The 139,783-nt window shown below is 46.2% G+C and overlaps 10 protein-coding genes across 10 annotated transcripts in view; 6 read left to right on the top strand and 4 right to left on the bottom strand.

Annotated features, from left to right (window-relative positions):
- Positions 1-21,925, bottom strand: part of PDILT (protein disulfide isomerase like, testis expressed) — a gene marked incomplete at its 5' end in the record, with an annotated part of 24,675 nt that extends 2,750 nt beyond the window's left edge. Inside the window, 9 exons of the mRNA XM_084271267.1 lie at positions 2,351-2,532; positions 3,908-4,028; positions 4,925-5,122; positions 6,155-6,280; positions 7,243-7,353; positions 8,082-8,219; positions 10,423-10,556; positions 13,420-13,626; positions 21,727-21,925. Of these exons, the coding sequence (XP_084127393.1) occupies positions 2,351-2,532; positions 3,908-4,028; positions 4,925-5,122; positions 6,155-6,280; positions 7,243-7,353; positions 8,082-8,219; positions 10,423-10,556; positions 13,420-13,626; positions 21,727-21,925 (1,416 nt within the window). The remainder of the gene's footprint in view (positions 1-2,350; positions 2,533-3,907; positions 4,029-4,924; positions 5,123-6,154; positions 6,281-7,242; positions 7,354-8,081; positions 8,220-10,422; positions 10,557-13,419; positions 13,627-21,726) is intronic.
- LOC311197503 (acyl-coenzyme A synthetase ACSM3, mitochondrial-like) lies at positions 19,775-33,199 on the top strand. The gene is made up of 14 exons (XM_084271265.1): positions 19,775-19,826; positions 23,338-23,602; positions 23,844-24,054; positions 25,265-25,472; positions 26,259-26,402; positions 27,273-27,429; positions 27,916-27,995; positions 28,933-29,056; positions 29,809-29,889; positions 30,038-30,139; positions 31,024-31,151; positions 31,258-31,357; positions 32,006-32,125; positions 32,747-33,199. The coding sequence occupies exons 2-14, from the start codon at positions 23,402-23,404 to the stop codon at positions 32,831-32,833; spliced, it is 1,743 nt and encodes a 580-aa protein (XP_084127391.1). The 5' UTR covers positions 19,775-19,826; positions 23,338-23,401; the 3' UTR covers positions 32,834-33,199.
- Positions 33,200-35,926: 2,727 nt separating this feature from the next.
- Positions 35,927-44,486, top strand: LOC311197504 (acyl-coenzyme A synthetase ACSM4, mitochondrial-like). The gene is made up of 13 exons (XM_084271266.1): positions 35,927-36,215; positions 37,059-37,269; positions 37,670-37,877; positions 38,233-38,376; positions 39,122-39,278; positions 39,431-39,510; positions 40,190-40,313; positions 40,812-40,892; positions 41,013-41,114; positions 41,469-41,596; positions 42,266-42,365; positions 42,850-42,969; positions 43,559-44,486. Exons 1-13 carry the CDS (start codon positions 36,015-36,017, stop codon positions 43,643-43,645), a joined length of 1,743 nt encoding a protein of 580 aa, XP_084127392.1. The 5' UTR covers positions 35,927-36,014; the 3' UTR covers positions 43,646-44,486.
- Positions 44,487-52,925: 8,439 nt separating this feature from the next.
- LOC311197215 (acyl-coenzyme A synthetase ACSM4, mitochondrial-like) lies at positions 52,926-61,410 on the top strand (the record flags this gene model as incomplete). The annotated part of the gene is made up of 13 exons (XM_084270945.1): positions 52,926-53,126; positions 53,584-53,794; positions 54,266-54,473; positions 56,207-56,350; positions 56,595-56,751; positions 58,208-58,287; positions 58,789-58,912; positions 59,282-59,362; positions 59,570-59,671; positions 60,000-60,127; positions 60,222-60,321; positions 60,885-61,004; positions 61,324-61,410. The coding sequence occupies 13 exons, from the start codon at positions 52,926-52,928 to the stop codon at positions 61,408-61,410; spliced, it is 1,743 nt and encodes a 580-aa protein (XP_084127071.1).
- A 2,237-nt stretch (positions 61,411-63,647) lies between these two features.
- On the bottom strand, positions 63,648-66,183 carry THUMPD1 (THUMP domain 1 NAT10 acetyltransferase adaptor; the record flags this gene model as incomplete). The annotated part of the gene is made up of 4 exons (XM_084271268.1): positions 63,648-63,979; positions 64,586-64,834; positions 65,402-65,582; positions 65,968-66,183. The coding sequence occupies 4 exons, from the start codon at positions 66,181-66,183 to the stop codon at positions 63,648-63,650; spliced, it is 978 nt and encodes a 325-aa protein (XP_084127394.1).
- Positions 66,184-68,788: 2,605 nt separating this feature from the next.
- LOC311197214 (acyl-coenzyme A synthetase ACSM3, mitochondrial-like) lies at positions 68,789-77,903 on the top strand (the record flags this gene model as incomplete). The annotated part of the gene is made up of 13 exons (XM_084270944.1): positions 68,789-69,001; positions 70,396-70,606; positions 71,495-71,702; positions 71,940-72,083; positions 72,938-73,094; positions 74,020-74,099; positions 74,479-74,602; positions 74,916-74,996; positions 75,629-75,730; positions 76,553-76,680; positions 76,777-76,876; positions 77,325-77,444; positions 77,576-77,903. 13 exons carry the CDS (start codon positions 68,789-68,791, stop codon positions 77,660-77,662), a joined length of 1,755 nt encoding a protein of 584 aa, XP_084127070.1. The 3' UTR covers positions 77,663-77,903.
- Positions 77,904-78,412: 509 nt separating this feature from the next.
- ERI2 (ERI1 exoribonuclease family member 2) lies at positions 78,413-84,639 on the bottom strand (the record flags this gene model as incomplete). The annotated part of the gene is made up of 8 exons (XM_084270978.1): positions 78,413-79,756; positions 79,960-80,048; positions 80,699-80,780; positions 81,660-81,760; positions 83,765-83,921; positions 84,046-84,173; positions 84,326-84,462; positions 84,617-84,639. The coding sequence occupies 8 exons, from the start codon at positions 84,637-84,639 to the stop codon at positions 78,413-78,415; spliced, it is 2,061 nt and encodes a 686-aa protein (XP_084127104.1).
- Positions 84,640-85,040: 401 nt separating this feature from the next.
- Positions 85,041-99,342, top strand: REXO5 (RNA exonuclease 5; the record flags this gene model as incomplete). The annotated part of the gene is made up of 19 exons (XM_084271180.1): positions 85,041-85,154; positions 86,475-86,596; positions 87,482-87,608; positions 88,459-88,543; positions 89,845-89,994; positions 90,136-90,224; positions 90,839-90,954; positions 91,711-91,849; positions 92,332-92,426; positions 93,022-93,124; positions 93,724-93,860; positions 94,178-94,286; positions 94,611-94,721; positions 94,848-94,985; positions 95,479-95,571; positions 96,075-96,294; positions 96,796-96,989; positions 97,385-97,494; positions 99,153-99,342. 19 exons carry the CDS (start codon positions 85,041-85,043, stop codon positions 99,220-99,222), a joined length of 2,322 nt encoding a protein of 773 aa, XP_084127306.1. The 3' UTR covers positions 99,223-99,342.
- Positions 99,343-108,243: 8,901 nt separating this feature from the next.
- Positions 108,244-110,968, bottom strand: DCUN1D3 (defective in cullin neddylation 1 domain containing 3; the record flags this gene model as incomplete). Its single annotated transcript, XM_084271039.1, has 2 exons — positions 108,244-108,727; positions 110,538-110,968. 2 exons carry the CDS (start codon positions 110,966-110,968, stop codon positions 108,244-108,246), a joined length of 915 nt encoding a protein of 304 aa, XP_084127165.1.
- Positions 110,969-125,664: 14,696 nt separating this feature from the next.
- Positions 125,665-134,828, top strand: LYRM1 (LYR motif containing 1). Its single transcript, XM_084270910.1, has 4 exons — positions 125,665-125,726; positions 131,877-132,035; positions 133,041-133,133; positions 134,533-134,828. Exons 2-4 carry the CDS (start codon positions 131,877-131,879, stop codon positions 134,647-134,649), a joined length of 369 nt encoding a protein of 122 aa, XP_084127036.1. The 5' UTR covers positions 125,665-125,726; the 3' UTR covers positions 134,650-134,828.
- The last annotated feature ends 4,955 nt before the right edge of the window (positions 134,829-139,783 follow it).

Below are 139,783 nucleotides of genomic sequence, written 5' to 3'. Positions count from 1 at the left end.
GAAGCTGTAGAAGCTGGTGTGTGACACGTTGGGAATCGCTGCTGTTACCTCAGAATACTCAGTGAGGAGGTGCTTGTTCTCACCTGGGTGGCTTGCTCCCACCAAGACCGGTAGCACTATGTCATGTTATACTTGTAACTCTTATGCCTGATTTCAGTTCCAAGGGCTGTAAGTACACCACCTCTGCTCCTTGGTGGGTTCACTAAAAGCCTACTGATGCTTCCCGTCAGTAAGGTGTTCTCTCGTGATCAGAAGTGCAGCGGCCTTGAACTCGTTTTGTTACGTTTGCAAGCTGAAGTTTCCTGAGAGAGATTCTTTAATTCCTCCAGAGGCAGTTCATATTCTCAGGTGAGGTTTCATGATGGCTGGAACAAAAATTTCTCGGAGCCCACCGACCTGTAAAGCCAGAGAAGCAGCTGATCCCTGCGCTGGTTCCTGAGGATATGTGTCACCACTTCTCGTTAGGGTAATCAGTGCATCAGAGTATGTAAATGTTATTTTTCTCACTTAATCTATAGAAACAAATAGAGTCATTTTAGATCAGTCTGAAAGCCTGCATGTTTTTCTCTTACATTTGGAGTGGATGACGCAGTGGATGAGTTGTTCATCAGCTTCACAGATGGAGCTCAGATGATGCCTGGTCACTGCCTCCTCCACGTAGTTCATCAGATTGACTCTCCTGTTCCTTCAGCTCTGGTTCTAACTGTTCCCCAGCACAGAAACACTCGGTGCTTTGAAGAGCTGGGTGCGTGGTTGAACACCCAGCTGTAGATCTAGGTCTCAGCTCATCCAGCTCCACTTAACTCCAGTTCGCATGAAGTGGCTCCTGATATTTTAAAATGTTGTCATACATCCAGTGTGACATTCACTGACAGTAAGGGGTGGCCTGTCATTAACTGCAAGAAAAGCCAAACCTTTTCTTTTAACACACTAAATAGTGAAGCCTGCTGGAAGAGTTCCTAGCCTAGAGACCTAGCAGATCATCCTATTAAGAGGGGAGCATCTGCTATGATCTCATCAGGTGAGAGTGCTTGTAAGGGACTGTGTACCTGTGTTCTGCCTGTCTTGGATCATTTCTGATTGTCGTTAGTGAGTGAAGATGTCTGTGGTCAGCTGTTCCTGTAGTCCCATGAGGAAGGAGCCCACAACACTTGGGTCTACAAGACTGCAGATGTCTACAGGACACCTGCGCTGGTAGTCAAGTGCAAGTCAAATCTCTGAAGTGGAGGGAACTGGTACAGAAACATGGTGCATGAGGAAGAGCTTGAGATTTCAAATACTCCTTAATTTCAGGGCATTATTAACTATGAAACAATCCCTTAATAGTTAATGGAAGTTATGACTGCTAGCTTTTTGTAAGCTGGCATTTATTATGAGCGTTTAATGGGTTTTCTGCTCTTCTGCATAAAGACTAAACATGGTGTGAGCGTGCAGGACTGCAGTTCAATTCATTAGAAGCTGTGCATGCACATCCAAGAGGAAAATCTCTCCCTAAAAGATTAAATGAGGACATGGGTAAATGTCTTAGAATGTAATTTAAGTTTGGGACTAAGAAGAAAAATGAAAAGCTTAGTAATGTCTTAATTATAACAGTATCTTAGAATTTAATTTTTTCTTTGCTTCAGAGATATTTTCTTTTTAATTAGATTATCTACATAGATGGAGGGATGTAACTACTTAATATCTTTCTTTGCCTCCTCTTTCAGCAGCGTTTTCTGATTGTTGTGTAAAAGAGTTGATGCATTAGGTAGCATGTTCAAAAGACCATTGGCCTTGACAACAAATACTTGTTCCCAGTTGAGGCTGTGTTACTGGAATCAAGTAAAATTACTGGTGTAAGCATATAGGAGAAAGTTTTGGGGTTTGGGTTTTGTGAAAATGTAGAGGATATAACAAGAACAGTACTTGTGTTTTAGAGGCTATAGTCATACCTGCTCCAGAAACAACAGGCACAGGGTAGTTCAGTGACTGCACAACTCTGGTCATGGTTTGATGTAAAAAGGCAGTGCAGTGGTTAGAAGAAGCTTGGTCTGAGTTGAGACTGTTGCTCAAACCCAACAGGCGGAGTGGGGTCGTTAAGCAGCAGGATCTGAGGCTGTAATGACTTGTAGGTCCAAGTCAGTTGACGATATGTGGACTTTTGGTGCAGTCTCACATGTTGGAGAAGATGATAGAAGGGTTTCTCCTCTGGATCAGATTCTTGACAGCAATGAACCCAATCTTGAGTAGATAAGGACCAAAGCTTTCTTGCTTAAAGGACCCCTTTCTCGCAGGGACATGCATACACACACAGAGACATGTCCCCCCTCAGTGTGCAGCTGTCTAGAAATTCTTCCCAACAGCTTCTTACCTGGTGATCTGGCCCAGCAGGAAAGAGCCTGAAGAACGGATAGCGATCTAACCCAACGGACAGGATGTCGTTTGCCGTGACATCTATCTTTGCAATTATTATGTCTTTGTGACTTTCATATTGCTCTCCCAGCTTATCCCAGACTGGCAGGAGTTTTCTGCAGGCATAGGACCAAGGGGCATCTGCAGATATAGAAATAAAAGTAGGAGGGTACAGGCTGGCAGAAGAGTGAGTGCCAGTGCAATCACTGTGACCCAGGTAGCGCTCAAAGTTAGCAGGGGTTTGGATTTCAGTTGTGGTCAGTCTCTGCTTGAAATCATTCACCCATCATTAATTTAATGAGTTTTCACGTAGCAATAACTAACTAATCACTAATGCACTTCCAATAACAGCGCTGCTTTAGCCCTGTTCAGCCTTTTATGACCCTGAGAAACACACCACAGTTGTTACGTGACTTTACTGGGCAGATGTGCTGGATAGTTGGGTTGCTTTGGTTAAGTCTTGCATCGTTCCCATGGTGCCAGAAGCACCAAATGCTTTCTTTGTACTAAAATTACCTGTGTCCATAAATGATGCTGAAAGGAAGAGTTTGAGGCGTGGTGGTGTTTTTGGCTCTGAGCACTGAGCTCAGGCAGGTCAGCAAGGAGGGAAACTGCTGAGAACCCAGTATCCCCTTAAATAGCATCCAACACAGTGGCAACCCTTCAGTCCTGAGAGCAGTGCTTGTATGCTGTTTAAATGGAGTTAAAACTTGTAGGGTGCTTCCCTGAGCACGCTGCATCCCACTTACCAGCCTTTCCTTTCCCAACGATGGGTCAGTTCCTCCTTAGATCACTCTGTTCATTGTGAAATGTAATTAATTCATGACAGCATGAATTAAATGGCCACAGCCAGCAAGGAGGACTGCAGAATTGTACTACCTCTAAGAATTTATGGAATTCAAAGCAGGATGGCATAGCCTGTTGTCTCTATTTATGTGAATGCTGCATGTTTGCTCTGCTGAAGTAGCTAAGGCACAGACTGATGCCTGCTGGCTGGTACAAGGACAGGGCAAGGGCTTCTTACTGGGAAGGGTCAAGTGGGAAAGCCACTTCCCTTCCAGACAGCGAAGGGAAGAATGAGTTATGATTTGCTGCACCACAGCTCCTCTCTGGGATTTAATCCTAGAGCATTATAACCAGACAGCTTCACTTAACTCTCCCTTTGTCCTTGGAAGTGAGCCTGACTCAGGCTGCACAGCGTGCTGTAACGCACCATTGTACAACGTGACGTTCTGGTGTCATTGTGTCTTTCAACACGTGGATTTGATACAGCCTTGGCAAATATTTGTGTGAGGGATCCAGTGTTATTCAGCACAGCCCTAAGTCAGTGAAGGTATTGCAGTGTTTCCATAAATATCACATAAAATTTTCTATGATGCTTTTATCAGACCACAAAAATTCATTAAGCTTGGCTTCTGCAAAGGCTAGTTTGGTATGTAAGCATGAGGTTTTGTTTTCCTCTTCTGACTGGTTATGTTGAAGCAAATTAAAATCTGAACACAGCAATAACACTTACAAAACATAACAAACACAGTTGTGGTCTTATTGAAGACAATCCTGTTGAAATTCTTCCCAACGAGCACCTTGACAGGCATCTTGTCCCAGTCCTCTGGAATCTCCTCGCTGGAGAGATGTAGCTAAGCAGAAACAGAGATACTGCTGGGAGAGTGCAGGAGCTTTAAGGAACTGTGCTCCAGCTCGTCTGAGATTGATGAGACATTTCTCTACCTAAGCACATTGTTATTGAATGTTAGAATTATCTTGTTTATACCTCTATATCCTTGCTAGCCTTCACAGGCTAGCACCTTCAACGGGGAGCAGGGGTCTTGCACCCATGTGTAGTTGGTGGTCAGAATTACTCATCCCTCCCTTCAATACAGACTCCATAGTAGATTGTCTGAAAAGGACCCTTTGGAACACATACCACTCACTGTCCTGAATGCTTGCTGCCTGATGTTCAGAGGCTACACTACGAAAAAGCTTACCTATTGTGGGCTCCCAGAAACAATGTAAACACACACATGAGCATGAAGGGTGATACCTTGTTATGACAACGCTGTATTTACCATCGGGATTGATCCCCTGTGAAAATCTGCTCTGCTAAACACAACAAATACCAAATCTTACTCTGTGTCAGTTTTCTATGTACTGGACTTCTCTGTAACCTCCACATCTGCTGCAGTTGTTTGCATCCCTCCTGGATAAGGGGCTGAAGTGTGTCCGTGATAGTATTGGAAACACTGAGACTGAGGGAGATCTTAAACTGCTGAAATAAATGAGCTGAAAACAATTAAAATATCAGGCCATAAGAGATTTATCCAGTTGTGATGTAGGAGGACTGGAGAATGTTGTATTCCAGTTGTAGTAAATACAGAGGAGCTCTGCCAACAACTGTAGATGAATGTATTAGAGAGCAGATGAATAGCCTGATGATGGGAACAGTGCACTGACTAATTAAAAAGGGGAGGTCTTGCAAATTTGTTAGTGCTTTAGGTGGTGTAGTAGAGGGGTGTCTCGTTAGTAGCAGACATACCTTTGCTTTGCCAGTTAGGTAGCTCTGGCAAAACTGTTTCAGGTTGTCCACAGTCACTTCGTCTGCAGGCATCTTGTACTTGGCATCGCTTGTCAGGTTGAGGATTCTCACAGCGGGAACGTCAACGTCCCTGATGCGGAAGTACTCAAAGACTCGCCCGTTCCTCGATTCATCAGTGTCCACCAGGACAAACGTGATCTGATGGGGAGAGAGAGCAGGCATCTGGCTGAGTCATTGTGGAGAAGTGGCAGTGGGCTAGGAACAAACTGTAAATGCACAGAATTGGGTCAAACTCCTTTTTGGTCTCAGCCCAACCACCAGCAGCTCTGTGGACTTTACCAGACCTGGATCCCAGTCAGTAAGAGATGCTAAAGCAGCCAAAAGGAGAGGAGCTTTGCTCTTGGGTATAGTGCTTTGCTATCCCCTATCTCCAGTAATGCTTCTAAATTGTCCCTTGGTTCTTATTGCTCTTCTTAATGAACCTTAACAGGACAAAAGAGCCGAGACACCCGTAATTCATATGTCTTTACCGGTGCTAAGGTGTGATATGTATTGTGAATGGTTTGCCATTCTTCACCATCTCTCCTGCTTGAAGCAGGAGCAGCACCACAGTGACTGGCAGTGGAGAATTCAACTTCTGTGTGTGACTGCCTCTACCCATCTATATCCATGTGAAAACCCGTGCTGCAAGCAAGGCTCTGCTGCTGCCCTCCAGTATTTCTCAGTTTTTGTAGCTGGTTCCAGCTTGGGGATCAGACAGTACCCTGAGTCCTCCATGGCATTGCCTGGTGGTGGCAGCAGGAATTGCCAGGACCTTGCTCAAACTGTCTTTGGTTGGAGGTTGCTCTTAGGAAGTGGTATATGTAAAATCAGAAATGGTTATTTTGGGGGGAGCAGCTGGAATTAGAGTTGATTTTTGTGTTCTTATTAAAATTATTTATTTAAGCTACTTATATTTAAATTAAACCTCACTTAAAAATTCTTTTTTAAAAATATTTTTAATTATTAAATTTTAAATTTAAAATTAATTTTAAAAATAACTTTTAAGTGAAGCTTCTTTTTCAGCTTGTGTCCTTAAATTCAAATACTTGCTGAAAACTGTTTTTAAATGGCCTGGTAGACTTAAAGGATGGGCTGACAGCAATGTACTTTTACCAGTAACGCTGGTGAGCATTTTCCCAGTGATCTTTTGGCATTCACATTTGTGAAGCAGGATGCAGCATTACAAACCTTTCCTCTGAATTCCACAGCAGCAGACTTGTAGTTTTCATAAATCCCACTGAATGTCTCGGAGTTCTTCGGGGTGAACAGCAGGATGTGATTTTCAACAGGGACATCAAAAATCTTCACAGATGTCTGGGAAACAAAAGACTCAACATCTGTTCCGCTCTTTGTGAGCAGAACAGTGAATCAGAGGCTCAGAGTATCAGTATCATTCAGCTCTGCTATTGCAGATTTTACTGTTAAGACTCAGTTCCCCATCATTTCCATAACTGTTGGATTATTTTTTTCATTGTTTTTAAGCAGATAGTGAGAAGAATCAGCAGCTGCTGAGTGTTTTCTCTGTTCCAGGAGAAAACTCATCGTTATTCATAGATTTTTACAGTCAGAAGGGGCTGTTATGATCTTCCAGTCTGACCTCCTGCGAGGCAGGCGCTGAAGAATTAATGCTAAAGATGTGCTGAAAGTGAAAGGCAGTAAAAGAGGCCCAACTGCAGCAGCTGCAGGAGCTGAGCCTGGTTGGGGTGCTTCCTTCGCTTCTGGGTGGCATCAGCAGCTTGCACATCCTTCCCTGCACAGAGCTGCTTGTTTTCATAACCAGAGGTAGCAGGGTGTCCCCAGGCAAACAGGGTATTTCCATGTCTTTCCTTCCCTTCCTGCGCTACCAACAGTTACTGCTGGTTTCTCTGTTCCTTGTCTCTGCCCAGATGACCCGGTTGCCACATGGAAGTGGAGCCAGGATAAGGACCAGCGTCCCACCCCACCTTGGTGCTGCAGAAACAGCCCAGGCTTTTGTGACAGCTCTACAGGGGAGAAGGGTTTGCATACTGGGGCAAGTTCCCTCTTTGGCCAGCCCTTCTTGAATCTCCTCTGAGAAGTATCTTATCAGAAGAAAACATCCTCTGGCCTGGATTAGACCAAGAGCTGCCTGTTGTGTTCTGCTGGTGTTTCTAGATGTGGTTAGTGCTGGCCTAGTCAAACAAAATTCTAAGTGCTAAGGAGCAGACTAGTTAGCTAGGTAGGGCTCTTTCTCTGTGGGTTCCTGCCCTTCCTGCCTTTCACCTGGGGCTTTTCTTAATACAGTCAAATACACATACCTCAAGATTATACTCAGTGACCAAATCCAAGGTGAAGGTTTTGATTAGCCTCGTTAGATCCAGCTTGCTTTGTCTTCCCTCTTCAAGGACTTCATTATGCACAGGTTTTCCCTTGGACAAACAGTGAAGCTTGTGAGGTTGTTGGCCTTATCAATTACAGGAGCAGAGAGACTGCCTTTGCTCTCAAACCTTGTTCTCAGCTTTGCTGTTTCACGATCTTCAGTAACTGAAAATCCATAACTTGTAAAATAAATGTCACAACTAGATTATAAAAACAGATTATGGCTACAATTCAGGGTAGAGCTGACAGTTTTAATTTACTCAGTAATCTTCACGTACTGGAAGATATTTTCTTTATCTGTGCATGCTATCCATGACACACGCTCACTCAGGGCGCCCTTGGTCTCACTATTTCATAGCCTAAACGTTGGTGCTACTTCTATGTAGTTTTGTTCCTTTAGTTGGCTGCTGCTGCTGTGGATTGGGAGAAAAGAAGATTCCTGGCCAAAAGCAGAGAGGTAAATGTCTGTGAAACTCACTGAACCTGGCAGCATGTGTTAATTAGAACATGGGTTGGAAATTAAAGCCATTTTATCCTGATCCCTAATTTTAAGTTAGGAGCCTGAATGTAGGTAGCCAGATTGAAAGCCTCCGTTGTCTGAAGGTTGCTGTTTGCCTCCTGCTTGTCTCTTGTCTGTAAATGCAATGTTTTTTGTGTGTTAAGCTGTTTGAATTTGAACTAGGAAACTATTTAACCTAAAAAGCTCCCAAACTGACTTTCCATATCCCAAAGATGCACTGCAGCTCACTGCACTCTGCCTGCTGGGTTGTACTCTTACCTTCTGAAACACAACCAGAGTGTCCCTTTGGATGCCGTAGTTAGCGCAGACGTCCTCGCTGGCTGTCATCCCAAAAGGCATCTCTGGCACGTCTCTCGCTGTCTCACAGAAAACCTCCACGCTGTCAGTGTGAAGTTCCTAGTCCCAGAAAGAGTATTTGCTAAGACTGTGTCCTGCCTCCTGCCAGGCTGAGTAGGAGTGAGAGCTGCAGGTCAGGCAGATCCCTAAAGGCTCATGAGGTAGAGAAGAGAGTGTGAAGTTGGGTATAGCTTGCCGTGGTTACCTCCAAGGGGAGATCCTCACAACAGGGGAGGTCCCAGGAATGCTGTGACACTACTAAGACATGAACCTTACCAGCTAGTGTTGGCTGGTCTGGGTCAGCATGGATGGTGCCTGGTCCCCTGGGTCCTTCCTGCACCTCACCTGCCCTGCCCTACCCCAGCATTGCCACGCTCTGCAGAGACTTCTGCAGATGGGGAAGGATCATGCCAACAGCTCATCTGTGTGGCTGGCAGGATGTGATGGACTAGAGGAGGGCTCGCTGCTTGCAAGAGGACCTGACTGATGCGTTTGGTGCTCTGACTGAGTGCTCTTCAAGGCAGGGACCTTGACTCCTACATCTGTCAAATAGTCATATTGCTGTCCACCCTAAAGTAATAGTAAATAAGCATGATGAAAGGCAGCAGCCCTTCCAGATTTGACTTAATCAGACAATTATTTCATGCTAGATGAGTAGTAATTTATACGCTGAGACCTCCCAACACATCCTGGAACTCACATTTGTGAGCAATCTGTGACTAATAGAAGGCCAAATACAGCTCTTTATTTACTTGGACGTTATTTTGTTGGCTTCCACCCATTCCATTTCTGATATGTCCTAGCTCATGGCTCCTCTGCTGTCATTTCAGCCCCCAAGTGAAATCAGAGTCCTGTCAAACACTGTCAGGGTGGTGCAGGGAACGGTCCAGCATCACTGTGACAGCAGGGGCTTCTCAATGGGGCCCAGTGCTGCAGAGCTGCCTCCCTTTATGAGCAGCAGCAAGCAGATGGTCACAGCAAAACTCTGGGCACTCTGTGTGTTGTCCCAGTTTGTCCTGTTACGCTGCACGTGTTCACCAGCTCTGTTACTATGGAGCACTCTGGGGATGAATCCTTTTTTCCACATTCATAACACTTGGACTACCCACTGTAGCCAGTACACTTGGGACCTTGTCAGCTTGGGTATGAGCCCAGACACTGTGACTTTAACTGGGCAGAGAGATGCTAGAAAGAAAGTCTCTTTAGTCAGAGAAAATCCTTGACTGGATGTTTCAGATAGTAAAGGTTTCAAGGACACATTGGAAAAACTATTCTTATTTCACAGACTTGTGACTGCGTGCCGTGACAGCTAGCATTGATTTTGCACTATTTGACCATTGTTCTGTATTGTTCAGCCCCAAATCCTAAGAACCTTATTCTGCTGTGGAAACTGGTAGGAATTTGATTGAGAAAGGCCTGTGAGTTGGATCGTATACAGTGGAGTGTTTTATGACTTCCTACCCATGCAGCTTCTTAGCTGGTAGGAGCTAAAAGCCACAGTTAGCGTGATGCTCGTGGAGCTGTGCTCTGCCCCCCTGAGTTGCACTGAGCTTGTTTAAATCATCAGATGGAAAGGCAGAGAAAAGATGCTCCAGTATATTAGAAAATATTTACTGCTTTTTTATGGGTTTGAGCAGGAAGGGAACATTCCTTCTCCAGAACAGCCCACAACTAGTCACCTCTATGACTTTACACTGTGTTTGATTAGAAATGCAGTGATTGGTAACTCTAGATCTTTAGGTTGGTTACATCCCTGGGCAGGGGTTACAATTTTGTTGCAGTAGGAGGCTCTAGTAGCAGCATAACCCACGCCAGCAATGAGCTACATCTCTCCAAAGAAATGATGGAGCTCAGCAAGGATAGGTGAGTTGATAGTTCTGCCCTCTTCCCACCAGCCACCAAATTTGGGATGATTTGGCAGAAGCCCTTTTTCTGAGGATGCAGAAGAGTCTGCTGGGACCAGGGCTGTGCTGCTGTAGCATCATGTTCTCAGCATTTGCTCTGAGTGGTAGGTCTGTGGGCCTGGGTAACTATTCAGGAGAGGTGCTGCAGTGTGAGATGTTCTCTCTGCCTAGGCTGCTTGTCTAGTGGTAGGGAAACGTGGATGGAAACAATTAAATAATTAAAAAGTAAAAAAAATCACCAGATAAAACTGGGCATGGGTTTTTCAGGTGAGTTTTAGGTCTGGTGGTGGTTGTGGTGGCGAGCAGTATGTCCCAAAGTCAGCACAGATGCCAGCCTTCTGAGTTTTCCAGGGGATTACCTTAAAAAAGCCGATCACTGCCAAATCCTCAGCATGTATGATGGCTTCTGCCTCATCAGTGGAGTTGATTAGGACAGTGCTAGGTCCCATTCTTCTCTTCACCCATGTGACAAATGTTGAGGCCTGTCTGACTCCTGTGGAAGGAAGAGATGTAAGATGACCATGGGAGTGAATGACAGGAATTTCTGTGCAATCAAGGCACAGGCAGCAGAGGTGCAGAAGGGTGCTGAATACAAATGGATTCGGGCTCCTTAGGAGCTGATTCAAAAGAGGCTTGGGGCATCCAAATTCAGCCCTGGGTTCTAGTCACCATTTAAACTGTTGCCAACTCAAAGATCAACAATGGATCAGCACTGTGTTTTCTGGGACCTCTGCAAACAGCTGTCTGTCCAATTAACTGCTTAATCACAGATGGAGAATGAGATGGGGAAATTCAGACAAGTAGAAAACCTGTTCTGCACGATTTCTCATGTCCCAAAATCACAGTAAGCTATAAAGAGCTATCGACCTGGGGTTTAATCCAAAATGACTTGAAACCAATTGCAGATTTTATTGAACTGTCTGTTCAATTAAATTAGGTGTCAAAATTGTTCCTTCGGTGCTGCAGAAGGGATCTGATAGGCACAGAGACATGTTAAAATTCCTCTGTGGTGCTGCAGCTTCACTCCTCAGTATAGACATAAGAAACAAAGCTCAAGTGTTAAAGTTGTCCTTTGATTCTGGATTGTTCCATCTTTTGGATTCCAAGTTACTGCTGCTGCTTTTACTGAGATTACAGTCTGTTTATTGGGTAAACTCTCTTCAAGCTTTCGGGGCTCTTGCATTTGTTTTAGGTAGAAAAGCTATTTTCTATCCTGGTTTCAGAGAAATTGAAACCACAAATTGAGGCTCAGCAGATGGAAGATCTCAGCTCTAAAGTAGCCCTTTCATCTCCGCGAATATGACATCCTTGTTGGACCAGAGCAGGAATCCAGCAAAGGGTTAATGAAAACTATATATGAGTAAGAAAAAGCCTGTATGCTGTGAAGTGCTAGAGTCAAGATGTACGGTACAAGTGGATTATCAAAGATGCAAGTCCTGGTACTGAGCATTTTAGCAATATGACGAGATCAAAATTGAGTCAGCCCATTTTACTGCCATCAAGTCATTTTGCAGCAGGCTGTGCTGCACCTACTTTAAAATACTGGGTTTTTTCTAAGGTGAAGCAGGCAGGCATCAACTCTGGAGTGTAAGGCTGCAGAGCAAAGCACAGAGCAGTATCTAGTGGCCACGTTGTGCTTGACTTCTGCTGTCTCAATGCAGAATTGAGCTCTCACAGCTTATGTCAGCAGTAAAACCTGCCAGCGTATTTTTCATGTGGTTAATCTTTCTATTGGGTTGCTTTAAGCAGTCTGTGTAGCTTGTTCCTGCTGGCCAAATTCTGGCCTTGGGGCTGTAAATGATGATTTCTCAAAGCTTAGGATCTAGCTTTCATGCCACATCCATTGCCAGGACAACCATTCAAACTAACCCTCCTAATTCCTCAACTTAAGCAAGACCTGCCATTTCTGTTGTAGTACAGAGTATTCCAAGCTCCTTATGAGAAGCCATTGGGTAGTCCCTGTGTATTTTCAGGTTTCCAATTCCCAGTGGCTTCAAAGCTGTACTATTTGTTAACAAAATGTACTCTTAAATCATGGTTGGTGGTACATGTGCTCTGGACAATTGATGCTGCTTGTCTGAATCAAAGAGCAGAAGGCACTTTCCTAACTCCTTACATCTTGCTAGTAAGTGTGTTGTAATAGCAGCTCTCTGCTGAAGGGTGACAACACACATGTTGTGTTAAGCTGCTCTGGTTCTCACAACATACCTGTCAGGTAGGCTTACCGGTTTAAAAGAGGGGTTTTTTTAGTCAATGCTATAGATTTAATCAGAGGCTGAAGGGAGGTGGTTTCGCCCTCGTGTACCAGCCCCTCTAATAAAAGTTCAGGATGGCAAATCACGCTTTCGGTGGCATTTGTGCAGAGGCTGCTGTTTGCACAAGTCTAGATGATGGGAACTTGGTAGGAAATTCAATAGTGAGGAGGAGTGAGTTACTAAAAATACAGGAGATCAGCTTGCAGCAGCCACAGGGGGCTCGGCGGTTACGAAGTTGGAGCGCTCAGTTGTGTACACGCTCAGGAGGTAAATTTTAGGCTCCTTCTTTTGTTGGTTGTGTGAAACTTGTGACTTAACTGTATCTGCTCAGAGTACACTGACAGACACTTGGCCAGGTCATACAATTTTTGTCAAACTCTAAAAGTCCAGCATTTTGGGGGGTGGGGAAATCCTTCTTGTATGGACTTGCAGTGAAAGTAAAACTGTAACAAGGTTCTCTGGGTTTGCTCAAGTCAGTCCTATGCCAATGTTGTTGTCTTTGCATAATAACTTCCCATAAAAGGTTTTAAATGATTTCATGCTTTTTCTGAGCCACATATGAGCTCCCTCTGATGGCTAAATTGCAAAGTTCTTCTCCTTGGTTTAGGACATATACCTGGGCACCAAGGAACTTTGGTGAATCCACAGCTCCTCAATAGGTGCAGGGAGAATTGATCCGGCTACTCCTGCGGGTGTGCTACCTGCAGGGATCACAGTGAACTAGAAGAGCTGCAAACAGAGCAGGTTCAGGACCTGACTCCTCCTTGGTGCAACTCATTGGCGTTTATTGGAGTAAATGGGGATAAGTTGTCTTGCTGGGGTGATGTTCCATGCTTGGTGGATTTACACCATCAGTGAGCTGGCTGTGTGAGCTAAACACTGACAAGCATATTCAGTTACACACTGTGGAGATGAGCTCAAATCCAAGTTCCTGTAGTGGTACAGAGGTAATTGTATGTTTAAAACCATGAGCAAAGCCGATTTGCTACCTTATGTATTCTCTACATGAACATTTGTATTTTTCTTCTCAGCAGCACAACTGTTCTCAGCAGTACATCCTGTCACTACATGTCATTACCTTATCAGTGTAAGAGAGTTTACCTTTGCAGTCTATGGGATCCTCCCTGCTGCCATCCACAAAAAGTTTCACAGTAGGAAACTCTCGAATATTAAATTCTTTCCTCAAATCCTGTTGGTGTGTGACATCGATCTTGCCAAACTGGATTCGTGGTGCTTCTTTTCTGAGCTGTCGTGCAGCCTCAGCAAATTCTTCAGACAAATTCTGAGATGATGGAGACAGGGAAACATCTGTAAATGGTCAACAGAAAGGGAATGGGTTACACAGGCCACAGCTTGAAGCTTTCTGGTGGAGGTTGTGTCAAGTAGTACCTGGAGGGGCTGAATGAGGTCTTTTATGACTCAGAAATAAATGAGAAATTATCTTTGCTTTTTTACTTCTTTGTGTTGATGCTGATTGCCTGATCCAAGGACATGTGGAGTGGTGAACAAAATGAAAAGCTGGTAGGATTCCAGTGACGTGGATTTAAAAAGCCATTTGACTGGCTGCCTGTGCTGGGTACGAGTGAAGGGGAGGTCAAGGGTGTAGCGGTTGTTACTGCTCACGTTGGGGCTCTTCGATAAGATACCGTTTTTGTTAGCACTTGGAGCCTCTGCAAAGCAGAAACTGCTTTTCCAGATAAGATATCGAGGAGGGAAGGAGAGCAACAGGGTATGGTCTTGCAGAGAGAGACTGGCAGCATCGTTCTGCATGCCACATGTGCCCGCCCTTCTCTAGCTCCAATGGCAGCCACGTGTCTGGAGGAAGGAGAAGGGACATCGTAGCTACAGTCCTGGAGATGTTTTTCAAAGGTATCTTATTCTTACTTCAGTTTCCTTTTTCTAGAGCATAAAACCAGTCTTACAAACTTTTTCCCCAACAGGTTGCAAGGTGTTACCTGCTAGCACATTGAAAACTGGAGTTGTGTCTCAAGCCAACATGTTGTGTGGTCACCACAGAAAGCCATGATACCTACTGGAAGTCCTGACCTGTCAATACTGCTGCTTCTAGGGATGCTGTGTGTGGAGCCTTGCTGCAATATCTCTGCTGAAGATGGTTTCGAGGGTAGGTGGATGTTTAAATAAACCTGGGGCACCTGCAATGCAATTAGAGTTCTAATACATGATGGCCACGTTTGGCAGCATTAGCCCAGAGTGAGTTCTTGGGCTTTCCAAGAGGAAAGGCATATTGCTACAGACAGGGCTGTTGGAATAAGGATCTGGAAGCTCTGCAACAATTAGGGATCCATTCCCTTCTAGCTACATTGCCTTGGAAGGTAATTTCTATATAATGATTTTTTCCTAATATCCTAAGGTTGTGCAGCTGTTTTCCCACAACTGGGAACTTAGAAGATCCAGTGCTTATTGCAGAGTGAAGCAGGATTGTCTTGGGAAGGGGTAGAAGGAATTGTTGGTGAAGACTTTGCCTTCTGTGTCCAGATGCTTATTAGAGACTTCCCAAATATACAGAGAATAATAAACTTTACAGACATTAGACACGTTTGGAATTGAGGGATGGGAGTGTGGTGGAGGGGTAGAAGCCTTTTTCCTCTGAAATATTTGACTTCCCAACAGATATTTGAAGAATGATCTCTCATCACTGAATGACCTGACTAGGCAGAGTTTCAGGTAACCAGTGGTGTGACTATCACACTTGGCCCATGAGAGTCAGCAGAGCTGTTAGCTCCTGGCTAGAGCTGGGAGAAGTGCACGACTCCATCCTGGGAACAGTAATCACTGTACTCAGGGGACAGGAGAAATCTGAGTACTGTTAACCTGGTAACTGCAACACAGCAGATCAGTAGACAGCCTTCTCCCTCAGATAAAAAGGGTTTCCTTGACTACCCAGAAAGCACATGGAAACACCCATCGTGCACCTTTCCCCACTTTCCTGTGTGATTAGACTCCTCTTCAGCTTTCCCTTTTCATTCCACTCCTCCGTTTGCCTCCCAGGTGCTTTATGTTTCAAGTCCTTTGAGCGTTGCAGGAAATCATCGCTCCTGTTACTTGAAGCCTCTTCTCAAGCTTTGTTTTTGCTTCCTCTGTTTTAGACTCTTTATTGACACCAATCGCTGCAGGTGTAGGGGTGAGGATGCTGCTGAGGCTAACGGAGCATCGCGGGCTGCAGACCTGAGGGGAGGATTCTGGCAGACACAGATGTGAGGTACCAGCATTGGTGGTGGCACAGTCCCCAGGGAAGACATGTGTTGGGTGAGGGGATGCCCGTTGTGCTGTACCACAGCCGCTGGAAGCGAGAGCAGGAGCAGCATTGAATTACCAACAGGAGAAGGTCTTCGTTATCAGTGGGCTCAGTTGTGTTGTAAATAGAGGGATAACTTAGGAGCTTGTAGGGATTTTGATTTTTTTTTTTCCTGGTTTTGATGTGTCTGTTGGAAGTATCACTGAATTCCCTCCCACCCTGTGTCATCACTGCCCTGTGAAGTGCCTTTTCCAAACCAGACATGACCCTCCAGAGGAGCCACCTTAACAGCTCTGCACCACTCAATCATGGGTACAAACAACCCTGAAAAGAAGCTATCTGGTGTCTGAGAACAACTCAAGCTCTTTGGTGCAGATATGGGAAGGATTAAAAAGGGTCACAGAACTAGGAGAGTTAAAAGCACCTGTGTGGTGCCTCTTGAATTCCTCCTCATCTCGTTTCTTTTTGATAATGATTGAGCTGCAACCAGCCACCATGTTTAAATGACTTGCAGGGGGAGGCTGTAGCCCCATTTATGCAGTTCCTTGGCTCAGACAGCATTGGGATGTGTCTCTGTGAGGAGAAGGCCCTGCAGTGAACACAAACATCGTGGTTTTAAGGACCTTCCAAGTTTTCCTTGGTTTAAGAACTGCTGGAAGATTCCCTCTCTCTAAAGCTCCTGTAGTGTAAATCCTACACACACCCTTGTTCCCCAAGGAAAGGTTTTGGGAATGGGGGAATTCCACATCCTCCATTTCATGAGCTATAATAAAGTCAATGTATTTGAGGAGTTATTTTTTTAATTTTATATTTATATTTTACCTATCTCACGTGTCACTAACTCAAATTTTGTGGGTTTTGCTTTCCATGGACGACCAGCAAACTATGTTAACGTGAAATCACATGTCTGCTGAAAGCAAGGCCTGACAAACCTTAACAGAGTACAGATTTATTTATTTTTAATCAGGAATGCTGATCTTCACAGCTCCAGCTGCCAGCAGTCTTGTTCCAGGCAACATAAAACATCTTGTGTGAAACCAGTCCTACGTCGCTGAAGCATTTACAGCGCGATTGTGTCAGAATCAGAACAAGGTGGGTATCATTATGCACCATCATCTTCATCTTAGAGTCAGAGTGTGTTTTGCCTGAAGCCACACCAAATGGGTAGGGCAAAAGTGGGAGGAAAACCAGAAATCTTGTACTTTGAGAGACTTTCTCTTGAGCACATCAATAACCTGAGTAAGCCACTGCCTTTTTTTTTTCCCTTGGTGCAGCTTACTGAGCTAAAATGTAGTGAAATGTGGACAGTGGAAATTTTTGCTGATACATAAATGTGTTAAATGGCCCTAAAGTGTTCTTGAAGCAAGTATACATGAAAGCATGTGATGAGTTCCTCCTCCTTTGGCTAATTACTGGTGGCATTCAGCTTCATTCTGCAGTCTGTATTGGTCGTGTAGTGATTGCTGCAATCCTTGTGGATGTGCCTGTTGTCATACTAAACACTGATTTCCTCACTGCCAGCTTCTGGCATGGTCAGAGAGTCATTTTAGCAGCCCCACTTTCTATTCTCTGCGTAGGCTGCTTTTACAGTTCCACTACAGATCTATAATTTTCATCTCTTGAGATGAAGGGTGGATTCATGTTTAACATCTCAGAGTGGAAGGATGTTAATCTTGCTGCAGTTGCAAACTTTCTCCTGTGACCTTGAGTTCTCCTGTTCTCTTCTGCAGTGAGATACAGCCCATAATCTCCTGTGCTGACCTCTGTACTTTAAAACTGTTTGCAGTTTGAACTTCACTTGAGACCTTCTGCTACGCAAACATCAAGGATTATTCTGTGTTTTGGAGCCTTGGGGATTACTCCACGGTGTGGAGCCTTATCCAAAATATTAAGTAAAATAAGTGTAAGATATAGGTACGAAAGGGCCTGTGCTAATCAGTAAGTCTGTGTGGCAGGTGACTGCAACATCATCTCGTGACTTGTACCTGCTTGGACATGTGTTTACACTTTCCTGCTCATTTTTATATGCATAGTTTGCAACCAGGTGACTCTTTTCAGAAGGTTTACCCCTAAAAGACTGGCATGGTTTCTGATGAAGCCTAAGGAAGAGAGGCACCCATGTTCCACTGCATTTCAGACTGCACTTAGTTTTAAGAAATGCTTTTTTTTAAATGGTTTTAAACAGTTTGCATTCACCTCCTGCAGTGAGGAGCCTGCTGTATGCTGAAATCAGTTCTTATCCCAGGAGTAAGTACACTTTGGATGCAGGCTTTCTAAGGGAGCTGACCATCCGATCGATAGCATTGATTTGAGATCAGTCATGCCCCCCTGCTCTGTAGAAATCCCCTTTTTATGAACCATATATATACATAGGCAGCTGTTTCTTCTTGTTTGTTTTTTTGTCAATAACATCACCTTCAGCTTTGTGCCGTGAGGAGATGTCTGTCTTTAAGACTACCCCCCACCTTGCTGATTAAATGTCATTATCTCAGCATCGATCGGCAGTCACAGGCTGCAGGAATCCTCCAGCTGACCCGATGCCTCACTGGCTGTACAAATGTTCTGCTGGAAAAGGTAAACATCACCTTTTCCTACGTGAGAGCGCACTTGGCACGCGGAGCAGCAGCACAGCGTCTGCACCACTCGTGTGCTTGTCCTTAAGTTATCCCTGTGCTGATCTAGGAACTGAAAGCACTTCACTGGAAAGGCCAGGAGCATTCCCAGCCATGTGGGGAGTCAAACATTCACTGGGCTCCCACTCCCAAAACACACCATTAGCTAAGTTAAAGGCTTACAGAATCAGAGCTGTGAAGGACTCGGTGAGGTCGTTGGTCTGGCTGTATCTAAACCAGTTGTGACAGCTGTTTGACTAATCTGGGTTTAAATATTGCCATGAATGGAGATACCAGAGCCACCCAAGGCATGATCCTCCAGAGCTGCATCAGCCTCCTGGAAAAACAGTCATCTTTATCCCTGCTGTGATGTCTGCTGTGGTTAAACCCATTATGTTGTCAGTGAAAATGAGGAATAGTTCAATACCCACTTCTTTGCCAAAGCAGTGTGGTTTGGGATGCTTGACATATCTTGGTCGCAGCACGGTCAGTTGCTGATGTGGGCTGATGGCCAATATTTTACCCCTGGGCTGGAGTGTATTGTGAGAGATTTCTGCCTCTCTGGGCTGGGAGTCCATAAACGTGGACAATATTCCCTATGGTGTTTGAGGGACCTGAGGACTATTCTCACATGGAGAAACATGGGGCAGTTGCAAAGTCCTGTGAAAACTGTTCTGATGACAAATAGCTGGGGAGGTTTATGAAAGGCTTTTGAAGAGAAATGAAACAGGACATGTGCTCTACTGTGTTCAAGGAGCTCCTGTCCTTGTGAAGAGGAAGGTCAGCTAACACCTGGCTTCAGATGGTTGTATTTTCCCATGGTGTGCAGCAGTGTTTTTAGTGCTTGTGTTTCTAAGCGTATGAAGTTTACTCTCCCTGTGATGAGCATATTGGTTAGAGTGCTTGGGATTTTGGGGGGTTGGGTCTTTTTTTTTTTCCAAACCATATTCTGCAATCAAAGTCAACACAGGAACTTACATTCAACTGATGTGTCATCTTACAGTAGAACTGTCCCACAGAGGCAACGCTGATGGAAGATCTACCTTCTGCTGGGGACAAGTGCTTGGTATTCCCTGTGCTAACAGGTGTTCACAGGGATTGAGGTCAGTTTGATGTGAATATGGAGATGCCCTAGACTGCAGCAGAAGAGTATGTTTGGCTGAGCATCGAGGTGGGTGCTCCTGGCACACATAAGACACGTAACTCAGCATGACAGGCTGCAGGGCTCGTGTCCGCAGGACAGCAGGCACATTGCTGTGTGCTGCTTGTATTGTTTTCAAACATCATTCTCTGTGCCTTCCCAGAAGCCAAACAGAAACTGGAACTTCCAATTCCCTGTCCTTCCTCTCCCTCTTTATGCTGCCCTCTCAGCTGCTTTCCTGTTGCACACTGTGGTTGGGGTGAGGGCAGAGAAGCGCTGGATTTCTGGGTCACTGCTTTGTTTCGCCGGGTGCTTGCCCTGTGCACTTTGCTCAGCTCCCAGGGCAGCCTGATGCTGCTTGGCAGAAAGTCAGCAAATGTTTCTGTAGTAAAGCTTGCCTGACACAGCGAGGGTGGGACGGAAGGGCCTCGGGAGGCCGTGGGAGTCGCAGGGCAGAAGGCGCCGAAGCAGGCCTCTCCTGATAAATACCACGGGACTGGTGAGTAGGGGATGGTCTGCGACAGGGAAGGCTTTGGGGTTTGCTTGTAATAAACAGGCCTAAGACAGGCCCTAGAGAACTGAATCCAAGTTTGGAGCTCAAAGTGTTCCCGTATCTGTATAGCGCCAGAACAAATCCTGCTTTCCAGGAAGCCTGGGATTCCTTCCTGTTCTGACTGTGTCTCTGTGATTAAGAACGGGTCAGGAAGAGAAGGGTCTCGTGTCCTGCATTCATTCTGGATTGCTGAAGCTAATTCCTGGCAGCCCCACAGATTTCCTGTGGGATCTGGGGAATGTTGCTCTATGTCTCATTAACTAAGATCCCTTAATAGGTCCATGGTCACATGTTACTTATGTAGATACCCTGTTTTAAGGAGGAGGACACACAATACTGGGGCTTTACGGCTTCTCTGTGCACGTCCTGTCTTCAGTGGCTTTCTGCTGTGGCACCGCAAATCATGACAGCAAACGAGCCGGCTGGTTCAGCATTGTGGAGTGGGGTTTCCCAGGTCCCAGGGCAGTGCCTCACTGCAGGATAGCTGTTTGCTGCTCCAGATGCTGTTCAGTGGCATGTCTCCAACTGGAGCTACTGAGATGGAGGACAGGGATTTCTAGGTAACGTATCCGGGTGTGGAGCTCATCGCTCTCAGGAGCGATTCCCTAATTCCCTGCAGAGACTATAGATGCCTGTATGGCTTGTGGGGGAAAGGGAATCCATGAGTTTTCAGTAAGCCTTTCAGATACACGTGGTGGCCTTGAATCCAAGCCAGAAGGCAGTGGGGATCAATGAAACACAGTGTGGCTGGAGAGCAGTGTTTCATCTCTGACTTTTTTTGGAAGATGTAGCGTAGAATGGAAGGGTGTGTTTGCCCTTCCCTTCTGAAGAAAGCCAGTTGTGAGGGTGGTGAGGTATCAGAGGTCCAAGACTCTGCCCTGAAGCAGGGGGAAGAAATCCTGACTTAGGTCCCCCATATCCTTTGAGTGCCTGAGTCCCTGGGTCACTGTATTCTAAATAATTCTTTCTTCATCTCTTGTCTCTATGAAACCTTTCACATGTCTTCTTTCCATTCAGTATCGGGTTGAGATCCTGAAGTGTGTTGCAGATCTCATTGCTGACCAGCTCAGCCAGTCCTAAGGACGATTGGCTGCAGGCTCTGCTCTGACCTGAGTTTCTGCTGCTAGGAAATACAGCTCCATGTTTGAGGAGTTATGCAGCATCTGAACTTGCAGACGGGTAACATCTCGAGAATATACCTTCTGGCTTTTGGGATTTACTTTCTGTGAGGCTCAGATGGTCAGACTCAAAATTACTCTGACTTAGTTACTCGGAAGGCCCCACTGGTTTCCTCCTCATGAGGAGCAATCATGAACTTTATAGAAAAACCACAAACCAGCCTCCACCTAACCAAGTGCTAATCTCTGGGAAAGAGTCCAATATAATGCAACTACAGACACCAAAATATTGTGAAAAAACATTCCTTGAACCCCAAATGCTCACAGAAGAGATGCCATCTAGCAAGAACCTCAGACAAAGTGCCAGTGAAAATGTAAGAGGGCAAAACTGCCTCTGTTTGGTTTTGTTGTGGGTTTTTTAGTGCCTGGAGTTTCACCATTTGCTGCAGTGAAACACTGCTTGCAAGCTAGGCAGTGGAAGCAGAACATGCCAGCTCAGCACCGTGTGTGAGGACCCATCTCTTACTCACAGTATCTATCTTATGCAGGAGAGTGGCATTTAACCACCCCAAAAGGGAAGAAATTACTGTATAGTTATGGGCAGAAATAGATACATAAGGAAAAAAAAAACAAACTCAAGAAACAAGGAGTCCTGAAAGATAAAGCAACAGTAGGACAAGCACACCTGAATGGCTCTGGGTAAAAAGACAGTGGAAAAGGATACTCACAGAACTCCACCAGCAGGTACTTCGTTTCCTTCAGGGCTCTGTCAAAGTTGCTCTTTTTCAGTAAAAGCACATTGTTCTCCTTCTTGATTTTGGGAAGTTGGGCTTTCTTTGGCTTCGTTTCATTTGGGCTTATGCTGTCTGCTGCCAGGAAGCCTGTGAAGAATAATAACAGTGGAAGGAAGAACTGACATGTCTGCATCTTCTCCTGGCTTTATCCAGTTCCTGGGAAGGCAGAGAGTGAAGGAGCACCAGGCAGCAGGGTTTGCCACTCAAATGGCCGCTGCCCTATCAGCCAAACTAAGAGGCTGATAAGGTTGATAACAGATCCTACCACCAGCAGAGCCAACTGCACCTTTCCCTGGGAAGATTAATGTAGTTAATTACTTCCCCACCTTTAACAGCATTTGGGAAGAAAGGTATCTGTGGGGAAGGGGTGGTTACTGCTTCTCTAAATCAGTGGAGCCCTGGGGAGAGGGCACAGGAGGAGACACTTCCCTGCAGCAGCACACCAGTCGATTCACAGTGCACTTTAATCGGGCAGCCCGCTCTTGTCACCCTTACCCAGCACAGAGCAGCAAGGGACCTGATGCAGGGTCTGAGGGCTGCTCCTCTGCTTAGTGTTTGGTTATGTATTGTGCTGATGGAGCTACTTATCATGGATCTGATTCGGAGCATTCTCAAGTCAGGGAAAAGCCCTCATCGCCGTGTGTGTAACTTTAAATCCTGTGTTTCTTCAGCATCTTGTTGGTGAGGTGATCATCTCTGCTTCAGTGACAACTTGTAGCTCAAGGAAGGTACTTCTTTGGGGTTAAAACCAGGCACTTTGCCATCAGTTTTCAGTGGTAGCACGATTCTGTGCAGTCAGAATCGTGCTGCAGTCAGACTGCTGTTTCCCACTGAAACAGCAGTCAACTCAAATCCCCTGGGAAGGCTCCTACCAGGAAAGAGGCACCACTGGATGTTGTGTAGGAAAGGAACTGAAGTGCTGGAATCTTCTCTGCAGGTTTGTTTTACAGTCTGTGTTTGGGTTTTCCCCATAGTTGCCCGCTTCAGGCTGAAGCACGAAGCCAGTGGAAGCTTCTGGCCCTTCACCTTTGCTTGCCTGGTGATTAGTTTGTGTTTATTCCATGCCACCAACGCAAATAGACCTCACAAGAAGATAAATCAGGGGCTTGGCCGCTTTACTGGTGCCTAAATTCAGTGTGAATCGCCATCTAGTGTGTATTGAAGACATAGCATAGCTACAGAGACCCTTTTAAATCAAGGTGATCTACCAAACGCTTGAATTAGTGACATTTTCTTTCTGTAAGCAGGCAAAATAAAATGTGAAGCTTAGAGGAGTAGAGAGAGGGATCTCGAGAAGGACTGGCAAGGGCAAGTTGAGAGGTGAGATGTGACATTTGTTCATCAGCTGACGGAGTAGAGGACAAAGATCATAATGAAAAAGCAGCACGCGGTCTCGCTGCCAGCAAAGGAGGAACACTGATTGTAAGAATCCCATAGAATAATGAGGGGAAAGGGGGAGGCCTGCAAACATTAATTCATCCACCATCCCAAGCTAGACAATGTCCATTGCCTGGATGGTTTTAAAGGCATTTTCTTTCATTTCAGATGACCAATTCCCATAGGGGTGCACCTGATTCTTTCCCCCCTGCCTGATAAAACATCCTTAACCATGAGAACACTTATTAAATCACGGATTTCTCAGTGTCTGCGGACTCTCAGGTCGCCTTGCAGATTATTCCATGGATACAACAGGCTTCTTACATCTCAGATCATTTCGCATTATGACTCTATAAACCAGTATAAGAAGGAACTGCCAGAATATTTCAACTTTGCAAGTGATGTCTTAGATGAATGGTCCCGACTGGAAAAGGTAGTGTTTTTCTTTTCCTTCATTGAGTTTGGAAGAAATCTCAGTTGATACAAATCACTTTTCCTGACAGATACTGGAGAGGGTTAGCTGCAGAGCAGAATGAGCTATTCTGTTTTCTTTGCCAGAAATATAGGTATCAATTTAAGACTGGAATGAATTGCTTGGCTTGGAGTTATTTTGGATTGAAATTAAACTTTTTAAGGCTTGCCTTGTGATTTTAATACCTTCTGTTGCATTCTAGGATGGAAAACGGCAAGCAAATCCAGCTTTCTGGTGGGTAAATGAGGAGGGAGAGGAGGTGAAGTGGAGCTTTGAAGAGCTGGGCTTTCTGTCTAGGAAAGCAGCTAACATACTTTCTGAGGCATGTGGTTTGCAGAGAGGAGACAGAGTCATAGTGATCCTGCCCCGCGTTCCTGAATGGTGGCTGCTGAACATAGCTTGCATGCGGACAGGTGAGTGACTTCACCCATCTCTTGCATGCAGGAAAAAAAGAATAGAAAATACAAAAAGCATGCTAAATTAATTTGAAAAACATATAAGGGGAAATGTGCTGCTGTGTCCTGTCCAGCTCAGTTTTTGCATAGAAGGAGAAATGGCAGCACCCACCCAGGAGCCACAGTGACGCTGTGTTTAGGCACTGAATAGATGTGGCCTGGGTAGGACAGCACCCTCAGTTGAATCCAGGGGCGGTTGAATGGTTGCAATCTAAGGCCAGATTTGACCAGATGCATTATCAGCATGGGCAGTTTTAATGCAGTAAACTATATGACTAGACTGGTTAATAATTCAATACAACATGGTTTTTGCACTGCTGTTAGTTTTGTGAATTCTTAGGAAAAATTTGACCCGTTTGACTCTGCATCACCAGGGCCAGGACCAAGTATTTTTGTCCTGCTTTTAAGCTCTGTGGGTTATAAATGATGTTAAGACTCAGAGAATCCATTTCTGTGTACCCAAGATTTTCTGGATATGGGAGTATCATTCAGTGCCTCAGTTTCCTAATTGCAAAATTCAGTAGACATCTCTGAAACTGCAAGAACTCTGCAGTTGACCTGTAGGTTGAGTCTGTTAACACAGAAAAGCATTAAATTGATAGTTGGGGTTTTTTTCCCCACCCTGTGACTTCACTCACATTGAACTCCAGAACCCAAACATAAATTTGTTCCCATTACAAAATGTGTCCAGCTTGAGGGATTTGTTGACTGAGCAGTGTATGTAAGCTTCCTGACCTCCATCCCATATCAGAGGTACCGATTCTTTTTTGGAATGAATAATGGATTTATTCCAGATGTAAACAATCCAGATGCTGGCCTTATTCATATACTTAAGGGGATGATAATCTGAACGCTTTCTTCCGTGAAGGAAGTGCCCAAACCACTTTAAATGTAGACCTTACTCCTGATCTAGATACCTTTGATACAGCTGACAGAGAACTCCACCTCAGTGCTGCAGGGTTTGAGGGTCTTTCAGAGCTGGATGATGCCAGATCATTCCTAGGCCACAGATTCACCCCATCTCTGCCTTCAAACATGAGTTGTACTTGACTCCTGTTTCTCAGAGAATAATTTTTGGCAAGTAGCTCAGCTTTTCTGTGGCTGGGGTCACGTCCTGTGAACATAAAAATCGGTCAATTTTCAAAATTGCCTGTTGCTTTTTTTCCAGGAATTGTCTTTATTCCAGGAACATCCCAACTAACAGCCAAAGACATCTTATACCGACTGCAGGCTTCCAAGGCCAAGTGCATCATTACTGATGCTACCCTGGCACCTGCCGTGGAGTCTGTCATGCCTGACTGCCACTTTCTGAAAAGCAAACTAATTGTAGCCAAGGGGAGCAGGGACGGGTGGCTGAACCTCAGAGAACTCTTTGCGTGAGTATCCAGCTGTCTTGCTGACATTGCTGTGAGGCAAAGGGAGCTCTGTCACTGCTGTGACACTGCTGAGTGTTGGGATTCATTACCACAAAACAAAGGAGTTACCTTTTTGCATCCCTCTGCCAGCTCACTATAGCCACTGTGCTAAGTGCAGATGCCTCCAACATGCTTTTTGGGAGCTGTGGCTTTCTACTTCTCCTTACTCAGCAGCCTGACAGCTTTTAAAAGCTCTCTGCTATGGTCACCAGACAAAGATGCAGAGTATTCATCTTGCAGGTACTTCATGTTAGTCTCCTAGAGCCCAGCCTTACACCTGAACTCAGTGAGAAAGGTGCCAGCTCTCAGCCAACACCACATCATTATTCTCCCCGTTGCTATCTTAGTAGCCCAGACAACCTGAATTGCTCATCAGTCTCTCAAACATGAATGGTATAATGTGTGTCTGAGACTACCTTACCTGGAGTAATAGCCTGGGTATGCCCCCCACTGACTTCCAACTGGGAGCACTTTGAGTGCCCTTGCAAAATAGTTGTAGACAAGAGTGAGTGTCCTACGCTTTAGGTGCTCACCTCTTGACAGCTGTGCTCTGTATGCCCCAAGTTTCACCAGCAAAACTTGCTCTCAGATATCTAACTCTACCTGCAGTATGGGATGCAACTACTTATCTAATGAGATGATAGAGTTTGGGGCCACAGTCCTGTTTATGGCCTGAAACTTAAAAAACATTGCTTCCCTTGTGGGGAAACTACACATAGTAACCATCCTACACTATTTCTTCTGAAGGGTGACATCTGCTGACCACAAATGTGTCAAGACCAGGAGTCAAGACCCAATGCTGATCTATTTCACCAGTGGAAGTACAGGCTCTCCAAAAATGGTGATGCAGTCCCACAGCAGTTACGGCATCGGATTTGCAGTCAGTGGCAGGTACACCTTGCAGTTGCTCCCAGCATCCTTATTAAGTGACATGATTGCAGCTAGACTGAAAATGTGGCTATGAAAACTCTGGTGAACATAGACATTTCATGAGTGTAGGATCATGCTTCTTCCTCACCTTTTCCCTCTTGTGGTGAAACCCTTGTTATTAAAAGCTTCTGGAAGACTCCGTTGAGATCATCAGTGTGCTGCTGCTCAGAGGGCTGACTCCAGAGTAGCAATAGGGATAGGCTTCTTGCAGCAAAACCAAATATAGTTGGGTGACTTCAAGTCACATAAACATTATTTGAGACCCAAAGCAACCTCAGACTATAGCATTGTACCTTAAAAGTTACAGTTCAGTTTGAATCTGCGGCTCAGTTGATTTGCTTTCATTGACCATCTTTTCTCTGTGCCTCCCAAGGAGTGAGAAATTTCATGAGAGTGAAAGGACGCGTTTCCCAAGGCATTCTGAGTTGGAAGTAGATAGTCTAGAGTCCATAGTAGTAATTTGGTTGGTTTCCCAGAGAAATAAGGTGTGATTTAGCTGATGTCTCTAATCCACAATGTGAGGAAAGCCAACTCAAAATGATCTGTTTGGGGTTTGATGTAGATTGGGATTCTGTGACTTAAGCCAAGGATGTTTGGCACCTTTTGGGAGAAAAGCAAATGCTGGAAATGTCAAAGAGGAGGGAATGAAGGGAAATGAGAGACAGTTTATGATTCTCTTCAACTCTTATAAACTTTCCAAAGAGCTCCACTTGCTGACACTGCATCTTCTAATGGAAGGCTCCTGCCCCTTCCTTTAGGTATGCTGTGACCTGTGCCAGAGTCTCTCACGCTCTGTGAAGCATTTTTTTTCCATCTCTGCTTCATCATCAGGTACTGGCTGAACTTGACTCCTTCAGATATCCTGTGGAATACCTCTGATACTGGCTGGGTGAAGTCAGCTTGGAGCAGTGTTTTCGCACCGTGGATCTGTGGCTCGTGTGTCTTTGTACACAACATGCCACAGTTTAAACCAGCAGTTATTGCAGAGGTGAGTGTAACATTCTACACTCTGAGGTTTATTTCCACTTTGCATAAATGAATCAAGCAAACTGGGCTTCAGAGTGTGGGTACCCACTGCTCTCTGGCAGCAGGCGTAGTACCTCCCACATCCTGAGCCATCATCCCTCCATTCAGTGCCCGGTGAGCTAGAGGAACAGTGTTTTCCCTCCTGCTTAGGCCGTGTGACACTGCAACAGTACAGAGACATGGTGAAAGATGCAGAATAAAAAGAACTTGACATTGCTGCTGTCTTGTCCCATGTTTAGCCTAAATCTCACTTCAGGTACAGACTTCCAGCTACTTTGGGCTCAGAATGAGCGTGGGCTGGTAATCATGGCCCTGTTATCCTGAATTTTCATTGAGTCACCAGAACGTCTGTCCCTTCACTCACACATTTACAAGGTCAGACTCACCATTTCATTTGTTTTTCAACAACAAAAACGCCCCAACCCCCTTTCTATTTCTGTTTTTCTAGACACTCTCAAGATACCCCATCACCACCTTTTGCACTGCTCCCACTGCCTACCGCATGCTGGTCCAACATGATCTGAGCAGGTATTGTGCATGTGTCCACAGAGCTAGGAGAGACAGGCTGGGGTGTGGTGCTTGGGCTCTTTACTTCCTTATGTTGCTTTATTTATTTATTTTAATTAAGGGAAATCTAATTAGCGAAACTTGCTTTCAGAAAAGAAAGCCATTCTGAACTAATCACACCTTATGGCAGCCAGGCTTCAGGAAAGGGCCTTTGGAAAGGCAGCACGAAGGAAACAAGTGAGTTTGTTGAAGTCATCGTGTCCTCTGAACATCTGGTTGACAGTTCCATGTACATGAAGGCTTCAGGCAGCACTGGAGCCCAGTGGGGTGATTCCAATGCGTGTGAGGCTGAAGTGAGCAGTTAAATAACTCTCAGTGTGTGATGGTTCTCTGGCAGCCATTCCCACCAGTTTGTTGCAGTGTAAAATACTCAGTGTGTGGAGCAGGAGTAAGATTTGTAAGGGGCTGTGACACTTCCACTAAAGCACAAATTCTTCCTGCATAGATCTCCCATCCCAACGAAAGCCAACACCGGTTTAGCAGAGAGCTCAGGCTCTGAGTTCCTGCTCAGCCTTCTTTTTGCTCTAGAAAATTCTCAGGGTCTTATTTGACCCTGGGTGTCAGCACATAACAGCTTTTCCATGAACATCTCATGTGCCTGTTCAGATTTCTCCTTTCTTGTCAGCTCTTCCAAGAAAACTCTTTGACCCACTCTGTCACTGGAAGCAGGTTTTTGTCTAGAAGAGAGAGAGCTGAACGACATTATCCTCAGTGGTGACACGAGCAATGTAGGAGTCCAGCCCAGGGCTGTGTATCAGGATGATTATGGTCACTTCAAAGTGGCTTGTGAAGTTTTAGGTGTACTTACTGGCAAAGTTGAGGGAGGCTGCTTGGTTCAGAGCACTCACTGCTCAGTTCAGAAGTTAAGGAACTGATTTCATTTGCTCTTCCTCTCAAGATACAAGTTCAAGAGTCTGAAACACTGTGTGTCTGGAGGGGAACCGCTCAACCCTGAAGTGATGGCAAAGTGGAAAACCCAGACAGGGCTGGATATCCATGAAGGTTATGGCCAGACCGAAACAGTACGTGTGCACCAATTCTTGCAGCATGCCCTTTCAAAGGTAGCAATCCCAGAGGCACAATGTGCTTGATAAATCAGTGGAAAAGGTGAGAATGATTTAAATGAACTTTCTTAAAAGGAGGCTATATATAATTATGATGATGTAGTTCCAAAATCAACTAGCTGTGTATTTTAATGCTTATAGGAAATATTATGACTACAGAGCTCAGGCCCCTGCAAAAACCATGCCAGAGATTACCTCAGATCAAATAACTTCTAGTGGGTCCCTTCATCATCTTTACTTAAAAGGCAAAACTTAAAAAACTATAATTTGCTCTGGGTATTAATCTAGCCTGTTGGAGGTCTTAATGAAAAATATTAAATCAGTTCACATCCCAGACTCCTCTGTAAGTGAACATTAATGAAGCTATTAAGAGTCAGATTTCAGACATTCTCTCCTCTTACCCTTGATATGATCCCCAATTAATTGTCCTGTTATTGAAATAAGATCTGTAATAATTACCCATCTGCTGTCCTGCAAATTTAAGTGTTTGCAGAAGAATCCACTGGCTCAGACTGAGCCCAAACCCCACCCCATTTCACAGGCTGACCCGAAATGCCTCTCACCCCCTCTGATGTGCTGGAGGACGCCCCTGTGCTTCAGTCCTGATCCAGCCCTTGTCCCAACAAAATCCTAAAGAGGTGTCTAGACATCAGAAAGTATGGAAGATGCTGCACAAATTAGAAGAAAATAAAGTAAAATCTATTCTGCAGGTGGCAATATGTGCCAATATGAAAGGGATGAAAATTAAACCTGGGTCCCTGGGCAGAGGTGTTCCCCCTTATGATGTGCAGGTATGTTGACGTTGTCACATCCGAGCCCAGCTGCCATCGTGAGTACAGGAGTAAGGGGATGCTGTCTGTGTCCCTTCTGTCCCTCACTGTGCTATCACAGGCACTTCACTGAGCTAATCGAGGCAGTAATGATGTGTCCTTTCCACAGATCATTGATGACCAGGGGGCTGTCCTGCCTGCAGGAGAAGAAGGCAACATTGGTGTCCGTGTTCAACCAAGACGGCCGTTCTGTCTGTTCTCTGAGTACTTGGTGAGTCTGAGTGGGTCTCTCTGTGCCTGCTGAGAAGCTCAAGGGAGACCCAGGGCCAAGTTCTGTTGTCTTACCCAAGGAGTGGGATTTCATCTACAGCCTTCAGAAGGTCTCACTAGGTTGTTTGAGAGACCTTGAGCCGTATCAGTATGTATTTCTGCTATTCCAGGAACAGACTGACTGGCAAAGTAGAACTTCAAGATGCAATGTGAACTAGGGGGTACCTTATTCCAGACTTGTACCTGGCAGTTGGCATGGGCTTCATGTTTAGTGCATTGCTTCTTACCCTTCCATTCCACTCCTTGGCTAAGGATTAATGAAGGAAGACCATAAAGGCTACTCTTAATACCAAGCTAGCATCCCATCTGGGATGCGAGGGGCTGAGGTGTAGTACACACCTAAGAAAACACTAGAACCAGGCAAATATATTCCCACTGCCTTTGGACTATCATGCTGAATAAGCTTTGGGGAACCCACCTATGTGTTTAACCCTCTACAGAGCCCCCATGATATTTGTTGCATCCTCAAACACCAACTTGCACAAAGTACTTCCTATTATGTGATGATAAACTTCTCTTGGTTCAGTGCCATTACTACAATTTCTCACTGTGTCTTCTGCTGTGGAGGTGTTTTTCCTGTGCAATCTAGATCAGTGTAGGCAATGAAGTTTTTCCTGTAGGTCACTTCGTTGGCAGTTTGGCCTTGAAGGTTAGGAGTGAAGCTTCCATTGAGAGGAGGTTGTTATGGCAGCCCCACACAATGACATTTCCTATCTCTGAAGAGAATGGGCTATGCATTTTAATAATTTTCTGTGTTAGATGTATGTAGAGCATGGCCTTTTTTCCCCTAGAACATGACTTTTTGTAATACTTGCCTGTTGTCAGGATAATCCAGAGAAAACTGCTGCCTCCGTGTGTGGGAATTTTTATGTCACTGGTGACAGAGGGGTCATGGATGAAGAAGGATATGTCTGGTTTGTTGGAAGAGCTGATGATATAATTAATTCTTCTGGGTAAGTCGGTTGCTTTTAGACTTGCTTGTTTCCTGATGAAGCTCAGCCTGGAAAGGCCAGTTAAAAGGCTGGCTTGCTATGGTGCTTGTGTCTGTGTTTCTCCTAGGTATCGTATCGGCCCGTTTGAAGTGGAAAGTGCATTAATACAGCACCCTGCAGTCTCAGAGTCAGCTGTTGTCAGCAGCCCTGATCCAGTTCGAGGGGAGGTAAAATAGAAAATAAAAAGAAAAAAGAAATTTTTTTAACAATACAGAAAGAAATTCCCTTTATTCTAAGCATCACGTTTCCTCTATGTACTAGGCTTCTTTGGAACTCCTTATGTTTCAAATTTTCAAATTAAAATGAGTTCAAAATTTTTTAAACCAGGCCTTGACACATGTTAGAGCTTCAGATTTATTTCCCTGTTTTCAGGTTTTAATGTGGGAAAAAAAATCTGGCTCTTAAGAATTCTTGTGGCATCTTTTTGCCTAAGCAATAAGATTCTCTTTATCTCTCTCTTTGTCACTAAGCACACCGTGGCAGTAATATTCAGAGTGTTTAATATTTTTTTATATATTTTTTCAACTTTCTGACGTTTCTTTGAGCCCTGGGGTGAGATTTCCAGTTGTTGTTTTTATCTGTTCTACAACTCTTTGAAAGTTTGCTAATGTATAAAGTTAAGTAGTAAAAAGAGTGGAAAAATAGCCAAGAATACATCCTTCCTAACATTGCATTCTGTAATATATAACCACTGAAAAGAGAGATTAAGGGAAAACATCAAAATTCGGCATTTTGATAGGGAGTTTTGGCAGCAAATGTATCCCTTAATTCCCTTGTCTGGAAGTTGATGGAGTCCCTTACCTGTTGTGGCACAGGTAGTCAAAGCCTTCGTTGTCTTAGCTCCTGCTTTTGTATCACACGACCCAGAAAAATTAACTCAGGAGCTTCAGCAACATGTCAAGAAGGTGACTGCACCTTACAAGTACCCAAGGAAGGTAAGTACACCAGAAAAAGATCAAAAATTGCAGTGTTTCTCTCCTGCCTTTGCTTCTTTTCAACTGTGTTCTGACTATCACTCCACAACTAGTAAATTTATTATTAAATCATAAAATACAAGTAAGTTGCAGGGTCTATAAGCAGCTGTAGCCTTGAGTTCACTGTATAAGCTAGAAAGGACCCCAAAGGAGGAAATGTCACTGTAACATCTTTACCAGGGCCCAGTTTTCCTTTCATGAAACACTCAGGTTTTCACAGCAGCTCAAATGGACAGGGCATTCAGCTCTTACCAACCCCTGCCCTGAGCTCTGTGTGGACTCTGAGCAAAGGGAAAAGCTCCTCCTGCCATCAGAGGGCTTGGAGTCCATCCCTTCCATCCAGAAAAGACACCAGCACCTCCCTATCCTGGCAGCTGAAGTGCTCATTGCTTCAGGATTGTGGTACTTGTCCCTGCAAATACTGCCTGCATGGGCAGCTGTGATGGGTAGTAAGGAATTTCACATCCCAGCCCAAACTGTGTGGCTTCCCATCTCTTTATTATGGCTGGGGTAAAAGGTGTCTTTCCTTGCACCAGGGAGATGGATTGGAATGTATTTGGCTGAAAGTATTTTGCCTTTCAGGTGGAATTTGTTCAGGATCTGCCAAAAACAGCTACTGGGAAGATACAGAGAAGGGTTCTAAGGAACAAAGAGTGGGCAAGAGTGTAACATGATCTGAAAACTGAGGAGAGAAAGTTTCCATCATCAGTAGCAGCCATAGCACGTCACACTTGGTGTGTGGTCATGACCTGGGGAAACAAGCTACAAGAGGACAAAAGAGAGGTAACACCCACATGGCTTGAAGATGCTGAGCACTGGAACCACTTCTGCCATCAACCTATGGATCTTCAGAAAGGAGAAGGTGCAAGTAATTAAGAATGAGGAATGGGAAAGAGAAGGGGCAGATCTGGGACCTCAGAAAGGTTTAATTTCTTTACTGGAATTAGTATAAACAGATTCCTTTAAAAATATTTAAAAAGTGTACCTACATTTTGGTAATTACAAATAAATGAGAAATTAATACAAATAATCATTGTCCTGAAGCAGGTGTCAGCAGTGAAATGAGATTGTTTCTCTCTTCAAAAGCCGTAACATTCCCAAATTCCTTCTGAGAAAGGAAGGAGAAAGACACATTCTTTAACTGCTTCTCTTCATCTTGATGACTTTGTGATCTACAGAAATGGTTAAAGGGGGGAAAAGAGAAGATACAAAGTGCTTGAGGTTAAGGTGCAAATTACACTCACTTAACAGCGGCGTAAATGATTACAAGGACAAGGTTGTTCTGCAGAAAGAATTGTGCTGCCTGATCTGCTCTGTGCTATGCTCTCACTGCTTCCAAAGGAGGACATGAGAAAGTAGAAAGGGCTTCACTCCAAGTCCTTTTTCAGAGGGCACCCAGGTTTTGGGTCTCCAGGTGAAGGCTCATCCTGCAGTGTCTCGTTTGGGAAGCGAATGAGCCGGAGGAAGAGGATCCACCCCAGGCAGCTCTCGGTCTGTACCCTCCCCAGCAAACAGGTCAGGAGAAGGTTTCTCTGAATTCCTAGTGCTGAGAAGGAGAAAGTGGGATTAAAGCAGGAAGAATTGTTTCTGATTCTTGCAGCAGTGCAGAGGAGTTTGCCATTACCGGGTCTTTTCCTCAATTTTCTGACTTCATTTTCACCTCTAACTTTGCAGGTAAAAAAGTGCTAAAACTGTCAAACACAAACAGCACTGCTGGTGTTCTTGAGACTGCTAGGGAATCCTGGGTTTAAAATGTTTTCCTTCTTGAACCCTATTTCCAGTCCCAAATGCTGTTTCTGTATGTTCTTTCTCTCCCTGTTTTTTTAAACAGGCTATTGTATGGATTTTGTCATCACAGTGCTCCTACCTCTGTACATTACAGTTAAATCACAGTCAGAGAAGATGAAGAAATGAGAAATACCCTATTATGTGATTGAAAGGAAAGATGAGTGATTAGGATTTTCTGTTCAGGGAATGAAAGTAGATCCATTGGGGTTTTTTTAGCGTCAGCAGTGCTCAAAGAGAGGTTACATTAATAAAAAGCTCGATAGTTTTACTGACAGATATTTCCTTACAAAAAAAATAGACCCTACAAACCAATAAAAATTAATGTATATCCCAAAATATGACATAAAACCCCTTTAACACCCATTTTCTATGGACATACATGTTTAGGGAATATTTAAAAGGCCATTTCTCACCAGTAAAACTCTTTAATTTTTTCCACCAGGTCTTGCTCATAGAGTTTTGATTTAAAATTGAAATAACATCTAAATAAGTTTCTGCTCCGTAATCCTGATTCTGAAGTGGATGGTACTTAAGTCCTATTATGTCCTTGATTTTATATCCTTATCCTCCAATTCTTTTCAGGAGCAAACAATATCCTACAGGAACATTTACAGCTGGTCAGTATTTCTCTACCACAGTTTCCATGGGGCATGGAGAACACTGTGAATTACTGCTCTGAGAGGGGAAAAGCGCATCCAGGCTTTTTTATGCTGTCAAATACCACAGAAGAGATAAAATTGTGCAAGTTCTAGGTATATGAGTTCATTTGTCTGATGGGCAGATTAAATATTACTGTAGCAGCCCCTGTAAGGGGTAAGGAAATAATTCCACTGTTAAATAAGTTACTTTTTCTCGTGGAACAAGATTTGACCAAGACAGGTCTGTGTCTCAGATGTAAGGATGAGTCATTACAGTTGAAGTCACATGGCAAGAGGTAAGTGTATTAAAAATGAACTTTAAAGCCTGGGACAAAGGGCAAAATTTTGGAGCTTTGCTCAGGCCACCCAAATTCCTTATGGAAAAGATTTTAATCAAGAGCTTACCTATGATCTTGTTCCTAGCTCGTGGATAGCTTCGTCCTGAGTAAAAACAGAAAAGGAAATGAATCTTATGTTTCAATAGGACTCACCTAACTCAATATAGAGTCTGTTAACTTGTGTTTACTGGCTGAAAATGGAAAATCAACAGATGGACCCAAGTTTTAGAGTCATCACAGGTCCTGTTCTGCTGCTGGTCCTCCCTGACACCAGCCAGGGTTTTTCCATGTTTGATAATCTCATGCACTTACAAGAAGCCTCTAAATTGCATTAACATTTCTAATGTTGAGCAGGGTTTTGAAGCAATCTTCTAGACTGCTGAAAATCATAATAATAGTAATAATAATAGTAATTAATAATAATAATAAAAAAAGACTAAGGAAAAAAGACTAGCTATGGGAAGGAAGAAAGTATTTGGATTTGAGAGCTTTTATGGTCATGGTGACTACAGGTGGAAGAGAGCATCTGCAGCAAGCAAAGGTAGAAGTGTCTAAATCCAATTTGGGGACCTACATAAGGGATTACTGAAGTGAAGGTTCTTGGATACCTGTGATGAATCATCAGCAACTGCTCCAGCTAAAGCAGTGAGAATCCAGATGGAAGTAGTCTGGGAGCATCCCTCAGCTCCATGTGAAGGAAAAGGAACAGAGAATCAGCTACCATTAACCTTCTTATAATGCAAACTAACATCTGCTGGAGCGTTTGACCAAGGAGAGTTGTGGGCAATTAGAAGCCCCAACGAACACATCAAGAATCTACAGACAAGGTGCCCGATCAGTAGTATGTCACTCCTTAAAAAGCCAGAGGTAACAAATACAAGCAGGATGGGGAATCATTCAGTTGTTTAATTGAACATCAGTTTGGCTGTGTCTAGACTAAGTGACTTCAATTAATAACTCATCAACTCATAACTGAATTGTCTTTGGATAATCTCAAGTGGTTTTGGGTTTTTGGCAGGATTCATAGCAACAATTCTGTTAATTTTCTTGCATAGTCTGCTGCATCTGCATAGATCATCTTCTGAGATGAAGCTGTTCTTTAACTTGCGGACTCTAAAATCCCTGTGGACCCTGAAGCCTCCAAACAGGACGTTCCATGGACACCCCAGGCTGCTTGCCTCTGATGTGTATTCGCAGTACGAGTCCATCAGGAGAGGCGAACAGGAAATACCAAAGTACTTCAACTTTGCAAGTGATGTACTGGACAAATGGTCTGAGATTGAAAAGGTAGATGATGTCTTGTTGTTTGGGTGAGATATTTTAATTCATTCGAAATAAGTTGGGGTTTTTCTTCATTAAAAAAAAAATATCAGTTGCCCAAACCAATTTGTAATAGGAAATTATACGAATTCTTGTTCTTTCTTGTTGTATCCTTAAAGTGCCTCTGACCCTTTTGTGTAGGTAGAAGAATGACTGGTAAGTCCCTTTTGACTTCAGTTTAACCTTAGAATGGCTGTGCCTATTCTTTCTCCATTCTACATTAGAGATTTCCATCATAAAAACACAGGTAGCTTAGAAATAACGCAGGGGAAAACTCTCCCACAAATGTTGAAATGCCTTGCTCCAAAATGCATTCTGCATTTGGGCAAAGGCTCTATAGTTAGAGACCTCATAACTATCTTCTTCCTGAGCAATGAGAGTAGAAGGAGTCCTGGGATACTCTGCTGTCCTGTTGGTTGTCTTTGTCCTTTGCCTGTGCAGCTTCTGTTTGACAGTATTCCACAGCTCCATCCAGAATACCAGAGTACTCTGTGGAGTATGTCTTGTTCTCTGCTGTTTTGTAGGAGCATTAATGCTCAGCATCACTCTTAAGTCCTAGTCTGGGTGTTATTTAATTTGAGCCTGGAGACAACTGGGCTGGCAAACATTTTGGGGTTCAGAAAAGGGAAATCTCTTGGCAATACATGAGCTCGATCCATAGGAAATCTCAGTTCATTAAGGACAAGGGAAAACTAACAGCTTATATGCATGTTTTGGAATGTCTTCCATAATTTTTCAGGTATCTGTGCATTACAGTTTCATGGTCCTCCAGAAGCAAATGGTTTTGGTTTGAATCCCTGTGTTTTGTAGGCTGGAAAGCGACCGCCAAACCCTGCTTTTTGGTGGGTAGATGGGAAAGGAGAAGAAGTCAAGTGGAGTTTTGAGGAGCTGGGGTTCCTCTCACGGAAAGTGGCCAATGTGCTGACTAAAGTCTGTGGGCTGCAGAAGGGGGACAGAATCATTGTGATCCTTCCACGAGTCCCAGAGTGGTGGCTGGTGCACGTGGCCTGCATGCGAGCAGGTCAGTGAGTGTGTCTGAGCTGGGTGTAGCAGGCTGGTGCAAATTCATGGAGAGCATCAAGAGTTTGTAGAGCTTCTAAAGGAAAAGTAATGTGAGGGGCTGCACTACCAATTCTGCAGGCAGTCCTGAAGGATTTGCATTCGGTGCCATAGGACAGGCAGCCTGTGTGGCAGGTGTGGAGATGATGGAAGGCAGGGAAGAGCTGTGGAAGACATCAGCTGGGTCTCCATTTCATTCCTTACAGGAGAGCACAAGCAGCTGCATTATTCCATTGTAACTGTTTGGCTTGGGAATGCCAGGGCCAATTCATCTCAGTTTGGGAATAGCTAATAGTTTAGGTTCTTAGAAAAGAATTGGAGATAAAACCAGCCCTTCCCAACTAACTTTATTGCTTTTCTAGGAATTGTCATAATTCCAGGAATATCCCAGTTATCAGCCAAAGACATATTATATCGACTCCAGTCTTCCAAGGCCACGTGCATCATTACTGATGACACACTGGCTCCTGCTGTGGACTCGGTGGCATCTGAGTGTCAGTCTCTGAAAACCAAGCTAATCGTGTCCAAAGGTGGTCGGGAGGGATGGCTCAACTTCACTGACCTCTACAAGTGAGTATGTGTCAGTGAGGTGCAGCCATGATGCAGAGCAGACCTGTTCTCCACATGAGCTCACTTATAAGCATTATTGACTAGTAGTGTCCATAAAATGCCAACATTAAGGTGTTCATCATGACTGCCTGATTGTTGAACCACATCAGACCTGTTTAACAGTAGTCTTGTTCTGGGAAGCTTCTATCCCATTCCTTGAGGAAAGGGGAACTCCACATTGGTTTAGTCTAACTTGGTGGAAAGCTTCTGTGAGACTTCTTCAGGGTAGGAGCTCTGCAATATGCAATACTTCAGCACGTGTTGAAGGCTGTTTAAAGTAACCACTGAGGTCACAATTGCATATTTTGTTTTACAGAAACCACTCTGCTGACCATTCCTGTGTCAAAACAAGGATTCAGGACGCAATGAGCATCTTCTTTACTAGTGGAACCACAGGTTCTCCGAAGATGACTGAACATTCCCAGGGGAGTCTTGGTTTCAGACCCCTTTTAAGTGAAAGGTATGACAGGTTTGAGGCAGGTTGAACATGGGATAACTGATGCTGTGCAGTAGAACTGATGAAAAATTACTGAATAAGAGGTATTGATGGACAGCCCCAGCCATTCTCCCTCTGAAATTGGACTAGAAACTCCAGCAGATTTCTAAGGGGAGTAGGGTAACCCCCAGTGTTTCCATGTTTCAGTGAGCATCTTTAGCTTGGTTCAAAGGACAGCCACCACCTGGGAATAGTTTAGTGCAAAGAACCAAGAGATGCTGTGTTTTTTGGGCTGCAGGATGCTTTGTGGCATGTATAGATGAGCAGAGGCAGGAGATGTGTTGGTTGCACAGCTCTCCTTGGTCTCTGCAGCCTTATAAATGAAACACCCAGTGTCCAACACAGCATCCATTAGTGCTGCTGCTTCATTCTGTCTTCCTACCTAGGGGAAAGTCACCTTACTGAAATTCAGACTCCTTTTTTTCCCTTACTCTATCCTTTATTAACTGACATTATATATGTATGATATACATCTCTGTGTTTATATATTTATAAAAACACAGTGAGGTGTCCTCTTATCCTAGAGCTGGCTCATAAAATAAACTTATTCAGAGTTCCCAGTGACCTTGTAACTTGTTAGAAATCTTGGGTTTGGTGGGGTGGAGGGTGTTTTGGGTTTTTTTCTTTGTGGTTTAGGGTGGTTTGGATTTTGAAGAAAAACTGTTTGTTATCTTTCCATTAATTAATTATTTTTTCCCTGCTCTGTCAGGTACTGGTTGGATTTGACTCCGTCGGACGTGATATGGAGCACAGCAGACACAGGGTGGATACTGGCCTCACTGGCATCTGTTTTTGATCCCTGGGTGTTTGGGTCATGCATCTTTATACATAAACTCCCACAGGTTTCATCGGCAGCGATCCTCAATGTAAGGAAAACCTCACAGAGATGTGTTAGTCTGCAGAAAGGGCACAAAAAATTAATTCTTAGAAGAATTGATTAGCCTGGAGAAGAGGAGGCTGAGGGGAGACCTTATCACCACCTCCACTGACTTGTCCATTTTGTTGTTCAACTCGCTAGACTCTCTGCAGATTCCCCATTGACATGCTGGTTGGTGCTCCAACGTTGTTCCGCATGCTGGTGCAAAAGGACCTCTCCAAGTATGTCAAGAAATTATTTACTAATGTTTAATTTACCCTCACTAAACTCTAGTGATCTTACAGATCTAGGTGCTTGACCTAAAATAAGGTGGCAGTTTGGTTTAAAATACCCTTCAGGAAAGGATCATCATACAAAATTTGTGAGTTTTGCTGAGTTTCATGATCTAATATAGAGAAGTTTGATGTTTTCCCTCAGAAATTGGAGGCTTTCACTGCTGAACTGGTGAGCAAATCCCTGAGGGTATGAAACTGAGTGCCTCTTTATCATAATTTTCTATTACAGCATTAATTGTCTGCGCTTTGGGAAGGGCTGTTGTCCTAGAAAATCAATGTTGATATAACTGTGAGGGATTGCTTGTTGTGGCGGCCCTCACTGGCAGCCCCCCCGTTCGTCCCTCCTCTCTTGCAGTTGGCTGTGGGCATGTCCCTAAATCCCAGCTGACTTCAGCAAGAACTTTTTTCATGTCTGTTTGGCTACTACTACTCATATGTAGAGTTGAATGCAGACTGATATTCTTGCTGTACCAGGAGCCAAAGGATCAGGAATCCCCTCATTTCCCCACTTCATGGGACTAACTGTCCCACTATCAGCTCCTCAGTACTGTCTGTAGTTCAGTGCTCCTTGTCTTGCTCAGTAGATTTAAGTACTGCCTCTCTTGTTTTCCAACTCCTTGTGAAGCTACAAATTCATGAACCTGAAGCGCTGTACGAGTGGAGGGGAGCCACTCAACCCAGAGGTCATGGAGCAGTGGAAAAGCAAGACTGGGCTGGACATCCATGAAGTGTATGGACAGACTGAAACGGTACATCTGGGGGTCAATATGCTATTAATACTTGGTTGTTCCTTTCTGCTTTATGCTATTTTCAGATTTGTTTTCAAAGAACACAAACACTTCCATGAATGTTTCAGTAATCACCTCCCCCAGTAGCCTCTGGAAGAACATCTTTCTGGGGTTCTCCTCACAGAACCTGCCAGAAACATGGATTGCTGGGAGGAGATGTGCTCTAATATCTCCATAAATGTGCTTCAGTGAATTCCAAGTGACAGGCAGGAGGGAAGAACTGGAATCTAAGGAAGATAACTGTTTACCAGAGGGCAGGAATTCTTCACAGATAATGGAACAGGATTATTTCAAGGACTTTATTATTTTTTCTTGTCTGTACCATACAACAGTGACAGATGAGATCCTGTGAATCTTAATCCTTACTTTGGAATTATTCTAGAAAATACGTTTAATGAATTGAGGGCAAATGTAGCAGTCTTCTATTGCAAAACATTGTTTTGATTTTGATTTTTACAGGGAATAATCTGCTCTGTTTTTAAAGGAATGAAGATTAAACCTGGATGGATGGGGAAGGCAGCTCCCCTTTACGATGTTCAGGTTTGTTGGCTGCTCTTCAGATTCTTTTAGAGGGTTTAGTTGGTTGGTTGGTTTGAGTTTTGGTTTTGTGAGTTGTCTTTTTCCCTATTGGACTGAAATATGGGATGTTTTTCATTCTAGGTCATAGACAAAGATGGTAATATTCTCCCTCCCAGACAACAGGGGGAGATTGCTGTCAGAAGCAAACCTATAAGACCACTTGGTTTATTCTCTGAATATATAGTAAGGACTCTATATTTTATTCCTCCCCTCCCAAAAATCTTTCCAGTTGTATAGTGGTTCGAAAAGCTGAATATTTATCTCCAGTTTATTATTTATTACCAGAGTAATTTATTTGTTTGGCTTGCTGGGTGTTAGAAAAGGGAAGAAATTTCCTTGAAATTGAGTTTAAATTTTTTTAGAGAATCAATGGTTTTTGGTTTATTCTATTTCATAGCAATGTCAGTACAACCCTTGAACATCCTTGGCTGCAAAATTAAGTTCCAGCACATTTAATGTGTGTGTGTGTGTGTGTTAGAACAATGTATAGCTGATGTATGCTCAAAGTCTAAACTACTGTTTGTGAACCACTTTGAGGACAACCCGAAGAAAACAGCAGAAAGTGAACGTGGGGGTTTCTATATCACTGGGGACAGAGGGATTATGGATGAAGAGGGATATTTTCAGTTTATTGGAAGAGAAGATGACATCATCATTTCTGCAGGGTCAGTTTGCATGCTTCCTTTCTAAATCTTCTGTTGTGTAATCTTGCACCTTGTGTTCCTGGTGAGCTACTGACATGATAGTCCTGTGATGAATATATTGATTTAGGAATACTTGCTTCTATTATTAGCTTTTCACAGACCCATGGTATAGTCTGGGTGATATCTGTAGCATCTCTGCATCAGTTCTCCCTGCAACATCTCCTCTGTTTCCACCAAGAGGGAAGGCTTCCATTGGCAGGGGAGGGATTTTAATCTATCTTGAGTGTTGACTAAAATTGAAGGACATCTCTCTCAGACTGAAAGAGCATTGAAACATTTGATTCTCAACATGTTGAAATGAAATAATTTGATACCTTATGAGGCGATGCTGTAACGTGGCATCAGCTGGTACCTGCAGACCGTAGCTGTTGGGGTGGGATGGAGCTCCAGCTAAGGAGCCACAAGGAAAGGATAGAGATGGGGAGGTATCCACAGCTCCAGGAGTCCTCTACTGCATGACCACCATGAAATGCTCCTGTCTTCCACCACCAGCTTTCCCCCTCTGCCTGATGTGTTTTTTTCATTAGTTTGGGGCTGGTTTGTGTTTTTTCTTTGATATGACACTAATCCCCCCATTTGCTGTTAGTTTTTCAGCTCATCCAAATCCTGCACTTTTGTCTCTGTACACAGGTACCGCATTGGGCCATTCGAAGTCGAGAGCGCCCTGATAGAGCACCCAGCAGTAGCAGAAACTGCTGTGGTCAGCAGCCCAGACTCCCTAAGAGGAGAGGTAATTAATGATGCTGAATGGTGGTGGGAGAAGCAGTGTGATTGCTTAAATGTATAACTATATAAAGCAGTTCCTGCTTTGCTGGCTAATAGAGGCAGTCATGTCACCATCAGTACTCCTACTTGGGGTGACAGGAAGAACCCCTTCCCTTTCACATGGCTTTGCTGCTCTTTTCATCCCAATAAGGCCTTCTCTGTGGAGGTCATTGCAGGGGTGTTTACCTTCCCCTTTTTGAGTGCTTGTCTGGACCCTGAAACTGTCTTTCCTGGCTGTCATGGTGTAACCAAAGTTACAGTATCACTGCCCTAACAGCAGTCCTGAGTTATGTGTGTGGAGAAGGCACTGTGCTGGGATGGTACACTGTCCTCAGTGTGAACTTCAGAGAGAAATTAAACATCCCTCAGCCTCAGGAAGAGCTCTGCAGACACCTGTCTCATTACTCCTCTGATGGTGTCAGATCACTGTTGCTGACCTCACCTTACAGGTTGTGAAAGCGTTTGTCGTCCTGTCCCCGACTTTTTCATCCAGTGACCTGGAGAGCTTAACCTGTGACCTGCAGGAGCATGTCAAGAAAACTACTGCTCCATACAAATACCCTCGAAAGGTAAATGCTTCTGAGGAGAAATTGTAAACCAGGGCACCCTTCCATAAATCTCAGGAGAATTGTGATGTGGGTTTTCATGACTCACCTGAAAGGAACAGTGGTAAAGGTTCAGCCAGAGCACTGTCTCCAGAGAATTCTTCCTAAATAATGTTAGTTTACATTGTTTTTCATTCAAGTAAAGTGTTTGTTTAAACCTCTCAAATTTCTAGGCTTCATATGATGTCCTTGTTAGATCTGCATGTTCTAAGACAGGCTCACAGTCATGATTCCCCATTTTGTAGTTAATCCTGAACAAAGCACTCCCTGGTGACTTCCGAGTAGCACTCCATCCTTCTGTTTCCAGTGCCCATGTTACAGTACTCAGTTTGGTTGGCTGGGGGGCAGCCCCCTGGATGCTTGGCCATTGAAGCACAGAAGAAATTGTTTCACAAGTGGCAGGATGTGCTGCCTTGATGTAGCTTGGACTTGATCCTTTAGGGAAGCCCTTCTTACTGATGGGAGCCCTCTCAGTTTTCCACACAAGCCAAGAGCCAGTCTTGGGACACCAACCCTGCAGAACATGCTACATTGTTTTCTCTTTTTTATTTAGGTGGAATTTGTTCAAGAGCTGCCAAAGACAGTCACTGGGAAGATCAAGAGGAACGAGTTAAGAAAGAAGGAGTGGGGACAGATGTAGCACTGCTCAGGACTTACCAGAACTCCTTTCATGCCATTAACATAAATTTCTCTGATATAACTGCCCCCCTTCTGATCTATTGCTGTTACATGCCTGGCCATCAAAAAGCTGTAGATAAAACCAAAAAATGTGGAATTTGCTTGCAAAGCGTCTGATGTTAGTGCTGTGGTTTTAGTTCCTTCATTGTTCACCCTCTGATCTTCACACACAAAAGACAAATCTCCTGTACCACTGATGGTCTTTGAAGTGAAGCTTGCTGCTGGGCAGGTGACCCCATTTGTAGAACAGACCACAGTTCGTTGCCATAGTAGGTGCTGGCTATTTCTGCAGCCACTTAGAGGTGAAACCAGTGAAGAAACTCCCTTGATCTGGTTTGGGTGATCACATCTCTGAGTTAGCTCTCAGCCTTATGAAGAAGCACGTGCTGTAGTGTCCCTTACTCCTCAGAGCTGCACATACACAAGTGAACTTTCAGGCTTTTAGCTGTTCATCCTCACTTTTAATTGTCTTTTTTTCATTTTGTGTATTCAAAGAAGATTTTATTTTCTGGCATGAATTTTAATTATTCAACAAATCCAGCCCTGGAGTCCTTTTCATTAAATAAGAAGAAAACTCTGGAGAAAAGTAGCATCTTTAGGTGGGAAAAAGGTCTCGTACAGCTGTGTCTCACTGCCTGGAATTCAGTGCCTACTGCAGCTGTAAAGTGAGATTTGGAGAATTCTGCTTTTCAGAAAATAGAACATTTTATTTCTTGAGAGTAACCACTTGGCCTGTGTCAGGGAAACAATTTCTGTACTAGCAACTGCTGAAATGAAAGCAACTGTCAATAAATACAATATCGACCTCATCCTTTTTTGATGGCAGCTTCCTTTTCTGTAATGCTCCTCAGTATCTCAGAGATTTCAGAGCACTTTTCACTCTTTCATTGCTGAGGTTCCTAAGAGGGTTAGATTACATATTTACAAAGCTAATCTGTGATTTGGGAATGTCACTTGTTGCTGCCTCAAGCTCTTCTCTGCACTGGGTTCAGTCTCCTTTAAAAGCCATGTACTCCTGGGCCTTCCAGGGACTCTACACCTTCTGGATGTTCCTGCTTGGTTTTAAACAAACAAGTGTTTAAAAACCACAAAAAGCCAGCCAAAAAGCAGAATCAACAAGTGTGCAAACTGGAATTCAGAGCCCTGGACTCTCCTTGTCTCTGTGGTTAGCTGTTTGGGCAGGTGAACTTAGTAAAGTCTGAGGATTGGGCAGCTCCTGCTTTGTTGTTTTCCTTCACCAAATTTAAGGACCTAAAATCAAGTAACTAAATTCAGATTTGGGGAAGTTTAGAGCCTTAAAAAAAATTAACTGGATGAAACTCACACACTGACAAGAGCTTTACCACCCATTTCAGTGGGGTCATGACTTGACTCTCTAAATTCTAGTGTGGCTCATTAGAGTAACTTGCTCCAGGCTTCAGCACTAGAGCTGTCACTTGTCTCCATGAAGGAAACTCTCCTCACCCAGGTGTTAATGGTGCTGGTGCCTCTGGATGTGCTGCTAAACACCTACCAAGATCTTAAGGCTGGTCCTCAGCCTCATGCTTCAGAAGACTTTTTTGGTGGTTTATGTTGAAAATGGGCATCACAGCTGCTGTAAGGACATCAAATAAGTGAAATAACTGATTATGTCTTTTGGAGGACTTGTTTCCTTCTTTAGAAGTTTGATAATGTAGAGAGAAATCTTCAGTCCTGGATGGGGATCTTCAGTGGTTTCCCCTCAGTGCTCATATTGGCGTTTTTCTGGTTTAGGACAGAAGCTGAAGCTGTGTTGCTGCAGCTGAGGTACAAGCAGTTCTATTGCAGCAAAATTCAAACCCCATGTTTTTGGAGGTGGCATTAGCACTGTGTGCAGATGTCCCCTTCTCTCCATGGCATGTCTCTTGTCCTCCAGCCACTGACCAGGACTGGAAGTCTCAGTGCAAGGCTGGCAGTATTTGGCATGGTTTTAAACGGTGAGGTGTGGTGTTATACATACTGTAAGACTACTAAATTGCATGAGCAACATATATTCCTACTAAAGGCTGTTTTGAAATAGTAAAGACTGCCTGGAAATCGATGTGAACATAAGATGCCACCTTTTCCTTTGGTAAATGAAGTGAGAATTGAGATTTTATTCAGTATGTGAGAATCCTTCCACGTGCGATGCTATCCTACATCATGAGAAAGTAAGTTGTGGTAGAAAGTCATAGTATGTGTTTAATGCTGCTTGTATACATATGTACTTTGGGAGGGGGTGGGAGGGGGTGTGTATTTTGGCAATAAAATCATGCTGCTTCCCTCACTAAGAGTTAATGTGTCTAGAAATCCTTAGTACACTTCCAGCACGTGTTTGGAACTTGGTCTGGCAGAGTTGCTGGGTGGTGATTTTTGTGGCTTTGCCTGTGTTGTTTTAGTCAGTCCAGTGAGCAGGAGCATTTTATAAGTAAGTGATCTACAACCTCATTTCCTTCCCATAGTACAGGAAGTTGGAATAAAGCTGTAACTTTGTACTGGGGAGCCCAGCTCTTGACTCAGTGCTCCAGCTGGGGCCTCGTGAGGCAAATATCTCCTCATCATCTGGAAATATCATTACCAGTGTCTAAGGTAGAAATCACCTGAAGAAAGTCTTTAACTCAGCCCAGTTCCAAGGTGCTGCTTTGGTGGTTCAGATGAGGAGAAACTCCGAGTCCCCTAAGTGCAAGGCTGTGGATTTGCTCATCCCCCTACAAGGATTATCAGCAGAATGATGACACTAGTGACAGTGTAGCTGAGAACACTGCTCCATCACACTGCTGTGAATCAGATGATGTTTCTGAGATGTAATTACTGTAAAGCAAATCCAAATCAGAAGCGTTTCAAGCCTAGTTGATTTGCTCTGGGACACTGCTTTGAATGAAAACAGGATTATTTCCCCACTGGGCAGGATCTCTCACTGATGTAGATCAGTGCTGTCCTGTGGATTTCTCCCAGCTATGCTGAGATAAACAAGTGGTGAACTTCAAAATCACAGTGAGAAAACATGTCTTTTAATGAACATCCTCTATTTCCACCAGACTTGTAGACCATTTAGTGACTCAGCTGCAAAATTACCCATTTGAATGGACTAACAAGCCAGAGAAATTCAGTTTCCTCTCACTGGGAAGCTCACCAGGAGATGTGTGTTGGGAAAGGCAGTTCCACCCTGTGATGTTCAGATACTTTGAGTGTGAAACATCCTGGTTACTTCAGCCTGAGAGGAGGTAAGGTCATGGCAGAGCTGTTCTCTGATCAGCAGCGCATCAGTTAATGCCTCAGGAGTGAGCTTGCTTTCATTTTAGGTAATAAATGAAGGTGGTGACATTCTGCCTCCCAGGAGAAGGCAGCCTTGCCCTCCAGATCAAACCAGAAAGGCCTCTCTGTCTTTTTGTTAGATAGGTGGTGAGGAATCAAATGCATTTTAAGGAATGTTTTCCATTCACTGATGACTGTTGGAGTACCTCCCTCCAACCACTGATGCTTAGCTTACAAAACCCATGGGTTTTCACACAGCACTGAAGACATCAGAACTGATTTCAGAAGCACCTGGTTTGGTTCACCACTGAACCACAGATTTTGAAATTATTTGCCCAGGTCTGCTGCTTAATTCTAAATCCTTATTTCTTCTTTAGGTATGATGTCAGGCTGCTTAAAGCTGAGAGGAAATGCCGCAGTAGAGCATCCAGCAGATCCCATCAGAGGAGAGGTAAGGACATTGATAGTAGAAGCTGCCAAAAGCATCTCATGTGCATCTATATTGAGAAATAGCTATGCCTGTGAGGGAAAAGTTAACATTGGAAAGACAGTAGACCAGCATTTTGAAATACGCTTGAGGAGACAAAGCAGCACCTAACTCTCTTTTGATTTCAGGAAAATGAGGGGTACCCAGGCCAGTATGAAACTGGCAATGGCTTCTCTGAATCCTTCTGTGAAGAAACATCTTTGGAAAGGCCATTAAGCAAACATAGCCTGCTGACATCACTCTTGAGCACGACATGGCTGCCCAGACACCAGTGAAGAATTCCTGTCTGCTAGGAATGCCGCTGTGCTCACTGTAAGTAGTTTTAAGGCCTGTTTGTGGGGCTCATAGTGATAAAAAATGAAGTTGTCCAGCATCTGGCTCAGAAACTTGAATTTCCACAGTCTTGAAAGAAATTTGATTGTAGAAAATTGCGTTATTCATCTTAGTTCCTCTATTGAATGTTATTCATCAAGTTAGTGATTGCTGAGTGTTGCCTTACTCCAGCTCTCCCCTTCAGGTGGTAAAAGCTTTTACTGTTCTGCCTCCTGGATTCACATCTCATGATCCTGAGAAACTAATTCTTCAGTTGCAAGAGCAGGTGACAAAAAGTCACCACACCTTCCACATACCTGAGCAAGGCCAGCATCACTGAGCTCTGGGTATACTGGTAGCTCCTGGCAGTGCATGCTGAAATTAAAACTCCTCTAATCAAGCCTAATAATCAGATTAGAAATTCAATCAGGTTATGTTTTAGAATAGTAGAGTTTTCCCTTTTTTTTTTTTTAATCTGGTTTCGAAACATAACATTGAAAGCCTGATCCCATGGTAGTTACATAACCAAAGAGCACTTGGCTGAACGTCACAGGCCTCTCCTGATAGGATCTGATGTTGTCGTGTTACACGGAAGCGACAGCTTGAACCTGTATTAGATTCCACCGTGATGATGTACAGGGAAATTAAATGTACCTTCACCTAAGCAGTCCATGAGCATAAATTTATCCTAATTGTTTTAAACAAAAGAATCAGATTTTACCAATTAAATACAGCTATAAAATATTAAATGTATTTCTAGGCACTTTGAACGATGAAGTGAGCAGAGGAAGCTTATGCTTGGACATTACCATAGCAGAGGGTCCAGCGTGGGCTGGCAGCAATCAAAAGCCTGTTGAGATCCTCAGCAGTGGTACCACAGCTCGCACTGGCCATGGATTATCAGGCTCAAAGGGTATGGTGGAAAAGAACCCCAGGGCATCCACAGTCAAACATAGATAGTCTGTCAGGACTGGTGGGATACACCCCGCCTGGGTAAGAACGATGCATTAGCTCCCTTCCCATGTCTTCAGGAAAGGTCTCACTCCCTGTCTTTGGCTGTTTTACCATTTCAACCCCTTTCCTCTTCCCCAGTAATAGCTTTATTCTGAGAGATTCATTTTCCTCTCCTTGACTCAGAACAGAAGGGAAAACATCTTGGGTATTTCAAACGTAAGCCCATTGTTGGAGTAACTAGAAGTAGCATTGGATTTTTAAGTACAATCATTTAAAAAAAAGGTTGAAAAAATGTATATCTGGTCACAGTTTCAGAATCTGATTCATTCTAAGCTCATTTAGCTTTCAGATGTGTGTAAGCACTTTTTGGCGAAGTAATCCGCTTTGAAGTGAAGTAATCAGATTGCTGATGTAATCCAGTTATCCTATGTAAGCAACAAGTATTTTAACATAATCTAATCATGACCTTGGCCAGTACTTACTTTTAAAGTGACCTTAAAAATATAATCCTGGAACAGATTCTTGGGTTTTGGTACTGGTCTATGCTGGGCTTTAAACAGATCTGGGTAGATTTTTCTCCTGAGTCCTGTTCTAACGGTGCCAATTGCTCATTACAGCAGAGAAGGTCTCACTCAAGAGGTTTCCTCTCTGCTGCCATCACAGACTTCTCAATCTATACACTGACCCAGCCAGACACACCAACGAGTCAGTGAAGTTCTGTAATGATGCAAAATCTGGACTTCGGTGGGATTTGGGGGAAGAGAAACCCCAAACCATCTCTGTTGGTGTGTGGGCAGGAGTCCTAGCTCTGCCTCGTCATCCAGGGTTTGACATGACCAAACCAACGCCCCTGGTTCCTCCCTTTGAAGCCCAAGTTGTGCTCAAGCTCAGTGCCGTGGGCTCATCCCGTGCTGCTGATCAGCAGAATGACTGAGTCACCCAACTGATGAGCTCTGTGTCTCTGAACCCCAACTTGTTCTTTTTGCTGGGCACTGGGAGTGATGTGCTGCCTCCTGCCTCACCCTCAGAAGAGCCCACAGCTTGTAAAGTCACATGCTTGCTGCAGAAAAGGACTGTGCACTGTGCCAAGGTGTGAAGTATTGCTGCTGTTTCTCTTTACAGGTGAGCTGGAGTTTGTTGAACAGCTACTGGAGATGATCTCTGAGAAATCCAAAGCAAGAAACCAAGGAACAGAGAGTGGCGCAGAGCTCAGCTTTTCCTGCTGAGCTCCTGATCCAAACGTGCTCATCTTGGGCTGCTCTTCTGTCTTCTGGCTGGCTCCCTGTCAGTCCTACTGGATGACCTTTGGAATACAAGCAGAGATACTGTTTTTTCTTCTGGTGCTTTGGGGAGTTTCTAAAGGATTCTCTCTCCTATAGTTTTAAATGCACATGGGAGAAACGGCTTTGAAAATAACCATAAAAGAGGAGAAACCAGACTTGGTTTTGGCTTTAGTTTTGTATGTGCATCGTTATACCTGAAAGCCACGAAGTACTTAACTGGGTGTAATATTACTTTGCAGTCATATTTTTTTAGTAATTGTTGATGAGCAGAGTCCTAGCTTTAGCCACCACTTTCACAGCCAGTTTTGGGATTAAATATAATGAAGGATTTCCTGGGCCGAGTAGTCCATTCAGACTGTGAGATGTTTCCATAGCAGTCCAGCCCAGTGAGGGGGTAAGGGTGAAGCAGAGGTTTAGAGCATCCCTGTTAGGTCCCATCTCACGTTTCTCGTTACCCCTCTGCAGCCTGTCCCCTCTTTACTCGTCCTCAGAAGATGGAAGCAGCAGTGAGCTCCATGACCAAGGCTGTATTTACTGGTAGGACAAAAATCACCAGTGAAACAAAATAAACCCAGACCCCAGCATTATTTCTCTCCAGATTTCCTGGTTCTGCTGTAAGCGTGCTAGCAGCACATCTGTTGTACTCAGCGCCCGGGAAATCAGCCAGTGTGCTGTGTGGTAAAGCTGTTGATGACCTTTCAGGACAACTAATTGAGTTACTCACTGGCAAACAAACACGAGTTCCCGGAGGGGTGGTGCTGGGGGGTTCTGCAGGTGGATGTTGCCCCATTCATACCCTTAAGCTCTGAAATAGATGCTGCTGTGCTTCCCTGCTACAGAGCACGTCATTGCCTGGGGTCAAAAACAAGGAGAAAACAAGTGCATTGGATGCTGCCTCCATGTAGGTCACATCCTTTGAAGCGGATGGGAGCTCACATGGCTGAAACGGGGGCAGGTGAAAATTCACATCATTAGGAGCAGCATTAGACCTCAAATGCAATCCAAACCCTGCTCCCTGGGGTATTTGCATGCAGAGATCATTATGTTTTTAAGGAAACTGCCAGAATTGACTGAAAGGAGCTGGGTTGGGTTTGTTGGGGTTGTGTTATTGATCAGTCCTTTAGAGATCAATCCCATGGCCAGAGTCTTAAGGCTGCCTCCTGCCTGAAGCGCTGTGCTTGAAGCACGCAGCAGATGTGGCAGAGAGGATCAGCATCATCTGCCCTGGCTGGTTGGAAAAGACCTGGAAGATCATCGAGTCCAACCATAAGCCAACACTGCTGAGTCTGCCACTCAGCTGTGTGCCACGTCTATGTGGTTTTTAAATACCCCTGTTCATGTACAGCCTATACAGTCTGTGTGTATGCTTATGTGCAGCCTATATCTACCTAGGTCTTGGTTTACAAACATGTCCCCCTTGCAGGCTTGCTGCCTGCCATAGCAATTAAGTACATTCACCTAAACCCCGTGCCTCACGATTGAATAGGTGGTGTTCCTGCATCACGTCGCTGCCAGCCAGAACATGGATTGTGTGTTTCATCTCTCTGTCACCTTGTTTCATAGCAATGACGGTATTGGGAGTTTCCATCCTGCTCCTCAGAGTGATGGCCAAGGGCTGAACTGCACATGAAGCACCTGTCAGATCCTACCGGTGATACTAGTTGGCACAAGGCTTATGAAAGTCTTCCCATCTTTGTCATACCAATTCTCATCTTGTGGTTAATTCCAGGATCTGAAAATAAAGCCCCACTCTTGCTGGTTCCAAAGCCACTGGTGCCATAGAATGGAGTTACACGTTAAGGTACGGTGGGTTATTCATTCTCCAAAGGCAACAGACCAGAAACTCAGTCAGTTGCACTCAGTGCTTCTCCCATTTTCTCTCACCTTTTCCAGAGATTGTGCCTGTCTGTGGAAAGTAATCGGAGAAGTGAAACCTGTGCTCTCAGGAGGCAATAATCCCCACCACAGAACGTGATGTCTGACACTAATAAAGGGCTACAACCACTCGGAGAGCAGGAGTAAACCAGGAGGAAGCAATACTCAACAGTAAGTCCCAGGCAAAATACATGAACAAAATCTCACCTGATCACAAACAACATCTCCAGGTAAGTACAAGCTAGGTTTGATTTAGTAATTGTTAATGTGCTTCTCAAAAATGAAAGATGCTATCTGCTAATGTAAAAAAGAAAAGGTGGGGGAGGGGAGTCTATAATGCCATGTTTTATTCTTCTTTCATGTGATTCTTGCTTTTATGAAGGGGGTAGTGGGGGCTACCAGGGAGCAGTTATATTTTCCTGGCTTGCATCAAGCAGACTGAAGGAGCAGCTCCTTTCTGCAAGGACATCCTTGAAGTCTGAGTCTGTGATCACTGGCTGATAAAACATCAGCCAACTCTACAAAACTTTCATTGATTAACCATGAGTTCTGGAGTCAGGCTTTCCTTAATGGCCCGTTAAGGACAGTGATGAGGAGCAATATGTTATGAGCAGACTGGGAAAAAGGGAAGAGCCGCCCCCTGTATATCTTATAGTCTCTGACACTGACTGTAACCAGAGCACCACGTCCCTGTACACACATCCCTGACTCTTGTGCAAAGGTTTTTGGGGTAATGCATGAGTACAAATAGGTTGGTTGGGCAGAAAGAACGGGAATTGTCAGCTCCAAGGGGAATTCTCTGAGAAACCTGCAGACTGATGAGAAAGCAGGACACTAAAAGGGTCAGCAGAGCTCTGGCTTACCTATAAGGAGGGGAGGGATAAAATGGCATGGAGCAGTGCTCCTGTTGCTCTGTATACATCTGTTCCATCAGGAGCCAACAACTCCTCTGGGAATGTGCACATCCTTATGTTATTATTGATTTCTCTGTCTCTTGCAGGAGGGAAATAATCATTAAAAGAATAAATATTTCTGATGGTTATCCTCCCTGAAAGCACCCATATACCTGCTTTTGTGCCATGAAGATTTTACTTGAATTTCAAGTGTGGCGTTCCCCATGGAGCCTCCCTGCTCTCTGCAGATCATTCCACCAGCACCACAAGACCTTTAGGCCTTTGACTTCCTCAGACTATGAAGCTATTGGTCGTTGCGAACTGGAAGTACCTGAGTACTTCAATTTTGCAAGTGATGTGCTGGACAAGTGGTCCCAAATCGAGAAGGTAGCATTTCTGCCCCCATAGATCTGGTATTTTTAGAGACACTGTACTCCCACCCCCAAAGCCAAGTCCAAAACCATTTCTGGCTTCAGAGTGAATGGAATCTTCTCCCCTATCTCCACCTTAGCCTAATCATGCATGCAGAGAAAGGAGAGGTGGTTTGCTTTAGCATCAGAGGGACATGGTGCTTTGTCTCTGCGGGTCTGATTGAGCAGCGTGCACAGCACTGGGCTCATAAAGCCTCCAAGTAATTTATGATCATGGTAAATCAGGTAGATTTACACACCAACTTAGACATGCCTTGGAAAAGGCATCTTTTAAACAAAACATATTAATATCCCTGCCCTAGAATATGTAACCCTGTCAGATTCAGCTGCCTGGAGCATCCCAAAATCTCTGCAAGGAACTACAGGAGTCTCAGAAATAACCAGCACGCTGTTTACCCTTGCGTTGCGTATAGGAACGGAAGGGACCTTCAAATCCAGCTCTTTGGTGGATAAATGGGAAAGGAGATGAAGTGAAATGGAGCTTTGAAGAGCTGGGCTTCCTGTCCAAAAAAACAGCCAACTTGCTGTGCGGCCCGTGCGGCCTGCAACGAGGAGACCGAGTCCTGGTGATTCTACCCCGAGTCCCGGAGTGGTGGCTGCTGACCGTGGCCTGCATGCGAGCGGGTGAGTGTCACCGCTGCTACAGGTCTGCAACCCGTTTATCAATCAAACGTCTTGTTTGGCATGGTAGCTTGAACGTTTGACAGTCAAAGGTGCTGTTAGGGGCAGTCTCTTACGGCCAATGGAATTATCGTCATCATTTTTCTTTCACTTCCTGTGGCTTGTGCTGATCGTGTTAAATCGATGTGGTTGTGTTAAATCAGTTGGATTGACCTTCGCCAGGCTTCAGGTCAAGCCTCCCCAAAGTTATTCTTACTCTGTGCCTGGCGCAAAAGGTCTCATGGGAACAGGAGCTGGTTTGTACTTCAGATCTGTGTGTCCCTACTCAAGTTCAAGGGTGTGGGACTTGTTTTACCTTCTCCTTGCTTCTGGACCGAATGACGCTGGTATTCAACAGATCAAGAGAATCTATTAAGGGATCAGGACCGAACATGAAAAGCACCCAATAAATTTCCCACTTTATTGCACTTCCAGGTGTTACTATCATCCCAGGGACAACACAACTGACAGCACAGGACATCTGCTACAGATTGCTGGCTTCCAAGGCAAAGTGCATCGTTACCACTGACGAGCTGGCTCCTGTGGTAGACTCGGCTGCATCTGAGTGCCAGTTTCTGAAAACAAAGCTGGTTGTGTCTGAAAACCCCAGGGCCGAGTGGCTGAATTTCAGGGATGTGCTCAAGTAAGTGGTCTGTACCTCATCCCTGTTGTGGTTATCCCCCATAGAAAATCTCTCATGTGCTCAAACACACTTGTGTCTCATTCCTGGACTAGATGCCTTTGAGGGGGTGGGATGGAAAGCAGTTTAGTCTTTTGTTCTATGAAGAAAGGGAATATTTGGGAATAGCCAAATTGTTAGTTAAAAAATAAGTAGTTCTATGATGTCTTGGTATGTTACATGCAACTACAAAATAATATAGAAAAACGGAGAGGAAAGCCCCTTTGATTGGCCTAGTGACCCTTTAAAGCTCAAATAAATATGTTCTATACATGCTACCAATCCATATTCAGAAAATGTGATGATAATAAGGCTCTTGTGAATAGTGGTTCATGCTGCAAAATGCATCTAATGTGTCCAAGAATCCACCCACCTTACTACTGAGAGCAGCTGCTAAAACAGCACAGAGCAGAGAGCTCTTAGTACTGGGGACTGTGGAGGGGCAGAAGGATATACCCTCTGCAATCTGCTTAGCACCCCCAGCGTGATGTTGCCAGCTGAGACTTGTTTAAAAGCCTCTGTTTAGCTAAAACCACTCTGTCAAGGTGAGGTCTGAGCACCGTGTCCAGCCATAGGCACCTGAATGAGCTTTACCTGTGCAGCTCGCTGCTCAGTCTCCTCTGCTCCCACCTGCTCCTTCAAACAACAGCCCACATCCAACTGCCCACGTCGGTGCCCCCAAACCAGATGATGGGGGAAGCGGTAGCACTGCCTTCCCAAACCTCCTCGAGTTATAAAACATTGCTGAGTCAGTGTGATGAATCCTCTTGGATGCTGGGGTAATGCTCCCTGGCTCAGCTCCTTGGCAGAGGGTAAAAATGATTAGATAAAACCTAAATATTGCCCAGCACAGCGTCAGTCCTGGCACTGGGGGCCAGGCAGGCCGGCTGACTGGTTTCCCTGGATGGACACCTTGCAACATGCTGCCTGTCTGGCTCCAGTGCTGCTCAGCAGTCAGGTTCCCCATCCTCCCAGAGCTCTGGGCTGCCGTCCTGCCCAGCTCATCGTCTCGCCAGGTCACTGGCAGCCTGCCCGCCCAGCAGGCTGATTGCCCAGGCTTCCCAGCTCCTCAGATCCTGTGCTGCTGAACCAGCTGGGATGCTGTGGGGGTCCGGAGTGAGGGCTCTGGGCAGCCTGTCTGCCTGCCAGCCAGCACAGGGGAGACAGACTTCCCATGCAGGCCAGTGTGGGCAATGCTTGTGTGCTGAGCAAAACTTTTTTTGAACATCAGTCCTGGCAGAGAAAAAGCAGCAGGTTTGCTTTCTCATCCTAGTATGAGATGAGAAATGTTTTCCTCCCATGTGCTAGATGATCAAGAGTGTGAGCATCCCCATGCTTCCCAAATGTGGCAAGGGCAATGAACACTGGTGCCACTGGTGGAAAGAAAAGGTGGGTCCTTCAGCTCATCACACCGGGCGGATGATGCTATCTGGAGATGCTGGGCCTTTCGGTGGCCCTTAAGAGGGGTGAATAAAAGGCAGCCAGTTGGTGTTTTTACCCTGGAGAAGGTGGGCATGGAGAATAATAAGCAGGACCAGCAATGGAATTAGCAGTGCAAGCGTAAGAGGGTCTCCGTAGCTCCTCAGCCCTCGCATCTCGCAGGGCACAATCCCCCATGCCCTGAGCACACAGGACCCGGGGTAAATGTGCTGCACAACCCCAGCCCCTGTCTCATACAACCTTTCATTTTTATTAAGGACTGTCCCTGCCGTCCATAACTGTGTGAAGACAAGCACCCGGGATCCCATGGCCATCTACTTTACCAGCGGTGCCACAGGCTCCCCCAAAATGGTTGAACATTCCCATGGCAGCTTTGGTCTGGGGTATTTTCTCTGTGGAAGGTAATGTGATTCAGATTGTAAGGCCTTTGCAGCTCTGAAATGCAAAGCAAACAGAAGAGACACAATACTTGGTCTTTTCTTTCTCCCTGCCATCACTATAAAGGCCAGGCCAAGGTATTTATTTGAGCTCTTGAGTTTTGGACCAAATTTGCCCTGCTTCTCTAGGCAAAACAACCCCTAAACCTCACACTCTTTAGTTTCCATTTGAAATCTCCCTTATACAGGCCTCCTCTGTCTTTAACAGATACTGGATGAATCTGACTCCCTCAGACATCATGTGGAACATGTCAGACACCGCTTGGATCAAGGCCGCCATCGGGAGCGTGTTCGGTCCCTGGTTCCAGGGCACGTGTGTTTTTGCACACGCCATGCCACAGTTTGATCCAAGAGCAACCTTAAACGTAAGAACACCACGCTCACAGCGAGCGGTTACTCGTATTTCATGTTGTTTTCCAGGCAGGCCACAAAAATAAGCCTCTTAGGTTGATGGGATTAGCTGCTTTAAGATGGCATAACCACGAGGTGGTTGTTTTTCGAGTAGGAATGTAATACAGGGTGGATTTTGTAGCATGAGTGTCTCAGGCACAGGATATTGCCAGCTACACCCAATCAGTAGGAGTTACTGGTATTACTTAAACCCCTCCCCTACTGTATTTCAGCATTGAAATGATAAAGGAGATGAATTACACATAAATTAATATTTTAATTACGCTGCTGTGACCCTCAGAGAAGGCAAGTCAGTGCTGGGAAATGCTGAAGCTGGCAGATTGGCTTGCTCTTAAATTATTTTTGAGCTTCTCCAGCCAATCTCAGTTTTAAACTAATGCAGAGGGAAGAGTACTGTTCCTAGGTGGCCCAAAGCACTGATGTGGAGAAGCAGACATCGCTGACACGTGGCAGGGTAGGCAGATCTCAATCCCATTTCATTTCCATTCAGAAATGGTAGTTGCCAGTTCAGTTTTCTTTTTGTTTTCTCTTTTTTCCTTTCTTTTTGGGTATAAATTTCTTGGCCTAGCAAACATGCAACGTGCATGGGGTTTCACATGTCTGCACAAACTGGAATCGTTTACTTATTGCTACCTGTCGCCCTCTCTGAGCAAATCTTCACCAGGGGCAGAGGTGAGGTCACACAAAGAAAAGGCTCAGCTCTACCCAAGTCACAGTGAAGCATCTGCTGGGGTTAGGGGTGAGAACTAAAGACACAGAGACACAGCTGAGATCTTTGCTTTCCTAGTGAGGCACCCACATCCTGTGTTCTGTCCTGGCTAAAGGAGGGTATATAAAGTGCCCTTTCCTAGGGCACTACTCCCAGCTCAGCCAGGGCTCCTGGAGACTCAGTTCTGGGCACATCAGAACAGCTGAGGGAACTGCAGCATATCTAAAGCTTTCTCCACTTTGGAAACCACAGGGCCAGGTAAAAGGCTGACACAGGCAGAATGTTCCAAGGAAACCTCTAGCTTTGGGTGTCTCCATTCTGGGGTGCCTGATTTTGTCCCAGAGCAAGATGTTGATATGCAGGACACCTAACTTCCCCTGAAAACCTTAGGGTGCACCTCCAGGGCCAGGGTTTTGGACCAAGGGATGGTCCTTGTGCTTCAAGTGAGCATCAGGGCAATTGAGCCACACCGGTGATGTACCACCATCAGTGTATCACCTCTTCAGCTGGTGGCTGGGGCACCGATGCATCTTTCCCAAACACTGATGGTGACAGGAATTACTTTGCTTCCCATGGAAGTGAGGTTACAATCAGGTCTGGTAGTTTGTGCTCCCGTATGGAATAGAAAGGAACAGTTAGCAGCAGGTTGTTTCCCAAACCAGTATTGTTTAACCCTCTATTTTTATGCTTTAACTTGCCAGGCCCTGTGCAGATACCCAGTGACCACTCTGTGCAGCGCCCCAACTGCCTACCGCATGCTGGTCCAGCACGACCTCACCAGGTACCTCACGTCCGCAGTAAGTCACCGTGCTGGGTCAGTCCAAGTTGTTGCCTGGCTCCTTAACAAGGATTTCTACAGACTCTTGTAGCCACCCAGGCTCTCAGCGGTGGAAACACCATGTTGGTGGCAGGGGCCTTCCCTTACCACTGCAGAGACAGACAACAAACTTCCCGCCCCCGCGCCCCCCCCCCCCCCCCCCGCCCCCAGGCAAACCCAACCCTCGGAGTTCTGCCCTCAGGCATTTCAGATCAGAGGGTGGTATTTGGCCTCTGAAGGCACACATGTGGCTGTGCAACCATCAGTCCTCTGCACTTTTGCAGCTGGCTGCTCAGGCAGCCCCTCTCCAGCCCCACACTAGCTGCAGCTCTGGGTTGCTCTTAAGCCCAGCCCACAGAGAGTCCAGTGTATCCTGAGGTGGTGGGGATGGACACATGGGTGTCAGGGAGAGCACTCTGTCCCATTCTGTCCTCTGATGCTCAGCAATGCCCTCTGTCCATGAAGGTATGAGTTCAAGACGTTGAAGCACTGTTTGACTGGAGGAGAACCACTCAACCCAGAAGTGATGACGCAGTGGAAAAACCAAACGGGACTGACTATCTACGAAGCCTACGGCCAGACCGAAATCGTATGTTCAGCTTTTTCAGGGTTCCTTAGGGCCTTGGACATCCCATTCCTTTGGCAAACATGGAACTTGGCTGTATATATGTGACAAGACAAGACGGTGTTAGAATACATGTCAATTGTGTACAAGAGGGTTTATTGTTTTGCTGAATTATAGCTTCATTATGATAGTGCTTCTAAGATTACTTAAGGTGTAAAACACCTTGAATTTTTTGCCCAAGTTGCTCAGTGAAGTTCACAACTGTCATGGCTCACAGGGATGGAAGATTTAGGATCTTGTGCTAGCTCAGTAGTGGGCACGGGACAGGAACAGTAATAGCCTGAGGAGCGACAGTAAAAAGTACCCAGGTTTGTTGTTTCTCTTTTCCAACAGGGAATGATATGTGGAAACATGAAAGGAATGAAAATTAAGCCAGGTTCCCTGGGAAAGGCAGCTCCCCCCTATGATGTTCAGGTATGGCTGTGCCCTTTCCCATGTTTGAGTTCAGAGGAAGTACAACACAAGGGAATCCCATGTACCCGCACACGTCCTGGTGCCACATGGTGGGAATCAGGGCTGGATGACTTCTGTGGATGAGCTGTCAGCTCCTGGTTAAGTTTTAGACCGTGGGTCTCTTAAAAATGGGAAGTTTTCATTGCCCACCTACCCTCCCTCTTGCAGATTATAGATGAAAATGGCCGTGTTCTGCCTCCTGGGCAAGAAGGAGACATTGCTGTCAAAATGGATGCCAAGCGGCCGTTCACCTTTTTCACTCGATACCTGGTAAGCCCAAAAGGAACTTCCAGAGAGCCAGCTCAGGCCTGGAGCATGGGATAGCCTTATTCCAACCACTGCAGGTGCCACCCAGGAGCTGTGGCTCTTCTTGAGCCAACAGCATCCTGATTAGGAACCTTCCATTGTCCTCCCGACCCTTCTGTGTGCTCCTGTTCTGGGTCTGCCCTTGTGACCCCTTGTCTTTTGCTCTGGAGAAACCAAGCAGAAGCTTTTACAGCCCTGGAGCAAAAAGCAAGCAGGGAAAGATGCTACAGGCAATGTCCAGAGGCAGGACTTAGGGCTTTAGCTTAGTGTTTAATTGCTCCTTGTCTGACAGGATGATCCAGTGAAAACCGCCTCCACGGTCCGTGGGAGCTTCTACGTCACTGGAGACAGAGGGAGCATGGATGAGGAAGGCTACATATGGTTTATGGGGAGATCTGATGACGTCATCATTGCCTCTGGGTTTGTAGATTTCACTGAAAATACCAAGAAATGGCTACACAAATCCCCACATGCCATTATTCCACTTCCCAAGTGTTTCATTTCTCTCTCCTAGTTACCGTATCGGACCATTTGAAGTAGAGAGCGCCCTGATACAGCACCCAGCTGTGGTGGAGTCAGCTGTGGTCAGCAGCCCTGACCCCATCAGAGGAGAGGTAATCAGTTCTCCTAGTCATCAGGCACTTTGTGGGATGGAACTTGGGCTCTGATGTCATAAGAGTCTCCCTAACAGAGTTATTCAATCTTTCCCATTGCTTTGGATGAAGCAACAGCTATAGTTTGTGTATCCTCTATTCCACAAAAATAGGTTCCTGGTTCCTTTAGAACATGGCACTGAGTATAAAGGTGACCAGTAAGGACTGATGTACACTCCGACTCACCAACAGGAGAGCTATATTCTTTAACAACTTAGGTTTACAGAACAGGCCCCAGTATCTAAGAGCTGCAGAATGGCCCTTTACAGAAATCTTACAAATCTGGAACCAGAGTTTGAAACTTTTATCAATTATTACTTAGGACCTGCACAAACCTTAAGGTAGAAATTCCTTCTCACTTCAAATCTACTCACACAAAACCAGACTTTGCTTTAGGGTGCAGGTGTGATACAGCAAGCCTGTACCCCAAGCCATACTCACTCACTCTCCATTAATCACCTCATTCGTTAGGTAGCTGTAATTAAATTAATGCTGTGTTTTTTAAATTTCGTTTCCCTTTGTAGGTGGTAAAAGCCTTTGTGGTCTTGTCTCCTTCCTTCAAGTCACAAGATCCAAAGAAACTGGCCTGTGAATTGCAAGATCACGTCAAAAAAGTCACCGCTCCATACAAGTACCCCAGAAAGGCAAGTAAACACAAGTGTACTGAGAAAAAATACCCCAAATGCCTGTTAAAACTGTGGAGAGGCTGGGAACAGAATGGTTAGACTCAGTTAAAACTCATTAATGAACCAGCCCAGATATGAACTGTGCCTGGAAAACGACAAGTATTATTTTAAAGATTATTTTGGGAAGTGATACAAAACAATCAGACCCCAAATTGGAGTTATTTCCCCAGCCACTGAACTCTTACATAAATTAAGTAGGATGGAGACCTGTGCTGTTCTGGAGAGAAAACATAACTAAAACCTCTGCTCATTTGACTTTTTTCCTCTTTTAACTCAGATTGAATTTGTCCAGCAGCTGCCAAAGACAATCACTGGGAAAATCAGACGGAATGAACTGAGGAACAAGGAGTGGGGACGGCCTTAGTTTTGATAAGCAATCTAAAACAGCCTATCCCTGGGTCATTCTTAATGGAGCTTTTAATTACCCTGTAAGCACCAGCAGAGGATTATATTCCACCTATTAAGCAGCAATCATGTAATAACGCTCAAGGTTAAAAGCTCCAACTGTAGCTTTAAACACTTGTGTTCCTGCTTACCAAAAATCATGCCTACTTCAGAAGGCAGATGCAAACGTATCTTGCAGCCACCCAACGCTTTTTAGTTAGGGTACAAGCAGGAGTAAGCCAGTACCAGGTAAGGGGCAGTGTGTTTGTTCTTTGAGACCAGGTATTTCAACTCGCAAGAGGCTTATTAATGAGGAAATAGTATGTAATGAGCTCCCAGAAATGACCATAGATCTCACATGCATCCAAATTCAGCCCCCTGCCTGTATGAATCTTGAAAGCCTCAAGATTTAGGAATTAATGTGCTAATGATGAATGTTTGCTAAGTGCAAATTAGGTAAAAACAGAAGGAAGAGAGCACGGACAGCTCAGAGCACATCACAAGCAGGGTCTGAATGTGAGGCTCAACAAATGGATGGTAGCTACTCAGCAGCAGCTTCTGAAGACCTGTAGGTCCTGTAGACAGAGATGCATGAGAAAGAAGGTAGAAAAGCCTCCCCACACCAAGCCCCAAAGCGTTCATGAGTCTATCTTTGTCCATAGAAACAGAAACACGCTGCCTTGAATCGCCATCACCGACATCGGGCACCAATAAATAGTCACTGTTGGCCTTTGTGACTGGGCTCTAGTGGTTCTTTCCTGTGCAACCTACACATTGCTGGGTTAAATCCACACAAAAAGCTTTAGAATTTAAAGAGAACACCAACAGAGGTAAGAAAGCAGAGTTTTAATAACTGGGTGGTAAAGGAGACAGGACTAGGGGAAAAAAGTCACTTTAATTTTCCAACTTCTAAACCCATTTTGAGAGAAAATATAAATTAAATGCTGTTGAGAGACTTGAACACATCCTTCTCACTAAACCAAGACAAGTAACAAGTGATGTTCTTCAAGATGAGTCTTTTCCCCATTAGGGACATACAGGCTTTTATGCTAGAAATGAAATACTAAGCTAGACAGTTGTACAGGGAGCATCCTCAAAGCCCTCCTGGAAAGCAGGTTATAGCTGCACTGGTTTCAGTTGTTTTTTAAAAGTCACTGGGATAACAAAAAGGCTGCTGTAACAGACAGACAACATTACTCTCAATCTGCAACAAAATTAATGCTGTAAAGCTAAAACTGTACCAAAAATTCAACTTTTTTAATTGCCCTTACCCCAGAATAGTACAATGGAGAGCTGCTTGCAGAGGCAGCTTGAGACCCAAGAAGAAAATAACAACCACCAAAAAAACCTTTATAAAAAAAAATCCCCAAGTGTTAAAGTCTTTGGAAAAAGCCACAAAACACCATATGCAGGAAATTATTCCAAAGGATTCTGTTCAGTGACTCCAGCCTTCCTATGACCCAGTAACTGCTGTATGCACAGCTCATGTAAACACGTGTGTGGTTTGTGCTAAGACCAACTGTGAGGCCTGCCTGGTACTTCTACTGTTGTCTAACAGTCACATCTAGGACTCTAAATCCCCTCATAATGTTCAAGTATTTTGATCGTAGCAGCTCTTCCCATTCAATTTTCAAGACTTGGCATGTCCATGTAGAGCAATGTATTTGTGTGTGTATATATATATTTAAATATATATAACCCTCCATCATACAGGAAATGATCAGTTTCAGCTTGTTGTTCACACAGAAAAAGGTATCAGAGTTCTGTAGTCACCCAAGTTGTCAGATGGCTTCCTTGAAAGCCCTCTGCAAGCAACTGTCTGTCTCAGATGTCTCCTTTCTGTCACTACTCCCTGGCAGTCAGGATTCCACACCACCTTTCCCTTTCTGTGGCCATCAGATACAAAGCAGAGTGGGTAAGTGTCAGGATGGCCACGTTTACATAGCATGCACACCCCCTCTTGTTGTGCTGGGTAAAGGCAGTGCAGAACAAAGCTGTAGAGAAACAGCAGCAAAGCTTCACCAGAAAGGTGACACGCTCTGACATCTGTCACATGAGCTCCACCATGAGCATTAAAATTCCTGCACATGTGGAGTTTAACAACAGGATTTCAAAACAAAGCCCACTCTCCTCACTGAAATGCCCTTTGAGAATTCTGGGGCAACTTTTTTTTTAACTGGTTTTGATTGTGTTTGTCTTTCCCTTCTACCACATCTCCTACACTGTCAGTGCATCATTCTCCTTGGGCTCAGCTTCTATTTCACCTTGGTTCTTCTCTTGCTTTACGTCTTCGGAGCTCTTCTCCTCCTCCTCTTCCTCAGTTTCAGGTTTTACTGCCTTCAAGTTCTGGTCTCCTGTCTGACTTGATGGGTTTTGTTGTGTGTTGTCTTTGTTGCTCTTCACCACCTCCTGTAGATTGTATTTCCTGAACAGGACATAGTCTCTCACCACGCTCAAGCAACAGACGTTCTTTATTATTTCCACCACAATTGTGTATTGTGGGTTATTAAGATCAACTTTGTTCTCTGGATTGAGGCTGCTCACAATTCCTGTAAAACAAGAGATAGTTTAAAAGATGCAGGGAAAACCTTTCCAGAGTGTAAGCATGCCCTAAAGAAATTCAGATAAAAGAGAGAGAGAGCAATACAGCCCTTAATTGTAACCAATTACATGGTTTTCTAATTGCTTAAAATAGCAGGACTTGGAATATACCACCAGCAGGACTCCAGGAAGAAAAAAACCCTATCATCCCTCCAGGAAACACAAAGTACATGACTAAGGTAGAGCTATGTTCCAAGTCACGTGTTCAAGGGAAACAGTACCACATCATTTCACTGCAGCAAACAGAGAGAAAGCCAGACAGCCCTCATTTCAAAGCACATGTAACTGATACTCAACACTGTATTCTCTTCTGCCTGCCGTATTCTCTTCTGCCTGCCGTATTCTCTTCTGCCTGCCATATTCTCTTCTGCCTGCTGTCTCTTAAGACATCACTGATGCCAAGCTTAACACTTAGAGAAGCTTCAATGTTCAGATTTTAAGCAGTAACTATGTATGCCACTTAAAACCTCTTTTAAAAACCCGCCCTATGTTCTGCCCACAGTGCTGGGCTGCTTATATACGTGTTCTTAGTTCTGCGTGAAACCCATACGTACCTGCCAATTCCTTGATGACTTCTTCCCTACTCATATGACTGTTGTTACGAGCTTTGTAAACAATCTGAAAGGTGCCCTTATTGGGGGCTTTAAACCAAGGCTCAAAAAAGGTTTCTGAGTATTTCTTCATGTCCTCCATGAAGGCCTTGCACGTCCCAGAAATGGGCAGCATGCGCAGAATGACGCGCGTCTTCTTCTTCTTCGTGGCGTGCATATCCTTCAGGATGTGGTGCACCAGGTTCTCAGGCTCTACAAGAAAAACAGCTGGGCATGAGAAACAGGCAGAAGGCATTTTCTCCCTTCCTCCCTGCTGAGGAAACACACACATGGCTGCACTGATGTCAGCCTCAAATCTTTTTCTCTAAAGAGCTGTTTTACTGTACCCAAAGTGGATAACCAAAGGCTATTTCCATCAGCAGAGGGGTGGCAGCAGGGACAGGGAGGGGATTGTCCCTCTCTGCTCTGCCCTCAGGAGGCCCCAGCTGGAGTCCTGTGTCCAGAGCTGGGGCCCCAATACAAGAAAGATGTGGGAATGTTGGACAGGGTTCAGAGGAGCCATGAAGGTGATCAGAGGGCTGGAGCATCTCCCTTCCAACCCTGACCAGTCTCTGACTCTATGATTCTATTCTGTCAAAACAGATTGCTCCACCTTTAGCAACTCTGCTAATGACAAAATTCAGTGGCAGTGCCAAAGTGAAGGGGAAGCCCTGTATTTGCTTGGCATACACCAGTTACTTGGAAGTCACACTCTGTGGCCTAACACCGTTCAGAGCAGTTTACCCCCACAGCGTTACCCGTGGTCAGCTGATGTCCCACCTATGCCCCGTGTCCTGATGAAGACCACGTTGTTGGCACCACTCTCCACCGACTGGAACCGCCGCAGCTTCTGCTCCGTCGAGGCACGGATCTGGCCGACCTCCTTCTTCAGGGCAGCCTCGACATCGTCCTCATCCTCCTCCCTCTCGCTTCCAGACAGCCGCTCCTCGGGATCCGAGAACTGCACACAAGGGACGTCTCTCATTCGGTGAGTCCCCAGCAGCAGCACCCACGGCTTAGAAACCGGATGGGGACTGGGGGCGGCGGGGAAGGGTCTCTCCCCACCCACCCCACGGGGCCGCGCAGGGCTTTGCTCACAGAAACCGGCACATCCGGGGTTTCACATGGCGGGAGAGGAGGCCCCAGGGCTGCGGGAGGCGGCAGCAGCTGAGGGAGTGGCCGAGACCAAGCAGGGCCCTCGCCCACCGTCCCTCTCCCGCCTCGGCCTCCCTCCCCTGCCTCAGACCTGCCCCCTCCCGCCTCAGCCGCCCTCTCTCCCCCCGCCCCTGTCTCGCCGGCCGCCTCCCGCCCAGCACCGGGGGACCGGCCGGGCCGCCCACACGCACCTGCTCGGGCCCGTAGAGCAGGTCTCCGTACTCGCCGAGCAGGCTGTAGGCCTCCCCCACGCACTTGCGCTCGTTCATGTTGCAGGTGATGAGGATGCCGCGCATGCCGGCCTCCAGCTGCCGCCCGCCGCCGCGGGGCCGCTTGGCCCGCCCCGCCGCCGCCGCGAAGTGCCCCTTGGGCCGCCGCTTCCGCGCCGCCGGCTCCGCCGCGGCCATCGACCGCCACCCGCCGCTGCCGCCGCCGCCGCGCACAGCGATGGCGTCACGGCCGCGCCCCGCTCGGTCCTAGCGCGCGCCCGCCCGCCCGCCGGGAACAGCGCCGCCCCGCGGCGGCCTCGGGCTCCCCAGGCGCGGTCCCCGCCGCGGCCCTCAGCCGGTTCTCGGGGCTGGTGCTGCTGGCGGCCGCGCGGGGCCCTCGGGGGTGAAAAAACCCGGCTCCTTCCCTCTGACTCTCGCCCTTTGCACGTTTATAAGCACTAATAAGGTCACCCCTCAGCCTCCTCCAGGCTAAAGAGGCCCAGCCCCCTCAGCCTGTCCTGACAAGGCAGGGGTTCCGCTCCATCGCCTCAGTGTCCCTGCGCTGGGCTCTTCCGGGGAGTTCTGTGTCCTCTTTGGACTGAGGGGCCCAGAACTGGACACTGGCTGTGGTCTCACATCACCTGCGTTGATGCTTCCCAAAGCGAGGGGAGCAGGGGGGCGAGAGGAGAGCACAGCATGAGCAGCACACCTCTGTCCTGCTATGGTCGGTAGGTACAGCCCATACCCCAGCCAAGGCCAAGCTGCACTCCAGCACTTTCCCAGCTTCCAACAATGCCTGGGGCTGTCGTGGTGCAGAGGGGCCAGCTGGAACAGAAACCCTTTAGACAGGTAAACTGAGGACTGAGGCACCAGAGAACACGTGCTGACGGGGAAAACCAGCACTGTAGTTGCTAAAGTGTCTCTGCATCACCATCTGTAGGAGCCTCCTCTCCCCGTGGTGTATCTTGAGCCTCTTGGGCGATTAACAGGGAAAAAAATGAAGTACCTTGCCGTTTGGTGAAATCAGGTAGAGGAGAGAGCTGAGGGGGCCTCACTAGGGGCAGGACTGACATGTTATTTACATCCAGAGAACCCAGTTGGGCTACAGTCAGAACAAAGGAAACTTCATGGATTGATGGAAGTATTTATCAGTTACAGCTGCAAAGGAGGTGGCATTTATGTGTTACCTGAATCTTTGTTCCTGCAAAGCCTCACAAGTCAGCAGGTATTAACAAAGCTGCTCCAGGCAGCCAGCTGCAGCATCCCAGGAGCCGATGCTCACTGGTGTGGTGGCTGAACTGCTGGGGTTATCTGAGGAGCCCCAGGCTACTACCCGCTGAGCAGAGCACTCGCAAAGCCGATCACAAGGCTGTTGCTCCTGTGTTGCTCCAGAGCGCAACAGATGTGATTTGCCTGTAGCAAGGTCTTATGACTTGTGTTCCTCTGGGGGCCTGTGGGTGGGAGGAGGGGATGAGAAGGAAACAGGAAATATTTGGGACTTACACTTTCTGCCTCAGCTCTGAGCTCTGCAGAAGCCTATCAGCAGTTCTCACTGCGCTGGACTTGGCTGCCCCTTGTCTGAGTCCAAAGTGCACATGAGGAACACGGGAGTCGGTCACTGGACAGGGTAACTGCAGGAGTCCAGGATCTGTGTAAGGAGGCAAAGCTTGTGACACATCCCAGCGCTGAGCAGGCTCCACTTCGGTGCAAGGCAGAGACTAACGGGGACTGACAGCCTTTTGACAGGGTCACCAACCCGCCACCCGCCCCAGCAAGCTGCTGGCCAGGACATTTCCTGGCACCGAAGCGGTACTGATTTGCCTCTTGTCTGTCCACGTTCCCTCTTCTCCCTGTTCCTCTGTCTTTCCTTTGGCTGGGTTTCTCTCCTGTGTTTGTCATACGCAGCCTGAATGTCACAGATCTAAAAAATATCCTCTTGCCTCACTGCATCACTAAAATCACGTGATTTTAGTGACAGTTATTAATTCCTTAAGGAACTAGTAGTGTTTATATTAATTTGTAAATAAAAGACAATTGACAGTGCATGAAAATAATTACTTCAGAGTTTTCAGACCTCCTGCTATGCTGACTCTTTTTGAGAAGTCAGGCTTTTTACATTTTGGATCCTTTTTCCACTTTAAAGCTTCCCTGCCTCATAAAGTGATGCCTTTTGCTGGCTACACATCAAAATAATGTTTAAAACATCAATACTTAGAATCTTTTCAGGGCTTTGCTACATTCATTTCACTCCTGGCACCCAATATACCCCCAGTGCTGATAAATTAGAAAAACTGTAAAGATCTCTGTAGCAAGTGATTCTGTGCTCAGCCCGCCAGTTATTAGCATGTGGTTGCTGGATTATCTACACAGTATCTTGGTCACATTGTCCTATGTTGTGGGTCAGTAGCAGGCATTTCATTTACAGAAGTCAGAGCTGAAGTGCTTGGGGATCATTTGGTGCCTCTCTGCTGTATAAGGCAACTGAAATGTGATCTGCAGGATTAGGGGGCTTGTGGGAAGGGAAGGAACAGGAATTACAGGAAAGCTGCCTCAGTGACAGGGCCTGAGTGCTGCTGGTTGAGTGCAGGGTCAGCACCCCAGCTGCCTCATGGTCACTGGAGAGCAGTGGCCAGACAGGAACTGTTCTCAGCAGTTGCTCCAAGGAACAGTTGAGATTGTTGCTCCATTTTATTCCAGTAAAAGCTGCTCTAAAACCGTGAGCCTAATACTGGGTTTGTGTCTATCACTGCAGTGTTTCTTGGAGAGATAATCAGTAAGGAATAACCTTGAAGAGACTATTAGTATGGCTCTTGCTGCTGTGCGTTTCTCACTGAAGATCCCAAGTGCTGTGTCCCTGTGGGCTCCCCTGAGAAGACCTCTCCAGCTGTGCAGCTGGGGCTACCCAGCTCACGCCTCGTTGAGTTATGAAGCCATAAAACAACAGTACAGACCAGAGGTACCAGAGTACTTCAACTTTGCAAGAGATGTGCTGGACAGATGGACTGAAGTGGAAAAGGTAACGGTTACTTGGCTTCCCCAATGCTGCTGTATTTAACCCTGGTCATTAATGATAATTAACTGACAAATCCAGTAACAAAGAGGCTGGGGTTATGCTCTGATGATAATCTGGTGATCATCACATGCAGGTTGAACATGTAGAGTCCTTAAGACACACACTGACCTGTCCACAAGTCCAGATAGTTCTTTCATTTAATCAGTAACTCCAGTGAGATGGAGTGTGAGTAAATAAGTGCCTCACAAATGAGGCTGGGAGCTGAACCACTCTAAAGCTTCCATCAGTTGTCCCATCAGCCGTGACATCACCCCGTGGCCTCTGTGCTTCACCAGCTGCCTGTAAAATGAACAGTAAATGCAGTGGCACATCAAACCTCACCCACCTGTCCCAACTGCAAACTGTTGTGCATCCAGGGACTTGTAATCCACAAAACTGAACTAGAACTCCAAAGCAGACACCAGCCCTGTGCAAAGAAAGGGAATATAGCGGGGAAATTATACAGAGGCTAGGTCTGTCACCTTTCTTAACTGCACAGGTCTGGTCTCTGTGGCTGCAGGACTGGTTTCACAGGCTCAGGCTGTTCATGGTGAGGGGCTAAACGCAGTTATGTCCAGCCTTGCAGCAGAGGTAGGGCTGGTCTGACACAGCTGTTCCTTTTGCAGGAGCAACAGGTTTCATTAGGCTCTAAGCAGAGCAAGGAGCAGCCTCTGGAGAAGATGTTTTGACCTCTGAAGTACACAGATAAAATCTGCTCCCCTGGAAATGAATCTTGGTGCTATTGTACCTTCACATAGATAAGGTGTCATAGTCTTGCTGCCCCAGTGAATTTTTTGCTCAGGAAGTGACTTACTGCACTGCTGCTGCTCGATGCACTGTCCCCTTCTAGAGCACGCTGTATAGATACATTTCAAATCCCTTTTCACACATCAGGTGAGACATTGATTAAAGGTCACTGCATGGGCCTATGCTTTTGAAGCTGTGATTTAATTTTCAGAAGTACCAAACAGACCCAGTTCCAGATGAAGTTGAAAATAAGCTCTGTGGGCTCAGGAGACTCTGAGGCACAACCCAGATACAGCCACACTCATCAGCCTCTATGTTGGCTTGACCCAAACTGAAAAGATTCTTCTTTCTCTGTGCTGATTACTGTAAACCTCTTCAGAATGTCAGATGAAGACCTCTTGAAAGGAATACATATCTTATTTCCTAAACACATTTCCAGGCTGTGGTTTCTAAGGGAGAGTTCTCTGCCTTGTTTGAAATTGGTGGTAAATTTCCATTGTATCCCAGGTTTCCCTAGCACTGAATAACAGGGGAAAGCTTTTCTTCCTCAGGCTTAAGGCAATCTGTATTTCTAAAATGAAGCACTTGTACTGTACCCTGGTGTGCTACAGGAGGGGAAGAAGTCTAAAAACCCTGCGTTATGGTGGGTAGATGGTGCTGGAGAAGAGGTGAGGTGGAGCTTTGAGGAGCTGGGAGAGCTGTCCAGGAAAGCAGCAAATGTCCTCTCTGACGCCTGCGGTCTGCAACGGGGAGACAGAGTTGTTCTGATCCTGCCCCGCATCCCGGAGTGGTGGCTGGTGAACGTGGCTTGCATGAGAACAGGTGAGTAAAGGCCCACAAGTGGTATATAGGTACTGAAAGTGTGACTTAAACCAATCCTTGCTATTTAATGCACTCAGAACTACCATCCTGTTAACAGGGATGAACCAGTGTCATTCTGGTCAGACTCTCTCCCTGCCAAGCTTTTTCTTCATGGTGCTTTTAGGACTTAGGTCCACCATCTAGCTGTTAAGGAAACCCTGTGAGTCCATGTGCCTCTGTCATTCTCCTCTTTCCAGAACTTGTGACACATCACAGATGCTCATTTGCAGTGAAATTAGCCCATGCTTAACAAAGTGTTTCACACATTCCCCTGTAGGATCTGTTAAATACTCAGCTTCCCAGTACTTACAGCCCAGAATGCCTGGGTGCCTTGCAGATACAGCACTGTGCCTTGTGAGGCAGTGGCTGTGCTTACCTGAAAGTCCAGAGAGACTAGCATGTTCCAGGGGTGGTGTTTTCAGAACAAAGAGAGTTATTCTGTTGTTATTCTTTATCAAAAGGGTTATCATGCACAGGAACAGGCTGCCCAGGGAGGCGACTGAGTCATCATCCCCAGGTGTATTTAAAGGATAGCTCAGGGCTATGATTTAGTAGCAGCTAAATACAGTTGGACTTGATGATCTCAAAGGTCTTTTCCCACCTGATTATTCTATGATTCTGTGATTTCTGTCAGTATCCCATCATCAAGCTAGTATTTGCTAACTTGTCCTAGTCCTCACCTAGCATGAAATCCATCAAATCAGCATCTTTACAAATGCAGGGCCAAGTCCTGCTTTTTGGATGGCCCCGTCCTGCTCAAAGAACAAAGTAGGCTGAAGTCTGCTTGTAGGCACAAGCGTTCTTCTTAGACATTGAGACTGTTTTTCTGTTTCCCCTCATTCTCTCCAGGAACTGTCCTGATTCCTGGCACACAGCAACTGACAGCAAGGGACATTCTTCATCGACTGCAGAAATCCAAAGCAAAATGTATCATCACTGATGACTCTGTGGCACCAGCTGTAGACTCAGTTGTTGCTGAATGCCAGTCCCTGAAATTGAAGTTGCTTGTATCAGAAAGCCACAGAGCAGGATGGCTGAACTTTAAAGATCTCCTGAGGTGAGGAAATACCACTGTGGAAATGCCACAGCAATAACAAAGGAAAAGCACGGTGGTTTGTTTTGAATAGGACACGTTGGGACACTCCAATGTATTTTCAGCCTTTTAGGACTGCACAGTGGAAAAATACCCTGTTTATAATACTGCTGATTGCTATAGTTATTTTTGGTTAAATATTCTTTAAACTGTGTAAGTTGTGCTTTCAAACCCCTCTGTTCATCATTTACCTGTTTCCAGAAATGCTCCTTCTGATCACCGCTGTGTGACCACGAAGTGCCAAGACCCGATGGCCATCTACTTCACCAGTGGAACCACTGGGTCTCCAAAAATGACTGAACATTCCCACAGCAGCTATGGTATTGGCCTCACAGTAAGTGGCAGGTACAGAGATTGCTTGAAATTGCAGGTATTTCTCTAGACAGCCACATAGCAGAAGGAAGAGAAACACAAGATTTTTGCCAGAACTTTTGTTTCAATAGGTCAGAAACCAGCAGATGCTTCACATCCCCAGAAGTGTTGTTGGGTTGTGGGGTTATTCTTCATAAAATAAGGCAGTTTGAGTCCAGCTGACTTAGCTTATAGAGTATGTAGCAGTCATACAGTCACTAACTTCTTTTTAATGTATTCTTTAACTTTGAGGTAAATTCTTCATTGTATACAGTTAATAGATGGTCCATGAACTGAACATCAGCACAATTCTGTACTATAAAGGGGGCGAAACCCCCCCATGGGTCTGTTAGGCCTCTGAATTCACATGTGTCTGGATAAGACACAGTTCCTGCAGGAACAAAACACTGATAGTTCAGAATCTTTCAATTTATGAACCCAAATTGTTTATAGAATGGATATGGCAATGCACTTCACTCTAACAGGCCAAGAACAAGTAATCAGGAAGTAGCAGGCCAGAAGTAAATAAAAAACTAACAAAAAAAATCCTCATTCATAAAAATGAGCTCAGCCAAACCCCAGCAGTCTCATACGTCTTCATACAGCACCATGCTCTGAGGTGGTGTGAGCTTGTCTGTCAGTGTAATTTCTCCTTCAGAAAAGCGCAACATCAGTCTGTCCTGGTGACAGCCTCACTGTGCTATGACTTTCTCCTCAGAAATTCAGCCTTTTCTAAGTGCTGTTTACCCAAGACAACCAGTGATGGATTTGCTTCTCTGGCACATCTTTTCTTGATATTTGCCTTATTCCTGCCATATAGACTGTGGACCATTTCCTTCTGTTACCAGATACTGGCTGGACTTGACGTCCTCAGATGTGTTTTGGAACACATCAGACACAGGCTGGGCAAAGTCAGCATGGAGCAGCATCTTTTCACCATGGATTCAGGGGGCATGTGCATTTGTACATAAGATGCCCCACTTCGACCCCAGCATTGTCTTTGAGGTAAGTGAGAGAGCCCCACAACAAGCAGCTTTATTCTCTCTGGCTCATCTTGCCCAGGTTTGCATCTCCACGGTGCTTCCCAGGGGCAGCACACAGCACAGTGTGAGCCTGTGGTAACCAACCAATTAGTCCAGCAGTGACTGCTGCAAATATGTTCCCAAAACAAGAACATGTTGGGCATCCAAAGAGTTTCATTTTATACTCTGCTCTGAATTTGACTGCACAAACCTGCAGACATCCATTATTAGGCCTAGAAGTGAAGTACACAAAGCATTGTTCTGGGATTTGTGGAGCACTTTGGTGTTGTTATTAAAATAAGTGACAATAACAGAGAATGAGGATTGCAGTTGCCTGCACCCTGTAACTCAAAGTTAAGGAGTGAAGAAGCAGCAAAGCTGAATTTCCTTAACAAAAGGCACCAACATTGTATTCCCTTAAATGCTCCATACACAACTCTTCGTCATTTGAAAATGACTTACCATGTTTCACTTGGCATTGAATGACTTCATCATCATATCCATGTTAACTAGATGGATGGAAATTGCTAGTCAATGTTAGGGTATGTTGAAGAACACTGTGAGTTGTAGCACCTACACAGCATCTAGAAAAGTAGCCTTACATTCACTTGGGTTTTATTTAAACTGCAATTATGAAGAAGTTCCACAAGAGAAACCATAAAGCTTTGAAACATTGGTGTGTTGAACTAATTGTAGAACTGTGTAGATTCTGCTTTGAGGAAGAAACTAAATGTACCTGCTGTGTGTTGGTGTCAGCAAGTATGGAGCTAACTGCTTTTAGGACACTTAATGTTTGTGTGTTTCATAAGCCAGATGCTTTTTGCTACATTATCTCCTGCAATGAAGATGGGACCTCACAGGTTTCAGTCTATTGGAAGAATTTACTTTCTTTATTCTAAATTCACTAGAGTCTGTCAAGATTTCCCATAACCGTCTTCTGCTCTCCTCCAACTGCCTATCGAATGTTTGTGCAACACAAACTGTCCAGGTAAGCAGAAGCAGACTGTCCTTGTTGGTGTGTTTCATCCAAACAGTCGACCAAAAGCTCATCCCACCTTGATTTTATTCCACGTTTACAGTGGTGTAACAGTAATATATATCATGTGTTTCTCAACACTTTCCATCTGAAGTACAGATAGAAGAACAAAGTCAAGATAGAGGTTTAGGGGTAGCTTTACTGGTTTTTCCTTTTTAGATTACTCACTATTTTCCACACTTGTTTCACAGTTCAAATTGAACAAATAGGACTCAGTAAAAATTGGGGTTTATGTAGAAAGAGCCCCATGATACAGGCATACAGGGATACAGGGGTGTGTGGGGCAGAGCAGGTGGATGACTGCAAGTTCTTTGGTTTCTCTTTCCCATAGCTATACATTCAGAAGCCTGAGGCACTGTGTGAGTGCTGGGGAGCCAATCAACCCTGATGTGATGGAAGAATGGAAAGCACAGACTGGGCTGGATATTTATGAAGGCTACGGACAGACAGAGACGGTATGTTCTGCTTTACAAAGGTAAAAACAGATGCTTTACAGATACAGAAATAGATTCTACTCAGGTTACTATGAAAAAGTGTTTTAAATGCTTATACAGAGTTAGGACTTCCAGGGGAAAAGTCACTTCCAGTAAGTAACACTGGAAATACATAGTTCTTGTAAGTCAGAAAACCATCCTAACAGCTTCACCCCAGTTAGTTTTTCTTATTGAAGTACACAGTATTAGCTGAGCATTTTAACCATAAAGATTGAATATATCAGCCATAGTTTAATTAAGCAAAAAAACCCAACCCAAACAACACTTGTTACAGGTGCTTATCTGTGGAAATTTTAAGGGAATGAAAATCAAACCTGGCTCTATGGGAAAGCCATCTCCAGGGTATGATGTCAAGGTATTGTACCTCCAGTGACTCAATATCTCTCTCTCTTACATAATCACTTTCCACTAAAGAGGTCTGAACCCAGGGTTGTGCCATGTACCTTCATTCCCCACTGAACAAGAGTGTCAAAATGCAGCTTAGTGCCCTAAACCGAGCGTGGGGCTTCCCTGCTGCACCATCCTCACCAGCGTAGGCAACTGATGTACAGTTACCTATCAAACACTGAGGCAATGATAGAAATTAAACTGCTGAGTTGGGGCAGAGGGGGAGTGAATGTTGTTCCCTGGAGATAACAAAACTGCCAAAGCAGATTCTAGCACCAGATCAATTTACACTAGGGTAGAGACTTTTAGCATCTTTCTTTCAGATTGTAGATTTTCCCACCCCCTTATTTATGATCCCCCTTGAGGCCTTACTGACTTCATTACACGTTTGTATAGTACTTGGCATTCCTCAGATAAGACACAGTGGAGTAGTGATAATCTCACACCTCAGTTGTCAGACTCCCCCCCCTACTGCTCCAGATCATTTCCCAAATAAAAAAAAAAAGCCCCTTTGATTGTGTGTTTTAAGATTCTACAACCTTAACATAATGTTTTTTAATTTGGCTCTAAGCTAATAAGACTGTTTTGTTTATTTTTTAGATTATAGATGAAAACAGTAATATTCTGCCTCCTGGAAAAGAAGGTGATATTGCCATCAGAGTAAAACCCACGAGATCGCTTTTTCTCTTTACTTGCTATGCTGTAAGAATATTTCTACAGTTCAAGTAGATGTCCAGTTAAATCTCTGTCCCAAGGAATCTGAGGCCCCTTTTAATTTCCTTTTACTCTGATTTCCAGTCTGAAAAACTGTGGGGAGCAAAGGATTTCTGTTTTTTCCTGCAGATGTTTGGTCTACTTAATTATATGTGTTTGATGAGATTGTCCTGCCTAAGAAGTTAAAAATCCACTTTCTTTTGATTGTTATTCTCTTAATAAAAAGGGAAATGTTTGACAGACCCTCCTTAATCCCAAAGTACTCTTGGGTCTAAGGACTAGAGCCCTCATCTGAGGAGGACACTGCTCAAATCCCTCCAGATTTGAGTTCCATGGAATATTTCGCTCACAGCAACATTTTTTTCAGTTGTTTGAGGTTTTTTTTTTCCCCCTCATTGGTTAGAATTTTCAGACCAGTAAAACAAACACATAAGAAATCTTACTCAGTTTTATGGACAGTGCAGCCTACAGTCAGGCCTTCTGATCAGTACTGGGCTCATGGGGAAGGAGCACCACGTGTACTGCTTGGAAAAAGTCTTGCAGAAGTCAGTAACATTGGCTGTTGAAAGAGTCTTTTATTAAATGCCCTGTGCTGAGCCAAAACCTTTTGGGGAGGGGTTGGAAAATGAAGTCACACAATAGGAGATTCTAGAAATACAATGGGAAAAAACCTCATTAAAGGATAGTCACCCAAAAGCAGATTCTTCTGATTGCCTGTACCATAACTTAGATGCTAAATAAGTTGTTAGAATGCAATTTCTTGAATTTTTCACTTAGTTTTCATGTAGAATGCAATTTCATGTTTCCTAGGATGACCCAGAGAAAACAGAGGCAACGATACGAGGGGATTTTTATGTCACTGGAGACAGGGGGATTATGGATGAGGATGGATACTTCTGGTTTGTTGGCAGAGCTGATGATGTCATTAATTCTGCTGGGTAATTTAAGCCTGACAATACATGAGATGATTCAGACATTGAAGTTACTCTTTTGTGTTATCAATACAACTAAAAGCCCTTTCCTGCATTTGAAAGGTACCGTATCGGCCCGTTTGAAGTAGAAAGCGCCCTGGTAGAGCATCCTGCTGTGGTGGAATCAGCAGTTGTCAGCAGCCCAGACCCCATCAGAGGAGAGGTAAGCAAACAAGCTTAAATATTTTAGTACCTTTGTACATACCAGAGCTAATAAAGCCCAACGCCCAAGGGAGTTCTCAAGCCAGGGATTTGTTTGTTTGTTTGATTTTTTAGCTAAAACCAAATAAATTCAAGTTGGCATTTCTACTCTGTTAGACACTGGAGAATCCACACAGGAAAAAGCTGACCAAGGTGATTGTCCCAAATCTAATCTACCAGAGGTGCTGTTTGAAGCTTCTCCTGTCAGTTTTTAGCCTTTATTAAATGTATACAAACCATCTGCACAGCCCAGAGCCACAGGCTGCACCCACAGGCTGTGGCCCAGCTTGCTGTCCCTCCCCAGCCATTATTCTGCAGTCAGTCAGCAAACCTTCAGTTAACATTTCAGGTCTTGCTCTTGTGTAAGAGTTCCACTGGCACTGAAACCACTGCTGTTGTAACTCCTTTAGGTAGTGAAAGCCTTTGTTGTTTTAACACCAGACTACGCTTCATGTGACCCAGAAAACATGATGAAAGAGCTGCAAGACCACGTGAAGAAAGTTACTGCTCCATACAAGTACCCCAGGAAGGTGAGCTCAGGCACCCAAATCATTTTACTGCCCCAAGACACTGGGTGTTAACTCTTGTGTGGCTGATAAACTTCTGCTGCTGAGGCTAAGTTAAAATTTAGATAAACTGTATTTCTTCCCTCTCCCCATAGATGGAGTTTGTTCAACAGCTGCCAAAAACTATCAGTGGGAAGATCAGAAGAAACGAACTGCGCCAGAAGGAGTGGAGAAAGGACTAGAAGGGCTCCTTGCTTTTTCATAGGGTTTTCTACAAAGTAAGATCTTGTCAATTTACACAGTAACATAGAATAAAAGACACTAAACTATGGTTGGCTTAGCTTAGCTTTGACTAAATTTGTACCTGATTCCTGAGGTGCTACACCAGTAGCTCCCAGTACGCAGGCAAGCAGGCTGATAGATGTGAAATGGGAAACTCGTGTACTTGAGAGCACAGTAGGTGATGGCTGTTAAATAAATAACAGTATTCAATGAAGCAGCACCAGCATATTGTCTTTATTATTATTTAATTTAAAGGACTTTAAAAAGCAGTAGGAGTTTAAAGGAACATTATTGCTTCAAGAATCACTTCAGCAGTGTGACAACTTTTAAAAATACCTGTAGAAAACAGTTGTAATCGTTACAAGTGTATTTAGAAAAAGCGTAACTAAAATCTGTACCATTAGAACATTCTTGCAGGACTGGACTAGAAAAGAATTTAAAATACATGATAAAGCAGAAATTTAAGCTTTGTACCAACAGCTGCTAATACTTTAATTGCTGCACTTTGTAGTTTTAAGTGTTCTCACACTCTGTTAACAAGATAGTTTATGCTATATTGATATTTATATGCTTAAACAATTTCCATCCCTATCTGTTAACCAAGCAGTGTCATTTTTGTCCCATTCTCAGAACATGTATCTGACATATTTGACTGTCTTGATTATATTAAGCATGAGCAACTTAAGATCCAGGCAAAAAATCACCAGCTTTCAAGTCCTCATAGAGGGTCTAAGACAGAAACACTCTTTCCTGGAAGAATTTCCTACATTACTGGTACAAGTCCCAAGGGAGGTCACAGTATCTGCATTCAGAGTGAGACCGTTAGATTTCTCTTTCAGAAGTGCATGTTCCCACTTGAAGTAGTCACAACCCTTCATATTGCCTTCGTACTTGCCCACAGGACAACAGAAGAATGCTCTGCCCTGATTTGGGCCAGCCTTTGACACGTACAGGCTTTTAGCTCTTCTCCCACAGTGACACAGAGGGGGAGTTGGCTTTCCACTTCTCTCAGCTCTTACGGACGGATTCGAATTGAGCGTGGAGTTCAGAATGGTGGGAGACACTTTGGGCAAACTTGAACGTCTTAGAGGCAAGGAGTGATTGAAAGATGCTGTTTTCTCTTGATATACAACAAAAGACTGTTTTTTTGCTGGTGGGAATGTTTTGGGGCTAGTTGGCTTTCTTTTAGGAGCCTCTGAAGGAGTGGAATGATTTCCAGTTAGTGCTGGTTGTGCTGAAATACCATTTACCTTTGCAGACGGTGGCTTAAAAGCTGAAGAATTTGAAGTCTGCCTTTGTACTGTTCCCACGTTGTAGATAGTGGTATCAGGGCTTTTATAAACAATGAATTTGTGGGGTTCCACCGACGCTAAAGTTTTCTCCATACTTTGATTATCAGAACTCATCACAGCCATTTGCTTTGAAGGTGTTTTCTCTTCAAACACTGTTAAATGACCTGTTCTTGAGTCATCTTTGACTTGAACAGTGTCTGATTTGTGTTGATATTGAGATTCTGGTATTAAAGCCACGTCTTCCCAGTCAGCCAGCAGTGATAAGCAATCTGAAGTGGTGCTGATCTCCTCGCTGGAGGTAGTAACTGAGGAGATGGTGGTGGAGACGAGCACTAGCCCTGACCCATGTGCAGGAGGGTTATAACTGGCTGCACTCAGAAGCTGCCCTTTGCACAAGCCTTGATGAATGCCTGCTGACAGAGCACTGGGAGATTGCTGTGCCTGCACATGAGGAAGAAGAAATCGGTCTGTAGATGCTATTGAAAAGCTTTGGGCCTGAGCAGGCAATTCAGTCCTTGAGCTGCTGCTAGGTACAGTGCAGACATCTGCAGAGGCATCAATGGAGGTGGTCTGTTGTTCTTCAGTCTGTACATGAGAATCTGTCTTAACGCCAGCAGTAACATTCTGTTTTTCCTCAGAGAGGGTGTTTGCTTCACGATTTTCATCTCTAGATGTTTCTGGTCTGCTGTTACTTCCCAGAGGAGTCTTGGCACTGAAGTTTATAGTCTGTGTTCTGGAAACCAAATTATTCTTTGGATGTGCCTAGGGAGTCCGTAACCAAAAGGAGATTTGGGGAAGTGAATACCCAGAGGATTTAGGAATCAATGCACAGAATTAATAAGCTTATCTGCCTAGAGATTTTCTGGTCAATTCATAGTCAAGATGCTGGGCTGCTTATTTGAATAGCTCACCTGTATTCCAGGCTACAAAGGAAGTAGAATAGAAGATCCAAAGTAGTTACTAACCTTATCCAAAGATTTGGTAACCTTCAGCACGCACCCATCACAAATCAGCCTCCAGGCAAGACGGGCAGTGTTCCGAGAGTCATCCAGCCCTTCAAAAGTACAGTCCTGTTAAGGTTGTCTGTTCAAACTGCTACTGGGGATAGTGCTTAGTAGTGGAAAAGCATCCCTGGGTGAGCCTTATGGAACTGACAGGGATTCGCAGAACTCTGGCACAGAGTTATCCAGTTCAAGAAAAGCAGAAGTAAAAAATTCCCCAAAATTCCCTGTGCTGAAGCATCTGAAGGGCCAATCCACAGAGCTGGATATACAGCCACAAGTTTTAAAATCCTCACTGCTCTGTTTCATTGACCGTATTATGCTGGTATTCTCTTACATTAACCTGCTGTCGAGCAAGAATGACTTTCCTTATCCTTCCTCCACCTCTTTTGCACCCTTGCAGTTCAGAGGCTGATCTGGCTGAGCATGCACTCAGCAGCAATAGCAGAGGTTTCAGAAATAAAGCACGAGGTTAGAAGTAACACACTGGTCTCTGAAGCATCTAGCCTTTCTTGTTTTGATGCTTTTCTTGGACAGAAACCTGGAAACAGTAGTTACTATTCAGAGTAATGGCTAGTTGCTTTAGCTTAGCTAACTAAAGCTAAATAGTAGGTATAAAATGTAATATATATTTACATATATGTATAGGTAACTACATATAATAAAACATATATTAAGTGGAGGACCATCATACCATACTTACCAGAATGTTCTCGTCCTGCAAAAGCTATCCCCAGATCCTGCAACGCACCACTCAGCCCTTGAGGCTTCCTGTTGTAGAAGGCCTAAGGAAAAACCCCACAGGTTCTTAACATAAAACATTTCAAAACATCTTCACAGCGAAAGGAAAACCATTTCAGAACTATCACCTTATGAATAACAAAACTCACAGGGCAACTGTGCAAGGCAGGCTTCTTCATCCTACAGCTGGGATAGATAAGCACAACACCATAAGCGATTTACCCTGTAACAAACGAGGATGGGAAGGACCACAAATCTCTTCTCTCAGTCTTAGACTAATCCCATCTGCTCTGGAGTCAGTCATTGTCTCTCTCTCAAGACCTAATTGTGCTCCCTGGGGTGACAGCCTCAGCTCCAAGTGTCAACAGGTAGACTCCTGGGTCACCCTTCAAAAGCTTCCTTGACTGCACAGAGGTGCTGTTAGCCCCAAGTGAGCACTCCATTGCAATGCAGACTATGTAATAAAATATATGCTCATTTTTCAGCATCATTCATGCTCTTCAGAATATACTTTCTGGTCCAAGTGCAGTTCACATATTTCACCTTTAAGTACCTCTAAACAGGCCATGTTGACTGTTTTCAACACAGCAACGAGGCAAGAATAACAGCATGCAAAACCAGGGAAGTTAGGAAACAGGCAGAGCAAAACAAGTCAGGAAAGGAAAGCTCAAAAATTGCCCTGGGATTATCATTCATTTCTCTAACAGTAACACCAGGTTGTTTTCCCAGCATTAAGATTTCTATTAAAATTCACACAATTCTAGGGCATGCAGTTTGTTACTGAGTGGTAACAGCCTGGAAAGAAAACAAATGGGTTTCTGTAGCCACTGGAACATACAATATTGGCTTGTAACCTCAGATACTGTGAGCCTTTGAGGTGAGAGAACGGGTATGAAAGTTTCACAGCCTATGGATTTCCTCACCCTGTACGTTGCTTTGAGATCAATCCAGGAATTTAAGATGTTGGGTTTTCGCAGCTGCTTCCTTTTACACTCATACTGCAAACACACGCCCAGGTCCCAGTCTGCAGAGAGAAAAGAACCCCACAAGTAACATCACTGCAGAAACAGCCCAAAACCTGCCTAGACATGGATAAAATCTAGGTGAAGGGGCATAACACTGTGAGTAGTGCCCTGTACTGCTGGCCAGGAAGCACACACTAAGGGGCTTAATTAGCACAGGCTAACGAAGTCCTTAGTAAAGAATAACTTTGGGTGGGTAAAGATCTGAGAGGCCTCATGAAATCATTTAGGCACACTGAGAACAGTGTTGTAAAGCAGAAAAGCAACGCCAGACCCTGGAGACAAAGCTGTCCTGAACACATCAGGACTCAATGGATTTTGTGTTTCCAGCCTTATCACAGAATCACCAGGTTGGAAGAGACCTTTGAAGATCGAGTTCAATCATTCCCATCCTATGCTAAACCATATCCCCAGGTACCTCATCAACCCTTGTTTTGAACACATCCAGGGAAGGTTACTCAACCCCCTCCCTGTGCAGCCTGTTCCAGGCCCTGACAACTCTTTCAGTAAAAAATTTTTTTCTAATATCCAATCTAAACCTGCCCTGGCCCAGCTTGAGGCCATTTCCCCTTGTCCTATCTTCTGTCACCTGGCTGAAGAGACCATCGCCCCCCCAGTCTGCCAGGATTACTGGTAATGATGGAAAGGGGTTTGGCTGGCACATCTGCCAGCTCTCTCAGCACCCTCAGGTGAATCCCATCAGGTCCCATTGACTTGTTAGTGTCTAACTGGCCAAGTAGGTCGCTAATCATTTCCTCCTTAACCATGGGAATTTTGCTATTCTTCCTCTCAGCCAGATCCTGAGGAGTACTCAGGGAATAACCATCTTTACTACTATAGACTGAGGTAAAGAAGGAATTAAGGACCTCAGCCTTGTCTTTATCCCTTGTCACTAATGTTCCCTCAGTATCCAACAAGGGCTGGAGATTCTCCTTGATCCTCCTCTTACCATTAATGTACCTATAGAAGGACTTTTTATTGTCTTTTACAGAACTGGCCAGTTTGAGTTCCAGTTCAGCTTTAGTCCTTCTGACTTTCTCCCTACATGATCTCACTAAATTCCTATAGTCAGCCCAAGACACCTGCCCCTTCTTCCAAAGGTCATATTTTTCCCTCTTTTCCCAAAGATCTTCCTGGATCTCCCTACTCAGCCAAGCTGGCTTCCTTCCTCACCAACTCCTCTTCTGACAGACTGGGACAGCCTGTTCTTGTGCTGCCAAGATTTCCTTCTTGAGGAGCAACCAGCCCTCTTGGGCTCCTCTGCCCTCAAGGGCTGCCTCCCATGGAATCTTATTGAGCAGCTTCCTGAACAGACCAAAGTCAGCCCTACGGAAGCCTAAGGTGCTTGTTCTGGTGTCTCCCTTTCTTACTTCTCCCAGTACTAGAATTCTATCAGCTCATGATCACTATGCCCGAGGCGTCCTCCAACCTTCACAGCCCCCACTAGGCCTTCTCTGTTTACAAGCAACAAGTCCAGCCAGGGCACCTTCCCTGGAGGGTTCATTCACCAGCTGGGTCAGGAAGTTGTCTTCCAAACACTCCAGGAATCTGCTAGACTGCTCCCTCCCTCCTGTATTGTACCTCCAGGAGACATCTGGTAAATTGAAGTCCCTAATAAGGACGAGGGCTGGTGATTGTGAGACTTCTCCCAGTTGTTTAAAAAACAACTCATCAGCTTCCTCCTCCTCATCAGGTGGTCTATAGTAGACTCCCATCACTATATCTCCCTGATTTCATTTTCCTCTGATCTTTACCTGGAGGCACTCAGCCCTTTCATCATCATACTCCAGCTCCAGGCAGCCAAAACATTCTCTGACGTACAGGGCTACCCCACCTCCTCTCCTACTCAGCCTGTCACACCTGTATAGTTTAGTTTATATAGTTTATCCTGCTATGGCACATCTTTAAAATACCTAATACCAGGTTATTGGTTCCCTAGAACTGAAGGCAGAATCTCACTAGCACCACCAAACGTTTATTGGTTTATGTGCAAATGAAAACACTACCTGTCCAAGTAACGAAGGCGCACGGTTTTGCCTCTGAAGTAGAAAGACTCGGAGTGCCTGAGCTGAAGACAATTTTCTTCTCCTTTTGTATCCTTTGAATCCATTTTAAAAACTGTGACAAGCAGATGTGCAGAGGGATCCCTTCATCGACCTGATTCTGCGTGAAACAGAAGGGGATGCCTGTTAGCACGCATGGCCATCGGAGCTTTGCTCCGCTTCAGGCCCTTAAAGGCAGCACACAGCATCGCTGTGGGTAAACCGCGGCCCCGCAGCAGCTGTACCTGCGTTATGCCCGTCAGCTCGGTGCAGAATTCGGAGAGAAGCGGATGCTCCTGGGGCTGGACGTAGGTGTGGAATTCAGCTTCGATGTCCCCGGTGGAAGCGTTGAGCAGGACGGCCGGGAACTCAACTGCCACGGAACGAGACGAACCCGAACCGCGGGACGGGTCAGGCTGCGCGCCCGAGCGGCCCCGTTTGCCTTAAGCGGGGCTCGAATTAGGGGGGAAGTGGCCAAAGCCGCCCCCCGCCCCCCCCTCCCCGCCCCGGTCCCGCCGCACTCACTGATCTCGGGGCTGCGCCGCGCCGCGTCCCGCCAGCACGTTGATTCGAAGTCGATGACGATGAGGTAGGAGAAGCGCTGGGCCGCCGCCCGCCCGCCGCTCCGCGCCCGGCCGCTGCTCCGCGCCAGCCCCAGCTGCCTGCGGGCCGCACCATCCCCGCGCTGAGGGCGTCCCGGCCTCAGCCTGCCCCCCCCAACAGCCCCTCCGCGCCCCTCACCCGCCCGATCCCCTCAGGAGCCTCGGCGGGAGGCGTACCCCGCTTCCGCGCCCTCCCCGGTGCCCGGCCCCGCACCTGGCCAGGCGCTTGGTGGCCATATCCACCCTCAGCCCCGGGCGGGCGGGCGACAGCAACTCCAGAGCGGCCTGAGCGCCGCGGCGGCCATTTTAAACCTCCCGCTGGCGTTGGCAGCCCCGCCCCGTCGCCGGATCGGCTGCTCTGGCCTTGCCCCCGTACAGGCCTAGGTAGCTGCGTGCCGAGGCGGCGTGCTCTGGGGGGAGTCTGGCGTGACCGAGGTGGGTTCTGAGGCCGGGGCTCCTCCGCGGGGGACCGGGGGCGGGAGGGGGGTTGGGGATCGGCGCTGCGGCGTCGGGCCGCGGGCCAGCCCCTGCCTCCCGGTACTGCCTGGGGATCCCCGGCCGTAGGCCGGCGGCGGGGCCTGGCGCGGAGCGGCCGGCGCCCGGGTCGGGCCTGACCCCGCGGCTCTTCCGTCTAGGCCATGGCAAAGGCTGACTGCCTGAACGGGTACAAAAGGCCCGCCGAGGACGGCGCGGAGCGGCAGCCGGCTGGGAAGAAGAGGAGGAAGGCGGATGGCAGCGACCGGGGCCCCGAGGTGAGCTCAGCGTGGGCGGGCCGGACGGGCAGCAGATCGCGGCCTGGCCCGGGATAACAACGGCTCCTGCTCCGAGACGCGGAACCGGGCCCGTTGGGAGCGCTGGGCGCTTCTCGGGACAGCGGGTGTCCCCTCTGGGGCCTCTTGTTCCAGGTCCTGGCGGGGCGTTGTGCCTGCACGCCCGGCCCCAGGTTTCAGCCTCCTCGGAGCTCCTTCCCGAGCCAGGTTACAGCATCCCCGGTGCCCAGCGTGGGGCGAGCGACCGTTCCTGCGAGATCCGCCCCGGTTTTACCCAGAAGAGACGCCTGCGGCTGGCAGGGAGCCTTTGCCTGGCGAAAGGGAGCTGGAGCCGTTTGGTTGGGGCTCCTTTGTGAAGCTCTAATGAGGCCATGTTGAAAACAATGGTGTCATTTGTCTAATTTAGCACAAGAGATGTTAGCAATTACACCACCTGTAGGACCAGATGATTCTTAACCAGCCTCAAAGGTTGTCACCTCTTTACCCAACGGCAAATGGCTTTGCAAGTGCACAGGTTCAACCCCACGTGGGCAGGCTCTCCCAGAATTAATGGGCATGAGGCTTGTTGGCCCATGGGGAAAGCACAGCACTGGGTATTTGTTTATCCTACATGTGGGATTCGATGCTCGGTAGTGTTCCATGGCCTTTTTTTCCTTTCCCTGGTTTGCCATGATGTCTTCTCATCACATAAACCAAAACTTAGTATCTTTACACTTTTTATGGATCAGAGGAACTCCATTGGAACAGGCCATGTGCTCAGTGGAGGTCTCCAAGGTCAGGCATTTACTTGCTGAACAGCTTTTGGGAGGACTTGTGAATTTAGCTGTAAGGAGCAGTTGTGGCACAGTCTCCGTCTGCTCCATGCTTTCTTCTGGAGTTTCCTGGGATTTTACCAGAACTCTTCCCTGTGGGGGGTCAGCAAACCCATCAACCTAAGCAAAATAAACAGGTTTCAGCAAGACCTTACCTGAAGTGGCTGCACGTGACCCTTGAATGAGAGAGCAGAGCATCATGTTGGCAAACTTGGGTCTCTTCACAGCGTACATCTGCTTACACTGATGTTTATTAAACACACCTGTGATGTTAGAGTACCTGCCTTACTGAAATGCTAATCGTAAATTTTATATCAAAGTGTGATCTGAGAGGAAACCTTTGCCCATAAGGAGTGGAGGAGTTATTTTAAGTGTAGCTGATTGCATCTGACTAGTCAATAGTTTCCTTTTCTCCTGTAATTCGCTTCCTTTTCCATGAACTTGTGTGATTCCATAAAGCCTTTCCTTACTAGCACTTCCTTTCTTACAGGAAAAGTCATCTCGCTTGTCAGCAGCTTTATTGGGTGAGGACAGTGAGATCAGCCCGGACCAGCTGTATGAGCTGTTAAAATATGCAGCTTTGGGGAAATGCCACAATGCAACACAACCCAGGTACAGCAAACACTGTTCTGTTTGGGAATCAACCCTACCTTGTGTCCTCGTGTGCTGTCAAAACCTACCTAAAGGCATATTGGCCGTGCTGGTTTTGGAATCTTGGCAAGGTGGTTACGATAATGGCAGCCTGTATTATGGAGATACAGTTGTTGGGCTTGGCTAGAGACCAGAATTCTTCTGACCAAAACACTGTCAGTTTATAGTTCTGTTTCATGCAGTTAGCAAAAAATAAACAATTTTGTGGCACTGAAGAAGCTTGGTGCACTGAGAAATGAAATACCATGTTAAAAAACCTAACTCAGGCAATGTTAACAGGTTTCATGGCAGATATAATTGAGACAGAGTGTTCCAGAGCTGTTTAGCAAAAACATTTTCATCACTTTTTGCCCTTTTTTTGGGCAACTTCTCAAGGATGGAAGGGAAAGGATGCATAACCTCAGATGGGAAAATACAGTGAAATACAATGAATCTTGACATGAAACTAAAGGCAAAAATGAGCCCACGTTGGATTTTTAGTAGTGAATAGAAAATGGTTTTGTGAATCTCTTTCCTGACACAGTAATTCACTAGACCACATCACTACAGCTGAAGTTACTCGTGTGTGTTCACGTTCTGATGCATATAAATGAGCTGTAAGTGCCTAGTGATGGCACTGCAGCAGCATTTTGCTATAACTCATTCTTCTCTGCCTCCCATATTACGCTGTTTCCAGGAATATGTGGCTGTGTGAGATAAGCTCTAAAGCCTCTTCTCACTGAAGTCATTTGGCACTTTGCCATTTGCTGACTTAAAAGCTGGGCTGGTTCCAGGTTTGGGTGTAGATAATTGATTTGCTTTGATTTATTTTTTTACCTTTTCTCTCTTTTTTTTTTTTAACTGCAGCTGGTGCCGTATTTATCACCAGAGCCACCTGGCTGGTGTGGTGGTTGTTGTTCTGTGTGAAACCAGCCAACTCCATTTCTACAAATTCTATTTGCAGTTCAAACACCTCAGAAGACTCTTCCGGCATGTGAGTCCCCAAACTGTCCTGCTGCCTTCTGAACCTCTCCCCATGCTGAAACCATGTCACAAGCATTAATCACTGCAGTGAAGTTACTGCCTTTCCCAAAAGGAAGTGGCCACCTGACTCTCAAAGCAAGCTAATGAGAGGATCTGTTTGTAGCCTTTGCCAGCTCAGAACAAAGGCCTGGGCTTTGATACTAGAAACAGGTTTTCAAGCCTTACGTCTTTGAAGCCTTACCAGGTGAAACATGTATTGATGTTTCAGTCCTCTGATGCTTCCCACATCTGCAGGATGCCAATCAAATTAAAAATATCTTGATGAATTTGGATTTCACTCTGAGTGAGGGAGGAGACTCTCAGTAGAGTTATGCCATTCCCACTGGTTGAAAATCCTCACTTGTAACATTTGCTCTTTGTGTCAAGTTTCTCCCATTTCCCCAGAAGATCATTGAAAGGAATGTTACAATTTTTGGAGTTACAAGCAGCATTTTTGAAGGAAGAAAGAAGCACTTCCTTCCAGACTTTGTCTGAACTACAGCAAATCCAAATCCCAACTTAGCTGGAAAGCCTGGAACTTGCTTTAATTTTTATCAAAGGTAGTTTGGAGATTTGCCTTCTTGATTATATCAGGCAAGGCAAAGTTGTCCCTTAGTGTAAGGAATCCTGTATCCTCTGTCATTAAAACAGGCTTGGTTTGTGCTGAGGGTTTTTTCAGCCTTGGGACAACACCAAATGTATTTCCACCTCTTCTTTACCATCTTCCTCTAAATGTGGCTGGTTTGTGGATTGGGAAGCATTTAATTTGCCTGATATTTCTGCTTCTGTTTCAAATCCTCTTAACACATCTGTCTTTTCAGAGATTCACATTAACACCTTCCACTAACTTCCTAGCCAGCCTGTGTGGAGAAGGAGCAAACCCGAAGCCCCAGAACCCTGCCCAAGGTATCTTGCCTGGTTTTGCATCGTCTCTTTTAACCACAGCGACTCACTTTCAACAGTAATATCTGACCTTGCATCCTGCCACTATGCTGGGATTCCTTTACAGAGGAAAACGTGGTGGCTTAAAACACGAGACTGGTTACCCCAGCTAGGTCAGTTACTCTGTTGGCTTAGTGTCACAAGTAAATGCAATAAGCAGAGAGAAAGATTTTTAATCTTTCCTGGATGTTTAATCCAAAATCCTGACACATTGTTACCCATTTTGTGATTATTTTATTCTAAAATGTATCTAACAAAAGATAGAGAGAGATAAATTAGATCCCAGCTAAGTAGTTTCTCTTTTCTTAGTTTTCTTTACTGAGCAGCGAATCAAGGTAAAGAATGGGTGTGTTGACGACTGATCTCCTATTTTTACACTCTTTATAGAGGTGATTGTAATCCAACAGGCTTGTACAAAACCTGCAAGAGACTACAATGAGAGCTTCACTGAAATTGTTAGAAGTGTAACAAAGAATCCAAGTCCTAAATGGGAGAATGAGCAGCTGTTACTTTCAGTGTATTGACAAAGTCCTCTAGCATCCTGACTGTAAACCCACTGCACAGTCGCAGATCTGAGATGTCAGGTATATTTTTCTTTTAAGTGCAATCTCCAGAGAGTCACCTGCAGAATAACTTAACCCTGTGCAGCTGTGAGTTCTGCTCTCAGCTCGGTGCTTGCTTCTCTGTGAGCCACACTTGCAGCACATCTTGTCCCGATAATGCTTACGGGAGACAGAGAAGGGAGGGGGAAAAAGACCCCAAAAGAGAGACCTCCCTTTCCAGCTTAGCTGAAGTAACAGATGATGATGTTGTGCTTACAAGCAGAGTTTGTTGTTTCTCTTTTGGAAAGGAATGTGAGATACAGACTTGTGATGTGACGTGCTTCTGAATCAGCCAGCAGTGTCAGTAGCTGAACTGGGGAAAGACTCGAGTGTCCTGAGTAGCAAGTGTATGATGTGTATAGTATATCTACTACATATATTATATATAGTGCTGTGTATATAGAGTTACCTATACATAATGTGTATTGTGTGTGTATATATGCACAATGAATGATAGATAAACTGGAGATAAATATATATATTTAAAAAAAAAAAAACAACACAGCTGCAGGTAGACAGGTCTGTCTGTCTGTCTCACCAGTCTGTTGTTCCAGGCAGCGTTTCCCTTTGAAACAGCATATCCCTGTAGTGTGCACAGTAACACACAAACTGACTGGAAGTCCAGTGCTGTCTGAGCTTGATGGATGCTTCTCTATTCCACAGGTTTGACTTCCACCAGCAGTGAATGTGTTCCTGAAAGCCCAGACCTGCAATGTGATCCCATCATCCAGAAATATGGAGCCAAAAAACAAGGGCTTACGAGCTACACTCTATCTTTAGAAGAGCAGAAAAGATATGACTATCCCATAAAAGGTCAGTTTTTCAGGGCTTTTGGTTGGTTTGTTGGGGTTTCTTTAAATTCTGACAGTTGGTCATGTTTGGTCATATAAGAGACGTGATGAGATTTACAGGAGAGAAGTCTGTTTCTGATTCGTGGGGGTCTTTTTGTTCCAGGCTCCCCTAAATACAGGAGCTATGTGTGTACAGAGTGCGATCAGCAGAGGACGGACAGCAGCCCCCTCTTTGGTCTGGATTGTGAAATGGTAAAAATGTGTGGCCTTACAAAGTATCACCAAGCAACCACAGACATACCAGCTGTTCCACAGTGAGCCAAGCACCCCCTCTGTTTGCTAAGCCTCTTCCAATATATTAGTATCAGCTGCCAGTCCCTCCATTGGTGGTACCAGGGCTGATGCAGCCATGGGAAGCACTCAGGAAGGGGGTCTGGCTGCAGCCAGAAATGGTATCTTGAGCTCAGGTTGAAGATTTGAGCTTGCAGTGATGTCTGTTGGGCATCCACATTGAGTAACTTAATGATACAACCTGGGCTCTGTTTTAAATTGTACACTTGTGGTGAGGATGCTCTCTGGGGAGGTGACAGCTCAGCAGAGCACAGACAGATCCTGTGAAATCAGCACCTCTTCACAATGCTTTTCTTTGTGCTGTGCTTGCCTGTGTTTGCCGTGCTTGTGGGGGGCATTTTAACAGCTACAACAAAGCGTGTTACAATATGAAACAACAAGCTGTGAGTGGTAGACCTCTAAGTCGAATAACTCCATAGTAGTGATGCTGGCTGCAGCCAAAGCAGATGTTAGCTGAGGCTTTGGAGTGGCAGCATCATGTCAATTGACCAGCTGCCTCTGCTGCTTCCTGACAGTGCCTGACTACAAAAGGGAACGCAGTCACGCGGATCTCGCTGGTGGATGCGCAGGGTCGCTGCCTCCTGAACGAGCTGGTCAAACCTGAAAGCACAGTAGTGAACTACCGCACCAGGTGACTTGCACATAAGCTTCTTTTTGTTTTAAAGAGCTGCAGCCCTTTCAAATTAGACCTGTTACAGGGGACCTTGCAGAAGGCTTTGCTTTGCACAGATGTCTGCTGAGTTTTACTTGGTGCCAGGAATACAGTTCTTGCTATGTGATGAGAATAACCACCATGATGTACATCCTCTGCTACCTCGTCCCCATGAAGTGAGGCAGTGGTAGTGTGGTTCTGCCATGTTCTAGGAGATTTCTGGCACAGATTAGTGATGCACAGCACAAGTTACTCTTCACTGTTGGCTATAAAACAAAGTACAGGACCACAGTCCACATCTCCGCTCATCTGTAAAAGTTGAACAGAGCAGCTGGTCAGCTTTCAGAGACCTGGGCTCAGGATTGTAAGAAAACCAGGCAAAACCTTCCCAGCTCTATCCAGGAGGTGACGTGCCAATCCCCTGCAGTTACTTGGAAGTATCTCCTTCCACCATTGGTCTTGCAGTATTCCTTCCCCTGTGCTGCCAGACGCCAAGAACTGCATCAGTTAAGCATAAGTTTTACTTGAGAGAGAGAAACTTCATAAACAGCTGTAGCAGCATCAGAATTTAATATACCTACAGTAGATCCTCTTGTGTCAGAGCAGAAGACAGTAAATAGTATTCTGTCATTAGTTACTCTGAGTTGATGTTTTACATGCCCTGCTTGTAATACTCTCCAGCAGACGCTGGTGCTGATGTGTTGCTCTTACCTCATCCAACTTTTTTTTTTGAAGATTCTCAGGAATCACAAGGCAAATGCTTCTTCCAGTGAAAACAAGACTGGCAGACATCCAAACCAGGCTAAAAAAATTGCTTCCCAGGGACGCAGTATTGGTGGGTCATTCTTTAAATGCTGATCTTCAGGCCTTGGAAGTGAGTATGCCTTTAACAGTATTTTACTCATAAACAATTCCTCTGCTTGTTAATTGCCTTTTATTCTGAATGTCTGTAAGGATTTAAGAGACAGACTCTCCTTACATCTATAAAACTTGCAAGGGGCTGCTCAAACCCAACCAAAGAGAGGGCTCTGTCCAGACACAGACCCGGTGGCAACAGCAGCTTTGTCTCTGCTCAGTTCAGCCAGCTGCCTTTGGTAGCTCTGTCACAGGAAGCACTGAAGTTCTCCTAGATCTAATTTCACCAACCTGAAGTGCTTGAATCCCTGTTAATCTTTCTAACACAATCAAGATCTTTCCAGTAGAGAATTAGAAAAGGAAGTTGGGCTTGTTTCATTATCCCTGTTTGTGGAGTGGTGGCAGCTGTGAGGGCAGAGACACAGATACCAGTGGAGTTACTGCCCCATCCTATCTGACTGCTGGTCTTAAATTAAACTGGTGCTGTTTTCTCTCCTCCAGATGATCCACACCAGTGTTATTGACACTTCCTTGCTCTTTGCCAGAAATGAAGGTCGAAGATTTAAGTTAAAATTCCTAGCCAAGGCTGTTTTGGGGTAAGATCACTGTATTATTATGGGAAATACTAGAACCTGTTGTGGTGGGTCACAGGGTCTTGCTCTTCCACTCGTAACACCAGAATTATCTTCTTTCCCCTCTCACTAAAATACAAAAGAAAGGAGTAGGCTGTGCAAATAGATGAGGTAAAGGAGGATTCACTGCCTGCATGAAGCATCAGGCAGTGTGATAAATGGGCCTGTCTTTGAGCAAGCTGGGGCGCTGTGACCCAGCCAGTTTTGAGGCCTCACAGGACTCGCTTTCCTGCAGGGCTGTAGCAGTACTGAATTCTAGCACAAGAGAGACACACTGGCTCATACAAAGGAGATCTGTTTTAGATAGGAAGAAAGAAAGAATGGGATGTATTAAAGTACCATTTACTGACTTAAATCATACTCCTCTGTGTACTGGCTACCACTGGATAGTAGCGTAACTTATGGGAACGTTTCACAAGAGGGCTGCTGCACAGAGCTGAAATCCTTTTTGGAGAGGGGAAAAGTTTTGCTTGAAAAGGACCCAGTTTAGAAAAGACAGGATGTTGGTCAGTGTGGGGAAATGGATAACCTGCCTGTACACCTAATTTTGGTGCCCTAGGAAGGAGATTCAGTGTGAATGGAATATTGGGCATGATCCCGTGGAAGATGCTAGAGCTGCACTGGAATTGGCTCAGTTCTTTATTGAGCAAGGACCAACAAAGGTACCTAGAGCTAATTAAGATTTCTGTCCTTAATTGCAGAATGTACAAGTTGTGCTTATAGAGGGAAAAAGCCAAAACAAAACTAAAAACTCCTGCCTGTCCTCTTGTTGTTTGAAAAGAGAAAACAAAGCTGTGATAGAGGCCTCAATTCTGACAGCTTTTGTTACTTCCAGGTAGCTTAGTAACCTGGAGCATTAGTGTTTCAGGCCTCAAACATGAATCAGCATTGCTGCAGGTCCTGAAGCCGAGTGTTGGGTGAAGGATTCAGACATTTCCAGCTCACAGGAGTGCCTGTCATTTTCCAGATAAAAGAAGTGGGAGACCTTGTATGTTGTGGCAATGATTCAGCCTGTTTGATGAGTCTCTTGCTTGTGTGTTGATTTCTGAGAGAACTTTTTGGGAGATGATTGCTGGCTGACGCTGCGAGTGCTGCTTGCTTGGAAATGACAACAGAAGATAATAAGGCAAGCAGTGAATGCCTGTGTTTCTTCACTGCTGTGGAGTGTGTCTAGGTGACGCACAGAGAAAGCACATGCTTTTTTGGTTAGCTACAATTAGCTGAGATGAAAGCCAACTACTAATCTTCTTCCTTCCCCAAGGTAGCAGAACTAAACTTGGAGATGCTTCTGACAACTGAGAAACTGGCTGCGGCCTCACAGAACAAAGCTGCATCACAGCCACAGGGATGTCAGGTCCAGCAGCAGTGGAATGAGCCTCCACATTTACCCAAAACATGGTAAGAAGATTCTCAGATGTGTATGTTTATCCTTCAGCTGAAGCCTCAGGAAAGCTGAAGAAGTGTGTTATGTTTTTCAGACACCATCAGGATCTTCAGAGAGACATGAATAGTTACAGTATAGCACTGAAAAACTCTCAGAAGTTGCATCTTAAATTTCCCAGAGCATTTTCTAGGCTTCTTTTGATGAGGAGGATAAGAATATTCTTTCAAATGTCTTTAATGAGCTGTGTCATTTGTCGCTGACAAGCACTTGAAAGCTTTTAATTCACCATATTGCTCAGCACCGTGATTCACTGCTTGCTTCTCTCTGCTAGTTTTTTAGGCTGCTTGCAGGTGGCGGGCCAGAAGCCCCTCCTTTTGGGCAGACAGGAACTAGACTCTTCTGGCCTCTGTCAGAGTAACCTGAGCACGTCAAACAAACAGGTGAATGGACTGAGAGTGGGTTGGTCTAAACAAGCATCAAAGTAGTTCAAAGTTGTTCTTGTTCTGGGGGTGGGCAGATGAGTCCTGGTTTCAAAAGCTGACTGATGGGACTGTTGCAGCCGTGTTAAGAGCAGCTTCACTAAACCCATTTCAACATTTCGGAAGCGCTTTGATCCTCTACATCCTCCCCTGACTCACTAAAGGAGAATTCTGCCTGAGGGCTTCCTTGGACATTCATGAAAATTAAAGTTGGGAATTAAGTTTCACTGCAGAGCTTCTGCTCTGTCTTGTACCTCCTTGAGCTTTGACGTTCTTTCCCTCCAGATTCTTCAGAGAGCCTTAGCAGCTGTTCCGCTATCCACATTCAGCATCATTCAGTTCAGTCTGGGTCCAGAGTATGTCACATCTCGCCTCCTCGCTGGACTTTGTGACAAGGTACTATTTTTTTTCTCAGGATAATCTTTGTTGCTGAGCCTGGAAAGAGAAATTATTGATCTGGAGGCACCAAGTAGTTAGTTCCCTTGCTTTGTGAAGTTCCGCCTCTAATCTCTGTTCCTACAGGTGAGGAGCAAGCTGACTGACATGCTGACAATTTACGCAGGTCCTTTTGCAGACAGCTTTTGCCTGAAGTCTGTGAGAAAAGAATTTGGGAGGTGTGGCCCAATCCGGTCTGTTACAGTGGTAACTGACACTCAGCAGGTGAGGAGCGCTCGGAGCATCACGCTGGCAGGCAGGGAAGGCCTGGGACAGTTCTGGAAAGGGTTGGAGCCTCTACGGTGCCGGTTTATGCTGTTTAGGGCTTTCTCCTCATGTTCAGTCACCAGCTACAGCACTTCAGGGTATCCAAACGCTGCTCTGCACAGTGCCAGGAAGGAACATGGCTCACATGGCTTCACTGTGCTGTTCAAGCTAGAGGACTTTAAACACTGAGATGCTTTTTGTCCCTGAAGAGAAGTGATACCCTGGCCCTTAATGGCCAGGGAAAAAAGAAAAGCTATCGTTAACTGACAAGCTAATTCAAGTCTGTTTTCAACAACTACAGTATATGGAGTGCTACATACATTATCCCCAAAAACTTATGTATATTCTATTTTTTAAAAAACCCTCAACTTTATTGAGCCCTGACCTTCAGGAAGGGAAGGCTAATGTGTCTTACTGAGAACCCTGAAGTATCTTACTGTTCTGTTTCAAGCCCTATGTGTGTATCCAGTATGAAGTGCTGGAAGCTGCCCAGCTTGCTGTGGAAAGCCTCAACGGAGCTCAGATAGCAGGATCCTGTGTTAAGGTAAACAACACACCCAGCAAAAGCCTCTTGTTACCTCAAGCACAGGAGCAGCATCCAGTAGGTCTCTGGACACCCACACATGGTACAGCGCCTGGGCAAACACTGGCTGGTGGTGCTGTTCCCATCTCCCCGTCCCTGGATGGCTTAAGGCCACTAACAGAAAGGAAATGGTTCTAGTCCTCTCTTTCTTCCTCTCTGCCTGGCAGCAGGAGGGTGTTAGAAAGCATTCTGACCTCTAACTGCTGCTTTAAAAGAGAGCCCCGAGTAGCAGGGTGTTAAAATGTCATTATACAAAGTATGGGGTTCCTAACATCGTAGTGTTTCTGCACTGCAAACATGATCTCGTCCCAGTTCATGACCAAGTTAGCTGGGTTTTTTTTGTGTTCAGGATGGGGGAGAATGGAATAGCTTGTCAAGTTTCAGGAATGGGGGATATCATCTAAAAGAGAAGCTGAGAACTCGGGCTGATAGGCTGTGTTTGTCCTGCTGAACCCCCCCCCCAGGTCCAGAGACCCGTCACTGCAGCAGTGCTGGACTGTGATGTTCTGATAAAGGAACTAGAACTGGATGTAGAAAATGAAGGTGTGATTTATGTGGCGGGTCTAAAGAAGTCAGTAACGGAGACAGACTTGCAGGAGGAATTCAGCCAGTTGAAAGACCTGCAAACACTGTTCCTGCCAAAGAATCTCCAGACTGGCAAGCACAGGAACTGCTGTTTCCTCAGTAAGTAGCTTCGCCTACAGCCTGCTTATTTCCTTCGCATAAGGTCACTCAGCTGCTCTTGGGACTTTACACAGACACAGCCAGACCTACTGGAACTCGTCTGGGCACAGAGTGGTGGTATTTAAAATACTCCAGTGAAAGCAGGTATTGTCTGGAGAGGCAGTGTACAGCTAAATATTTAAATGCTTAAAAAAAGATGGCCTCTACTTAGAGTAAAGGATAGTTCACTGGCTGCAGTACCTCAGGGTGAGAGCTGGCTGGGTGCAGCTTCACAGAGACAAGTAATTGGCTCTGAAAGGTGAGACCAACCAGATGAGTGCTCCAGTGGTTAACTGGCATGTCTACAGCCTGATGTTTCCCTGTAGCAAGATGAGGATCTGCTTGCTACAGTGATTTCCCATCTTCCTGCTGCTCCTTACCTTTCACCCTGTGCTAGAGGTGCCAAGGAACAGGGCAGCAACATCACCACCACAGCATGTTCCTCTTGTCTGTGTGTCTCAGAATTCCAGAGGTCACAGAGTGCGGTGGAAGCCCTTGAAGTGCTAAATGGATGGATCCTGAAGGGCAGCAAACTACGGAGCAGGAACGCTCTCACTTCAGGTCACCTCTGGAGATGGATTCGGCAGATGAACCACAGCCCTGGGGAGCAAGGAAGAGACAGGGTGTGTGAGACAACAGAGCAGCTCTGGCACTCGGTGAGTTGGAGGCTACGCTGATGTTCAGTACCCTTAGCAAGGAGGGACTGCCCTGGGAGCTGGGAGCTGCACAGGCTTGGGAGTCTGCTGTGTGTAACTGAAGGGTCTCCTGTGTTGCTACTCTGGGACTGAAGCTTACCTCCTGAAGTTTACCACTGTGTACCAGTGTAGCAAGTGCTGTGGGAGGTGGAGGATGGTGACCAGCTGTGTAGCCCTACAGGGAAGAACAGCTCCAGTTGGAGCTCTGGTCGTTACTGGAGGAAGCCACGGTGCCCTTTGAGTAGGGCACATGGGTCTCCCTGGTGCTGCCCAAGGGTCAGCTTCCACCCACACACTTTGCTGTGTGATTGCTACAGAGCTGAATTGGGCGTTAATGCTTATACTGTGCTACACAGGAGCAGGAGCTGAGGAGGGAGGTGAGGAAGTTAGACCACCGGATCAAAAAGCTCTACAGAAGTCTGCAGAATAACACCCTGTGCATTGTCCTCTTCCCTGGAGTGAACAGGTAACTTGCCACCTATTTTTAAAAAAGCCAAGGAAAATACATAGCTGAACATTTTTATCTCGGGCAGAGGCCCAAGAGAAGGCCTGAAGGAGTTGCACTCCTTCAGTCTGACTTTAGTGTCTGGCCAGTAAAGCCTGAGCAGTAAGTTCTGCCCCGAGGCCTGATCAGGACCAAGCACAAGTGCTGAAGCCACAGATGCAGCTGGCAGTCCAGAGGAGCCAAGGCTGTGTGCGTAGAGTTGATTAGTTACACATTTTCACCTCCCTTGCCAGGTTGGAGGGCTCCTCCCTATTGACAGCAAGGCCAGTTTGTGTGCCAGGGAGAGAAGGAAGCAGTTCCCACCACAGCCCCTTCTGTGGGTGCTGGGGGTTTGTTTTTACAATCACCCCACTCCTGCAGCCCAGCACCATGTACCAGCTCGGCCGTGCAGCACCCCTGCTGTACATGCCTCGGCCGTAGCTGATGGAGGAGGCGGTTTGTGGCCAGGCTCCTGCCTCAGGGACACGCTGGGAAAACCAGAACACTTTGACCAAGTCCTTCAGCTTCCATGGGAAGGGGCCAGTCCTAGAGTTGGGCTTCAGTGCTGCCATTAGGGATGCTTCCAGGTGGGTGGGCTGCCTGCATTGCAGGCCCCAGGCCTGAACTGCTGCAGTCACCCACTGCTTAATGATTAGCCAGAAAGGTTAAACCTTTCCCGGGCAAGGCCCTAGTGACTGGTACACTCCTCTCTCAGCCCCCTTCTTTCTGCTCTCACACTGTGCCACTGGTCACACAGTCAAATAAAGGTCACATCTAGCCTTGCTTGAGTTCCCCTTCAGCAGAAGGGGTGCCATTCCTGCTGGAGACAGACAGCGTGCCCTGAAATAGAAGCAGGGAGACGGCGCTGCTGGGCAGCAGCTCTTCTGCCTCACCAAGCAGGCAGGCTGGGCTCCCCTCTCTTTTGCTTCCAGAGACAAATCGGGTTGCAGCACTACCCTGTGGCCCAGCAGTCCCAGTGTAACGCTGGTGACAAACCCTCTCAGCCAGACCCAGGCCTGCCCTGGGAGGGCTTTGCTCACAAACACAGGCTCACATTAACTTGGCCACGGGGGTACCCCCTGCAGTCCTCTGACCTCTGCTGCAGATGTGATGGCAAATATGCTGTTTGTGAGCATTTCTGGCTCCATAGCACTGTACTGTGCTGCCAGCCCCTCAGAAGGGTTGGGGGGGGGGACGGGGGACGACTGTGCAGTTCCAGCCCACACCACGTACCTTTCCCAGCAGGTCTACAGTTCCTTTCCAAAGGCCCATCCCAAACTAAGCTCACACAGCAGAAGCTCACCTGCTACTTCCCTCAGCTCACCCAGGAGTGTGAATCCCACCAGCAGACCAGGATTCAGGCATTTGCATCCATGAGGTGCCCAGACCCTGGCTGCTGGCTCAGGCTGCCCAGGGTGGGAGGGAGCTCCAGCCCAGGCTCGGAAGATGGTTCTTGCCAAGCCAGGTTACTGTATTGGTCTTTCCCAGAGGAGGCTTCTTGATTAAAAAGAATGCTGAGTGACTGTTGGGTGGGGAGAGGAGAAAACAGTTTATCAGTGTGCTGACCCTCAGGGGCTCAGGCTTCTCTGGCAGGGTGGCTCCCCCCAGCAGAAATAACCCACCTCCTCTTTCTGTTGCAGCGTGCACACATCACAGCCCGGCCTTGGTCTGATGGGAATAAAAGATGACAGAGGGAGGAGCGCTTGTTAAACTGCCAAGTTTTTCAGCAAAGTCTTTTGTGAAGATATTTTTAATTACTTTAAATATTGATGTCTTTGTAAAGAGCTCTCCCTGTAAGAACAATAGGCTTTTGCTCCATATCTTTTACAAAGCCTAAAAATAAAAGCCTTTCAAAGCATCTCAGAGCCTGAACCCTCTCATGGTAAAACCCCCTCTGGCTGCAGCAGTGGGCCCCAGCCCTGGGCAGGCTCAGGCTGAGCTGGGGGCAACCGGGGCTGTTGTGTGTAAGCCAGTGGTGGCCTGGGACGTGGGACCCGGGCTCGTTGCCCTCCCTGCCCCTTGTCTTCCCCAGTGACTGTGGTACCTGCAGCAGCTCTCTGGATTCACATGGATTTCTGGAAAAGCTCTGTGCCAGCTCCTGGAACAGGCGCCACCTCCTTTCCGGGAAAGGTCTGTGCTGAGCCCATGGATGGAGGAATTGGTGATTCACGCAGCTTGGCCGGTCTCCACTGTCTCCTCCCTCCCTGGCCGACCCTCCCCACCCCTCAGACACAAAAAAGGGAAAAAAAAGCAGCTCTGAGGTGGCTGCACAAGGGACAGGGGACACTGAGGAACACACACCCCTGCGCGAGCTCCATGTGTCACATGTTCAGCTGGGAGCGCAGACTCTGCCCGCAGCGGTATGAGGGGATGCACAGCAGCTTCAGCCCTCCCTGCGCTTCGCAGCCGGTGCCACCTGCTCCAGCTCTCTCCTGTTGTACCAAATTTCCAAGCAGGAGGAGGCCAGGGAGAGCACCCAGCACCCCGGACAAAGAAAAATGTTTGTTACAAGGTCTGACTGAGAGAAAAAGGGATCTTGGTATGAAGTAGAATAGGCTGAGAGAAAGGTGACACTATTCCAGAAACTAAATACACTAATGGAATACTTAAATCCCTCCAACTTTCCAGCCCCCAAGTTCCCTGTGCTGAACTCCTGAGTGAGCAGCAGTTTACAGAGGAGTTGGGAGCTGCTGCCTGGAGGAGCAGCAGAGCCAAGGGAGAGGAAGCAGCTACAGCAGGGGCCCAGAGGCAGCACTAGTGAGTGGGTGCTCATGTCAGTGCCTTTCACATCTCAATTTAAAGCCTCCAGCACTACCAAAATGAAACCTATTACTAAGCAGGATGAATGCAGCCAATTTTTCTTTTCTCTTAATGAGGTATTTCACCCACTACCAGTGAGCTTGGCATCCTTTGAGCCAGGCATCCTTCAGCAATAGCTCTTGCAGACCAGGATACACATCAGTGCCAGTGCTGCCCAGAGCAGGAGCCCATCCCTTGGCTGCCCACTGCGGTCCGCAGTGCTGAGTCCAACCCCAGAGACCAGGGTCTGGTGCCTCGGTGCAAGGAGGCGAATGACAGAGTGGTCCCACCCTCATCCCTCTGGCAGAACAGGCCCCTCTTAAGCCAGCATCTCCTTGGTGCAGACACCTGCACTGGAAAGTTGAACCCCCTCCCCCACCCAAAAAAAGCCCCCAAAGCACCTCACCCAGCTCATTTTCACTGCACATGCTTCAAAGTGATGCAGTCACCTCCCTGCAAGGACCAGGTCAGATTTAGCAGGCATCCCAGCTTCCTGCTTGAGAAACTCTGGAGATGGCAAAGAAAACTAGCAACAGTCCTAGTTATAGGCATGAAAAAATAATTACTTTGTCCCCTTTTAATTGAAAATGTAAAAAGGACTTCAGCTTTAAATAAGACATTTTTGTACAAAGCTTGAGCACAAAAAAGTGAACACCAACGTGTCATCATGTAAACACCACAAACGTTACTCATTCCTTCAGTAACGCACCGAATGGCGTGCAAGTTCCCTTTCCAGTGGGTTTAGGTTTGTGTAGCTGCACTCCCCCCCACCCCCCCACCCGCCCCCTCCCTCCCTTCCCCCCTCAGACCTTACTGGAACACAGGAAACCCAGCGGGCTCTGGAGCATTTACAAAGCTACAGTAGTCAGGATACATTGCGATTTGGGGGTGCTGGGTTGTGGGGTGGGTTTTTTTTTTTTTTTTCTTTCCTTTATGGGACCCATCATTTAAATATACAGAAGTACAATAATGTCACAGGTAAATGAATGGCAGCTTGGATTAGAAAAAGCACCAAAATATTTAATATACATCTGGCACAAATTCCACAAGAAGTCAGTCATGGACAAACCAATGCTTTGCTTGTAAGAAAAGAGAAACCTTGGACTGCACTTAATGCTCCTCTTTCAGAAGGGACACCATAAGAACATTGCACTGGGGTGTAATGCTGTTGAGTAGAGACAAGCTTCTCATTACAACCTGTTTGCACCATGCCTTCGATTGCACATTCTGTGAGATGCTGTTTCCATTCTGTTCCAGATCACCAGGGTGGGCTCAATTTGATGTGAGAAAAGCAACTGGAAAACCACAAAGCAAACGGGGCTCAGTAGCTGCATCGTCTTGAACTTCTCCCACTTTCCCTCTAGATCATGGTCTGCACGTGTGGCCACGTCCCTTGAGAAAGGGACCCACATGAAACAGAATTTACTCCAGCCATTTTCAAGCATCACATTTACACGGCGCTTCTGATGCTGCTGTCTGAAAGAGGAGGCACGAGGCACGGCTCTGCTCTGCCACACACTATACATTCATTTCCCACAGCCAGAAAAATGGGATCAGACCTGGTTCTCTCTGGGCTGAGTCCGAAAGGCAAACACCAGTTCTGGGCACCAGGGGTGGCAGGTTTGATCCCACTGACCCTCACCAGCACTCTGGGGAATCAAGAGATCGAGCAGCTACTTGTGTTCACACACCGCCTGAGGAAAGCTGTGCCACGGCGTGCTCTCCTCCTCTCCTTAGCTAGCAGGAGGCACCTCTCAGGGTGCCAGCACACTACCAAAACACATTCATTCCCTCCTCCCACAAAGGGAAGCTTGAGCGTAAACGGGGGCCTCAAGGTCCCCAAGGATGTACTACAAGAAATCCATCTGCCCCCAGCAGCCCCCCAGGCTGACCCTCCTCCTGCTCCACCGTGCAGCCAGTCACAGCCTTAGGCTGCCTTCACAAACCCCCGTGTGCTGGGTCCGGCCGTGATCCTGCCAGCTGCACCCACAGCTCCTGGTCACTCAAGGAGTAACCAACCACTCCTCCAACCCCTCCTGCCAACCCACCTTCTCTCCAAAAGGACAACTGAAGCTGCTAGACAAGAGCACAAGCCTATTTTTAAGATAACTTAAAAAGACCCAACTTCAAACCATCGAGCAGCATTGGGTGAGGCCTCCAGCAGCCAGGCTCCAGCCCTGCGGATCCTCGGTGCGGCCCTGCCGCCTTCGGGCACACGACCTGCGCTCTCCTGGGCCCCAAGCACAGGAGTCAGCAGTCAGAGCTGCAGGAAACAGCAACATTCAAGTAAACACACGGGTGGGCAGCAGCAGCCTCGAGTCTGAGGGTCATTTATGGGGGAAGAGAAACCCTGAAGCTTCGCAGTTGGAACGCTGGGGCCAGACGGGATCTTGTGCCTGTGTGGGATGGTGTGCTGTCCAGGAAGGGCTTCGCTGCAGAGTGCAATTATGCAAAGATAAGAAACTTTAAAAATAAAATAAAAGTCATAGAACCCTCCAGAACCTGTTGGATTTTCAAACCTACCTAGGGAAAGGCTGATGACTGCAACAGGAGCGAGAAACCGCTGTCACTGAGTGACTTAAGGCAAGCTCTTGGCAGGACCAGCACGGTCTTGCTCCTTTTACCTCTGGCCTCACACATCCCCCCGCTCTCTTGAAATTGGGTAGTGCAAGAGGTGACCCCCACAAAGCAGCTCTCAGACTGGAAGAAGCAGCTCCCAGCAACAGTTGCTGCAGCAGAGCATCCTCTCGGGACACGCAGTGACAGTAACTGTGCTGCAGTCTTCTCTGGGGAGGAAAGGATGGAGATGTGTTGCATTAAAGAGACCCTGCCTGAACATGTTAAGGACTCCAGCCAAGCTCCAGCATCTCCACCCCACTCCAACACTCTCCAGCTTTGCTCAAGGATGAGGAGTTTGTCCTGAGCCAGGTCTGACCCCAGGGAAGCGGGTGCGTGCAGCCCCTGTGCGTTCACAGCTCCCACCTCTGCTGGGTGTGACGGGTCCAGCCCAACGGAACAGAACACGGGATTTTTCACCTAAAGAAAAGCTGCACTCACAGCACTGCCTGGGGTGGGCTCCTCCAGCTTTCCAAAGACAAGGAGAAGGCTGACGGCTCCCAAGCGGGGAAGAGGATGGGTGATGATAAAAGCACCTGAGCCCGGTGCGACACGGCTCCAGGTGGGTCAGTCTATTGCACTCCAGAACTAGCACCCAGGAGAACAGACACGTTTGTTTGCAGCTTGACTTGGCTCCCTTTCAAAGGGCAGATTGCATGCAGATCCAAAGCAGGACACCAAAACCTATGGCAAACAGCTAATACTTCAACTCAAAAAAAAAAAAAAAAAGGTAAAAGATTCCTCATCCAGGCATAAAATCCTGGGAGCAAAGGATGGTAACCTTAAGCTGTTCAAGTGTAAGAACAAGAGGTAGACACACCTACGTACTTCATGGTGAAGGAGTTGTAGCCTTCTTTCTTACAATCTCCTGTATTTCACTTCAGTTGGCAACCTAAACCAAGATTCAACCTTCATAGTTCAGAGAGAAGACTTTAACACTGGCAGCTTTGCTCACACACAGAGGTGTAAGCAGACACTCAGCTTTCAATCCTTATTTGGACAAGTATTGACGCTTCGCTGTGTATTGCAGCAATGCCCTGAAGAGTTTGAGTTTCAGGTTAAGCATCTTCCCTTTTGACCTGGAAGGCTACATCCACATGCACACATGTGGAGCAGAGTGAGCTCAGGGAGAGAGCTGGGTGCCCAATTTACCACAGACCTTCTAACCGAAAAGGATCACACTGCAGACACAAGGCTGCACGACCCAGCAGCTCACAATGACTTATCCTGATCCCCAAGGGATGTGAATGATGTAACCCAGCCAGCAGATTCCATCGTGGCTGAGGGGGCAATGAACTACATGGTGTTGCTTTAACTCTGCTGGGGGTTGGGGTTGGGGAAACAAGGCTTTGAGCTGTAAGGAAGGTACTGACAACGACAGTGTCACCAAAACGCTAAGGTCACCAGTTGGTGCACAGCCATGTTGGGAACCATGGAGGAACAGGCTTGTCCTGAAGCCATGGGACATAGAGCCCTGACAGACAGACACCAAGGAGCGAAACAGAGTCACCCACAAAGCTGCTGCTGCCCTGACACTCTGAATCCCAGGCTGCCCTCAGCCCTGCTGATCCCAGGGGCTGCATCTCATGTATCTGCCACAACCCTGAGTTGTTCTCAGTCTGCAGAGCAGGCTCAGCTCAAGATGTACTCAGATGAGTATCTGCAGCAGTTCAGAGACCAATGCACAGGCAGAGCTGCTGTGCCAGCCTGGGGGAGCTGGCATTCGCCCCGGGACAGACTGAGCTCCCACAGGCTCCAGTATCTGATCTTACACCACTGCCACACCTTCATCTATTTTCCCTGTGGTTCTTTCACGATTGCACAGGATTAGAAAGCTGTAATTCCCCATCTGGAGCAGCACCAGCAGCAAGGAAACTCACAATTCACTGTTCCATTCCAACTCATCTCCTCGCTCAGGTTTTATGGGCAGCTCTGGGTGAAATCTCTCCAGTCCTTCCTCCAGTCAATAGTCTTTGACCTCAGAAATGCACCCACACTGGTACAACAGCCTCCAGCTGATCTGGGAGCCAAATTTTAAAGGCATTGCAAACTACAATACAGTGCAGGTGGCCGGTGTTTTATTACCAGGGACTGAAGTTCACAGGAGCTGTATGTCTCTGTGTGTAGGGGAAGGGAACCAAATGCCACCAAGTGGGGATCCCAGGCCACTTTTACAGTATATAACTATTTATATAGGTAGCTGTAGTTATTTAGCCCAGGTTGCAGCAGATTCACCACATGCATAACATTTCCAGATGCATACTCTAATTTTAAAAAATATTAGATGCAAGGGTTTCAAGGATTTCCTCAGCATGGCAGCTCCCTGCAGCCCTGCACAATAACCATTTCAATTCTGTTCCACAGATATTCACAGCTTAACCACAAACCAAGAGTATTTCCAGAGGCTCCAATACTAGTAAAGGCTTCTCAGAAACATGTACAATCCCCGCTCCCAGGTGGGCGCACTGGAATTGGGGAGCAGGGCCTATTCTCCCTTAGGATCAGAGAATCACTTCATGGATTGGCCTGACGCCCTCTCTCACTTTTGGCACTGCCCAAGTTGCACCTTCAGCTCCCATCTCAGGAGTTTAAAGCCAGTACAGGTCTGGTTTGCAGTCTGGAAACAGTAATTAACAAATGCAGGTGAGGCTAAAACCAAAGGGTACTTTGCAGATCAATCAGGGGGCTGGTTTTGCAAGTACTCTCCCCAGCCAGCTGGGGTTGAGAGTAGCAGAACTAGAGCAAAGCCATGCTCTTGTTCCAAAAGAAAAGCGTGGTGGGACTTCAGCCCTCCAGCACCTCACACCCTTTCCCCAGTGGGAAAGAAGGTGTCTTTCCTTTCTGCGTATCACCACCTCTGCCTTTACAAAGATGCTGCACTGTACCCAATACCCTTGAACAGCTACACCTTGACATGCCACAGATGGATTTCCTCACTGCTATCTGCATTCAGACCACAGGATAAACAAAGAGCTCTGTCCCTCATCCTTTGGAGATGCTGGTTTGGTGAGGAAACCAGCAGCAGCCACTGCCCTGGTTCTGCATTCACCAGCCAGCCACTGGGGTGGTCAGGTTTTCACCCTCAGGACACTCTCTTTTGCAAAAAAAAAGGTATAAAGTGATGAACAAAGCATTTAATAACTGAATGAGTAGTCTCAAACTTACAGTTTTCATTTACTATCAATTCAGTCTCCAGTTGGAGCCTTTGCGAACAAAGCAGCCTCGTTGGGGGATTTTACCATCTTTTTAAAGAACAGCACCAGCAAAAGCCTCACCAGAAATCCAACTCTACCAGCACAACTGCTTTGCTCACCAAAGGAGAGTAAGGATTTGCTGCCCAAGAGTGCCTGGAAGGTTACAGCAGCAAGGACAAAGCTTTGGGTGGATCTCCTTCTAACACCACAGCCAGCTCCAGGCTCCCCCCGTAAAGGGACCGGCTTGGCTCCACCTAGAACAACCCACTGCCTCTCCCAGCAAGAGTTTGCAGAAGCACCATGGACCGAACTCTCCTTTTATGAGACAAAAGAGACGCTATCTGTGGCTGATGGGTTTGTTTTCCAACAGTTTGCAAACCCCACAGCTTGCTAGCGTTCTGCGTGCTCAGACCTGAGCTACAGCCCAGGCTGCGCCCCAGCAAAGCCAGCGCCTTTGAGGCAGGTCCTGACCCCTCTGAGGCACAGCAGACAACGCAGCCATCCTGGATCCACTTCAAAAAAACCTTCCCTTGACCTCTCAAACCCTTACATCACAAAAGCCAGTGGGTGCTATGGGTGCCTGTCCAGGGTTTGGGGTTCAGTTGGGGTGTTTTGTGTTTTTAAATCGAAGCCGGTTCCCGATCCTGAAAACAAGAGGTGTGCAATGGAAGTGTAGCAAGTTCATTAAGCCAGTACTCATTAAGCTCTACAGAAAGCCTTGGCAATCATCCCTTTTACCAAAAGGTGTAAAAAAGTTGACATACTAAAATTAAAAAAGGTAGCATCAGTAACCAAAAAAATTCCAACCAGTGTTAATAAAACTCCCTTTAAGTCACAACAGTTTCAACAGGCAAAGAGTCCCAATACAGGCATTGTAAAATAATAAACTGACTCCTATCCAAATATTATCAAATCAGTCTAAAAATGACTCATCTACACTGCTGTCATTAAGAACACATTAAGGATTCACTTTGTCATCAGATGCCGATATCGTTGCTCCAGAAAGTGTGGAGGATTAACTGCGACTTAGCAATTAAAACAGAGGTTTTAAAAAACCAGTTTGTTGATATTAATGCAAAAGATAGTTCCTTGCAGAGAAGTACTGTGCTTGCCAGACAAGTAAGATAATACTTTAGGTATAAATCAAACAAATTAAAGCAGAATTATACCACAGTTTTCCTTGAAGACTTAGGCTTTGTGTGTTGCTTCTGTCAATGTTTAGCAAACTTAAGAAGCAGAACCTTTGGTTCTTTGAGTCAAGTAAAAATATTCTCACATATCCACAAAAAATACAACTTCCAGAGAAAAATGGAAGTCCATCAAGAAGTCCACTTTCAATAAAACTGAGGTAGTACTGCTCTTTTATTACGTGATGCGTAAGAGATTTTAGATACAAATCGTCATCTACCGCTCAGTTGACTGACAGGTACAGTAATTTTTTATAAAACACTCCCAACATTTAGTTTGAAACTCCAGAAAATAAAAAGGAATGATCTGGACTCGTTGGCTATGAGTTAGCTTAAAATGGGAATTAGCCATATTATAAAATAGCTGTTGTTTATCTTGTTTTTTAGAGCCTTATTACCAGGGGGATTAATGCATTTCTAGTTAACAGTTAACACTGCTGTTCATCTTGGTATAAAACCTTAAAATTATTACAGCCTAAAATTTCAACAATGTAAACAGCACTACACACAGTACAGACCTGCCCTGACAGATGTAGTATGAAAAACTGAAATCTGGCACTGTATAATTTAGCAATGTTAATTTAACCTAACTAAAAAGATCTACATTGTGCAAGAAATATCAGACTTACTTATACTAATCTGAAGTCTTAGGAAAAAAAAAAAACAAAACCAACCAAACAAAATAAAAAACAACCCCCAAAATGCTTAACGTGTGTAGTCAGGGTCAAATATTTCAGGGCAAGAGTAAAAGGAATAACCAAAATTGAAGAAAGTGCCTAAAACATGATACAGCATTTTAGAGCCCTTTCAAAGACAAGGCAGAAAAAGGTGTAAAGTAGAAAAAATCTGGAGCCTCGGTAATTTCCAGAAACATCCAGAGTTTACATTTCATGAAGGGCAACAGGTTGGCTTGTGTCACTGCTGCTGTGACGCTGCTAAGTCTGTTCCTCACCCAGGCCCTCTGTGTCTGAAGATGTAATAATACATTTGGTTTCCTCTTCCTTTTTCCTTCGCTCCATTTCCCACTCCACAAAGGTATCGAAGAGGCTGGGCCAGGCCTCGTCCTCGCTGTAGTTGCTAAGGTCCGGTCCGATCACCTGAGTAAAATTTAGAAACATGTTCCACGTGTCCCGGGAGATTCCCTTGATTCCTGAGGGGTTCTCAATTAGGAAGTGTAACCACTGGTCCAAAATGGGAGGCTTGTTTTGGGTGAAGACTAATTTCCAAAGGGCAATGGCTATTTCCCGATGTAGCGACCTCTGGCCTTCTTCAGAGTCCAGGCCGAACTGGAAGGTGAAGCGATAGAGATCCTTGAATTTATCCTCCTGCTTGGCTTCGGTCAAGAGGCTGGGGAACCTCGAGCAGATGCCATCAATGCTGTCTGCGTTTATTGCTCTGCAGCCTTCAAAAAACTCCTTCCTGTTAAGAAAGAGAAAAGAAATTAGTGTGAGGCCTTCCCACCGACCTCACGTGCTGAGCGCTTCCCACCTCCCATCAGCTACATCACATCGGAAGAGGGTTATCTGGGCAAGGCACAAAGATTTTGGCAAGAGGAGCTGCTGGAAAGACAGATGTTTCCAAGAAGTTCCTGATGGCCTGGGGAACCACACACCCCCTCAGATGTGCTGGCACTGGTAGTGTTTCCCAGATCTAGCTGCCTGCTGTTTCCCTACTCAGTATTACCACATCCAGCACCTTCCACGTTAAGGACAGAAGCAATGCCAAATGTTTGAAAGCACCACATTTATGTGCTGAAGTGCTGTATGTAAACCAGCTTGCTTTGGCATTGCCCATGCTCTGGGTGAGCTGTTCTCGAGGGACAGGGCAGCTCGCCGGTGGCTTCCTCATGGTTTTTGGTTGCTCTCCAAGCCTGCAAAGTAAAAAGGGTGCCAGGGGTGACAGTCAGCAAGGCACCTACTGAGAGAGTGGAAGAGAGCATGGCATCACATAACACAGGCTACCACACAACATATAAACATTGCTCGAAGCACCAGCCCAATGCTAATTAATCTACTAATAATCTGGCCAAGCAGGGAGATGGTTGGGTCTGATTTCTGTGATGCTCACAAGGAAGAGTTATAACCAGCTGACGTTAACCAAGGCCAGCAGCTTCTGACACGGGACGGGCTGGAGGGAAGACAGGAGACGGGGCAGCACTCAGGAGAACAGGGGAGAAGACTGCCTTGCTTTCCTTGGTGCAAGAAGTCAATCAGCAGCCATGCCATGGAGCGTGCCCTCACGCAGAGGTGACCTCCCACCACTGTGTTTGCCCTCCCCAAGAAAACTGACGGTGGCAGTAAAGAATCAGGGATGCTGTGGGTACACACCACATTTACTCTGTGAAGTAACTCATTTGCTGGCACACCCCACATCCGCACAGACACTGAGGATGCTGGAAAAGCTCTGTGTTCAGTGCACAGCAGTGACTTGGTTCAAGGCTCAGAACACCAAAGTAATTTGAGAGTTACTAGCTGAGCAGAAATAGGTAGCAGTACTCAAACCAACCCAGCCAGAACAAAAGTCCCCACAGGAAGTCTTTACTTGCCCTTACCTGAATATTGACAATCACACTGGGGGCAGGGGGGCTGCTGTAGTTTGGGTGGTTTGAGGTTTTTTTCCTGGTTAAGTTTTAGCCATTCTGTTGTTCCCTGTAGCATCACATGTACTGTAAGCCCACAGACTGACCCCCTTGTCCAGGACAGGCAGCACTTAAATACCAATCACTTCACAGCCAGTATGAAACAGCTACCAGTGTCAAAACTGCCTTCCCTCTCCATGCTTTAACAGGATTAGTCTCGGAAAAAGACATTAAGTGTAACACTGGTTGGGCAGGAACAACTCCTAGGAAGCAGTCTGCTATCATTCTTTCAGAGAATGATGGGGTTTGTAGCAATTACTACTGAGTTTCACATTACTTTAATGTGAATATTAATTTCAGAGTCTGATCGCAGTAAAACCACTTCTCGTAAATCAGGAATCTCAGTCACTGACCATCACCAGCAACACAATGTCCACAGCTCCGTTTTCTGATCCAAAACCCACCCTGAGGGGAGGGGAAGGGAAGAGAGGATGACATGAAGCTTACCTTCAGCAGGATAGCAACTAATTTGATCAAAACACAAGTGTTAGAAGAAATAAGTAAGTGAAGCTAATGAGGCTGTCTCCAACGGACAGATGACAAGATATACTTTAGCATATGAAAATAATTACAAGTTCCCCAAGAACTAACCTTGTAAATTTGCACATGGTAGCAGCCTGGAATTTCCAGGCCAAAACTAGCACTTTGAATTCAGTGGGATCAACACAGAGGTCATTGCAAAATCGTTCCATTCCTTCCTCCAGTATGGCATCTTCCCGCTCATCCTTATACCTCCTAAATAACTCCCCGATCCTTTGGAGCGAAGATTCTTCCGTGCTGGAAACAGAGTCTTTCTTTGTATCTCCAGAAAACGTTGGGGGCTGGCTAGACTCCACAGCAGCATCAGTCTTCTTCGTCCCATTCACCAGGATATCTCCTGAAGACTTCCCACAAGCTGAACCATGGTCGTCTTTGTGGACCACGCTTCTCTTACCGTGAGACTTGCTGCCAGATTCCCTCTCCCCATTCTTGCTGCCAAGGGTAGACGAAGGGTTCTTGCACTTGGTGACACACTGGCCCATGATGTTGCAAGCCCAGCTTCTAGAGCAGTCCCCTTGCCGTCAGACACCCTCGCAGCTGCTCTTCAACACATCTCACCATGCCATTAGCGGCAGTCCACGGACCTGAAAAAACACAGCTTTGGGGTCAAACTGCTGTTTCTCCACAAAGAATATCCTAAGCATTCAATGCAGGATAACATTTGCTAGTAAGAGATCAACTTCAGGATATTTAAATGCTGCATAGTGAAAAGCAGCAGTGTACAGAGGGTTGGCATACACCATAAATTTCAGGCAATTTCAGGCTGTTTTACCTAGAAATCAGTGCAGCTCACTCAGTGCCTGCAGTATACTAACGGGTCCTAATAAAGGAAATTCCTAAAATTCTTACTGTAACATAGGTTACAAAGAGGTTGATTCACGTACAGGCTTCATCAAGACAGACTACTCTAACCCAGGAATATTTTAAAGGAAATGGTTTTTAAAAGTATAGCCACATTTTATATAAAGAACATAAAGTGCTGAAACAAAGCAGTGAGGGGGGCAGCAGGGGGAACAGGACACTGTTGGGACAACCTGGCAGCAGCTCTGGATATTCAGCAAGTGGGGAAAAAAGGGTTTGTGGGGGCTTTGTTGGGGGTTTCTTTGGGGGAAATTAGAGGGTTTGATGTGTTGTTTGGAATCTGGGTTATGTTTTTTCTTGAGATACACACAGAGTGTTTGCAGGAAGAAGGCAACACTCGCTTTTCATGCAAGATGGGGTTTAGGAACTGCTCACTGTTTCATGTGGGCTTCTGCCTTCAGGTAACAAGGCAGACAGGGAGAGAGGCCTTTTAATGAACTGTTTTCAGCCACACATGCAGATAAGAAGTTGGAATTCCAGTTCTGTTTTGTTTGGGGTTTTTGGGGGGCTTTTGTTTGTTTGTTTAATTAAAGCACCAAAATTATTTCATCCTACTCTGCTTTTATAAATCACAATATTAAAGCCTTGCATATTTGGGAAAGATACTTTACCCACAGAACAGGGTTCTTAAATTTTCCCTATTAAACCCTAACTAACAGTGCCACTGTCCTATCAGCATGCAGCCATGCTGCAGACAGTCCATTTCTCAGAAACACCGACTCCAAGTAAGCAATCGCTTATCGGATTCCTCCTTTACCCACTTACTTGCAGTTCATCTCTGCTGTCAGTTAGGCAAAAGCCTCCAACACAAAAATGGGGTTTGCCTCATCTTTGCTTGCTGCTCGCAGGTTACAGAATTAGGAGAAAGGTGATAAAAATTAAAACTGAAGAAATAAAGTATAAACGTCATGCCAGCTTTTCTGCATTCTTCCTTGGGTAAAGCCCCTCTGAGACCAAAGCTGTTTTAAGCTGTAAGTCAACTTGGAAGAGCAGCACCAAATGCAGATGAATTCTCCAGAAATTACAATTACGAGCCCAAGTCTCCTCTTATACCTGTTCTGGCAACATACCAGCACATACACAGTTCTGTGAGCAAAAGAGAAGTCTTTTTGCCAGTACAGCTACAACAGCCATGATGCTGGGTTTGGCTGCCTGGCTTGCCTTCCTCAGTCCCTTAAGCCCAAAACTCTCAGACAAAACTAAGAACCCCATATTTTTAAGCAGCAGAAGGAACAAACACCTGGCACATCTTTTAATCAAACAGCTTTAAAGATAAACTTTGTAGCATCATTTTTATGGACAAGTAAAACTCAATTTAAGGTATTCAATAATTTCTTACTCATTCATATTTTAAAGAGTTCATTAAACTACCCATTTCCACACAAACAACTCAAAAGACAGTTGCACTGGTCCTTCGAACCTCACTACTAAGCGACATCACTGGTACAATGGAACAGGAGGGTTTATTGCATTTGCTGCCATGAAAAGGCAGTGTTACAATACAGAGAGAAGGTCAGCCAGCATTGTGCCTGTATGTGAAGTGTCCCTGTCCCACCAGCGGTTCCAAAATCACAGCAAAGGTAACCCATGGAGCACACAGTAACCCCGTCCCGCAGCGCATCCCTCCAGCCAACATGGTCTCTGTGCTCCAGCCTACTTGCCTGGCTCCTGGCTCCTGACCAGCCCCGGCCTGGGCTCTGCCAGCAATGCTCTTCCTCACAGCAAACGAATTCTGCCTCCCTCCTGCTTGCTGAGGAGCTCTGCAGAGCACAACTCCTCTCCTTACGAGCAAACGCTGGAAGATCCTCAAGTAGAGTTGCTGCAATTCCTCCCTTTTCTACTTACTACATGAAACTGGATGCCACGTGCTGGCCACTCTGTAGCATTCTACCCCAAAAATAGCAAAAGCAGCTTGAGGAAAAGGGAAAAAGAAAGAAAAAAAAAAAAATCAAGCCAGACTGCACCCGTTGGCAGTGTGGGTGCGTATCTGGTTCTGGAAGAGAAAAGTCCTTTGGTGCTCCATCAGCTCAGCTCCCCTTTTAATGCCATGGCTGAGCTGGATCCACTTCACTTACTAGTCACCTCCGCTTCCTCCATGACTCAGGTTTCAAGGCATGAGCGGAACAGGAGCCTCGGAAGGAGACAGAAACAAGTGGGAGAGCTCAGCCCTTTTGTTTGGGAAGGCTGGAGCGAGGATCCGATTGCGGCGTCAGGAGCCGGGCTGAATGCGGTGGTCAAGGAGTATGGAGGAGGGGGAACAGAGCTACTCCTCATTTAAGGGGAGCAGAGCTACTCCTCATTTAAGAGTAGAGCAAAGCAAATGTCACCTCTAGGCCATGCAGGCTGCAGTAAAGTGAGCAGAAGAACATGCAGAGATATTTCTCCCAGCTGGATCAGGAACTCCAAGCATAAAGTTCTTGTGTGCCCAAGGGTTATACTGGTTTGGTGGCAAAGCACCAGTTCTAGAAAGGATCAGCTCCCAGGAGAAAAATCACTGCAGCAGGACATAAGAGCGAGACAGGATGGGCAGCACTGGCTGCTGGCTTTCCCATTCTACTAAAAAAGACCAAGATTCAGGGCTAAGGTTGGAGCGTCCTCGGCGCTGCGGGATGCAGCACTCCCAAAGAAGTTTGATTACTCAGACACACATTGAGCAATAACCTACAGTAAATATGAATCACCACGATGCCCGTGAGGCCGTCTTCCACATAACAGGAACTGCAGCACAAAGATCGACAGGGATGTTCTCTGGTCCCTTCTAGAGGGGAGTAAGCAACTGGAAACACAGGAAGAGGAGTGCTGGTGAATACAGCCAGCGAAGGGAAAGCCACCCTCTGAGAACAAAGGATGTGTGAGGGTGTATTGCTCAATACATTACACAGAAAACCTAGAGAAGATGGGAAAGGCCTTGTTGATACTTGCTGGGATTTTCTGTCTGGGAGTTGTTCGCTTCTTTGGGGTTCTTTTTGAAATGCTGTAAGGAAACTTCATTTTTTTCTCCATTTTCAAGCATCCAAATCACATGTAACCCAAGATGCAAAGGGAGCAAAACAACAAAGTGAGTCAGTAGTAATTCTCCTTCTTACAAGCACACCATGGCACAACTGAAAACAGCCCAACCAAAGTGGGGGAGAGCCAGCAGGAGGAGAGGCAAAGGAGATGTTTAAGTAACCCTGTACTTTTCTTTAATGACTAACATTATTGTAGTAATAGAAATTATTGGATATGTCCAGAGAGCAACAAAACCCAGCCAAGCATTATGCTGTTTAATGAAGTGTTGCATCAGAGGGTATTTACAATCAGTTTCAAAACACAGAAAATATCAAGAGAGAAGGGGAAAAACAAACAGCCCACCATATATTGAAGAGCAGCCAAAAGGCAACTTCAGGAAATCTTGTAGCAAGAGCGGACAGAGCTTAGCCAACCACTGAATCCCTCTCCAAGTACCAGTTCATTAGCCAAGGCAAAGACAATGTTGCTAGAACTAAACTAAGGCTTGAACCAGCCTCAACTTCTTGCAAAGGCTTGGGCACAGCCCATATGAGCTTTATAGAACTTCTTAGTGAACAGAGAGATGAGACTTCTTAGACAGCTGAGAGCAGGGAACGGCATGATGGGCACCCTGTCTTTGTCCAGCTCTGAACAGAGGCACAGAGCTTCCCATGGAGTAGGGTGATTGTAACTGCCTGCTCAGAAGTAACAGCTGCCCTAACAGTTGCTGCTGTTGATGTGTGACCTTTCCAGCAAACATTGAATACTTACATCGTTTCAGCTACACCGGGAATCATTCCACTGGCTTCCACAGCCTCCTTCAGGCTCCCTGGGTTCCACATGAAATGCTGTAAGACAAGAGGACCACGCACATCTTTACATTGAGAACAGACTATGAAAATCATAAAAATGCCCCAAATCCCTCAGAAGCCACTGTGCATAGAGTAAAACCTTTCACACCCACAATCTGCACGTTTAAAGAGTGGGTTTATGAAAGCAGTTTATTTTTTGACTCACAGAGCAGCATTAGCACCACTAGCTCTGCGTGGTGATGATAGAAAGCATAGCTCAGGTACTGAGAGCAACAGACAAGTCCAAATGTTTGTTCAGAGTAAACACAAGCTTCCGGACACTCTTATGGCTTTCAGCAGGGGAGAGTTAATTCCTCATTTCATGCACCCAAAGCAAAGCAGAGGACATGCTATCATTGTCAATGCCTGTTAGCTAAGCGACTGTTTAATTTGTGAATGCCAGACAGCTGCTACCTAGCAAAGCATAATTTGGGGCTAGAAAGTAATTCTCTTTTTTTTATTCACTCTCTAGCACATTCTTTTCCACATTTGTTTTCCCATGTTCTGTTGGCTCAACTTCCCTCCTCTTCAATTCCCAGCTCTGCTATTTAACTGGGAAGCCCTGAAAAGAAGATGACGGTGGTATGTCTGGTTTGTGTAGCAAGAGCTACGACTGCAGCACCCAGTCAACACCTCTGGATCTGATCTGGGAAAAAAAAATGACAAACCCCAAACAAGAAAGCTCTGGCAAAGCTCCCCTGTCCTTCCATACTACAGAAACACTACGATGGCTTGTTTGTACAGCTCTTACTACATCGAGGAAGCAGACAGCTGATCAAAAGCTGCTTTTTTTCATACTTACCTTTTACAAAACCTACTTCTGAGGAAACAAGTGGGAATGTTGGCTTGTTCAGTGCCTTCTTTAGTAGCAAGGAAGGAATGGATGTAGAAAGACAACCATGAAATGATTTCTTATCACACATGCCAATCTCCATCTAGCCTGAGTTGTCCCCAACCTTGAGCCCTACACATGGATTAGGACAAATTTGACCAACAAACCTCAGATCAAAGCTTTTTTTTAAAAAAAAAGAGGGTCTAAGCACAGAGAAACAGGCATCCAAACCCCTTCAAACCCCTCGAAACTGTGGAGTGGTACCTTTAGCCGTGACCCACACACACAGAGCAAACCTATCTCCACCAAGCCGATTTTAGGCATCTCCTTTTGAGATGGCTACTCCAGAGATCCTGCTTTCCTCTGGATTTATATCCTCTGCTTCCAAACCTCATCTCCCACACCAACCACCCCCCTTTCACCCCTCCTTCGGCAGCCCCCCAGCTCTTTTAGCACACATGCCTGCTCAAAGGGCTGCCCAGTACGGGGGCACAGCCACCAGCCTGCGTCAGTGTGCATGGGAAGAGGAGTCCCTGCCTCTCTGGGGTGGAAGGCCCAGCTTGGATTTCTTTCTATTTGACCATAGCATCCCATGAATTTCAAGAATTTAAGAAAATATTAACATCTGGCACTTCTATGGTAATTTCTTTTGGCTCCCCACGACTAAATAATTCCTTTTATAAATCATCAGGGGAGGAAAGAAGAGAAGGGAGGGACTGGGCGCCGTGCAACCTCATCCCCCCAGAGCCTGCTTAAACAGAGGCAACATCTCACACCCCATGTTTTAAAAACCCAGCATTGTCCTGGCAGCTTTATGCAACCAACTAACAGCTACTCAAACAGATCTGTACTTCTTTGGAAGAAATCTATCTCCATTTCCAGTTGACTACAGCGCATACTGGAAGCAAACACTTATTTCAAGTTCAAAAGCAGCTGAATCTGATGGAGTTCAGCCCTGCCCAGCAAGAGCCAAAGTTTTTCAGGTTCTCTGAAGTAGTTTCCACGTTGGCTGACCTGGACATACACACTGCCTGGGGCCAGAAATGTTCACATCTGTTAGAACTGCCAGCTACAACTCTTCCCCATTCTTACCTCTTTTATTCTACCAAGTTGCCTATTTCACCTTCCCACCCTCAATTTTTATGGCAATAGTAAGCATAAAGCTCTGTGACCACACAATTATGGGATGGGGAATAAGAGTTCAGATGAGTTTGCAGTTAAAAACCCAAACTCTTTGAGTCTGTGTGTCAAGGCTACGCCAGCAAAGCGCTGTGGCTGACCTCATCCTCCATCACGCACGGAGACCGCGGTGGGAGTGGGAAGAAGCATCAATGCCTTTGTGAGACGGGTTTTAATGCGGTCCTTGGGTGAGGGTTGCAAGGTGTAGCTGTATGCTGCCATCACCAAGTATCCCCTGTGCTGGCGTGGGAGGGGTGTCACAGTAAATCTGAAAACATCACTCGTTAGCAATCCCCCTGGGAGCAGAAGTAAGTGGTGTGCACCCTGAGGGCCAGGGACACCTCTGTTTTGCTCACCTGCCTCTCCCTGCGCCTGTGCCCAGCCACCCGCTGTGACTGTGGCTCTCCTGAGCACTGGGGGAGCACGGCAGCTCCGAACCCCAACACCTCATCCCAGCCAAGGGCCGACAGTGTTCCCACCAAGGGCAACCTTCTCTGCTCTGCTGTGGGGAATCAGAGAGGAATTAGCAATATCCTTTCCCTCTTCAGCTGACAGACATGAAGGGGACCGACTCCACCCACAGGGGGTTGCACTGTGAGGTTTATACTACAGCACGAACACACTCCATGCCTGGGTGTTAAAGCATCTGGAGCTTCAGTCGGTAAAGCCATCACGGGATGGGAACTGCTTAGTTCAAGTCATAACCTGCAACAAAAAAGCACCCCAACTCCAGCACAATGGGCACAGAAGACATCTCAGCACATCCCAAACCCAGAGCTGCCACACAGAGCTACTGCAGAAAGGCATCTATGCAAAGATTCCCAAGAGGAAGTCTAACAGCAGGAAAGTCCTGCTGCAATTAGATGAAAATGAATTAGTAGTTCATCAGGCTTCCTGCAGTTCAAGCACCTTTCAATAGACTCAAGCCAGGTTATGGTTTGGGAACATCCAGATGGGAAACGTGTCCATCTGTTCTACATCGGGGTATCGGACTGTTTCTGACCAACCTCACTTTGGAGCAAATGGGACTATTGAGAAGTCTGATCACACTGAGTGAGGATTGTCCCTGCAGAACACACGTGTGTGACGGCAGAATGTACTCACACAGACCCTGCAGAGTTGGGGCTGTCACCTGGCAGAAGGCTACAGTGTTTAAGGCAAGGGGTTACTATCCTGACAACACAGACATCTGAAGCCAGAGTACTTTGTCTCAAATAAGATGTGGAATTGTTTGAGAAAGACCACACTGGAAAGGCTTAATTTGGAAGGGAAGAGAGGGGCAGCTACAAAAATATCTAAAAGAAAACCCAAGGAACAACCAATTCAGACACTGCTCCACCGTGCCCGGGGCAGCCCTCAGCTCCAAGACCCAGAGCTGTCACCAAACCGCTGCCTACAAGCGGCCCCACAGTCGCCAGGAAGCAGGCAAGGAAAATCTCTTAACCACCAACCGCATCTCAGCCCAGGGCTGGGCTGGCAAGGGAGATTTTTCCATTCAAGACCCTGGGCAGAAGAAACCTGCTTCCTGCCCTGGTGAAGGGCTCCCTGCTGAGGCACAGGCGTGACACCACTTTTCACGTTCAAACCGCAACAAGGCGCCTTCCGGATCTGCAGCCCGCTGCGTGCTTCTAATCACACAGGGTTAACTTGAGAACAAACTCATAACAACATGAAAAACACCCAGGAAGGAATGAGTAAAGGCACCTCACTACTTTTTCTTATGGAAGTCTCATTCCTTAAGCAGCTATTCCAGCAGACGCATGAGCATCATCCCCGCATCCCTCCCTTTCTCTTACACTCTCTAACCACACAGCACTACCTCACTTACCGATTGCTTCTCATTGTTTTTCCACTTGGCCCCATTAAAAAGTTTTACATCCTTTCCTATTATGTGCTTCATCCTATTTTATTAGGTGGGTGGGACAATTTGTTAGCAGTATTGTATTTTCACAGAGCAAACCCAAGTCCGGTTAGCCAAACAGCACATAACTTTAGAGGAGTGCCTTCAGGTGCTGCTGGGGTGTAAATACATTAATGAAATAATTCAGGCAGCAGCAGCAGGACTTGTTTTGAGAAGGCTGTTTATGCTGTGAGTGAGACATCAGGCAAAGGGGGAACTGAGACAGCCAAAAACCGTGGATGACCAAGATCACACCATCAGTTTTCAGTGAAGCTGAAACCAGAAACCCACCAGATTCTCTCCAATTCCCCACCTCATACTTACTTAGTTGTGAACTTATTTCCCTGCATGTTACTCAAACCCTGGTTGAGTTTGAATCTCCCACCTACAAAAAATGAGGGTTCAGTCACTGAGCAATTCGCCTCCATCTGTTTTAAACCCAGGGGTCTTAGCCCTCTCCCCGAGACCCCTGCCAAGGGGGGATACAAGCCAACACCCAGCGCTTACTAAAACGCAAATAATCTCCTAATGAGGGTTTGTGGGCTTTTCCCCTTTACCATGGAAAGGCTGGTAAAAGAATAATCCTCCAGCATTTTCCTGGGTACGCTGTAAGGTCTGCACAGCGTGAAGGACCTTTAGCACCTCAGTATGTATTGTGAATAATTGAAGCAGCACATGCTGGGGAAGAGCCACTCTGTGCTCAGATACACAGTTCACATCTCTACACCAGAGTTTATGGGACCAGGAGAAACCATGACCCTCAAATTTTTGACACAGATACATTTTGCTGTAAGCACCTGAAAGTAGCTGTGCTACAAATAGTTATCTCATTCAGTCTCAGTCAACTCCATTCATTAATCCACAGAAAACTACATCTATCCTGCAGCCAAACCAGAATAACTCTGATATTCTGGATGATGGAAGCAGAGAGCCCTCACAGAAGCACCAGTTAGCAGCAGCTCATGCCCAGCACATTTCAGAGCTGTGACCCATACAGGCACCCAGCGGGGCAGCGAAGGGACAAGTCTAAAGGCAAGAGGCAGACACCCGGCAGCAGATGCTCAGAAGGAGTTTGCAGAAGCCCACACAGCAAGTGTAACACAGCTTACAGAGCAGCCACTCGTTTCATCCAGTTGTGTAGGAACCTTGTCACCAGCCAACCACGGTAATACCAGGATCACGTTTAAGTTACGTATGAAGAATTGTCCTGAGCCCAAGGACTGGCATCTGGAGGTGCTTTAAGAGCACATCCCTGGATTTTCACACCTATGGCAGTTTTTGAAGCTGAAAATACACAAAGCCACCTGCACAGACCCCAGTTCTCTCTCCTGATTTGAGCCCCAACTCCCCTGCCACGGTGAAGGACACCAACACTTCACACCGTACAAAGGATGCTGTGGTATTCACATGTTAGCTGCACTGACAGCTTCAAAGGAGCTTCTCGGCACACTTGAACCTCGGTCATCAGTTACAACAAAGACTCTCAGCTCTCCTTGAGAAACCTGCAGGCAGCTTCAACCAACACAATGTTGTCAGTAAGTTTTCACACATCCGTGATCCCACTTGACGTCCCGTGTCTTGCAAGAGGCATAAGGTGTGTAGGCACCTGTCCTGTGTGCTTCACACAACATCACCACTGACACCAAGCACAGGTAGCTGCATGAAGATGGGATACATCAGACCTTTGGCATTCCAGATCACCCATTTCTGGGCTGATCCCCAGCACTGCAGGCTTTCTGTACAGCACCATTTGCAACAAAAACACCGAGCAGTCAGCATATGACCAAAACCACGTTCTAGGGCATTTGTGTTTGTGAGTCGATTGCTAAGCTGCACACGCCTCCCATAATCATAGGCATTAAGATGATTTTTCTCCCTCCCTTTCAATTTTAAAACAAAAGGGTAAGACTGACTGCATTAGATGCTTCAAAGTTACTATTGTCCTTTCTGCATTACAGTGAAAGATTGCAGATTAGGAACTGAAAGCTGTCACTTTCTGCTACGATGTGGATGTAAAAATAAGACTGGTATTTTTCAGGAGTATTTTTCTCCTGAGAAAAAAAGTAAGACTGGTATTTTTCACATAATCCTTTTGGTTTAAAAAAACCCCCACCATTTACATTCACTAAATAAGAGAAGGGAGACAACAAATAACTGTGACTGTCACACTGTCTTTGGCGGTCTGACTTCCCGGGAAAAACAAGCTGTGACAGAAGGTCAGTAACAGCATTCTCACATTTTGCTAAGTAAGTTTTGTCTTTCACAAAACAGATGCCACAGACAGAACTGCCTCTATTCTTTCTGAGACACCAGAAGATTACGCTAGCGCGTTCTCTTTACTGGAACCCTGTCTAACCACCTAAGCTTTTGTTGGTTTCTCTGCAGCGTTTCTACCTCTGTGAAAGAGTTCTTTAATACCCACAGCTAAGTAGTCCCCTGAGCATCACTACCCCAGTACCAAAACACTGCAATTTAATAATCTTTCCCTAAAATCCAGATTTTCTGCTTCCTTCAAGATGCAGATCATTGGACTGGAGAGCTGCCTCCCAAGACACGTAGATAAAACGCAGACATAACAAGTCTAAACGGGTCACTTCTCCGATTTATCTTTTAGGCAAGAAGCTTTGCTTCACTTTCTCTTCCCCTCTTTGCTCTGTTCTGGTTAACACCAAGATCAGAATGTGAAATCACCAAACTGTCACAACAATGCCACGTGGGACCCCAGCTCAAAGGTGGTACCCATCAGACCTTTGGCATTTCCAGAACTCCCATTTATAGGCTGGTCTGGAGCACCCAAGGCTTTCCTTAGGTCACCATAAACAGCACTGACATTTGGGCCCAGGAACACAGAACTCCCCTGTGGTTTGTCACCCCCAGGGCTCTCAGACTTGCCCACTCACAACCGTGCAGTCCCACTAAAGCTTTTTGTGAAAGGGCAACGTCAAGGTATAAGCGAATGATGGGAACACGTCTGGAAGGCTTGGCCTTACTGATCCCTCCCCAGGAAGGCTTCAACCCAGGTCTGTAATTACCTGACTCAAACCAGAGTCAAAAGACAGTGGGAAGGGGGAGAGAACTAGACAAAGAAGAAAGAAAGAGATAGCAGAGTGTTTCAAGAGACACCCTTCAGACAACTCGCTGCGTAAAAGACGCCGAGAAAACCAGCACAGACAGTTTACTCATGTGATGAGTTTACAGGGGGTAAATTGCAGGTGGCTTTTCCCCACAGGGCAACACTTGCCCTGAACATTTGCCCTGAAATTACCATTGTTTCGAGTCGAGTTACTATGTCATTACTGCTGAATAACTCAGAGTCAAGTATACAATTAATCCATGTCACCGGCGCAGATAATCTGCAGAACATAACAGCCATTTAATCTGGTATTTCTAAAAGGAGGAAAGGGGCAGACAAAAGGAATTATTAGACTTCCAGTAACCAGAAGACAAAGCCTGTTAGTCAGAGGCAAACAGAGGAAAGGAAGCCAGCGAGATAAGATGCAGACCCCTAGAGAGAAGCAGCCAGAGAGAGGGAGCCCAGTCAGGGAATTCTGACACAGGCTGTTAAGGGGGTTCCCTCTTATCTTCCTGTAACTACCGAGTCCCTCAAGTGTTTACAGATTCTTCTTTCAGCCTCCAAGAATTCGGGCTACTGATCTTCAACTCCTTCTCTATTGTTAAGAATGCAGATGAGAGACAGGACTGCTTCCCTAGCATCCCATGCCTTCACTTTTATAGCTTCCTCACCCAGAGCAGAGCTCTCCTGGTAGCATCACCACTCCAGACCCATGTGCCTGATGGAACAGCTTCTGCAAGCTCTCACAAACCCCACCATACTGGGTTCTATAGTGCTCCAAGGCTCTAAATGACATTTATCAGCACTTCCCCAGCACCCAGGTGCTACAACGTGGGTCAGTTCCGGCAGGACTGGGGTACTCACACACCTGCTGACTTCCATCTGTGCACTGCTGTATCCAAACCACCTTTACGTTGTTCTCTAGCACAAGGAAACACAGGTTTACAAGCGCCATGTCTACCCACTGTTCCTCCACCCCCTTTCTATATTCCCCTGCCCCCATACACATACCCACAGCACACAGGATTCTCTCCTGTTCCTTGCCCTGAACCAGAGCAAGCAGCAGAAACACACCTCCTCCTCATCCCCACACCGATTTGTCAGCCCCTCAGAAACCTGTCAAAGGGTCTGGCAGCCCCCAGGTACTTCTTTAGTCTCAGTGACGATCTTCCAAAAGATCTGCTCATCATTTCCTCTCACAGCCACTCCAGCCCTTCATCAAAACACCATTTTTAACTACAATCCACACTCACAGGAGGTGAGATGGAATTACGTATGAATTTCCAACATCAAGTTGTAAGATGCAGATCAGTTGGAATTTCACATGAACACAACAACATTCATTTCCAAAATATAAGCCAAAAACAGCACAGAGAAGGCACCTAGCCCAGCCTGAAGACCCAGGAGCTGACTACAGATAGCAGCTTGAAGATACAGAGCAGCTTCAAGATAAAAGCCATTGCAAAAGCATCCCACTGAGCAGCCAAGTACTATCAAAGCTGGAAGTTCCCCCATTCATAGCTCTGTGGAATCGTTTACATCACTTGTGCCGGCCTATAACTTGCTATTAGGAAATAACCAGAGTTTTAGAACTCGTTGCAGTCGGTTTGCACAGCCAGATGTACTCTGTGAATCCCAACTAGCCCAGCAAAGATCACAAGCTCTCCCTTTTCTGCTGATGCAGAGGGAATCTTCGCTGTAGCCTGTGTGCTGCCTTTCATGTAAAGGGCTGTGAAGGTTTTCCTGCTGACCACTAACACCAACCTGCACAGGGATGGCGTGAGATTTTTAAAGACAAACTCCAGAAATGAGCAGCGTGTGAAGGCACAGCTCTTTACTTTCACAGGCAGCCTTAGCCAAGGGACTGTGTTTCCTCTTCCACAGATTCTCTTTTACACGGGAAACACACATCAGTGTTCAGGTGAGCTCCAAAAGCACCAGTACTCAGCCATTCTCTCTTCCCATCGCCAACCCAAATAACACACCAATACTGTAGTTACAGATTAACCGCTTAACAAAGAGGCTTTTAAGCAGATAATAAGAATCTATTTAGTCTTTTGATCAACTTTTCTCCCAAAAAATGACAGACTATACAGCAAAACCACAACCGCCAGGCAGGCCGGTGTGATTTTTGGACAGGATGGGTGCGTTGCTCATACAGATGCACCCCTTTTTTTTCAGGGCACATAACCTATTACCCCTCTAATTTATGTGGGAGACATTATCATTTAAAAAGCTACTGGATCAATGCCATGTTCCAGTACTGGGTGCTGGAGTGCCCAGTTACCAGTGCAATGTTTGGAAGGACCGTGTATAAGCAATGTTAGCTATTCAGGAGACAATCGATGACTTGTTTCCAGCGACCAGAGCACTACCAGGACTGGCATGTTCTGTCACACAGCCTTTGGGTGAGACACCCATCACGCCAGTCCCGAGCGTGGCTGCGGTGAGGGGCTCATCAGGGCCAGGACAGGCCCAAGGGGCGCTCATCACAGACCGTGGGGTTCACAGACAGGGCAAAACACGCTCGGGACAGGGAGGGAAAGCTCAAGCCGGACGGCAAGCGGTCCTGCGTTCGGGTTACAAGCAGCACGCCGGGAACAGCTTGCCGGGCGTGCTCCCTGCCCCGCTCCCCGGAGGCACCGAGCGCATCCAGCCCCGCGTTACGGCGGAGGCGGCACGGGCAGCGCTGGAACAAAGCGGCCGGTCTCCCCCCGGCCCGGGAGGGGACGCGGCGCCGCACGCGGGGAGGCGGCTCCTGACGAAACGCCCGAGGATCCTGCAGATGGCACACGCCACGGGGAGAACCGGCAGGAGAAGCCCAGCCCCGACGTGAGGCGCCGCCGTCACTCGGGGCAGCGGAGGCACTGACGGGCTGGGCTCGGCTCGGCGGCACCCAGCGGGGCTCAGCCCCCCGCGCCGGCCTGCGCGGACCGGGACCCGGCAGACACCAACCGAAGAAGCACCCGGACGGGACGGCCCCGCGCCGCGGCACCGGGGGAAGGGGAGGCTGAGGCTCCCGGCCGGGCACGCCGGGACTGGCGGCTGCCAGCGCCGGGACGGCCGTGCGAGGGACCGTTCCGGGCCCCCCCGCCGTGAGCGGGGCGGCGGCGCGGGGCCCCCAGCGCCCACCCGGCCCTGGTGGGGCTGAGGGGCAGAGCGGCGGCCACCGCAGAGACTGCGGGCCAGGTCCGCGCCGCCGACCGGGCCGAGTCGAGCCGGGCCGGGCCGGGCCAAGCCGAGCCCCGCACCGGCCCCGCCACTGGCCCCGCAGCCCGTCGCGGACGGGAAGAGACGCGGTCCAATTCACTCACCTCCGCGGCTCCCTGCGAGACTGCCTCCCCCACCCCGCATCACTTCCGGGGGTGAGCAGTCAGCTGGCGGCGCCGCGCCGCGACGTCCCGTGACGCAAGGCGGCGCACGCGCGGTGAGGGCAGGGCAGGGCGACAAGCCGCCGCCTCCTTCACCCGCCGGACCTGGGGGACGGGGCTTGGCGGGGCGGAACCCCCGCACGAAGGCGGGGAGCGGGGGCTTGGCGTGCTTCTTACCGAAGGTAAAGAGGGGGAATAGGGCGTGGGCGCGCCGGCGGGCGGGGAAGACAGAGAGGAGGGTAAGGAAGGGGAGAGACGGGCGGAGGGGGGAGCGGGCAAACCCCCTCCGCTTCACGCGGTGGTTCCGCCCGGCCGCGGGGGCAGTGCCGTCCCGGCCGCCAGGGGGCAGAAGGGCGCCCGGGCGGCTCAGGAAGGCGGTGGGGGTGGGCTTGCGCCATTTTGGCGGTACCTGCTAGCGGTCTGCCGTCACCTCGCTCACCCGCTGCTCGCCCAGCGCCGCCTGGCCGCGGGTGGCTGCAGGAGTGGCCTGGCTCCGAGAGGGCGCGGGTGCCCCATGTGTCGGTCCCGCCGCTTCCCCGGAGCTCGTGTCCGGGGTGCCCGCGGTTCCCTCACCGCCGCTGCTCGCCTCAGGAGGCTGGGAGGCAGCGCGCGGCGCTTCCCGCCGCCCGCCTTCCTTCTGCGGGGCAGGCTGCGAGGCAGGAGCCCCCAGCGCGCTGTGCTGGGCTCCGGGGCAGAGACCGCGCACGGCCTCACTGCAGACCTGAATTCCGATGGGATTCGTGCGCCTGAGTTCCAAAAAACAGCATGTTTTTTCTAAGTACAGCCCGCCATAGTTCTTGGATCGTCACTGATCGATGTCCTGGGCCTGAAGCATTTGGACACTGTAGTAGAGGGTTCATAAATGGAGTTGTATTAAATGACCCACAAGACACAGTAAGGAGGGGGACAAGAAGGACTGGTTCTCCGCCAGCATTAACATTCATACCTGTTGTTACGTTTCTCTATGCCTCTGTGTTATATAGGGCCATCCCAGGGCAGCTGAGACTCCCTTGTCTCTGCTAGATTTGATGCACGGCCTTAAAAATCTCTTTCTCTGCTTCTAAGTAATAGAGAACTAAACACAAAGGAGGAGAAAATGGTTCTAGATGTATGGAAGCACGAGCAACAGGGCTGCACAAGAGTAGAGGCAAGCTCATGTTCCTGCAGATTTTGCTTCAGCAGTCAGCATTTCTGTTGTGGAGGCTGCTGCAGCACAGGAGGCACTCCTGGAGCGACAGTCTGGATGTCGTACTATAGCCAGATAATGCCTCAACCATCTCAGATGAAGAAAATGACAACTCCAATCAAAAGGGGCTGTTTAAGGGTTTCCACTTTCATTTACTCCAATTAAGAGCGTGCTGCACAATCCTAATTTTCTGCAATTTCTCCTACTGAAATCACACAGAAAAACCAGTGATAAAATCCAAGTCACAGATTTTACTATCTAATTATATTCTCTTTGCATATAGTTTCCTTTTTCTGATCAAAAGACTGTCCCGTATGTGAGAGAAAGCTTAAAAGAGATCCAAGTTCAGTCAGCAATCCGAGGCAGGAATAGAATGGCCGAATTCTCACGCCTGCTGAGCAGTGGTGAAGAGGCTGGTTCAGAGGTGCTGATGGGTGTTTCAGATCTGGGTTTCGCATCACTTCAGTTTGCCAGCAAAAAGATACTGCATGACAAAATCTAAACCCATGTGAAAGTCATCTCGCTTTCAGATACTGAATAACTTGGTTGGGTAACTCGGTTCTTTTCACCAAATCTGCTTAGATTTACGATGGAAACAGAAATACCTGGGAGTCAAATTAATCCGTGATGGAAATGTCTTGAAATGTAGCAATGAGGTTGTAACACTATCCTGGAAGAGTATGATCTTTCCTTTTAAGTTTGTTTTTCATCATGAGGAGATGAAATATTTGAGCTGTGATAGAAGGTTTGCTGTGATTCAGTTTCGGCTGAGTCTTCAAAGGTGTGAGTGTTCAGTCAGGACTGAAAATCAAATGGGGTTTCACTTCGCTGGATGTGTTCTACAGCCATGGGGGGTGGATGGTCACAGTGTACTATCCAGCACAGGCCACCAAGTCACTGATTTGAGGAAAAGAAGATAAGATTACTTTTGTGGAAACTGGATTTTGAAATTTAGAATCACTGGAAGGCGTGTGACCTGTCACAGGAATCTGTGACCCTTTCTCTCCCTGTGCCACAGGAACTCATTGTCTCAGTTGTTGTCCCTCAAGGAAACGACCGGCCAAATTCATTGCTGTCTTAAGAACCACAGACTGGTTTTGGCAGCCTTGCAGGAAAGATTAATATGGATTGCTGACCTCTAGTTGCCATGGATAGCTGAGAAAGGAATGATTGATTATCTCTTGCATTAGCAGCAGGAGAGAGACTGCGGGTAGCTCTTTAGCTAAGTGGTGCAATTTAGCTCTTTAAAAAACAAATAAATGCCAGGTCTGTGCAGGTTTTTTGCATCTCTAAATAAAGAGTCAGCCAAAGAGCATGTTTGAAAATGTGAGGTCCTGACTGTCATACCGGCTGAAGCTGATGCTGTTCCACACTACACCATTGATACACTGTGCTTCTGAATTCTGTCTTTTATCTCTGTAACAGAAATGGGATTGTAGCTCAATTCAGAGGGTGAGCAGCCCAGCAGTTTGTCATCGTGTCTTTAGGACTCCTTGCCAGTAGCAAACCAGCTGTCAGGTAGAAGCTGCGCTGCTCCTAAACAAAACAATTTACATCTGAGAAGTTCAAAGCTGCTTTTTAAAGTTACTTCATGCAGAGTTCTGCTCCCTGCTGCCTCCTCCCCTGAGCAAATACAGTTTCAGTACCAGCACGAACCCTGAGTTACTGATGTGTGCCCTCGTTACCTGGGATGCAGAAGAAGAGATCTGTTGCTTTAAAATACCTTCTCTTTCCCTGTGGGCTACAACTTCCACCCTTTGTTTCCTAAAATCCTCTATGTTCTTACTACTGGTAGATTTTATGTTTAAAGTGAGTAGCTAATAGAGGGCTTGAAAAGAAAGGATGAATTAAAGTAGACTTCCAACTTCAGCAAAGGAACTGTGCAGCTAGGAGAGTGCTGGGCACACACTCTGAGCCGAGCATCCCTCGCTGGGAAGCAGCTGGAATTCAGCTGTTTGTGCCCAAGTCATCTGTCTCTGTGCAGCTTGCGCTCCATCCTGAATCTGCTTTGACAGAGCACTGCTGGGGTCACTCCACAGTGCAGCTGCCAGATTCCTGCCTTGTTTCTATATAAACTTTTAAATTAAATTCTGAACAAACCCACAGATAGCAAAAGAAGACCTGTGTATATCATTGATCAATCAAATTATCGACCCATCTGAACATCCGAAGGAATGTGTGTTTGCTTCCTGAAAGAAAAACTTGTTAGTACAATTTGTAGTCTAAAGGATTATTTGTTTTAATTAACAACAAAAAACGTTTGTGTCTTCATCAGGCAGTACCTCATTAACTGCTCAAACCTCCTTTGCACGTTTGGAGTCAGTGGGATGTTTCGTGTGCTTGATCTGCACGCAGATTATAGGGGTTTGTGTGTAGATCCAGAGAACGATACAAGCCTGCAGCTGACTCGGAAGGCAGCGCCTGGCTTCCCTCCAAAGGCTCCGTTCTCCCCGTTGCCCCAGCCAGCCTGTGAGCCACCACCAGTCCCATCCATACATTTCTGCATACAGACTTACCTTTGCCCTCTCCTGGTTTGTTGTGTTGCAGCAGACACCTGAAATTTGCTCAACAGCCCTATGCTTTTTGAGTAAAATGCCTGTGGTTAACCTCTGTGGGCTGCATTCCGCAACGCAACCAAGGGCGGGAGAAGTTAAACAATGGGTGTGCCTGCCACAGGATGAGTGTTAGTGGGAAAGCGGTGTAACATCCACTTAACATTCCAGAGATGTGAAATATAATTATGATTTAAATGCCAGAGATGTAAGTTGCAAGATGAGTAACTAGAAGGACATGAAAGCCTCCCTTATCTTCCTTTCTGTCCCACTCGGAATCATTCTGCACACCCACAGAACTAACACAGGCAGCGTCGCTTGGCGAAATTACACCTGATACACGACTTGTAGCATCACTTACGTCTCTGTCGGTGTGGGCTCTGTTTACACCAATGGAAAAACTGCCAACCTCATTTACAGCATTTTCAGGTGGAAGCAGCTTTGTTCCTGGTAGAATTATTCCCCGTTTACACTCCCACTCAGATCGGAGTCTGACCCAGGCGTTGAATTTGGTCGTGTTCTCATCCTTTCCCATGGCAGACGGGGGTCCTCTGTGAAGGGCTCCTCCTGCCTCATTTATCTTCATGGCAGAAACAGTTTGTGAGCAGGTCTGAAGCGTTAGAAATTGTTGGCTGACTGCACCACAGAGCAGCTGGCTGCCAGGTGTATCGGGAGAGCTGCTTGGTGCCTCTCACGTCTGGTGGGTGTGGGATGGAGAGCTGTAATGGAAGAGGGCAGCCCTTGCCCAGGTTAGGGGCTCCACACTGCTCCAGCAATGCTTTCTTGAAGAAAGAAAAAAATAACTTAGGGGGAACAGAAGCAACTAGTGGGGAAAGAAGTGTGTTGGTTCTGAACTTCCAAACAAAACCTTTATAAATAGACAATGGGTAAATTTAAACCCAAAGCGACAGGTGTGAGTACAGTTCAGCAAAGGGCTTGCACTGCCCCTAGTCGTGGCCTTGGAAATCATCCTGTGCCTGCATCATGATTTAAACCTGCTTTTTTAAACACTTCTTTTTCCTCCCATCATTATTCCTCTTATTTTCTTTATGGACAGTGTGAAACCCCAGGCTGACGTTCATTAGCTGTCAGCAGGGAGCAGCTTTACCCGCTCCACCGGCCACGACACCTCCTTGTAAAAGCAGAGGGGTGAGGCCAGGAGGGCTGGGACATGCCCTGGGACAGAGCTGGTGCTTCGCCAGCCCTTGCCTGGGAACCACTCCTTTTCTGTACAAAACCCCGTGTCCACAGAGGGAAGCGATGATCTTTCAGACACACGTACACGTGTTCCTCTGTGTATGACTAATTTTATTGCCTGAAGTGGAGCTGTAGAGTGGATAAAGTGAAGCGCTTATTCTAGGCCCTACCTAGCTGTTTTATGGTGGATAGCTGGTTCCTAGAAATACCAGAAACACTTACTAGAAATGCTTTCTGCTGAGGAGGAAATACTGTTTTTTTGGGGGGGTAAAAACATATGATCAGTTAAACATTTTAAAATACAAATAGCAAAAGGAAAATATTTTCTCTTAGGAATCAGGCCAGGCTGCCGAGCTCCCACAGCGACTGGGGTGCTTTAGGAAGGCTGCTTGCATCCCCCTGATCCCCACTGATCTCTGGAGGAGCTAGTCCCAGATATTCCCAGCTATTCCCAACACCCAGGTCTGGTGTCAGGGTAGATTCAGCCGCAGCAATGAGCCTTCCAGGATGGCACACGGTGATGGCGCATCCCTGACACTTGTTCCTCACAGTAAGGTACCTTCAATGGTTGTGGCATCTCCCAAGCAGAGTTCATAGTTCATTGTTTCTGCAAACCGAATCCATGCCAGGAGTGTGTTACTGCAGCAGCAGAGTTGTCTCGGGCTATTTGGGGTCTGGCCTGAAACGGTGGCACCACTTCTGAGATAAAATGCTGTTTGCACAGAACCAGAAGAGGATTTCACTCTTGGTTTCTGACAGACTCTTCCCACACCTGGAGGCTGACTCAGTGGGCTCAGCAGGCACACAGAGCTCTGAAAATCAGGACATTCCTGATTTTCCGAAATCCACAGTTTGCCTGCCTCTCCCACAGTGCTCAGGTAAAACAGCTTTCACCACTTTTCCATCTCAGCAAACTCCAGCTGAATCATCACCTCACGCTGTCGTCGTGTCACAAACCAGCCTCTGAAACCTAGTGTGGTCTTCAGCAATATCGGGGTGGTTTTGCCATGGATTGTGCTTGCAGATTTCCAGATGCTTTGCAGAGATAGGGACAGCTCTGATACAGTCCCACAAGGAGGAGATGCTCAGAGTTCCGGTGCCTTGCCCAATCTCTGTTGCAAGACAGCAGTGAAACACAATCTGGGCGTTCTTGTACCAGGCTTGTGATCCAGCAGCGCACCAAAGCTCAAGTTGTTTGACTGCAGACAGATGTCAGTATCAGCTTCAGTACTGTGTGGGACTGGGGCTTCAGTCAATTACTGTTCACAGCTATTTCAGGTGTTTCCTGAGAGCTCAGCCTGTCTTTAGGTGGTGGAAATCCTTTTCTAATCCAGTTGTGTGAATTCAGCAGCTCCCATGTTCATGTGTGTCTCTGGGGGGTTGTGTTGCTCTTTTAGATGACACCAGTTACCCGACAAGAAGTTCTTGGCCTTTACCGCAAGATATTCCGAATAGCCAAGAAGTGGCAGTCGGCCTCAGGACGGACAGAAGAAACTCTTCAAGAGAAGGAGTACATTAAAAATGAAGCCAGAACCTTATTCCGAAAGAACAAACACGTGAGTGTCCTTGTGGGTCTGAATTCCTGATAGGTCTGCTCTTGCTCTTAGTGTCCAACCACTGAGACACTGCAGAGAGATGAGTGTAAGAGATGTTTTCCCAAAATTTCATTCACCTTAAGTGCTGGCCTGTTTGGGTTATAGTTTAAATTTCCCTCTGAAATAGTAATAAGAAAACACAAACCATTTCAGCTCTTCATTAACTACTGCAGAAGCCTGAAAGGTCTGGAGTTTTCACTGGGAAAAAGAAAGCCAAGAAAAAATTAAACTCTAAAGATCCTGCCTATGTAATTAAAGCTGCTTTTCATCTTTCAGAGAGCAAGCTAAGTGTATCATTGCCAGTGCAACGGTGAACAGGGCTCAGCAGCTTCCTATACTTTTTTTTCAACAAATATTGGCACTTCTTTTAAAAGAAGCACTTTGATTTTTTTCTTAAGGAAGACATTTCAAACCCCTTTTGAAACGGGCGATACAGATGCCGTGGTAATCGAAGGTCCTTCTTGTAATTCAAGATCACAGTACTTATTTACATCCCATTTTGAGGTAATGCAAAATCAAAAAATGGAGTTGAGTCACAATTTACACCACATTTCAGACTTCAAAGAGAGTTTCTGGTAGGATGATACCACAGTGTAGAGTAAGGAGTCTCTTCCCTTTCTCCTCTAGCCATATTGCAGAGTGAGGAATGGGTGAGTGTGGGTTTTTCATGGATGATTCAGTATTGCTTTTTACAGAGAAAATACCATGTTTGGTTAAAACTTCCTTTGGCAGCCTGAGCTGCATCAGCCACTGGGCCTTAATGTCCAGCACCAGCAAGCCCAGAGCTGAGAGTCGAGACAAATACTAATGTTACCTTCATGGATGTGAAAAATACAATCACTGGATCCTTGGTACTGCCAAAAAACATAAAGCTAAAGAAAGTCACATGGCTGGGCATCGTTTGGGCTTGAGCCTCTGATCACTAACTGCTGTATCTGTACTCAATGTTTCTGTGCATGATCTTAGGTCACGGATCCAGAGTTGATTAAGCAGTGTATAGAAGAATGTGAGGCAAGAATAGAAATTGGACTTCACTATAACATCCCCTACCCGAGACCTGTGAGTATAAATCCAGTCAAACTCCCTTACCACTCACTAGACAGTAAAACCATAAACTCCCATCAAAGGCACCACACTCCAATTTCAGATAAGCCAGTATTTAAATGCTGTGCTAAATCTGAGCCAAATTCATATTGAAATGTTCTCCATTTACCTTATTTCACTGTAAGTTGGCTGATATATCAAAATAAGGAGTCAGAGCCTGAATGGAGTTGCATGAGCTAAAGTCCCAGGGCCTGTGAATGTTTAGGAAGTCCAAGCAATAAATTACTCTATGTACAAAAATAGTGATAAAAGTGAATCAGAGAGTCAAATGGGCAACCTGCTCCAATGCCCAACCACTCTTTCTGAGAAGAAACTTGTCCTCATTTCTAACCTGAACTTCCTCCGGCACAATATGCAGCCATTCTCTCTCATCCTGTCGCTACTCATCTGCAAGAAGAGGCTGACCCCAGCTCACCACAACCTCCTCTCAGGTAGCTATAGAGAGCAATAAAGTATTTTAAGCTGCCTCCCATGGAGGCTCCTCTCTACTCCTGATCATTAGTTTACATCTTCTCATCTATAGTTCCCTTCTGAAGGCGGTCAGGGTCAAAATCAAGTTGTGTCTTCATCAGATGCTTGCCTAGAACATGGTCACTGATAGCACATTTCATATCCTGCTTTTACTTTTCTCAAACTGAATGACTAGGGTGTTTTTTTCAGGTTCTAGAAATCTCTATTGCTTCTACTACTATTTGCACCTAAAGTCTTGCAGGATGACAGCCTCAGTAACAGTAACATCTGACTGCTGACACCTACCTTTTTCAGTCACCTGGGGGGAGAGCGCTGCGTGACTCTAATAGTCTCAGGAAACAGAAAGACTTTGTCAGTCAAAGGAAGAGCCTGTCACCTATTGCTCCTTCTGTTTAGGGAGTCAATGACATTGATTGTGCATTTTAATACAGTAGATAGAATCATGAAAATAAGGCAGCAGCCTTTCAATACATACAGTTTGGGGTTATTTTGTGACTTGGTGTGTAGGTAGGAGCAAAGCACGCAGTGCTTTAAGACATCTACTCAGGAATTTTTCAGGCTTTCTAGATCTTAGTGTTTGGAACAGTGTCAGCAGTCCTATTTCAACAGGTATTTTATCATTGCAGTCTGATATTGAGCTACAAAATAAGGTTATGAAAGCTTAAAATACACAGGATCTTAATAAACACAACTTTTATCACCTGAAAGTGACACCATTAATCACTCCTCAGAGCGCTCCTCCTACCAATCTAATAACCTGCTTGGAGAGGGTACAGCTGCCTGTCCAACATGTGAACAACTTACCTAAACCTCCATGAAACCCAGTCTGTACATATTCCTTGTTTCTCCACATTCACCTTACCAGTGGGATTTTCTTTTCCAGATCCACCTGCCTCCGATGGGTCTTGCCCACAAACAAGGCCGCACCTTGCGCCACCAAGAGAAGCTGAGGAAGATTTCCAAGCCAATATACCTGAAGTCCCACGACGACGTTTCGTAACCCGTCCTCTAACTGCGGGGTGTAATCCCGTCACTTACACTGTGGACTGCAACCCAGGTGATCTGTGTGCACTACTGTGAATGAAGCTGTTTCTGTCTCACATTTCCTGAGGCCAAACAGCTAATTGATCCGTTGTATGAGATGGGTAAGGTTGGTCTTTCAGCCTCAATAAAAATAATGCTTTCCCAGGCACGGGGTGCGATACAAAGAGCACTTTGACACTGGGACAAATCACATCAGGTTTTCAAACTCTGTTCCAGGGTTCTCTGGCTCAAGGATTAGAGAGGCTGAAGGCAGCACCTTGTGTGCAAGGGTCAGCAAAAGTGAGGCAAGTCCTGGAGAGTCCAGCAGCCCCAGTGCTTGCAGAGCTTCCGAACACAAGTGGGAATACAGTGCCTGCCTGGTGCAGTGGCACTCCTTCCTCTCCTGTCCCTGCTGAAAGTTTCCAGTTTCAGAGCACCCTTATGGTGCAGTGCTGTTTCTAAACAGACCATAGCAGAGAGACAGCAGAAAGGCTGCCAGTTCTCCCTCCTCTTTGCTTTCTGCGAACTGCAGAGATGCCTGGAGTCTCCGTGTCAGCTCTTACCCCTTCTTTTGGGGAGGGTGTGGATGTGAAGTGCAGCTGCACAAGTGGGAGGAGAGCATTGCAGTGCTGGGTTCTTCAGGTTCCCATGTATGGACTGAAAACTCTCCCTTCAGGTTATCACTGAAGGTGCTTTGGGTGTCTTCACTCTGCATTTTTTCCTGGTTAGCTTTCCAGCATCAGCAGCACACTGGCTTTCCCAGCAATTATTTTAGTGTTAGGTTTTAACTCCAACACTATGGACACAACTCCAACTTTATGAAAAGAAAGTGTCTGCATCTGTCTCTTCAGTCTCTTAAGCTGAAGGCGTTATTTCTGCCTTGCAGAAGTGAAATGAAATTAATTTCCTTCTCCCTGGCTGCCAGTGGTTTGGGCTCCTTTGGCTGCTCTGGCTTTACCAGGCTGTGCACCAGTTCCCCTCAGGACAGTCAGTGGAGCCTTGTGTCCTTTGGGCTGGAAGCACCAAGGAGACCGAGCTGCAGACAGGAGCTGCGCTGAGCTGGGATGCTGCATCAGCCCAGCCCAGAGCTGCTTTAAGGACAGGGGCTGTGAGCAGAGAATGGCTCCAGCCAGAGTTAACGGTGGCAAAATAGCAAATTTGAAGCCTGCTGCATATATTATTTCCTATTAAAGAGGCAAAACTAATGACATCTCATTTTCTGAGCTGTCCAACTCATCCTAAACCCTCCAGGCCCTGACAGACAACAGCAAAGAACTATTCTCATCTACCTTAACAGTAAGTTAGAACGGGTCATGTGCAGAACAGAGTGAGAGAGAGAGAGTTCTTCCCTCCCCCACCAATGTAAGGGTGAAAAACTACAAGCGGATGAGAAAGGACAAGGAAACAATGAGAAGAGCGAGTCAGCACGGCAGGTACTGGCTCGTCCGATCCCTCGCTACCCTTTATGGCTCCAGTCCACAAAGATATCTGTTCCCATATAATTATTTCCTGGGAATGCCTCATGTGGGAAGTAATATATAAAATGCCATTGTTCTGTCTGTCAGCAGGAGCTTTGCTAATTTACTGCTGCCAGGAAGACACAAACCAAATCTCCTTTGGCCTGGGAGAAGGGGGGTGGAATAAAGACAGTACAAAATAACACAATTAAACACAGTGCAAAAGCCTTCACTGCAAGAAGCAGGAGCAGTCCCCATCCTCATCCTCAGCCCCCAGCACAGAGAGGTGCTGCCTGATCCAAACCAAAATGTGCCCAGACAAGGGCTGCAAATGGAAGCTTAGGCTGCTTGTTGTCATTAAACTATCACTTCAATGTCTCTAATTGTTAAAATTCAGGTGGCTAATGAAGGTACTGATGCTGTGACTCATCAGGTGAATAAACAGCTATGTAAATGAGCAGTCTAATTGTACTGTCTGTATTCTAGTCACAACTCTTTCCCAAGTACACACTGTAAAATGCAGATTATTTCAAAAGAACTTCCCTAAAATTCCAGAAGATTTACACCAGATTGAAGGAACAACACGAGTGTGAGCTTATTCCTGAAGAAAATGTAACCATGCAAATGTAAAAGGCTGAAGCAGCCGTAGTAACTCAGTGTTTCCAGCATCAGGAGGTGAAGACTAAACCTGTTAAAGCTCAGGCTGTTCAGCCACAGGAAAGATTAGATCAGCTCTTCTGTCAGGTCTGGAGAGCAAACCCCTTCTCTCACAGGTTAAGTCAAACTCTGTGGAAAAGAGAATCTGCCTTGGATAGGGTCCTTTGGGTTTTTTTGAGGTCAGACTGGCAAACTACCATTTTGAGGGAGTTTCATTAAAAATTTCACCTGTAACTCAGTCCAGGAGGGAGGCAGGTGTCTCAGCTGGTACTCACTGCATTGAATTCCAAGGACAGTGTCACTTCTGTCAAGGAGTATTCCACAACTGTGCACTGTCATTCTTACACATTAATTTTCCTCACAAAAAGATATTTAAAAAAGCCCATGGGTTTGTGATGGCTGGATTTCAGTCAGCATACACTCTGTCCTGTACCTCCTTACCTTCCTCTGACTCCCAGCACCTCTTCCCAGTACATCCCACTAGCCAGGAGGTGCTTCAGAATAATGAACAGCAAGAAAATGACATTGATGTTGTTATCTTTGGAAATAAGAGTCCTGAGTCAGTGGCATGGACTCTCTGGCAAGCTGCCCAGCAGGCAGGGCCATAGTGATGCACTCTCTGGCCTTGAATAATAACACCTCTGGAAATCCTGTCCCTAACTCAATCATTAGTAAGGTTTAATTGATGAAGCTGTGTGCTTATGAACCCAAATTTAAGGCTACCATAGTGAGCCCACAGACTTGGCACCTGCAGTCTGAATGTTGCCTGGGGCTGAGGAACCACCCATGACATTGCAGCAGGCAAAGCAGACCTCACTGTGAACCCATCAGAAGTGGTACCAGTCTCACCCACCTTTTATCCACAGACAGAAAGGTCACTTAATTTCCTCACACCTGTAAATTCATTTTCAAGAACACTAATTACAGGAGAGACCTGCACCTTTCACTGATTTTTGTAATTCCAGGATTGGGTTCTGGTTTACCAGAGCTTGTAAACAGAAGAATTTTGGGCCTTTGTATCATCTTTTGCTTTTTCATTGTATAATTTCCCCTTTAACAGCCCAACAGTGTTAAAACCAACAGAGATTTGCTTTCTGGTTCTGAAATTTTTGTGTATGGATGAGGTAGGAGAAAGGTTTCCATCTCCTAAGGAAACAACTGTATCTGTCTCAGCTTTGCCAGATAAAAATCTGTCCCTGCCATTTCTAAGGAAACAAGTCTCCCTCGGTCCCTAATGTCTGCATTTTTCCCCATCTGCTGTGAGCTCCTAGTAAGGCTGTGAATCTGTGATTTGCAGTTAATTACAGGTGGGTTTTGTGGTTTGTTAAATAAGAGCTTCTAATTAAGAAGTGAAACACTTAACCTGTAAAGCCAAGAATTCTATTTCAAGGTACTTCATTTGTCCAAATTTTGTTCACATTTTTACCGTGTCCAACTAACAGCTGAATTGCCTTCTTTTTTAAACAGCCAAGAGACATGAATTCTAGTGTTTAGCCAGCTTCTCATTCTTCAGGAAGGTCTAGACAATGCTCAGGAAATACGGTTGAGAAGCTCATTTCAAAGAGCCACAGAAAAATATCTCTTAAGACAGACATCCCTCAACAGCAAATTCCCTCATGTTCTCGCTACCAGTTAAGGGCAGCCCAGGAAATCACAAACTTCAGCAGTCACCAGCCATACCTGATCCCTGACACACAGCACCCAGCAGATGAACAACCCCACTTCTAGAAACTTCTCTCTCTCACCTGTGTATTTTGGTCACATCTACAAGAGCTTGAGGTATGGCTTTAATTGTGTTCTCTCCAATCTAAACATGAACACACCAGAAGCATTTACAACACCCTAACGAGGACGCTGCACACACGTAGTACCAAAGCCACTCTGTATTCACAAGAACAGCAACCCATGTCATTTCACAAACCTACCCACCCATGTTTGCTCACAAAAGGGCACTAATGAGAATCCCACATAGGAAGTTACCCCACAGTATCTCCCAACACTTGAAATCTCCATAAAATGTAATTTAGAGAGCACATACTAATGAATGTAGCTTTTTATTTCAATCAGCTTAATTCAGAGGGCTGTTTGTCAGACCAGCATCATCTGAGGGAGGATGGAGACACACCATCCTCAAATTTCAACTTGTTTTTATTCCAATGTTCTAAGAATGATTACTGTGTTGTTGGCACAGGTCCCCTTTCAGCAGTGCCTCAGTAGTGACAATTAACCTGTGACCAGTCACATCCATACGCCCCAATTTAAATAAAAGGATCCTTCTGAGAGCAGCCAGTGCCCAATCAGTCCCTTGGGAAGGATCCATAGCCAGGTCCAGCCTCTGACCCACATGCAGAGCACCTGTAAGAGGAGGCTGGTGACTGCTGTTATCTCTGATGCCACAGTGACCTCACTAGTGCTCTGAACTGTTAGTGATGCAATAACCACAATTAGATGCAGCTATTAAAAAACACAGTAATTACCACAAGAGGGTTCTTTTAATACGTGCTGAATTTCAGTCAATGACAAAGCCAAAGGTGTCTGCGTTACTCTTAGGAAGCCCAGGACAAGACTGTTTTTAAGACCAACTCGCTAATATTTATAGATTTCTGAAGCACGATTCTCTTCTCCAACACTGTTGTTTTGGGTGGCTGTGCTGCAACATTCCTAAACAAGTTTTGCTTTGTGCTTTAGATGCCACGTTTCATTTAGTCCAAAGTGCTGAGTGGTTTCTTCCAGCCCTTTATCAAAGGAAATCTCCACTAAGTGTCCTGGCTTGACACCATTGCCCTAGTCACCATGTGAGAATGAAGATGTAGGTACCAAGTGCCTGCCTACTGCAGCTCCTGAGGCATCGAGTAGGGGACATGAGGACACTGTACTCATTACCTAAGTGCAGGGAATTAGGCAGAGCAGCTCTGTAAGGCTCCTGTAACGCGTCTTCCTTACCTGCGTCTTCCTGTGCTTAAAAGTTACTGGCTATGAACATCTATGTAGTTTATT

Source organism: Gallinula chloropus (genome assembly GCF_964237585.1).
Source record: "Gallinula chloropus genome assembly, chromosome: 15".
Taxonomy (NCBI): Eukaryota; Metazoa; Chordata; class Aves; order Gruiformes; family Rallidae; genus Gallinula; species Gallinula chloropus.
The sequence above is the reverse complement of the archived record's forward strand: the minus strand, read 5'-3'. Positions and strand labels throughout refer to the sequence as shown.

Bases quoted from the DNA above. Each gene is read 5' to 3' on its own strand.
- LYRM1 (XM_084270910.1), top strand. From the start codon at position 131,877: ATGACACCAGTTACCCGACAAGAAGTTCTTGGCCTTTACCGCAAGATA. The intron at 132,036-133,040 runs GTGAGTGTCCTT...GCATGATCTTAG, and splicing joins TATTCCGAAAGAACAAACAC to GTCACGGATCCAGAGTTGAT. The intron at 133,134-134,532 runs GTGAGTATAAAT...TTTCTTTTCCAG, and splicing joins ACATCCCCTACCCGAGACCT to ATCCACCTGCCTCCGATGGG.
- LOC311197504 (XM_084271266.1), top strand. From the start codon at position 36,015: ATGAAGCTGTTCTTTAACTTGCGGACTCTAAAATCCCTGTGGACCCTG. The intron at 37,878-38,232 runs GTGAGTATGTGT...TTTGTTTTACAG, and splicing joins AACTTCACTGACCTCTACAA to AAACCACTCTGCTGACCATT. The intron at 39,279-39,430 runs GTAAGGAAAACC...TCAACTCGCTAG, and splicing joins CATCGGCAGCGATCCTCAAT to ACTCTCTGCAGATTCCCCAT.
- LOC311197503 (XM_084271265.1), top strand. From the start codon at position 23,402: ATGAGAACACTTATTAAATCACGGATTTCTCAGTGTCTGCGGACTCTC. The intron at 24,055-25,264 runs GTGAGTGACTTC...CTTTTTTTCCAG, and splicing joins CATAGCTTGCATGCGGACAG to GAATTGTCTTTATTCCAGGA. The intron at 31,152-31,257 runs GTAAGTCGGTTG...TGTTTCTCCTAG, and splicing joins GATATAATTAATTCTTCTGG to GTATCGTATCGGCCCGTTTG.